Source organism: Hoplias malabaricus, chromosome 4 (genome assembly GCF_029633855.1).
Source record: "Hoplias malabaricus isolate fHopMal1 chromosome 4, fHopMal1.hap1, whole genome shotgun sequence".
In the NCBI taxonomy this organism is placed as follows: Eukaryota; Metazoa; Chordata; class Actinopteri; order Characiformes; family Erythrinidae; genus Hoplias; species Hoplias malabaricus.
In genome coordinates, this window is record NC_089803.1 from 60,880,210 (window position 1) to 61,002,723 (window position 122,514).

Genomic DNA, 122,514 nt, shown 5'->3' on the forward strand with positions numbered 1-122,514 from the left:
TTGAAAACAGAAAATGTACAACAAAACAAATGAGGAACAAATGGGAGGAAACTGGAGTCAATGTCTGTGACCGAACTGTAAGAAACTGCCAAAAGGAAATGGGATTTACAAACAGAAAAGCTAAAAGAAAGCCATCACTAACACATAAACAGAAAAAAAACAAGGTCACAATGGGCTAAGGAAATGCAATCGTGGACTGTGGATGACTGGATGAAAGTCATATTCAGTGATTAATCTCGAATCTGCATTGGGCAAGGTGATGATGCTGGAACTTTTGTTTGGTGCCGTTCCAATGAGATTTATGCAGATTACTGTCTGAAGAAAACATGCAAATTTCCAGTCATTGATGATATGGGGCTGCATGTCAGGTAAATGCACTGGGGAGATGGCTGTCATTACATCTTCAATAAATGCACAGGTTTACATTGACATTTTGGACACTTATTTATCCCATCTATCGAAAGGATGTTTGGGGACGATGAAATCATTTTTCAAGATGATAATGCATCTTGCCATAGAGCAAAATCTGTGAAAACATTCCTTGAAGAAAGACACATAAGGTCAATGTCATGGCCTGCAAACAGTCTCAGTACAATTGAAAATCTCTGGTGGAAGTTAAAGAAAATGGTCCATGACAATGCTCCAACCTGCAAAGCTGATCTGACAACAGCAATCAGAGAAAGCTGGAGCCAGATTGATGAAGAGAACTGTTTGTCACTCATTAAGTCAATGCCTCAGAGACTGCAAGCAGTTATAAAAGCCAGAGGTGGTACAACAAAGTACTAGTGATGTGTTGGAGTGTTATTTTGTTTGTCATGATTCCATAATTTTTTTCCTCAGAATTGAGTGATTCCATAATTTATTCCCTGTGCTTGTTCTAAAAATTTAACTGTTAGTGGCTACCACAGTTATTTTTCTTGACTTCTTTTAGTGTTTCTTAAAGCCAGAAAGTTGCCATTTGAAATGCCTTTAGTTTTTTGTCATGTCTGTGATTTGCTTTTTTTCTACAAAATTAAACAACTGAAGGAACATCCACAGAGACTGGTGATTCCATCATTTTTGCCAGGGGTTGTATTATTGTTTGTGAGTTAGTAGGAACTCCTAATTGTGCTAAGGCACTGAAAATGTGATTAGTTTCATAATATGCACCCTTTACAATAAAGTATCAAAAGAAATCCCAAAAAAGTAAAAAGTAACCAAGAATACATTTGAAAAATCTATTTTATTTTAGCAACACAAAGTCAAAAAAGTGCATTGGAACAGAAACAAAAACTGTTTAACAAAAACGCAGGTCTATGTAAAATGACAGTAGTGACAACACCGGATCAGAACATAAAGTGCTCCCTGGTTCACATAAATTAAAAGTGGTATCACAACTTTACAATTATGCTACCACCATTTTGCTACAAATTACAGCATTAGTGTTATAAACATGTTAAATCATTTATTACTACAGTGTTAATTTTCAAAATACAAATTTTATCTATCCATGTCTTGGTGCATATCGGAAGAGGTCAGTATTTTCAAGGACTATTCAGTATCCAGTGGATTTACAACAACCAGTTAGAACATGAGTTAGTAGAAAAAAACATAACAGCTGAATTTTATCACTGCCTGTCTGAATTTATGCAATCAATTCAAGTAATTCACATCTGAGGAGATGCTGAAAATGTTAAGTTAAATTCATAGGAAAAAAACATAGATATTCTGTTCAGTATTGTCAAATATTTATGTAAGATTAAAAAAATCAGTAGTATTTCATTAGACTATTATCAATACTGCAGCAAAATCTAATTTGACTGAAATGTTAATAATACAAGAATAGGGTAAAAGGTCAACCTGACATTACCAGGTTATAATGATATGCAAAATATAAATGAATCATTTCTGTCATAAAGTTCATTGTTAACACCTCTATAATGAACTGTTTTTAACTGTTGTGGAAATGTGTAACAATTACAACTAAATTATAATTTATCAATCAATACTTAGTCCCAAGTACACAAAATACAAACTAGTAAAATTTCAGCTAAACCACACCCACCCAGCCACCACTACCCCTTAATTTAAAAACCACTGGACACTAGACAAATGCATGTTTTGTTCTGGCATCTCTAAATCAGCAACACGAAAAGCTACAACTCACCATTTTCAATTTATATTTGATAAAGTACCATACATGCAGAGTTGAACAATTAACTATAATCATTTTACAGAAACTACATTTAAAAGAATGAATTTTTAAAATGTATAAGCTACAGTTTTCATAATATCCTATGTTAAATCTGTATTAAGGATGTTTAAGTGGGGAAATTTAAAGGATCAGTCAGTCAATTGTTTTTAATGATTCTTCTTCACATTTTGAAACAGCCGTTATACTTGACACCTGAGATGTATCTGGGACTCAAACCTAGAAATAAAAAATTAGGTAACATTATCTGGCTTTTGCTGATGTAGCATTGTGTGAATGTACTTGGTGAGTGTTATCTCCAGAAGCCAATGGCTGACTAGATCCCACCTTCCAGTTAACACAGATCCAGAGCTCTGAAGCTAGAAGAATTTTTAACTGAAAGCAAGACAGAAAATTGTAAGCGAGATGGATCACAATACAAAATAAATGAGTAAATATGGAAATATTCTGTTTAAAAAATTCTAAATATTAATAACAGTCCTTTCTTTTTCAAAATTTAATTTCTCAGATATGGATTCTACTTATTGGTTCTTAAAGTTTTGTCACAATTTTGACACCATATAAAAGGCCAGGAGTTTAATTTAAAGAAAATAATCACACACAAATCCTAAATATGATATTGGTCAGAAAATGCACAAATTATATATTCCCTGAATCATTCAGCACTGTTCCGATGTTTGTGCTTCTCTCTAGAAGGTGGAAGAGAAATGCTGCAGAAACACAGCTGGATGATGCTTCTGGAAGTGTTTGATGAGCCGTCTCCTCTGCTTGATGGACAAGTCATTACTGAGAGTGATGTGGTCAATCAGCTGCTTCAGGCTTTCAAAGGTCGTCTTCTCTCGCTGCTGCTCATACTGCTGCAATGACACCTGCTGACAGAACGCAAACACTGCAAGACAACAGAGAACCAGTGGATTTAGTACACATGGAAACAGGAGTAAACGTGTTAAAATGCATCAGTCTGTAGATGGAATTAAACTGCTTCAAAAGTTAAACCTGTTGTACAAATACAATTCTCAGGTTATTTCAAATCTAAAATTACTTAATAAAAATTGTACATGTATTTTGAATAAGCCAGAGGTTTTACAATGTAGTGAAAAATTTAAAAAGTAATTACATTTAAACTAATTAAAATATTATTAATTATTCTCCTTGTACTCTTTGATAAGCGATTACAATACGATTTCAGAGCAATGTAGACCCTTAATGAGAATATATATATTGTTGCTGTAAAAAAAAACTAAACTTTATTTTCAAAATGGTAACTTCAAAAGAGAAAAAAGTTATGTACAATTTCTTGGCATTTCTCCTCCACTAATGATCATGGAATTTTGACACAATATAAATGGCGGCTGGTGTTGGATGAAAAAAATAAATGAAAACTTTTTGCCCCAATCCTGCAAAATGTAATCTATGTAAACTTACGTGCTAAATGATCTGGGTCCCTTCCTTGCTGTAAGGTTTGAAGGGCCATCCTCACTGCCTCAATAAGGGACACAGGTGTCTAGATAGATTATAACAAATAAAAACAAAACAAAAGTCCTTTCTAAACCTTTGATCAACAAATATACATTTCTGTACAGTAGGGTTTTTTTTTTGCAAATAATGTTGTTGCTGGGGTGATATTACCTTGAACAAATGTATGTGGTTGTCCATGAGAAACAGTAAGAGCTGTTCACACTGCACACGAGCTACATCTTTACACTGAAAGACAGCCTTCACAAATGTCCTGCTCACCAAGAACCTGTTCTCTGTCTAAAATACAAAAACCATGTTTCAGCTTTCAAACTCTGAGGTTCCCAACCACAAGAATACCGACAGATACTGGGCAAATAACTGTATGGGGAATAGGAGCATAACTGATGAACATAACTGAAATTTTTTTAACATTATTAATTTTAATTACATGTCTTACATAAGACAAATATAATCAATTAAAAACTGTTATAAAACAGTCCTGTATATATCAATATACATGTTGAGTCAAAAGTTGCAGGACACCTTTTCATGTGTTATTAACTCAGAAAGAGGGTTCTAAATAAAGCTTGGACATATAGTTTTTGAACACACAAAGATTTCATTTAGAATTAATGTCTGTGGCTGATACCTGTTTGTGTAATCTGAAGGCATTAGAGTCTGCAGCTTCAGCCATAAAAGCCAGCAGTCTGCGCAACTCGTCTCTACAGCCGGCATCCAACAAACGCAGACAAAGCTGAGATGCTCTCAGAGCATCATCACTCCTTCCACATTCTAATACGCAGACATAAAAGAGCATAAACAAACATTACTTAACACTTTACTAAGAATCACACACACTCACCTATACAATACACCTATACAAGAAATTCTGGGTTTTTATGGCTACAGGCTAAATATTTTCTTGCATTTCAGAAACAATTGGACATATGTACGCAACTAGCAAATACATAGCTTGAGAAATGATACCATTATTTCGCAATGGGCCATAGCTACAATATGAATCAACAAAATAAATAGGAATATTATTCCTCCTACTTGGGAGCAGCTTTATTATTAAGAGCATATTAATAATGTATTTGCAATGGTGTTCATCAGGTTTAAATAATCTATTAACTGGCCAATGTTTTGATGCAAAATGTCAGTAGATGGTTGCTAATATGAAGTCTACTCGTTAGTTAATCCAGAGCACCCCTTTTACCTAAGAGCTTAATGATTCCAGCTTGGATGTCCATGTAACGTCCAGCCAGTAAAGGCATTCTCTCTTGACTGTTGTAATACTTGGCTATGGTGTCAAACAACAGTCTTTTCTGGAGTCCCAGCTTTTCTTTGTCCTCAGTGGTACTGTCCTGGAGCAGCTGTTCACTAGTGGCCACTATGAGTTGATCTGGAAACAGCTCCAGACAGTCAGTAGCCACCATCATCCATGAGTCAAGTCTAAAAACATAAAAGTTAGAGGTGACTCTGCTACATAAAACAGCTACTAAACAATATTTACTATATTGATATTAACTATATCTCAGTTTTATGTCAGACATTTTTTGTAAAAATAGATATATAGTTATATAAATATATATAGGTATAGATTTGCCTGTAGTCAATTTGTTTATTGTGTATATAATATAGTAATGCATAAATAAAATTCAGGCTTTACTTTATTTTTGCATTTAATCAAAATAAGGACACCTGTGTAACTGACAAGAAACACTGAGAAATTAACATTATGTTAAATATGTTATCTGCCAAAAACAAGATGGAACTGTGGGCTTGAATTTGTAAACAAACAATATAAATGTATATAAAGGCATAATTCATATGCCAATATGTTTAAACAATGTAGCAAATCAACAGTGATAACTCTAGACTCTCAACGATTTAAGTGTTCTAATTAGCAAAGTGGAAGTAGCAAAAGTAACAACTACTAGTACAAACCAGATTCCAAAAAAGTTGGGACACTAAACAAATTGTGAATAAAAACTGAATGCAATGATGTGGAGGTGCCAACATCTAATATTTTATTCAGAATAGAACACAAATCACAGATCAAAAGTTTAAACTGAGAGAATGTATCATTTTAAGGGAAAAATTAGTTGTTTCAAAATTTCATGGCGTCAACAAATCCCAAAAAAGTTGGGACAAAGCCATTTTTTACCACTGTGTGGCATCCCCCCTTCTTACAACACTCAACAGACGTCTGGGGACAGAGGAGACCAGTTTCTCGAGTTTAGAAATAGGAATGCTCTCCCATTCATGTCTAATACAGACCTCTAACTGTTCAATCGTCTTGGGCCTTCTTTGTCGCACCTTCCTCTTTATGATGCGCCAAATGTTCTCTGTAGGAGAAAGATCTGGACTGCAGGCTGGCCATTTCAGTCCCCGGATCCTTCTCCTACGTAGCCATGATGTTGTGATTGCTGCAGAATGTGGTCTGGCATTATCTTGTTGAAAAATGCAGGGTCTTCCCTGAAAAAGATGACGTCTAGATGGGAGCATATGTTGTTCTAGAACCTGAACATAGTTCTCTGCATTAATGGTGCCTTTCCAGACATGCAAGCTGCCCATGCCACAAGCACTCATGCAACCCCATACCATCAGTGATGCAGGCTTCTGAACGAAGCGTTGATAACATCTTGGGTTATTCTTGTCCTCTCTGGTCCGGATGACATGGCGTCCCAGTGTTCCATAAAGAACTACAAATCGTGACTCATCTGACCACAGAACAGTCTTCCATTTTGCCACACTCCATTTTAAAAGACGTCTGGCCCAGTGCAAACGTCTGAGCTTGTGGAACTTGCTTAGAAATGGCTTCCTCTTTGCACTGTAGAGTTTCAGCTGGCAACGGCCAATGGCACGGTGGATTGTGTTCACTGACAATGCTTTCTGGAAGTATTCCTGAGCCCATTCTGTTATTTCCTTGACAGTGGCATTCCTGTTTGAGGTGCAGTGATGTTTAAGGGCCCAGAGATCACAAGCATCCAGTAGAGTTTTACGGCCTTGGCCCTTAAGCACAGCAATTGTTCCAGATTCTCTGAATCTTTTGATGATGTTATGCACGGTTGATGATGATAACTTAAAAGTCTTTGCTATTTTACGCTGGGTAACACCATTCTGGTATTGCTGCACTATCTTTCTGCACAACAATGGTGGAATTGGTGATCCTCTTACCATCTTGGCTTCAGAGAGACACTGACACTCTGAGAAGCTCTTTTTATACCCAATCATGTTGTCAATTGACCTAATTAGTGTTAATTGGTCTTCCAGCTGTGCGTTATATATGCTCAATTTCCTTTTTCCAGTCACTTATTGCTACTTGTCCCAACTTTTTTGGGATTTGTTGACACTGTGAAATTTTGAATCAACATTTTTTTTTAAATTTACATTTACTCAGATTAAACTTTTGATCTGTCATCTATGTTCTATAACGAATAAAATATTGACATTTGCCATCTCCACATCATTGCATTCAGTTTTTATTCACAATTTGTTTATTGTCCCAACTTGGAATCCAGTTTGTATTTTTGACTGCACCATGTAATTAAAAACTCACTCTGGCAAGTTGAGTATCTGAGACACTTCTCGGTCCACACAGGTGTTGGAGATTACCAAGTCATCATTGTTAAGATGTAAGGGCATGCGAAGAGGCTCTGGTTTTGCCGGTGAGGTCAGAAGGCTGTCTAGCATGGACACTTCCACTAGCTGCAGCAGTTGGAGGAGAGTCTGCTGTTTCCAAATTTCCTGCACCACTGCATGAAATAACAGCATTACATATCACCATCTGAATTGCAATTATATAAGTGTCGTCACTTCATCCTTACCAGCTTTTAAAGAGACAAGAGGTGATAAATCACTAAAAGGCTTGGACATGTGTTTACACAAAGAAAATACTTAAAATTGCATTTATCTGTTAATGTAAAAACTTTTGACAAGTGCATGCTAGAACTGTCTATTATTGTTCTATTTGTAAATTAAGGTTGGGTATTCAAATTCAATAATTTAAACAAATAACTTTTTAATGTTACAAATAACAGTGCTACTGAGTGTCAACAAATTCTGTTATTCAATATCAGATTTGATTAAATCATGTATTCATGCATGCTATTAAGAGGAGCATTGTTAAATTTGCAAGTTGCTTCATTGTATAAATGGTAATGTTTAGGGACTGAACATTTTAAATGATACCCAGCCCTTTTTTGGGGAAAAATTGGAAGCCTGTACATTATTTCTTTTTGTATTTTTAGAAGGTAATATACTTGTGCATCTATTTCTAAATTACCAAAGAATTCTTGATCTAAACAGAACTTGTATTGCCATGAAATAATGTGCCATTAAGGCATGATCTTCACAGTTGTTTCACCTTTTTTAGATAGATAACTTGTGGATAATCCAGCAAGATTTAGGCCTGAGGGCATGGACGGCTGGAGGTTTATTGTCTTTAGAATTCTCTCCACTCGTCTGTCAGAGGATCCATGAGCCAATGGGTTGGAGATGGTTTTCATATCATCAAACCTACAAAAAAAAGAAAAAATAAAGTATGAAGATTATCATATATATTATGCATTATTTATATACTATATATATATATTCAGGATCTCATGGGTATTTTCAGTACTTGAACACAAGAATATTGAACAAAACTATGTATTCCTATTGTAGTATGTTATAGTACTAGTTTTTTCTTGTGCTGTTTATAATATAGATAGATTTCTTTAAAAATAAAAATGTAAATAATTTTTCAGGACTACAGCCATTTAGTACTAGACTTCATGTTCTTTATGTTCCAATATCTGTCTAGAAATATATTTTGTGAAATTAGTGATTTTTTTATGTCTTGTATTGTGAAGCTATATTTTTGCTATATTACACATATTGGGCATCATGAATACATACTGGGTATCATGAATTTATACTTTTCATAATAAGCCACCCTTAATCAGGACCTCACCTGGACCCCTTCATTTTCTTTCCTTTTTGCTTCACTGGAGTTTTGTTCTCCAAATCTCCACTACATTTAGCTGATTCAGGAAGCGCATCACAGTCCAGAAAGCGATATAGGCTGCAGCCAGTGTCCTCAAATGTCATTTCCTTCTCCCTGCAAAACAGCTTCCCTCCAACAGGTTCGAAAACTCGAGCATCCATTAAAGCCTGGCATAGTCTCGTAGCTTTGTGGCGGGACACCTCACTGGAGCAGAAATATATGTTTTGCATGAGATGACTGAGCACCACGTCCACAGCATCTGAGCCAATAAAACACTCTTTCTGAACTCTAAGGTGCTGCCGGCGATTCTTCACCTCCACCTGCATCTGTAAAGCCTCAATAATGTTTCTCCATAGCTGTGTTGCTCTGAATGGCCCTGTTACATGAGAATAATGAGAAAAGAATTGTGTATTTGAAAAACAGTGTTTATTGGTGCATACTCATAAACCATAAGTATACCAGAAAAGCTTCTTTGTAGACAAATGTTCATTATTTATGGAGTAGTTCATTAATGTAATGACTGTTTTTATGTAGTGCCCGCATGAGCAGTTTCTCTAAACACATATGTGATGGTCTGCCAACTTTGCATGAAATAAACTTTAAAAACATATTATCTCAATTAACCTGCATTCAGCTCAGTTAACATACGTGAGTTATATTGAACTTCACATTCAGGTTAATCCAACAAAAAAAACGTGATTGAAACTGATGCATGAAGGTTATTAACTCTAGAACATTGTAATAATGTAGAAATAGTATATGTAGGGAGCTTTACGTTTAAAACTGTTATAATGCACTGATATTATCAATTGTATATACAAAAAGTTTATTTAAATCATAAGCACATATAATTACCTATATGTGTAGGGAGTTAATTAACTCATATATATATATATATATATATATATATATATATATATATATATATATATATATATATAAAACCTGGAGAGAGTGAGTTTATTAAATCTAAAACATCGGTATAACAGGTTTATATTCTATGTAGGTAGTTTACCAGTCTAAAACATCGTTATAACATTAGCTAGTATTACCTGTAGCTAGATTACTCTCAATCAGAATAACAGAATTTATTAACACTATAACATCGATATAACAGACTAATATCATATGTGGGGATTTATTAACTCTTAATGGTCATTATAAGGGTCTGATAATACCTGCAGGGAGTTTATTTTCTGTTACGTTTCTGCTCTGACTGTTTAATCTTCGGAACCGCGGAGTCAAATCAACCGCCATCATGAAGTCTGTGTTATATCAAATTCTGTGACTGCCGAGTTCTGTGACCCTAGAGGGGTAATAGCCTTGGCATAGGAGGATACAATTTCTTACAGCTGTCGTCAGAATTTGTGACCCCACTGAATATCCATATAAATCCTATCAACATTTATGTGATTAATATTCACTGGGGTCACAAATTCTGACGGCATCTATCAAAAATTGTGAAACATATGTTGGACATGAAGTAGCGCCCTCTAGGGTCACAAAACTCGACGGTCACAGAATTCGGTGTAACACCGGAAATGACGGACCTCAGTGACTGCTAGTGATAGGTTCTGGTAATAGGGAAACAGGGAAAATGTTTTGTTTGTTTGTAGTTTATTGTGTACTTGTTTTGCAAAACATTTATCACGTAACACAAAAATAGCAAAAACATATTTGAAGACGTAAATATAGATTTAGGTAAATTACATTAAATTCAAATGATCTGCTTTTGTATGAGATATATTGTATATAATTATTTTCTATTTTTTAATCATTTATGAAAAATGCATAACAAATCTTTAACAATTTTTGTGTGTAATACTTAGTAATATCAATGGCCATTAGCTCATAAGCCGTATACCTTTAATCTCAGTAATATACAGAGTTCTAAATTATAAATATTTGCAATATATTGTTACTTATCTTCCACACATGTATCCTTGAATTAATTTACTATAAATTGTTCAATTGCGATAATCTAAATGTGGATACCATAAAAATAATTTGAGACAATTGACAGACCATGACTACAATACTATACAACCGTATGCCTTATAATATTTCTAGATAAAGCTTTATGAGATTTAAAACTGGCGGGACTTTACGGTGATGTATAAATGGGCAGGTAAATCCTGCTTTGTTTTCTAAAAAGAAACGGTACTATAGTGAATTTCTCCAATGCCAGATTTTTCAGTTTATTTAGATAATACCCCGAGGTAAATGTGTCCAGTAGGAAAAGAGCTGAATAAAAATAACGTTTAAATAAAAACTCTGGTCTACTCTGGTCTAAAACTGTCTAGCTAAGGATAACTCGTAAATTCCTCTTGTGGAACAGACCCTTGCTGCTGATTAACGGCCCGCAAATTCACATGGACAATACTTTATTCCCGTGTCGAATGTCTAAAACGCATTGTTTGCATTTGTTGATAAAATATGACTCCCCTTTTCGTTTTGGTTTGAAAAACAGTCCCCCTTTACGGTTCAGAACTGCGGCTGCGTTCCAATGCTCCCTGTTTTTTTTGTAGGTAATATCACATGTGCCCTAGCTAGACCGGTGTTCTGTCGAGATGTGCTACCTTGTAATGTAGAACGAAATGTAGAAGTTTGAAGCTCTGCGCATGCTCAGACCCAAAATTTGAAAGTTTTCATTTTTGTTTTTCGTGTTAAATCCGTTTTTTTAAATACACAATCTTAGTTTTCTAAGATTTTGCTTGAGTGCACCAAATGTGTACCCCGAATTCAATGTAAAATTTATATAAAACATTTTTTTTCACCGTAATAATCTTATAAATTCTTTAACAAGGGGATGTAGGTAGCATTTTCTGATAAACTACATTTATCTCACCTACTGTTTTATTCAAATAACTATACGTATAAAAGTAGTGTATGACAGCACATTTCGACAAAGTAGCACATATCGTCAGAACACCCCTCGGCATAGCATTAATTTGTGCCTTTTTGACTTGCCAAGTTAATGCTGTGTCATAAACAGTCCGTTGATATTTAAAATACAGGGCTAAATTACTGGGTATGCTTTACAACTGCCAGAGATTAGGCAGATAGTGTAACACCAAAAATAAAATCATAGAAAAAAAGCTAATGGGCATTGCCACGGGATAATTTGGGCTTATATTATCTAACTATAGGAAATTTTTGAAAGCAACCGGCTTTGTCTCCCCTCTTAAGTTTTCAAGTGTGTAGTGTGTGATCACTCGGATTGAAACACGACCGGATAAAAAAAGAGAAAGCCCGGCGCTTACGTCACAACGGACGTAATGTCGCACAGAGGGAACACCACGCGACAAGTGTAGACAAGATGGCGACTGCGGTTTGTGTCCGATGTGTAGATTAAGTTGAGACGCCGCGAGTATAACAACAGTAAATACAGGTACGTACCGTAGAAATGGCTTGCACTGGAACTCTGAAGCGAAGATGTCGAGTGTTGAGTCACAGCGGGAATGTGGGATCAGCCACACGTTTATAAATCATTTTTTGGCTCTTTATTGATTAGCCTTATTCGAATTCTACGTTCCACCTTAAATGGTGCGGTAGTTTGATTCTGGCGCTCAAGGCTCCTTATAACTGCCGCATCTTTTAAGGTGGAACAGGGAATTCGAATAAGAAGCTGGCGAATGAGGAGAAAACTTGAGTTTCATAATCTTTATCCGTTTATCAGCACAACAAGTAACTTTTCTTTTAAACAGCGCCCGTAATAGCATTTTTAAAATTATTTTTTAATATTTACCACTATGGCTAAACTGTCTAAATACCTCTCGTTACCTGTGGCCTCTCACACAAACCCTCTTAAGATGTAAAGTGCTTTTCTGGCCTCCGTAAAATCTGCAATTGTAAACCTGAAATATTGATTTTAGCACTTCAGTGTTTTAACAATACCAGAATTCTCAAAAGAATATTGCAGTTTTATTAAGTTGAAATATTTTTTGTATCCATTGGGCTTGAAAATCATCCCTAAATATGAGTTTATTATTTTTACTTTGTATGTTTCTTGTTTCTCTCCCCCCCCCCTTTTAATCAAGTGTAGTTACAACAGTACAATGCTACAGTGAAAATGGAAATAGAGGACTCTAAAATAGTACTTTAGAGGGTTATTAAATAGTGTTGAATTTTGCTTTTGTGAATAACATTTTTCTTAAAGAATGAGTGATCATGTTTCACAGACAACTTTACAGATGCTGGTAAAATTCAGGCAGATAATCAATAATTATATATTGTAAAAATGAGAAATTAAAGATTTTTGTGAAGTGAAATCATTATGTATTTTTTATGTGAATCGTGTAACATTCCAATTGAATGTTTTAAAACCATAATGTATATAAGTATGTATTTGCCATAATAGCTAATATTAGTCTGTAATACAGTGAGAAGTGCTAAAATGTAAATGTTATGTTCATTTAACTATTTCCAAACATCAGCTGTCATTTGATATTGATATATATATATACACACATACATGCATACATATACATACATTGCTACCAGCACACACACAATGTCAGAGTCAATATCACTTTAAGCATTCTATTTTAGGATGATTATAGTTAGGTAGTGCTTAACAGTCAGCTGTTTGTTTTTAATCTTTGTTCTAGGACCCCAGACCCAACTCATCAGCTCACTACCAAGACTTTGATTTGTATATAACTGCCCAGCAGTGCAATTAGAGCATTAACCTGTGGGTACCAGGTATTGAAAAAATGGGTGGTGAGCTGCTTTTTAAGAACTTTATTAGAGCTCAGGAAAACTGAACAATTAAGTGGAGGCCAGTGAATGAAGCCTTAACTTTTTGTTGTTCTTCCCAAACTTTATAATTTATCACTGCTTATTTTAATGGTGACATTGTTACACTGAACATTTTTAACGTCTGCCAGCTCCTCACACATGCACAATAGTCATGTAAGTTTTATTGATAAACTTATAGGTTGAGTCAGGTTTGCCAGGAGCAGGAAAAGTGTTATAAAATGTTCTGTGCATGATTGTGAAATACTTTTCAGTTTTGCTCGAAGTAAGATCCCTAAGTTATCCTTTTAAGCCTAACTTTAGAGCTGTCAAAAATGAATGCCCCTCAACATTATATTAAAAGTACAGGCCTGACTTTAGGTTGGTTATCTATATAAACTGATACATAATGCGTTGTAAAATATGATTTGGAAAGGAAAATGTCCTTTAATGTTAAACTAACTTTTTCGAAAAATAAAATTTGGACTATTTTTACTGGTCTATGCCATTGTCTCACAATGTAAACCAACTGATATTTTCAGATCATAACAAAGAAAGATAGACATTTCTTTTTTCAAATTTATAAAAGAAACCATTTAGAGGTTAAATATGAAGTGGTCAAAAGCTTATGAAAACCACAAACAAATGTAGGCACTTGTCTTATTTTTGAAAAAAAATGTTAGTGACTATAAACTGAAGAGTTCATAAGTCCCATTACTATTTTTAAAATTGTGTCTCCAGGGGTCTGCTTTCATCAGGTAAAGTTTGGAGTTGATACCTCCTACTGATTTGAAGTTATTGAAGCTGGAGCAGACTGTGGACAGATGGCCTTTCCAAGTGTCTTGTTAGACCCCAAGCTCTCCATAAGGAAAATTATTACTTTTACTGCAAAAATACAGTGTATATATCTTGTCTAGACCTAATGTCAACATCTTAGTGTTTTTCTTTACTTTCTATGAGAAACTCGTCACCTGTCCCTCACCAAGTGGCCATTTACCTTCACCAAACAGTAAAAACCCTTAGTTGTGGTGTGTTTTATTCTGATGTACTGAGTTTATTTCTGATGTTTACACTTGTTTCTCACAGAGTAAAGTGTTCCTTTAAATGACTGACATGTTAAAAGGCGAGAGCTGCACTCTGATTGGCTGTAGAGCAAGGCAACCTCCCCCACACCCCTTCTCCATTTAAATGTCCTCAGTGGGGGAAATGTAACTAGTAAAAGACATCTAAGCTTTGAAATGTGTTTATTGCCTTGTCGAGCTTGTGGCTGCCAAATAGAACTGTCTGAGTCTCCCTCGCTGTGTCTGGCGCTGAAAACATATGCGCTCTGCTGCGTGTTTGTCCCTCCTTGGGTGCACATTGCCATAACTCTGTCCCTGATTGGTCTACAGACTTGATTGACATGTCGTTGGAAAACTGACGATTGGTGTATATGTACACGTTGACTCAAATATGGCACCGTGAAAAATCTGAAATTCTGTACTGTCACTAATATTTTTTCATAATAATTTCCAAAAAATAGCAAAAATACTTATTTATCAAATGGGATTATATATAAAATTATTAAATCAATGAAAATCAGTGGCTTTAAGCTTTAATTTGGTACATTAACTGTCGATTTTGGACCTGTAGTACTTGAGAAATACTGATGGATATAACAATGAGTGATTTATTTTAAATATATTTATTTATTTATTTATTTATTTATTTAAACGCACCACTGAACAGTGAGTGAAATAAGAGGCTAAATAACACTGGGTTTCTAGGTTACGACTATCAACTCAGTCGTTTATGATGCAGATCATTGAGTGTATGTTACAAAGAGCAGCCAGTAACAAATAGTGAGAGCTGAAGAAGAGAAAATAATTCATACCGTTTTGTCTGATGCATGCAGCTACAGTTTGGAGGCTTGTATTCGTGTACTTTTGCTCAATGATGTCAGCCTGTAATATAACAAAATGGAAGCAAGGGCGCTCTAACAGCCAGAATGATGGAGCTGCCCAGAGCATTGCATGTGTACATTATGTAAATATCGGCCGAAGCTGATCATATAAAAGTGCGACAAATCGGCCCAGTTAATCAGCCAGCCGATATATCGGTTGATCAGTAGTCTTTTGTTCCCTGTGGTTCCAATTAAAGGATATATACCTATGATAAACCCAGGTTTGTAAGAGACATTTAATCTGTATTCATAAGTTGACTTTATTGTTGAAGCCATGTGTGTGCATCCAAATGTATAGCTTATTGAATGGGGTTTCTTTTTAGAAATCTTCCTAACACAGGAGAATTGTTTTTCTTTTCAGAGACTTTTAAATGTTTGGCTTAATCCTAGATTAAATTGGGTTTTTAATGGTGACACAACTGGCACAGCACTTTAGGTTTAATCTATCTCCATTAAACCCACTAAGAGTCTGAGTCTGTATCAAAGGAAGCTTTTTTCCTTGTTATGGAATTCAATGAGATCATAAACAATAGGCGATTGTAGAGAAGTATGATTTGGGGAAATATATAAATTATTTTTTTTTAGATGCAGACACAACATGGAACTCTCTTGTAACTCAGAAAAATAGCTATTCCCTCACACGCATTCTCACTTCACATAAAATTTTTCCACAAGATAATGCCAATTGCTCTTGTTTAAAATTCTCTCACAAAAGTCGTGTTATACAGTACTTGGCACCAAAGACATTTTGTATCCTTGTTCTAATCAGAATTTCTGTTTTTTTCCTTGTAATTAAGATCCAGGCCTTGCCTGGGACCATTGGTGGTGGGGCTGATGGTGTTTGTCTTGTAGTTGTGATACCATCTAACTCTCCTGTAGTTGGTGTATAATGTATTTTATTTGGTTAAATTCCATGTGATTTTTACCCTCTATCAATTACCTGCGCTGTCACAAACAGTAAATCCACACTGGCCTCCTTGGGGACCAAGTCTGTACTAAACCCCACTGGCACCATTAATGCATGCTCAGTGTCGCATGTTCGAATAACACAACACAGCACTCCACTCACCTGTCCTCCGTGTACCTATAACACGTTTACAGTATATTTCCCCAACTAGTCAGTGGTCTCCTTATGCACAACCACTGACTACACTTTTCAGTTTCTTCTGATAAATCCTGCCCTTAGTTTTTGGCCCCTGATGCTGACCCACACAAGCAGGGACCTATTTTCATTGGTCTTATATGCGGCTGCCTCCTGCTTTTTCTCACCTCAGCGTCCAAATCTGCGTCCTTCAATTTCTTCCTTTTGAAAGCTTCATGTACTGCATCTCCAAATGGAATTGTTAACTCTATGAAATAAACTACCTGTTTACTTTGAGTACACCACTATGCCAGGCCTCAGTGTAGTTAATGCAATGCACTCTGGGGCCTGTCATTTTTTAAATTTTTTTTTAAACCTGCATTTGCCAGCAATTTCCCATCAAGCATTTCACCCCATTTACCTCTATTTGTTTATTTTATTGCATTTTATTTATTTATTTCCTTTTCTCACCTCTCCTCTTCACTCCCTTTTTAATGAATGCCATTTCCATCTCCTCCTCCAGATTAACCATGCCCTGGGAGAAGGTACTTGTCCCACTGGCTGCCTTCACCGTGGTGATGTGAAATATTTGTGGCTGACTGTGATGGACAGGTGTAAGCACGTAGGTCGTTTGAGGCTTGCACGGGACCACTCAATCCTGAACCCGCAGAAATGGCACTGTGTGGATTGCAACACCACAGAGTCTGTGTGGGCATGCCTCAGTTGTTCGCATGTGGCCTGTGGGCGATACATAGAGGAGCATGCACTACAGCACTTCCAGGTACAAATGTGAACATTTCCCTCCAACCATACAGTTTTAATAATAATATCTTATTTAATATGAGATACATTTTCACATTTGACAGTGACTAAACTCTGAGAGGATTCATGAATATTTTGGAAAGAAATACACAGAATATACTAATAAAACGGATAGATAATTTTCACAGTAGGTGTGAAAAACATCCAAATGTGTAAAAAAAAAATATTTTGGAAGTGTTATGTTAAAATATAAATGGATCGGGATTTTTAATGGAAATTATTCTGTTGATATATTGGCATAAAATCAATAAATGATTATATGTTAAACAATATAAAATAAATAAATAGAGATTGAGTAGTCAAATTAGCAGAAATATTGCATAATTTGTTTTCTGTTAAACAAAAGTGAATGTTATAGCAGTGAAATTAAAACTTACAAAGACAAATAATACATTTAGTAAGGTAGGTCAAGAAATCGGTTAAATAGAAACTACATTTAAAGTCCTGTTTGTAATATTGCTGTTTATCACTGGTTGTTGTAATTAATGTTATTCTAATGCTAATTAATTGGGAGAATTTTTTTTCCCCATTCTGCAGGAACAGCGCCACCCTCTGGCCCTGGAGGTGAATGAGCTGTATGTCTTTTGCTACCTGTGTGATGACTATGTGCTGAATGATAATGCAACTGGTGATCTAAAGCTGCTGAGGAGTACACTCAGTGCCATAAAGAGTCAACGTTATGAGGTTACCACACGCAGTGGTCGTACATTGCGATCTGCTGCAGTTCCATCAGAGCAGCTCACACATGGGAACACAAGAGAGCTGCAACTACAGGATGAGGATCGCATGTTTACTGCGCTCTGGCATCGTCGGCGAGCGCTCATGGGACGTATCTTCCGTGTCTGGTTTGAGCAAACAGAGCGAGGCAGGAGGCGCCTGGAGGAGGTGAGGCAGCAACAAGAAGAGGAGGAGAGGAAAAGGGAGGCAAGAGAGAGGAGGCGCAAACTTAAGCGGCAACTACGAGAAGAACTGGAGAGTGCTCCTCCTCGGAAGAGCAACCGCATCCGGAGACAGAGCCAAAAGGCAGCTGCAGCTGCTTTCAAAGCAACCAAGTTGGTTAAGTTAGAGGTGGGCAGTATTGCAAAATGTTTGTTGATTTTTGATGATTAAACAATATTGTTTTCCTTTTTTTTTCATTTGAAAACGTATGTTAATAAATATTTGAAAATGAATGTTGGTCAATATTTTGTTAGTGTAGACCTTAAAATGTAACAGAATTAAAATTGACTAAATGCACCCAAGTGCTGTGACATCACAAGAGCAACCCACTTGCAGCCTCATTTAGGTCCTAAGCCAGAAAGAATGTACGGGTCTGTGTGGTTTACAACAAAAAATACATTTAAAGCAAAGTCAAAGAAAAATTTTAGATATGTTTCCCAAATTATTCAGCTGTATTTCATTGCAACTAATTTTGTTATTGTAATATTCTCCATTTTTCCCTAATTTTGTGAATGTCTGCAGTGATAAGAGTTCTAACCAATTGTGTTTCATTAAAAAACAATGAGTTTATGTAGTGTGTTCTGATACATTTTAATTGGTAATTGGTGCAGAATATGATACGTTTTTTTTTATTATTAAAATCATTGTGTCCTTAGTTTATCATGGCACCGCTAGTGCAGAGTCTCCATTTCTCTCCAAAATAATACATATTTTCCCTCATGTTTTTCATTTGTAGGTAAAGCTCTTCAAACTCAAGCCAACTCCATCCCTTACCTTAAAGACTCAAAAAGGCAAAATGCCTCAGCAAAGGCCACGCACCCAGACCAAGGCCAAACAGACTCGAGCCCCACCTCCTGAACTGAAGGGTGACTCTCCCATTAAAAGGCGGCCCACCGTTACACCAGGAGTGACGGGCTTGCGTAACCTTGGAAACACATGCTACATGAACTCAATCCTCCAGGTCCTGAGTCACCTGCATGTGTTCAGGGAATGTTTTCTGAGACTAGACCTAAATCAGGCCCTGGAGCTGTTGGCCTCTGCAGTCAGCCACAAACTTGGACTATCTGTTCAACATGGCACACAGCCAAAAGTATCTGGACAGGGTTCTGGTCTCAGTGGAGGGGCATCCCGATCACGGAGTATGGAGCTCATCCAGCCCAAAGAGCCCAGCTCTAAACACATCTCTCTCTGTCATGAACTACACACACTTTTCCAGGTATAATGGTCGGTCTCTCTCTCTCTCTCTCTCTTTTTATATATATATATATATATATATATATATATATAATCTGCAAGGAATGTTTGTTTCTCTTTAAAAGACGTAGGCATAATTTTATGAGTTGCCATTGTGAGTTTGATCAAAACAAATACAGTTGCTACTGTAGCTTGGAGATTTTAAATGTCAACAATGTCAGGTATTGACAAGTCTTTCTGGCCAATCAGCTCTCTGTAAGGTTTACACATCACATTTTAGTCAGTGTTTGGCTTGCTTATCATTAGGGAGCAGGTTTTAAAAAAAGTACCCAGTTCAGGATAAAAAGTACCGATTTTACCTAATGAAATAGCAGAGTAGTAACATGTAGTGTAGGTAATATGCAGTGAAATAGTGTCAGTAGAAGCAAACAGCACACTTTATATATAATCTTTTCTGATACAATCAGAAAAAAGCTTGGATATTCAGTGCCAGCTATTTGATATAATTTCATGAAAGACAGGAAAAAGAGCAAAAAAAATACTTTGATATATTTAAGTGTTCCCACATGACTGAAGCAAATCTGAGAGGAAGGGCATGGCAGGGGGTTGCAGGTATGCCACTATTGGTACTGGAGATCATGCCATTTGTTTACATAATAGGGTATTCCAATAAGGCACTATATTACTAGATGGATAACATTTTAAATCAAGTGTTGTAGTTCTAATATTTAAAGTGAAGGTTTTGATAAAGGTTTAGATAAATGAGAGAAACTGACAATGGGAGTTTATATCATTTTAAGGACAAAATTCATCTGGATGGCAGTCAAATGAGTTTGGTTGGCTGCAGAGGATAGCTTATACATGGAAAACACTAATTGACCATGTATTGAGTTGTCTCCTAGAAAATTGTTATTAAAATATTATATCAGAGTGCGTGAAACCAAATTTTGCTAGAATATAGAATGCAGCCATTTGTATTTTAGCCATTTTAAATGCATCAACATGTAAAGATAATAAAATGGCAGCTTAATAGACAAATGTCCAAGCCTGTCCATGAATTAGATCTGAATTCGGCTGTAGCATATCATTCTCTGAGGATTAATCTGTGTATATGTTTTTTTTTCCTTTTTTTTAATTAATTTTTATTTATTTATATATCCATATATCTATCTGTATCTGCTTTTATTTATTGATCTATCTCTCTATCTATCTACCCCCCCACCCCACCCAATAGGTGATGTGGTCAGGGAAATGGGCTCTGGTCTCTCCTTTTGCAATGCTGCATTCTGTTTGGCAGCTGATTCCAGCATTTCGAGGCTATGCGCAGCAGGATGCGCAGGAATTCTTGTGCGAGCTTCTGGACAAAGTTCAACATGAGCTGGAAAGGACTGGAACTTTAACGCCTGCCACTGTGCCAGCCAATCAGAGGCGTCTCATCAAGCAGGTGCTCAGCGTCGTCAACACAATCTTTCATGGCCAGCTTCTGAGTCAGGTGAGGAATGTAGTTTTTCAACATTTTTATATTCCCAAACATAATCGTGTGTCAAATAACAAGATACAATTGTATGCAACACTTGGAACATTGTATAGTCAAATTGTTTTGAGTCAAAATGGAGCATTTTTCAGTATCAATATACATTTTTGATTTTATTTATTTATTTATTTAAATAATTCTGGGGAAAACAGATAGAAACCCTGGTCTGCAGTGTTTATTCTGGTATGTTAATATGTAAGAGAAAGTACATATTTTTTTCCACGTATGGAATATTTTTATTTATAAAGTTAATGAGTCTACACAAACTTTCGCATATGACTGTACATTTAAATCTGAAATTGTCTTTGAAATAACAATCTGTATATTCTTTACAGGTGAGGTGTTTGGCTTGTGATCACCGCTCTAACACAGTGGAGCCATTCTGGGATCTGTCATTAGAATTTCCAGAGCGTTACCACAGTAACAGTAAGGACGCTGCGCAGGTGCCGTGTGGGCTGACGGAGATGCTGGCCAAGTTTACTGAGACAGAAGCTTTAGAAGGAGCCATTTATGCCTGCGACCACTGCAACAGTGAGTCCTTTTTACATATACATATTATTTATCTTATAAATACAAGTGGTGATGAATGACTGTAGAATATGCTAAAGTTAGCAAATAAAGAGTTCATTATTTAATTTCCAGTCACAACTGTAATTTCTGTGGATGTAAAAATAATGCACTTGAATAAGGAAAGAGAATTTCAAGGGTATATAATCGACTTTTAAGACTTTTGAGGCATGGAGCAGATGTTTGCAGGATTCTTTGAAACATGTTTCCAGAAAAGAACGGGAGTTGTAATAATAGCAGAGTGTGGACCTATTTAATCTAGTTGTTAAATCTTCTGTTTTAAATTTACCTTAAATATATTTTACTGAGGCAGCTAATTAAAAAAACACGTTGAATGTTAAATTAACAGCTGTTTTGACTGGGAACTAAAATGAAGGCTGGTCTCTGTATTTAGCACAGCACTGTAGTAACATCTGTAACAAGTAACTACATTAAAAGGGCCAAATTTCAGATCCTTACCAAGTTACTGAATTATCATTTATAATTCTAAGCATAGATCTCTAAATGTGAAAGTAAATGACAGATTAATCTTCATACTGGACATGTTCATATCCCATCTAAATCAACAAAACAAATCTGTCTCAGATAAGCAGCGTCGTTTCTGCTCTAAGCAAATGGTTCTGACAGAAGCTCAGAAGCAGCTAATGGTCTACAAACTGCCTCATGTTCTAAGACTGCACCTCAAGCGCTTCAGGTAAAAACAAACATACATTTTATTATATTAATGTTAAAGTTTATTCCTGTCTGTAAAGCAACTTGAGCTAATTTCTGTACAAATAGTGCTCTACATATTTTATTAATAATATTCAAGCTCTGGTTTGAGTGCAATGTGGATGTTCATGTTTGTTTGATAGTGTTTTCTTTCTTCATTATTTTGTGTACTTATGTAGGTGGTCTGGTCGTAATCACAGGGAGAAGATTGGTGTTCATGTGGAATTCGAGCAGGAGCTGAACATGGAGCCATACTGCTACAAAGACTCCAACACATCACCACGGCCCCAACACTTCCTGTACCAGCTCTCTGCTGTCGTAATGCATCATGGGAAGGGCTTTGGCTCTGGCCATTACACTGCTTTCTGTTACAATACGGAAGGAGGTAAGAGATGACCACTGTAAAACACATTTTCCTTAACAATCTTTCTGTCTCAGTTTAGTAGACTGGCCTCTTTCAGTTTTTATGAAACAGAATTCAGACAAATATTTATCACAACCTCCAGGGATTTTTATGTGCCAGATAAATAATGTACAAGATTTGATTGCATTTGTCTGGATTTATGAAAAAAATGAATGGGGGGGGGGGGAGGAAAAATGGTCCTCAACGTCACATCCCTGTTTGATGTCTCAGCACCTGAGCCTAAGAGATTATTTCTGCAATAAAATATGTCCCAACAACACGTTTATGATAGTTAGCATTAATTATGACAGAGTTGGTTTACTCTGGGAAAATACCTACAAATCATCTGGAACTTTAAGGTGCACTATTCGAGATTTCACATTTCTATATCATTAAACCACTCATTTCAACGTAAAGGTGTAGTGGAGTTAAGGTGTCATGAGCAGGGAAAGAAGCTACACTGCTCTGTTTTGCTGTTCTCAAGGCATTGTTTTTACCTCCAGGATGACAGATGGCCCTGCTCTCTGGAAACACACATTTGTTTTGCCCTCCCCAATGAGACCAATACAGCCTACAAAGCTTTTTCTAAGCAAGCTGGTGGATTCGAGTACCAAACATTCAGGGCAACTCAACAATTCACATGTTCCTCCGCTGAGGAAAACAAAAAAACTCATTCTTTCATTAAAACACCCACTAACATAGAGAGACAAAACAAGTATTAAAGCTGGACCATCTTTCCCAATAAGGAAAATACTCTCAGTTTTTCTCCTAGAAAGTCTCTCCCAGGTCAGTGACACAGAGGAAAATACTGCTTTGTTTTCTCTAACTCCCTTTGTCGGGAAAATTCCACCTTAGAAGCTCCTGTAAATTCAACTTCTAAAGTTACTATTATGCTGTGTTGTTTCCGTTAAGGGCATTTTGTCCAGACACTTTTCTTTAAGTGTCTCAATATTCTTACATTTATCAGTGTTAAAACATACATTTCTTTGGCATTATTTAAAGTGGAGCGGAAAATATGAATGAAATGCTAACTACTGCAATGAGCGAGAGCCTGAGTTTGTGTTTTTGAGTTGTTATGGATATTGTAAGTTTGTTGAGAGTCACTGTGACTTTTTCAGCTTTTGCTCCCAGCAATGAGAAGTTAAGACAGGAGGTGGGGTTGAGGTGGGAAAGAAGGTGAGCCTGAAAAAAAGGGCATTGAAGAATTACTATTTATGTTTGGCTCAGAGATGCTAGTGCGACATCTGCTGGCATAATATCGGATAATGCACCTTTAAGCTAAGGATAAATATGATCATGTTTTGTTTCCAAGATTCAGAAAGCTTTCATTGATTATATTAGTACACTTAAATATCAAATACTATAATAGTTTTAGTTTAAGTCTATGAAATCCTACTATTACATAGTAGGATTAGGATTCAACAGGATTTTTGGTGGCTGCAGGTAGGAAGAGACTGGTGAGCTCTGGATTGGCATAGGATATTTTACATCTATTGTTGTGTATGATTGTAATTGCTAACTAATTACTGTATTTTCCGCACTATAAGGCGCACCTAAAAAACTCAAATTATCTCAAAAGCCGACAGTGAAAAAACAACAAGATTACTGAAAAAAAAATCCGGCCAGAGCACATCATCAACATGGACGAAGTTCCACTCACCTTTGATATTCCCGTGAACCGCACTGTAGATAAAAAGGGAGCCCGTACGGTAAATGTTCGAACCACAGGGAATGAGAAGTCATTATTGAATCGAGGAAAAGTCCCCCCACCAACTATGTGGGGTATATTAACATTGCACTACATGTTTTACCTTAAACTACGCTGGGTTGTAATCTATTAATAAAGTTGAACTGACCTATCTGACTGTTTTGTTGACATTCCCTTTAGCGCAGCCCCATCTAATTGATGCATAACGTAACCCCCAGCCTCTACTGTAGCGTCTATTGTGTGCGCCTTATATATGGACAAAGTTTTAAAATAGGTCATTCAATGAAGGTGCGCCTTATAGTGCGGAAAATACGGTAATAGGCAAGTCTCTTTTTACACATACATGCCATTGTCTACCACTCTAGATAAAATATTTGTGTGTTTTTGAGTCCACTCAGTGATCCATCTCTAGTAAAATGCTTTAATGCATCTCCCATCATGAGAATTTTGTATCATCCTTGTATATCCTTGTAATTGCAGGACAAATTCTGTAACTACACTGACTTCTAGCAAAGAATATTGCCTTTAGTGTCATAACTATGTCTTGTCTTTTTCTTTGTCAGGGTTTTGGGTGCACTGTAATGACTCGAAGCTGAGTGTATGTGCAGTGGACGAGGTGTGTAAGGCACAGGCCTACATTCTCTTCTACACCCAGAGAAACACTCAGGATAAAGGCAAAGCCAGCGACCTCTGACACCTGCACTGTAGCCAATCAGCCACAGAGACATTTTACTGTAAATACTGTTGATACGACTGTGTGTATGTATGTGTGTGTGTGTGTGTGTGTGTGTGTGTGTGTGTGGCGTTCAGTGGTTCTGGAGACGCTCTTAATGCCTTATACAGATCTTTGGCAGTAAGCCGTGTGTGCGCATGTGCGTGTGAAAGAAAGGTAAAATATCAGTCCTAGGCAGAAGCATTATTTCAGTTTGTGTGTGAGATGTTCTGTAGGGTCAAATGTGCTCTTGTAATGAGAATACCTGGAGCTAACCTCTGACAATTTTGGGCAAAATACGGAACAAACTAAGTGAGATTTTTAAACCAGTCCGACATCTCATGAAGATGGGGCTTAAAGTAGGGAGTGCCTTTGAACATTTTCCAGCAGACAAGACTATACAATCGGAGATGCTGCAATATGTGAAGTGTTGACTAATGCTGATATCCAGTCTTGCTGATACAAAAACATTTACAAAATAAACCTAAATTATAGCGTTTTAACATTTCATTTTTTATGGTAACAAATTCAGTAAAATGATTGAAATATACATATTAATTGTTTGCAAATTTCCTCTTTTCTGAAGTAAAATGATTGGTCTGCTGATACCATTGTCCCTAGATGTAGCGCGGACACCCCCCCCCCCCACCCCCAAAATCCAAATATCACATGTGCGGAATAAGAATGCAGTAAAATAAAAGAAAAAATAAATATAATAACACTTGCCAGGAAAAAATTAAATAGGTGAAAATAGATTTTCCTAGCTTACTAGCTAATTGTTATATTATCAATATTTTAGACATTAAAACGTTGGTATTGTACTACAGCAAAATCTGCAGACATTTGTTCTCATTACATGATCACATGTAGCCCCCCAAGACAAAGTTTGGGAGAGAATGTGAGTAGATTTTTAATTTTCTTTAATTCTGAAGATTTTCCTACAAAGAGGATGAAAAATTGCAGAGTACTGCCCACAAACCAAAGTGTTGAGGGGGGAAAAAAAACCTTTTGAATGTTAACAGTTTTCTGATTTGCTTTAGCCTTTATTCAGAAAGGGGTAGCAAAGGACATCACTGTGATGTCAGGTGTGTGTGGGTGGTTTTGAATGTGACATTATTCCCCAAGTCTTCTCAAAGTGCCCTGCCATGTTTAGACCAGATCACTGAAGTGGGGTACTACTGATTTTTCTAAAGGTCTGCATAATTCACTGAGGTTTATACAGTCTTACTGTCGTAGATGTGAAAAGGTTCTTATTGTGGTAATCATAATGTCTACAGTGTAAATGGTCAATTTATTTACTTTCCAAAATTACCAATAAACATAGACATAATTTTGTTAGTATTTAATATTTGTGATAATAATATAGTCCAAATTTGGAAAATAATTTTTTTGCAGTGTCTTTTGCCCTATAATACCAAGTTTAAAATGTGTTGGGCCAAAATGATTGTAAAACAGTGTATCAGGCAGTACGTTTAATGTATTAATTTTCTGAGAGACACCTTACTTAATGCCACTGTTTTTGGTAAGTGATGGGAAATAACTCCATTTTAGATTCAAAGTGCAGTGACTGTCTTGTGTGTAATTATACAAAAATTTTGAAAAATCAGTAGAATTTACCCATATGTTTTTTTTTTTGTTTTTTTTTTGTAATGTTATCAGCTCCTTTTGAGCACCCTGAACATGATTTTTAATGGTTCAAGATTTTGTTTTTCTGTTTAGGTTTTCCAGAATGTACATTTATATACTCAGTACTGGGGTTAATGAGATTTTTTTTTATATATTTTTTTAAAAAAACAGTGATTTAGCAGGAAAAAAAGTGTAATGATTTCACCAGCGAAGACACGATCTATGCTGTATGTACAGTGTCCGGTTTTTGTATGGATGGTTGTGTGAGGGTGTTTTTGTAGCTGATTGAATTAATTCTGTGACTGTTGTGGTTAGTGCACTCTCTATGTAGGTGTGTGTTTGAGGATGTGTGAGGATGGAGGTAATTCTTCTTTGTCATAATTTCACACCCCCTCGAGAGTCGGCTTGGTTTCTGGTTCTTTTTAATCCATGTTCCACTCTTACACAGGTATAGATATAAAACTATGCAAATTGTTACCTCAATTTATAGAGAAATTTACCTCAATAAAAGGAAAATATTTTTGCATTTTTCTAGAAAATGACTTATTTGCCTTTTTTGTTTTTTGTCTTCACATTTATTTGTCTAAGTATACACTTTAAAACAGATACTACATTCCACAAGTGTATTTAACTTCCTGTTAAAATGGTCATTAAGAATTAGTTATTCATTTATTTGTAACCATGAAGAGAAAAGAAAATGATGAAAAAAAAAATAATAATAATAATCAGCAATATTTGATGAGACCTCTGTATCTGCAGGCTTATGCATTTATTGCATTAAACAGAAAACATTTTAAACAGACTTATCAAGTCTATGTCCTCATAGTAATACATTTCATAGCCATAAACTCTGGAACTAAAACGTAACTACATAATGATAAAACCACTGCCAAGTTGAATATGGCTATCAATATTGTTATTTTTATGCAGTTTTATGCACTTATTAATTCTGATACAGCATATTTTTTTGTTGTTGATCTGCATCTGTGTATTTCAGTTTCAGACAATAGCACCACCATTCCAAAACAAAAAAAAAGCAGAAATTCAATGCATATTCATACATAACCATGTCTTGGTGGAAAAAAATTCACTATTTTCACATTTTATCCACAGCCAAGACTTTTTTGCTTCATTGCTGCATAGTTAACCAACATCTAAAATAAGCACAATATATTTTATGATTTTTTAATCCATATTAATAGATTACAATATATGTGGCATCAATAACCAATGTATCTAAGAAAACAACATTTGTCAGCAATTTAGGCATTGATCGACATACTAGCTGCAATTACTTGTTAGCTACACAACCCGTGTAAATTCCATGCAAAATAGTGTACTCCAATAATCTCATTTTAAACAAGAATCTGTGATATATATTCTTTTATTCTCTTGGTTTTATATAACTGACAAATGTACAAGGGAAAGGTTTCCAGTGTTTTTACTGCCAAACTTAATGATTTGTAAAAAAAAAAAAAAAATTTGTATCACAGACCTTATGTCACTTTCACTTAAATACACCACAACCCAAAATTAATTAATCAATCAATCACTTAAGCATGAAGGTTTCTCATGCTTCAACATGCTTTACTCATGCTGTCACACAAATTTAACAGTGGTTTCTGGTCATGCTTTAGATTTCTCAGAATGTACTGAAACTATACTGTACTAAAACTTTCACTATACGATGTACATGGTGAAAGAACTGAATTCTTTTTTTGATATTTCCCTCAAGAAGCAGTGAGCCATAATCTTTGTGACCACTGAACTTTTTGTGGATGTTTCTTTTATGTTATATTACTTGCTTGTAATGTAATGTTTGCAATTAGTTTAACTTAAATATTCTATTAATTTTCAAAACTTTGCCCCTATTTTTTGGAATGTCTTACATATATCAAAATTTATTTATTTATAAAATATAAACAATTTAGAGAACGATAACACTGGAAATCTTAGCATGTGCTTTTGTCAGTTCACTTCTCAGCTTTTATCCCACTGAATTGGGATTTTACTTATTTTTTATATATTTTTTTAAAAACATGGATTGATTTTCAAGTACCCTTCTTGTGTAATCCTTTGCTGTGTTAATGATTATGGCTAGCAGAAAAACTGAAAAGTCCCTCTAGAATGACTGACTGGGAAAAATATAACATGCATTGATATATCCTAAAAGAGTTTATGGCAAAATTCCAAAGCCTGATCAAATCATGTTTTGTTGATTTTCTAAGTGGGGACAAAAGGACAAAAATAAGTAATTTTTGTCAATATATTTCCATGTATATTACCTGAGATAAACATACAGATTAACATAAACTGTCATCATTTTTACAAAAATGTATCTTTCCCCAATATGTTAAATTCAGTAGATGAACTGTAACTGTGCATTACAATGTACAGAATCATATTCTTTGTAGAAAATGTATGCACACAATTTAATTCAGAAAATCAACAAACACACCATTTGACTTAGTCCTGTAACTGATTTACCAGGTTAAGTGGCAGCATTTCATAAATAACATTTGGTTTCCTCAGCAGGCAGATGTTTAAATATGTTCATGAAATAGTTATTTGATTAAAGTAAGGAAAACATGCACAGAACTAGTAAATTCATATATGTATGTAATTTGCTAATTATTATTATTATTATTAATTAATATGAAATATGGATGGATGCAAGTCCAATTTTTTTAAGAGATTACAGATATTCAATTATGAAAATGTTACTCCAGAAGCAAAGTTTTAATTCATTTGCAAATATCCTCATGCTACGAGTTGTCATACTCTTATTTTTAAAGTATTATTCATTACTCATTGGCTAGGCACAGTAGAATAGTTAACCGCAGTGGTTCTCAGTCCCTCTTTTTACTTTTTACTTTTTTTCTCTGCTTTAACACACCTCCTCCTTTGAATCAAGCCCTTTATAAGGTGAGTCAGATGTGTAAAACAAAAGCTGTTCACTGGGGCTGAGAGCCAGTTCTAATAAGCATTTAGTTTTTTTTTTAGTTTTTTTTTTGTTGTTGTTGTTTTTTTTATAATTTCCCTATTCATGTAAAAAGAGACCTGGTTTACCAAAGCTATTATACTGTTAATCAATATTCCAAAGATTTTCAACCTAATCTCTATCTGTTAACAAACCAATGACTGCTAAAAAGCACCACTATTGAAAAACTCTTTAAATAGTTGTAGCTTCTGTTGAGAGAAAAAATAAATAAACGTCTGTGGTATAGGACAATATTATACAAATGCAATAGATAGAGATTGAGTTAACCACTGGATAATTATTTTAAAATCATTTGATATATTAACGTGTGTGTTCACAGAAACATTATGATCTGATGATCTCAGGCCTACAGGGGAAACCAGGCCCAGGACAGCAGCTAAACCAGTTAGCCCATCCTCCTGCATAGTTATAGAGTTCAGACAGCTTTTCATGCAGAAAATTACAGCAGCACAGATCGGCCAATGTTGAATAGTTCAGCAGGGTCCAGTGCTTCCTGCCCAGGATCTAACTGCTTAAAAGTTGGTTTGTACTGTTTGTGTATTTACACTGCCTGTCCAAAGTTTGGGGACAACTATACTTGTATTATTATTATTATTATTATTATTGTTGTTTTTTAACTCTCAGTTAAGTTACAAATAAATGATTAGAATAACATAAAACACCTACTACTACTACTAATCCTAAGACAATAGAAATGTTGCTAGTAACACAAAGAACTATTTGCACATAATTTGATTTTCTCTCTCCACGTGATTCATTACAAAATGGGTTAATGCACCCTATGATCAAACCCTGATTATACAGACATTATTATGAAATTAAAGCTGGAATAGTACAAAGCTGGAGTGTGTAACCAGTGTGTAAATAAAAGAGAGAGAGGAGCACAACACTTCACTATCCAACACCCATCCACCTACCTCACATCTCATTCACATGTAAGACAACACCCAACATCTATCTTTACACTTTATAGTGCCTTTCTAGACACCCATGGACGCTTTACAATCCACACTGCTCAGAACGCTCAGAACACTCAATCCACACACACACTGGTGAGAAGCGGCAGCCAAACGCGCACAGCATACTCTCAACCAGGATTTCACCCAGGAAAGAGTGCCAATCCATATCTGGGCGCACACACACATTCTCTCACACAAACAGACAACTATTCACTCACACACCAGGACATTTTTTATTATTCACCTAACCTCCATGTTTTTGGAATGTGGGAGGAAACCAGAGACTCCAGAGGAAACCCACTCAGACACGGGGAGAACATGGAAACTCCACCCAGACAGGACTTGAACCCAAGATCCCAGCGCTGAGAGGCACGGCCACCGTGCCGCCCAAACATGGATGTTCTACAGGGATGTTCACTCTGATTTGCCTTCTGGCTTCATCCGGCCTATTTTTGTATGAAAGCCTTCTACCTTTTACTATTTTTATTTCTTTAGCATTGCAAAAGGCTCCACTCCCAGTCTGCATACATGGGGCAAATTGATGTTGTAGACAGGCAGGTGAGCCATTCAATCACTTCGCTGAGTCAGAGTGAAATGTCTTGACAGGATTTTTACACAGTCCTGTTGACTATATAGAAAAGGAATCTTTCTATTTAATGTTAACAGGCAATTTGACTTACTGATTGCTATGTGTGTTGTATAGTTATGAGAATGTGAAAAATAAATTAGCATACCTACAGACAAAGAGGTTAAGAGATTAAAAGGATATATGTCCTCAAGCTTTTGACAAGCAGGTGTTTGTAGTGTGATTCTTTGTCTTCTTATTTTCTTGTAAAGAAAATGTTTTGTGTGGGTTTTTGTGTGAGGTCATGAAAGTATTTCACAAAGCAAGATTCCTCAGTGTCAGTAGATCACTATAATTTGAGATGTCTCACTTATTGAAGCTTCAGTTGTTGCTTAAAGGGAAATAATTTAATTTGGTATAATTTAATCATTTAGATGCAGATGAGATTGATATATATTTAGAGAAAATTACACATTAAAGTGATATTTGGATACAATTTTAATTATTTTATGGTTTTAATTTTTCCCCCTTATTTTCTGTACGATCTCTTTACTAGAACCTGTAGTGAACCCTACATGTGTCTTCTGAGATAATATGTTTAATATTCATAATTGTAATGTAGAGATAAATCTGGGGGAAAACAGAGTATTATTTTGGGGAGTACTTTGCAAAAGATTGACCTGCATGTACCTTTCTCCCATGAAAGAATTTTAAGACCAAAAATGTATCTTTAAACCAAATCTGTGTAACTTTCTATGAAGAAGTTTTTTGAAACATTTAATATAATTAGAGCCCAACTGTGTAAGTTTCCATATTTCATTCTGAAACAACCTGAATGACTTCGTTTGTATATTAACTATTTATTAACGCTGAAATAAAAAAGGAGATTCCTCATTACGTAGTTAACTGTAGAGTCCTGCTTTGTGGAAAATGTAAAAGTGTGCATCAGTAGTCATCTCCACGGCTCACAACTTCTTTGCAGGTGGGTCTGAGAAGGATGGTGTGTTCAAACTGAGCTGTGTAGGAGCCTTTGGCGTCACATAGTGGTGGATATGGGTCAATGATGCCCAGGTCACATAGGTTCTTCAAAGCCATCAGATACTTGCTCTCCCCGAGCCGGTCCAGCCAGCGGCGGCAAAATGCCAGCGTCCCAAAATTCTCATTCACCACATTCAGCAGGTGCTTGGCTCTCGGAAGCCTGCAAGAACAATCACAACTTTTAGCCTCCAAACACAGCAGAACGTGATGAGAATGTGTACAAGGTGTATATGGAGGTTTTTAGACTCACATTTGTTTCCATACAGCACAAGGAGTCATAAAGTTTTTATGTGTGTGTGTGTGTGTGTGTTTGTGTGTGTCTGTGGCAGTTCTAGACCATTTCAATTGAGGGGCCCAGTCTAGGGCCAGTGGTTAAGTTAGAGGGGCCGATTGCTTTTTAGCTTATGGTGCTTTGCAGGCATTAAGAAGCAAAAGTATGCATTCAATATCATTCAGCATTTTATTTATATAATTTTCAGTTACAATTTCACAATTTACAATTTTGCGTAATCTGAATTCTATATTTCTCATGTTTCATACAAACACATTGACAAATTATTACCTTTCAATGTCTTTGCTATGATTTAAAATGTAAACGTATAGCTTTGTATATAAAGTATTTAATATGCAACACATTCTCACAAATGTTATCTTAATTATAACTAACAAAGCACGATTATATAAACAGTTTTGGCAAAACATTTTACTTAACTTGAATTATTCTTTTTTCGCTTTTTAGATATATTTAGCTGGTGAAATTAAATAAATCCATTGAACCTAGATTTGGGCTGCTGCCCAATTTGGACTGTGCATGCGCAGAACATCATGCTTGTGAACACTTTGCTGATAGCTCTGATATTTTATTAATTTTTTCTTAGAGAATAATTGTAAAGTAGTCATGGCCCTTTTTTGCTTTCACAGCATATGTGTCCCAAAATGTTATTCATGATGTTTTTCTTTAACAGAACACTACCTTAACAAATCTACATGGATATTTTCAGCTGTAAATAAACAAACGTTGCCAATGCTCCAGTTGTTTAAAAATATAAAGGACAGTGAGGGGACCAGTATGCACTTGTAAGTCCTTTTTCACTGTAGTCAACCAGATAAAATATTTTTGTTGCCAGACATTTATTTAGCCAACTGCCATCAAGACTGTCAGTGTGCCTTTCAGTAGCCTTTTTTGAACAATAGCAAACAGAATCTGTCCATGTATTTTGCAATTACTGTATTACCAGTTTAAATTAACTTTTTCTTTTCATTACAATAATATTTGAAGTGAAAGAAGTATGATCTTAACATAATTCTTAAGGAACCAATAGAAATGGCTTTATTTTTCAAAAAATGGAATTGAAAATATTATTGCCTCTTATGTATAATAATATTTTACTCAGGTTTTGAAAGTGTACTAAAGAAATCACACAAACCTGATTGGTACGTGTCCTACATCAAAGTTCTTCATATAATGGGAACAGTCCATGTCATCATGTACTACCCCCTTCCCCGTGCTTCCAAATGTCTCAATAGCAAACACTTCACCCTCCTGCACACAGAGAAACATAAAATTCCAACAATGAGTCTTCAAAATGTATGATACACAAACTGTACTGAAATCATAAGGTTCCTTCAACAATTTTAGATAGCTTCAAGAGAATGGTTTTGATTGTCTGAAAATCTCACACTAGTGACACTGTAGCACAGCTGTACTAATTGTAATCAGGACCATGCTCACTCTTTCACTCTCTCTCTCTATCTCTCACACACACACACACAAAAGAAAAGTTTTAGATTAAGGATTACATTCCACATACCTCCATCTTTGTGGCCTCACCACCCTTGACAATGGGCACTGTTTTACCAGCATGTATTCGGTACTGACCAATTGAGTGACCATTTAGATTGCGGATTGGTTTAACTGGAGAAACAAAGCACAATCTTCAGAATATAAAAACAATGTCCTGAATGTTACCATAAGGTTTAGGATCCTCCACACTACATGAACATAGATCCTGGTATACGTTTTGTTTATTTTCTCTGTGAAAATAAGAGCACACTTCCTCCACAGAGAACACTCCAAACTCACTGTTTTTTTTGGGGTTTTTTTTGCAGAATTGGGAAAAAACTCTCAGTTTCACAGTTTATATTTTCATACAGATTCATATTTAAATTCTCTAAAGATGTGTCCACTTATTTTCCTTTAGGAAATCAATAAAACCTGTAATTTCCTGAGAAGCCCATTGGTTGACCTCTGGTATAGATTCATATTTTTGCAATCAATTTTTTTTGCAGTTAAACATATTAACAAATATGTGCTGAGGCTAACAAATTTAAATGATGGAAAAAAATAGAATAAGGCCAGTATTCTGCAAGGTCTGAGGTTTAACGGTGCAGATGCATGTGCGCATTCATTATTTGGCAAATAAGTCACTGATACTCTTTCTATATATGTGTTATAAAAGATTATTAATGACTAGTGCATTTACAACCTAATTAATAACCATTAATAAACAGATTGTAAACAATTTATAAACCTTAATAAAGTGCAGTCTTATTCTAAAGTGGTGCACATTCTTTTCAAAGCAAACATCTTCTGAAAGCAACATGACTCAGAATTCATTGTGCAGCCCTACTTTTAAAATGAAACTATTTTACAGAGATTTTTCTGTTCAGGGCTAAGGTTCATACCTTGGTATGTTTTCCCATCAATCTCCACCTCATATGATTCCATAACCTCTTGTATAGACTCTCCAATATCACAGAGACGTACGTCTATCCCAGCACACTACAGACAAAACAGAACAGATGAGTTACATATACATATCAGGCATATACAGAAGAACTAGTACAAATGAATATAAATGGAGTCATTTGATCAAATTTTTTATTGTACAGAATTGATAGACATGTTACTGATTTGCTGTTCAGGCATAATGCACTTTAATTTTATATGCCACAATCAGTCTCAAAAAAGGGCAAACTGAAAACAAAAAAACAACACACACACACACACACACCCACACACACACATACAACCCCACCTTGATCCCAGTGTCTGTGGCATCTCTCACAGCCTCCAGCAGACGGTCAAACTTCGGGTTAAAAGTGACGGTGAAGGCACAGTCAATAATCCTCCCTGACCACACATACATATCAATAAATACATACACTGAAGCCGCATGTGTGTGAGAGTGTGGGTGCATTTTCTGACTGAGTGTGCAGAAATGTCAGTGTCATTATGGAGTGTGTCTCCTTTCATGACATCTATTATCTACTTGCATCTGTGAAGGTAAACTAGCCACCAAAGTATTAAGGCACGCAAGTAGCTTTCCTTACCATGCGTTCACACTGGCAGGCAACAACTCGTTTACATTGCCCAAAGTTTGTCTCTTGTGGGTGTGTCGAAGCCACTCCAGCTGTCTCAGGGAGTGGGGGGTTCAGAGAGCAGAAGCCAAAGGTTTTACCCTGTGTCTACGATTGGGTCAAAGAATTTCTTGCAGCTAATAACACCATGTCGTAGCTCATTTGCATAAAGCTCAGAAAATCTCAACATGATTTGTTGCTTGTCACTTCATCACTTGTCGCTTGCTGCTGAATCACGGCTACAAATCATGTCCTTCTATAGGAAATGACTGGACGCCTGTTGCTTTGTCACCTGCTAGTGTGAACGGGAGTGGTGGAGGGGGGCTGGGGTTAGTTGTTGTGCTAAACATTATTCTCTCTCATTTGAATATCACATATTTTTGATGTAAAATATTTCAATAAAGTTTACCAAATTTATAAAGTTCATGATTTTTATACATCTTCTGGCTATACTATATACTTTTGTGTACCATTGATGTGTGTGCCAAAGTCAATCTTGCAAACGTCATCGTACTGCAGCACGGTGGGGTCTCCAGCATTGGGCGTGTAGTGAGCAGCGCAGTTATTCAGAGAGCAGCCTGTGGGGAAAGCCAAGCCTGCATTTAACCCATCCTCCTTAATCAGAGTCCTACTACACTCCTCCAATCTTTCACTGAAGAAGAGAGTGAATGAGTGAGAGGGAGAGAGAGAGAGAGAGAGAGAGAGAGAGAGAGAATCCTTTAATAAATTAATTTGTAGTTAAAATGGCCGCTAACTATAAGAAATTCATTGTCCAACACTGGGACAATTCTAATGACCAGTCACTACACTACCATCCTTTAGAATTTGCGACTGCTACTGGTCTGAAAAGGGCTCTATAAATAAAGTTTATTAGTACTGTAATAATTATTATTATTATTACATATACAAATACTCTAAATAAACTAATTCCCAGTGCAGGAATTCTCTCAAAACTGGAGCAATCATTATTTTGTAATGTGAGCTTGTGAGCTTATGTGCATATTTGCTGAATATTGTATTTGGCAAGCAATGAGGATTTTGGGAGAAATAGACAAGGGCAGAAACTCTAGAGATTACTCTATACCACTGGTTCTCAATAGACTCCAGAGAGTGTCAGGACTGGAAGAAATTACAGCATGGACCCAATTGTGACTGGCTTACCTCACTGCAATCAACCGTATAATTATCATAAAAAAGTTCCAAACCAGTGTGACTTCCCAGAGATAGGGTGACCACTTTACTTATTTAGCATATAAACAGCATATAGCAAAGTTGGAAGTGTCACAACAACTCACACTGTGGGACCAGAAGACGTAATCAATATTAAAGAAATTGTATTACTGAGTAGTCAAAAACCATAACAGGCAAAGGGAACTAGTCTAAACATGAAGGTGACAGAACTCCATTTCCACTGAGTTCATTATAGTTACAACTAGAGTAGTATTTTCACATGGACTGAATTCAACCACAACTGACATCACATCCTTCAGGAAGAGCTGTTTTCTAGCTATGTTTTTATGCTGTGTTTTTCTATCAGTCGGTGATCAGTCCAGCTCAGCTGAATCCACGGTACATCATTGTATATTGCTACTGCTTGCTGTAATAAAGGTTTTCCATTTTTCTTCAATTCATGAGAGATATCCCAGTTTTCCTACATACAAAGACCTAAATACAATTTATTACTGACCAACTACAAAACACCAGCGATGGGAAAAATACTCTGCTCGCAGTGTGTCTAGATTTTGCACAATCTTTCATTTTTTGCGATTCAGTCACAGAGCTTGTAAAACTATTTCCATGATAACAATGACATCCCACAGTTAGTTTTTTGACTTGTGCTCATTAAAAACTATTTAACAAAATGACAAATGAAGAATAAAATCACATAGCAAGACAAGAATGGACTGACAAAACAGCTGCAGGAGTACTCAAGTTAACATTATTATAGGTTTTGTTTTTAACATTTTTCTTGTTATGGCTCATTATGTCTATTCTTCCTTGTCTTTTCATCTCCTTCACATATTCCTACATAGGAGAAGACCAATAGAAAATAAAGGTGAGAATAAAGAAATTTCACTGAACCATGTAAATGAATGCTGGTAGTTTGACCCTCACCAGATGTGGATCATGCTAAGGCCTGGTTTGATCCAGCTCCTGACATAGTGCCGAACCTGGCGATGAGCTTCAGCTGCCTGGCGATAATCACTCCATACTTCTTCACTTGCTTTATCCAGAACACGCTTTTCCTCACTGCTCATCCTCCATGCAGCACTGCGCCTGGACACACAAAAACACACCCCTATACAGTGCTTACAAACGGGTGCTGATGGAGGGTGTTAAGTTCCGGATAATGAACGCCACTCCAGTTCATCCCAAATATGGTGAAAACTTCACCATCATTCCAGAAAACACAGTTCCATTACCGAAAACCCAAAAGCCCTAATTGGCTTTGTACTCCTCTAGCCCACACTTGGCATTGGGTATGGTGAACTTACTTACCATCACTGTCAGAAGAAAAACATGCATCTCCAAAAGAGTAACTTCAAAGTGGAAAGAAAAATCTTCTTAACTTTTGATTAAATTCAGTGTAAAAAGGCATAATTCCACGTAATTCTGGAGCATTTCTATTTGTCAATTCATCATAACACAATCTGACAGACAGCTGCTGTGTTTAAATTATGTAGTAAAATAAACCAACAAAAATGGAGACATGTTTTTCTTTGGTCAGTGGCGTAATACTTATGTGCAACTGAGACAAAGTGTTTTTCTGGTCAGCACATTTGTGTTCAGCATCAGCATTTGAGTCCAGAGTGAGTGCATTTTACGTAATGGAATTGTTTGGTTAGAAGCACCTCACTAATAACTTAAAAAATGCTGGCTATTCTTGAAACTGTGTCAGTCTGACTTAAAATTGGTTTGATGGTCATTATGTCATAAGCAATTAATCAGTGTCAGCAACAGAAGGTAGAGAAAAGAGGAAAGATAAAAGCTGACATACTGACTGTATTTGCACATAAGTATATGTACACACTCCCTTCATTAACACGGTTTATAATGGGACTACCTTAAACAGTGACCTTTGTGTCATGTAGCTCAGCAAAAATATAATATAATATTACACAGAGCACAGGGTAATCTGAGGTAGAGCACATTTCAGATAGGACAAGGTGATCTAAGGAGGACAAGGGTGGAGGTATCAGAGGAGTAAATGGAAAGAGAGTTATGTTAAAAAATATATGTACCATATATTGTTATCTCTATTTTAATATTATGGGTTCAATCATCAGACCTGATAGTTGATTCAACTACATGGGAATAACATATTTCTTGTGCATTTTGGCTAAAAGAAATATTGGACATCAGTTTTGCACATCTGTTTTGTCAATGTTCATGAACAAAAAATAACAGTGGGAGATTGCCAGTCTCTTACCCATCCTTTGAGGGAGGGTATTCACATTCTTCTCCAACAGGAAACACTCCACTGGGGTAAAGCTCACAGACTGGCACAGCTGGAGGATCCGTCTGAGTTTTAGCTGAAAAAAAAAACCCAATAATAACAGGGGCACAAGATTAATAATAAAAGTCCATTGTTTAGAACAGAATCCCTGATACTTTTGGACTACTCAGTATAATTACTGATTTATAACATGAAGAACCAACTGAAACATTACTGATTAAAATCTATTTAAAAATAGAGGCAATGAATGATATGAGCTTCCTTTTTTGTTTGAGCTAGGATCAGTGTTGTCTATGAATTGTAAAGAATGTGAGTTTAATGCAGGGCTTAATGCAGGATAAGAGGCTGTTTGTGGTGGACTGTGGATTTTGTACTGCAGGACTTAGAAAACTGGAACAGGTCCAGTCCACTGCATTGGTCTGCCAGGCGTGACACAAGTACAAGTGCCTGCAGCAATATCTGGCCGTCTGACAAGAGCCAGAACGCTGCAACGTTAACTTACGGCCTTTCTTTTTCTTTGACTTTTTCTTTTTCTTTTTCCCAGCCAAGTTATCACCCTCTTCTCCATCTGAGATGAAAGAAAAAAAATGTTTTACACAAGAATCAATGCAATGAATGGTAAGGCTAAGGCACTGTATTAGTACATTAACACTGGAGCTGAAATTATGCACATGGGTTTTTAAATTTCTTTTCTATCTAAGTAGTAGAAAGCCCTTGTGAAAATATACTGCATGGCCAAAAGGTATTGGAAAGGGTATTAAAAGAGAATTTGTCAGTCTTTCCTGCAGTAATAGTCTCTGCTCATCTAGAAAGGCTTTACAGTAGATGCTGGAAAATGCCTGTAAGGATTTGATGACAGAGCTATTAGAACATTAGTGAGGTCAGATACTGATGTTTGATGCTTAGTTCTGCATCACAAAAAAAAAAAACAGACCAAAAGTACAGCATGGATTTCCATCACTCCAGAGAAAGTATTTACACTTCACCACAGACCAAAGGTTTATACCCCTCTAGCTGACACCTGGTATTGATTATGGTGATCTTAAGCTCATGTGTAGCTAGTCCAACAAGTGTACACAATGAGTGCACCTTAAAATAGCTTAGATCACCTGTTCCGTAATAATCAGGTGTGTCTGCAAATTTTGAATGTATAAGTGTATTTGTTTAGGCACAAATAGATATTTACTGTATTATTTCTGATCATATGCTCAGAAAAAAAACATAATAAAACACAAGTCAATCAATGAGCAGATTCTGCTTTTTTTTAACCATAGTAGAAGAGTAAAGTTAAATGTGTTGAAATTAATATTCATGGTCATCAAATATATTCCACAGGTAGGGCAGAGGAGGTTTAGACTGGAAGCTTCTGGAGTATTCCTTTAAATGATTGTGGGGCCAGCTGAGCACACTTTGTGTAGAGTGTGTTTGTAGTACACACCTTCATCTATGTCCTCCTCTCTCTCTCTCTCCTCCAGTGGCTTCATCACATCCACTTCACCATCCTCGGCCAGTTCTGCTTGTCCTGCCGCAAAGTCACACACACACACATACACACACACAAAGGTGAATGAGCCTATAAGCAAAGCAATTGCTAATTGTGCCAGGTGCATTCCTCAACAATTTCTTTATCCCATGGGAAGAAAGCAACTGATTGAATAATACATGTCACTTTAAACCCTGGGCAAATCCATTCCACATAATAGAGTCACAAGTTGGAGAAACTGGCACAAGCTGAGATCATTCTCATTTCCCCTGTCCCAATTCTCACACACCCTCACACTCCTTTATTACGCGTGCCCGCTGAAATGTGCAAAGATGTAAGGTGTGCAAATTCTTTAATTTTACTCATATGCACACTTGAACAACCCTCTGATAAGTCAGGTGACACATTTTTGAAGGAAATTTCACATTTTTGACCATGAGCCTGTGAGATTCCGCACAGAAACCAGTAAAAAGATGCCTCAGAGATCTGAGAAATATTAGCCTAACACTTTAAGAGTAACTAGAATCTTTCGTCTTTATTAAGATTGAAATGATTTGAGTCATGTATTTAAAACTGCTGATGTTGAGGGCAATGGCCATTTCTAACTTGCTGTTGTGATATAAACATTTATAATCAGCAGCAATTTAATTAGAGTTAATAAAACTGAAAAGCCTGCTATTGACAAGCAACAAAACTGAAGATATGGAATGACACTCAAGCGACTCCTTTACATCAGAAAAATTGTGTGAATATTACTAAACAGAAAATTTGTGAAGATGTATATCAGAAACCCAATCTCAATGAGATGTGTCCAGTATATTCATGTCCTTATAGGGACAGAGGAAATGACTTTCAGTTTTGTAAACTATAAAAATGCAAATGTAAGGCCGTGGGTCACAGATATGCTTCCACACATGAATAAGAGATCATGATAAATTATCTTAGAAATGTCCAAACGTCTAGTAAAACACTATTATGTTAATCCCAGCTTGGCTGTACTCTGAGGTGAATGATGTTTTAGCAGTTGTAATGTAAACGGCTGAAGTGGCGCGTGGAAAAATGTGTCTGAATTCTGCTCTCAAGTCAAAGACCCCTTGAGTTCTTGTACCCCTATAGTTTACCTTTACACAACTCCAATCTACAAATATCTGAACCCTGACATTTAACAACACTGCCTCCAATAAAACACCATCTAGGCCAAGGTTTCATAGCCTGTAAATCACAACCCTTCTGACATTTGATCCACAGTGATACAATAGCCCGTCCAAGAGAGTATTCCTGGCACACACACACACACACACCACCCACCCTCATCTAATACACACACACACACACACTTAGCTGACATAACAGAATTATTTCTGTTTCTAGTCAGATAAGAGTTATAGGAAATTAGTTTGCTCCTCATTCAGCTGAGGTGGGTGTGTTGCCAGCAGCTCAAAAATTCACGTCTCAGAGGAAACATTGAGTGACTGAAGGATACCAACGAATGGGTGGCACTAGAAATTACATAACAAATTTAAGTAAGGACTGTAAACAAAGTAACCTGGAGCCTAGGGCTGCTTTTTAATGAGCTCATGAAAATGTTCTGACCTTAATATATTTTGACCTTACCTTAATTTACATAAGCTGCACAACATCTCTTTGGGAAGGTGAAAGTGAAAAAAATATTTTATACACTGAACTTAAATTGAAGCACTTCATTGTTTGAAATTTAAGTTTTTCATTTTAATTTCATAGCTTTAAAAATTTAAGCATTTAACTTGGAAAATTAAATGTACAAGCATGTGACATAACATAAATAACAGCTGTAGAGATGTTAAACATTTATTAGGCTGGCATAGGGTAGTACGGCTCTTCCCATTAGAAGGCATTAACATTTATGAGTCTTCTGAGTCTTTGGCAGTGCCTGACTTAAGGCTATAAGGAATAACACAATACCTGAACATCAATGAAAGGATAAATTAAAGGAACAATTAATTAAATTCACTTTATGTCTAAATGTCTGTTTGGAAAGCCCAAAAAAGCCCAGAAAAACAGTGTTTTCTGGAGAGACTGTGCTTCATATATCTGGGATGAGCTGGAGTGAAGTTTGTTATTCAGTATAACATCTAGTATAAATCATTCCCAGAAAGATAAATGCTGATACTGAAGCGAAGGGAAGCAAACTTCACTCTTTTTTCAAAAGAACAAAATTAGATGGAAGGTGAGCAGTTGTTCTCAAAGCCCAGATATGAGCTCTAATTAAACATATATATAAAAAGTGTTCATAACAGGCAGTGAACTGGACAACTGTGATAGAAACTTGTAGAAACCTGCTTTAAAATATCTGTGGGACAGCTAAATCAGCATTTTCCATCTTCAGTCCACCTGCACTGCACAGTTTACAATTTTGTCTTTTGTCTTTGCACCTGAGTTTCATCAGCAGAAAAAAAAACACATCACAAAACATCAAATTCAAATGAGCTAAAAGCAAGGAGTCTTGACCTCACATCAAGTGTACTGCAAAAAAGGGGTTGTGCGAACTGACTGGATTCAAATACTCACTACTTTCCAATGAATGAAATAGCCCATGTTATGTTAATGCAGTGTTGTTTATTGTGTGTGCTGAATAATACGAGCTCCTAGGACAAATATGAGTTGCATAAATAATTTCTTCTTTGATACTTGTTTAAGCACCTCCTTGCCTGATTACAGCAGACTCTCTTGAGATATTGGGTTCCTACACAAGACTGACATTCACACCTTCAAGAATGACATCTGCAGTGTGTCTCTATACAACTGATCCTCCAAAACTGGGACAGGTTTATTTATTTGCAAAATCAAAGAGCCCCCAGTCCTGATTCTCAATTTGGAACAGCATGTACAGTGCTGAATTAGACAGAAACTATGAAATGTGCCCTGAAGTTCATAGAAGTGTCAGCTAAATTGGTCTGAAATTTCAAGAGAGCCTACAGTGATCTATATATTCAGATTAAAATAAAATCTTTTTACATGAACATTAGGAAATTGTTTCTCTTTGTTTATGAATTAGTTTTGGAGACACAAATAAATGCATTTACGTCAAATAGTAGTAACACTGTATACAAAGCCACTTCTAAAATCAAGTGAATCCTACATCCCATCTTTACTGAACTCAGTCTATGTAATAAATTCATGATGTATGTAGTGCACTGAAGTGGTGTAGGGAGCGATTTGGGACAGAGCCGAAGCCTCGCTGATACTAGAGAAGGGTTAAGTAAAACTACCTCGTTGTGAAATCTTTCTCTCTTACCTGTAGAAGCTGTTTTGCTCTTCTTCTTCTTTCTCTTCTTTTTCTTCTCGGGATCAGTCACTCCGTTCACAGAACCACAGAGCTGCACGCTACCCGGCACCTCCATCACTGCAGCTTTTACTGAAGAGTCGCTCACCATTGAGTCGGCTCTTCAAATCGGCTCCTTGATTCAATCCCTAGAGTCGACACTTTTTGTGATACTGAAAACTGTCCCTTTAAATATCCGTTTTACTTTTATTCAAGATTGTACGTCATTGAAAGGGAACGTCTAAGGTTGTATGGAAACTGTTCTCTCTGCTTTTTTACGCGTCTCCACGTATTTTAATATGAAACGGCATTTTTGAGAAAATAAAATGGCTGAAGTTTATGGCTGAAGTGGTTATGGCTGAAGTCTAATTTGTCTGAAAGTTTTTGTTCTGAATTAGCTACCTCAGAAACTTATTTGCAACTCGAATTGTTTAGTTTTGTAGCATTGTCGGTAATGCAGTTAGCCGTCTCCTGGATCGGTCATTGACAGATGACGTAAGTTTAGTTTACATATGCTAACATTACCAGGTGAATGATGCTAACACATTACAAGTGTCTATTAACTTAAAAACATACATAATGCAATTTTTGTAACGTAGTTAATTAGACTGTATATTATAGTTTTATGTTAAGGACAACACGAATGAAGATTAGTTGCTAAGAAGCCGAGAGTTGACTCTTTTTTTTCTGAGCCGAGTCTTTAACTGGCTCAGTGAAAGTAGCTGGACTGCTTTTCTGATATCATTAGCAGATTTGGAAAAGAGCACGGGGTGTATCTGGGAGGGACTTCGATGGTGATTTTGATGATGATGGGGGCTGAATATAATAAACTCCTTTAACTGAACTATTCCCCATTTGTCAAAGAGAATGTCTAATATTTTGTATAGTGTTTGAGTAAACAGTGGCATTTTTTTTATGACATTTTATTTACTCTCCATATCCATAAATGAAAACCTACACGTCTTCATGATTTAGATGTTAAATAATCGTAGACCTAAAACAGTTTCCGCTGAGGATTGCTTTATGAGTGTATTTAAAAATTATTTCAAATATTTCAAACGTTTAACAAAACATTGTTTTTATGTTTCCGGTAGAATATTCATAAAGATTTTCGTGATCACTTTCTGTGATGTACGGCTCAGGGGCATTCAGATGTCTGGCTCCCATCACCATGTTTCTCTATAACATTTCTGTTTACATAAAACCACTCTTTACAACTTCCTTATTTTAACAAATTAATTGCTATTTTTCCCAATCAAGTAAAATCACATATTAAGACCCACCTCACGAAACTGCGTGATATTCCAAATAATTGAGAAGGTTACAATATTTCTTAAAGCTTTTTGATTATTGATTCAGGGCACTAGTGTATAATGTGCATACATTTGTCTGAGGTATAACCTAAAAAAAATCTTGCAAAAACTTTAGAGTTGTGTCTTTATGTTTCAGTTCCCATTTCTAAAATGCTAGGCTTTTCTGTTTTGCAGCTTCTGATCATGTTCAGCAGGTGGCAGCATTGCTATGTATTCCTCTATAAGAGGCAACTACGTCTCAAATATTGAAATAAAAGTTTTTACAAAATAAAAAAAATAAATAAAGGCACTGTAATCCGATATTTGGATTGAAAAAACACGAATAACGGATGGAACAAGAAAATTGGCTTATAAAATAAATACATTAATTAAGAAAAATCCAAAAACATCATGAGGTCTTTCCAAACTAAAGGCCCTGAGTTGACGACATGTGGGTGAACACCATGGACATGAAAAAGCAATTTGAAGAAAAAAAAATGCAGAGTAAATGAAAATGCAAAAAGAAGGGGAGCAGTATCCTTTGTTATGTTTGAACAATACCATGTTCGTAAATAAAATGGTATAAAAACAGTGTTAGTGTAAATGTAGTAATATTACTTAATATAAAAAGTAATATTACTTTTGCTCTTGTAGCAGAATTCTATAAAAATCCTCACAGAATGTCCCAGCATCTAGTATTAAACTTTCCCAAAAGAAAATAAGTTGTTGCTGCATTTAATAAGTTTAAAATCAGTAAAAACACATTGGATAAGTAATCCTCAAACTTTTAGCCATATTTATATCCATACTGGGCAGCGTGGTGGCGCAGTGGGTTCAAGTCCCACTCCGGGTGACTGCGAGGAGTTTAGTGTGTTTTCCCCGTCGACTGGTGACTCAAAAGTGTCCATAGGTGGGTGTGTGTTTGTATGTGTCACCCTGTGAAGGACTGGCGCCCCCTCCAGGGTGTGTTCCCACCTTGCGCCCTATGATTCCAGGTAGGCTCCGGACCTACCGCGACCCTGAACTGGATAAGCGGTTACAATGAATGAATGAATATCAATATTTGTCTTACTCAGCACAAACACACACATTACTGAACTGCACAACACAGATGTAGATTTTAATGTTCTTTTTCATTTCAGAAATGAATTGCTAGGATTTTGCTACTTGAAGTGCAGAATAAAACAGAAAAATAAATGAAATGGCATTGTCAAAGCCAAGTGAGGACACAGACAAATTCACACACGCACAGTGTCAGCATCTGTCATGGTCACGAAGGCTGATTGGGGAAGTTTAGGATTACGCATGGAAAAGAGCTGAAAGCAGTAGGCACAAGACTAACACGCCAACAGCTACACAGGAGGAGAACACACAAATGGTTAATGATACATTAACGCAAGATTGTCTCCATCTCTTTTTCGCTAGAGTATCCCAGGGGAAATGGCCCTGTCTCAGTATACAAGCCAAAACAATATCTTAATTGATAAGGGAAGTGCTTAACAAAAGGTTTAGACTTTAACCAAGATTTATGTACAGCTCCCTTCAATTTGGAAGTTTAGCAAAAAAGGGTCCAAGAACAAATTACAACTTACTTATGATACAGTTACAGCAACGTTATGCTCTAGGGCTCAAATAAAGATTCGTGTACAGAAGATCCATAGATTATTGCAGAATCTCAAACAGATCTAATTATACCCTAGATACAGTGCAGTATATGGGGAGCTGTTTGAAATGTAGCCTGTTTATTCTCAAGTGGGCCAATACACATTAAAAGTATACCTACATTAAACAGTTTGAAAACTGTAAGGAAGGATGGCAAACAGAAAAACAAAACCAAGGGAATTCCAGAGCAAAGATTGAGCCCTTAAACTAAAACGAAAGATATATAGTTAAGTACGATAACAAAGGTTAGCACTCCATGCATGTGACCACAACTGGCAGCCATGTAATAATTCATTTGCCTTAATCTGCATTTAAACCAATAAAAAAATCAGTCATATTTTGCTAAATCTGTAGCTGTACCTTGTATTTTAAAGGAGCAATCAACCATTTTCTCCCATGATTCTTAATGTTGTAAAAACAGCGATTATACTGACACCTAGTACTGTATAAAAGATGTACTATATCCAATGGAAGGATTCCCTGGTCTACGAAGCATTAAGGGCTTCGATCAGACACAAGAAAGTAATTTGATTCTTTAAAGCCTGCAAATTGCACTTTATTGTACAGAACGAAATAATAATAATCACTGTATTAAATATTGTTTGCTATTATTTTGGTGGTAGAAATGACTCACTGCTCCTTTAATTAAGCACAGCTTAACATATGCCATAATCAGCATTGTACAGACATTTACACCTTAGTCATTAATCACTCTAACAATAGCATAATAATCCACAAGAACCATTTAAATGGCCTGTATTTCAGGAGGTAGTAAAATAGTGCTTAAGTCCAGACTGGCCCTGTGATTCAACATTTAAATGGTAATTCCACTTTTCTTTCACTATTTCTGTATTAAATTGGGATGCTGTGCAAAATGTAAGCAAAAACACAATGCAATAATGTGCAAATCATTTAAGCCCTATATTTAATTAGAATTAATACAAAGACAACATTTCAAACATATTTTGAGAAGGATTTTGAAAAAATATTGGCCCATTTTGAACGAGGCAACAAACGAGAAGTTGTGTAATGCTTCAAAACCACACATTAATTGGTAACAGGATTATTGGTAACAGCATGGATTACAATAGCAAGGCTCATTAGTAAAATGGTCTGGGTGGGAATACTCCAGACTTGTCCCCCACTGAAAACTACTGGTTCATTATAAATTATAAAGAAAAAAAAAAGACTATAATGGAAAGCCCTAGCAGAGCAGCTGAAATCCTAAAAGTATGTATGGGAAAACATTTCACTTTCAAAACTATAGCAATTGGTCACCTCAGTTCCTAAGCATTTACATTGTGTAGATAGGAATAGAGATGATGCAAGATAATGGTAAACATGTCTCCACTTTAACATTTGTAGCATGCTGCTGGCATCAAATTCAAAATGGGCAAATATTTTTCAAAAACCTACAGACTTTCTAAGTTTTAAATTTTAAAATGTGGTCTGTGTAATATTTTCAATAAAATACGGTATACACCTGATTTGCATATCACTGCATCTTGTTTTTAATTTAAATTTTGCACCGGGCACCACATTTTTTTGGAAAAGTGGATTATAATTAAAACTGAGATGAGTAAACACCGAGTCCACATTCGCTTGATGTGCAATTGTTGTAAGTACAGAAATGGACTGACTCTTATTTACTAATCACAACCACCAGTGAACTTAAACATTTTCTGAATTTTTTTTATGTCATTCTGATATAAAATCAATGGTAAAATGAGATAAACTTGATCTGAAAAAAAAAAAATGAAAATAATGTTTTTAATACCACCACTGTGAAAAATTCTGGTTCAAGTTTTTCTACGACAATGCATTTTACATCAAACCGCCCATAGTTATTTAGTTATTTGTTGACATCTTCTTTATTTTATTATGCAGAAAATCCCAAAAAAAAGGTGGAATTCCCCTTTAAAGGGAACACTGACTTTGCTATCTTATGTTCCTTTCTTGCAAATTTGCAGTTAGCCGTTTCATATGAAGGGTATTTCAGTCTATTGAATAACAACTACATTCAGCTACATGTGTGTCCAATATGACAGGTTAATGCACATTTACAGACATTCAATGTACCTAAAAACTCAGAAAGATGTTTGTAAGCTAATAAGAGCATTTATATTGTAATGTCTTATATTGTATATTTTTAGCCAGTTTGTGTGTACAAGATATCACCAGAAATATCTACTGATAAAATACAGTAATGTCATAAAAATTTCATCTCTTGTTTAGCAGGCAAGGCATCCTCAACAAAGGGGCACAATTACCACTCATATGAGTAGTTTTTAGCACTAATAGGTAGGTTCCCGTCCACATATTTTAAGTTTCTTGTCATTTTCAATAAAAAAAATTGAAAATATCTAATAAAATTGCCAAGAATTAGACTACACCTATATAAGATGCCTGTCACAAATATTTCCTGAGATGCTGCCAGGGTGTTTTGTCTTTATGGTCTTAAGATGTAAATTACAGCCAAAGATTTAAAGAATGTGTTCGTTGATTGAATAGTTCACTAAATTATTTTGGGATATTTCACTTTGCTGCAAATCAATTTGACAGCTGGGAACCTGGCTAATGGCACAGCGTGTCCTCTAAATATTATTCATTGTACAAGCTCCATCACAACAATACACACACATTTGTGGATGGGTAATGAGTGTTAAATACAATGAAAATCGTGTGTGTCAACTCACAAGTCTTAGCTGCATTGTGAGTTTCGGGTTTGAGTGCAAACCAGTGTCAAGGTTTTAAAAGAATGTTAACTTAGTCTCTATATTAGCTGCATAAATTGCTTTGTATTAAACAAAACGTCTACCAAAAATCTGTTAGGTTTGACAAGTGTTCTGTCCATCTCATTATTTGAGCTGTATTGAACCCAAAGCCTCTGTGAACTGAGGGAAAAGGGCATTACATTAATCACTGTGCAGGACCATAGCAAAAGCAAGAGTCACACACATACACTGATCAGACTCCTGTATCTCTCAGTAGAGCTGAGATAATTGATAGTGTAGAAACAAAAAGTGGGTCATAGTTTTATGGCTAATTTGTGTTTAATATTGTAAATTAAATGGCGTATTCATCAACCAATTATATATTGGCACTCCAGTATATGTGTTTGCGTGTGAAGTCAGCCTCGAGTTAAGTTCTCTTGTGTATAGTCATATGCAAATCCTTGGATACTCTGGTCAAAGAATATATTTAGCTGATTTACCAACTGAAAATATGTTAACATGTTATCTACGGGGATCGCAACTAATATTTTTGAAGATTTCAGCGCACAGTGTCTATTTGTGTAAGATTAATATATTGGGGAAAAAAATATTGTACAGACCAATTTTTCTGGCATTATTCAGCAAATAGTCATTGTTAATTTATATGTTCTCTCTATAGAGGATATGTTCATATTTTTTCAGGAAAATCTTCTAAACATTTCATTTGACACAGGGCGTCCAAGTTTTTGAACATGACCATGCATGCTTGCAGGATAGTGCCATATTGTGTCTGTGTGCGCAAGCCAGTACCTGAGGGACACTAAAAGAAAATGGATGGATAAAGGGATGGATGGATTAGATGAGAATACAGACATCAGACAGACACAAACAGACCCAGAGACCACAGAATATTCACCCATCTCCAGCTACATCTGTTGAAGCCTGTGTCCTGAACTCAAGCTCAATAAATAAATCTACAGTAGATGGGAATAAATAACCTCTATGTGGTAAAACAGTTCAGAGACGGTAGTACTTCAGCGCTGCTGCTCCTCCAGATGTGACATCACCTCGTGCAGTTGTGATGTCACTGTATCTGGTTGTGATGTCACATCTTCCTCCTGTTCCTCCTCATCAGAGTCCCCATAGGTGCACTCCTCCAGGTGCGTGAAGGTGTGAGACTGAGCTGCTACCTGTGCAGCAAGGGCAGAGCCGAAACTAAATGCTTCTGAGCCATGCAGTTCTGTCAGTCTGTCAATTACAGAGAGGGTGGGCACTCTGGGAGAAAGGGGGTGTGTCCCAACAGGCCCTGGCACATCCTCATCAATCATCCCGTCCGACTGAAATAGCTGCATTCCCGCAGCCGAGTCTAGGACCCCTCCTTTATCCTTAGTTTCCTCTGAGATGTCAGCGGAACCACAGCAGAATTCTGTCACTGTTATGTCTTTCTCTCTCTCCTCTGTCCTGTCCTTCTCTGTCACACCCTCCTCCCTCTCCTCCTCTCTCTCTCTGGCTGGTAGTTGTGGGGACACATGGTTTGCGACAGCTCCCAGAATTTCAGTGCACTCTGAAACCGCAGACGATTCTGGGGAATGGGGCTGGTTAGAAGACTCTTCGGTAACCTGTGCCAAAGCGGCTGTAAAACAGGAAGAAAACGTGGTTGAAGGTAAAAACATTGTATATGCACTGCAGAGTGTTTAGTACTGGGGCTTCCTGCTACATTTTTTAAAAGCCACCAGACACACTAAGAAGCATTATATTTGGGGGCTCTCACTGTTTTTCATTTGGAATATTTACAAGACACACTTTGAAACTTCTTCACTTTTTTGTGGGGGTTCACACGGTATGGGGTGGTTTCCCTACAAGTACTAAGCTTACTCCTAAAACTAAACAGCCCTATATGTACCATATTTTTTGTAAAGAGAAGGATTTCAGCACCAAACAGCATGAGAAGAGCAACATTTCAGGCCCAAAACCAGCTCTGCCAGAACCCCTTAGTGCAGTGTGAATGAGCAAATTAGTATAGTGTGTATGGATTTTTTAAAAGCCTGCGCTACCTTGTTCACTGAACAGTAGCAGCTTGCGTTTGTCTCTCTCTCCTTCGGATGTCCGGATGCCCAGGACAGATTTGAGCTCCAGTAAAACTCTGCGAGACTCCTCCCTCTCTCGTCGCTGCCGCTCACGCTCCCAAGGTGACAGCATGTCTACACCACCTCCCCACTCTGTGTCTGAATCCGAATCAGAGACATATGCTTCTAGTTCCTGTTCAACACACACAAACAAATTCTGTTCATCAAAACAGAAATCATCTCCATCAAATGCACTTTCTGTTGAATCAAAAAAAAAAACCATGCAATTGTAATTTCAGTTGAATGCAAAATTTTGTGTCCCTAGTCAGATACATAAAATTAATAAGAAATGTGTTACAGTGGACAGGCATTTCTGTACATGTTAGCATAAGAGAAAAAAAAATATTACATGGGCAAAAAATTTGGCATATTTTTTTTCAATGTGTTACATCGACCATATAGATAAATACACAAACACATTTTGCAATAGGTCAATAGATCAATAGAAATAATTTTGACCAAATGTTTCTATATGACTGTATATTACCCTTGTGGTCACTACCTGTTCCTCTGGGACAGGGTCTCTGTCTTGAATATATGTGATGGGAGCAGGAGGAGAAGGGGCAGGACATGCAGTTTCCTCTGGACATTCTGCACTTCCTGAACACACACAAACACAATCACATATCCAGAAAATTCCACGTCAGAGACGTGGTACCAAAACATAGCAGAGTGCAGTGACTGGCCTACCAGAAGTATACAGTATTCAACAGTTTGGGCATCCTCAACTAAGTGTACTGTTTAAAGCAAAATTAATGTTCATTTGTTGACGTTGTCATGTGTCATAAATGTTTTCCTTATAGATTTATGTGTTAAATTTAATCTAGTAATTAATGGTAAAAACAACAAATAAACATAAAAATCCTGCAATTTTCTTTTGGGATCAATGAAGTATTATCTTACTGGCATATGAATGTACATGAAACTGTACCATTGACCCTTTGAGCTCGGTCAAAGTAGTAGGAGTTTCATATTTGATTACTGCTACTGATGACTTCATCCATTCTTGATCTTGGAGTGTGTGTGTGAAGATACAAACACACACACAGTCTTGCGCCCTCTTCCTCCACCCGTCTAAGAATAAGCACTGGGTGGGAACTAGGGCGAATAAGGAACTCTAAAAATACTCCCACCATACACATGGTTACTATAGAAACCCCAGAGAAAGACATTCTGCAGCCGATTCAGAGTGCAGCGTGGGAATGAATACACACATACGCCTCCTAAATCATATGACAATATGATGTAATTTGGCTTGCCTTAAAAATTATGCTCTTACCACACACAATGTCCAGTGAACTGACTCAATGAAAATTTTGCTGACTTAAAAGCTAGTAAGTATTTTTAGTGACAAATCAGTCACAAAAATAAAGTTAGACACTAAGCCCAATTTTAACCCTTAGAGGCCTACAGTTGCTGCAATTAAGGGCATTTATTCATTCATTCAGTTATTCATTATCTGTAACCCCTTATCCAGTTCAGGGTCACGGTGGGTCCAGAGTCTACCCGTAATCATTGTGCGAAAGGCGGGAGTACACCCTGGAGGGGGCACCAGTCCTTCACAGGGCAACACATACACACCCACACATTCACTGACACCTACGGACACTTTTGAATCGCCAATCCACCTACCAACATGTGTTTTTGGACTGTGGGAGGAAACCGGAGCATCCAGAGGAAACCCACATGGACACAGGGAGAACACACCAACTCCTCACAGACAGTTACCTGGAGCGTGACTCGAACCCACAACCTCCAGGACCCTGGAGCTGTGTTAAGGGCATTTATTTAAATATAAATATTCATTCATTCATTATCTGTAACCGCTTATCCAGTTCAGTGTCGCGGTGGGTCCAGAGCCTACCTGTAATCATTGGGCACAAGGCAGGAATACATCCTTCACATGGCAACACACACACACACACATTCACACCTACGGACACTTTTGAGTGGCCAATCCACCTACCAACATGTATTTTTGGACTGTGGGAGGAAACCGGATCACCCGAAGGAAACCCACATGGACACGGGGAGAACACACCAACTCCTCACAGACAGTCACCCGGAGCGGGAATCGAACCCACAACCTCCAGGTCCCTGGAGCTGTGTGACTGCGACACTACCTGCTGCGCCACCGTGCCGCCCCTAAATATATTTTTCCCTAATATATCTTTTTAAGTGCATACGATAGGAACACTACGTAGCATTTTTACCTTAAATTTACAAATTTAAAACCATTGTGATGCTTCACTGACCTGTAATAGGAAGAATAGAACCTCTCTCGTTGATACTCCGGGCTCAGCACTACAAAAATTGCTTGTAACTTTTGAAGGAGGATAAGAACACCACTTCTGAAGCTGAACACCAGCTTCAATGCAAGAGATCAGACTCAAAAACTACAAACCTTCTTCCAGACAAGTTCAGATTTTGGATATGGAGAACGGGTTTCTAGTGTTTTTACTGATCAGCTTTTTGTGTTTTATAATTATAAACAAATGTATGATTTGAAGCCTGCAACACATTCCAAAAATTGGGCCAGGGTCAACATCTTGCTAAATATTTTGCCGCATAAAGTTTTAAATTTGTGGGTCAAGTCAAGTCAAGAAGCCACAGTGGAGAAAGCAATATATCAATTCTATAAAGAAATGCTGCTGAGATTTCTACGCTGATGTTCTTTTCAGATGGTGCAAGTGACTTGAAAAACGTGTCTTGTCAAGATGAGCTCAAGATTCTGGCAAGTTTAAGGATAAATTTACATTGAAATCTCTGTTCCAAAAGATAATAGGGACCTCACAGACCGTTGTCAGTAATGAAAGCAAACATCAGTCATGGTATGGGCTGCATCAGTGACTTGCATCTGTGATGTGGAGGTATATAGTGGGATTTTAGTGAGACACATGTTGCCATCAAAGCACAGACACACAGTGTATGCGCTTCATCGGCCTGATTGCTTTGTAGATTTTAACTCCTGTAGTGCATGATGAAGAGAAGAAAAATGTGACAACAGACAATTGAGCATCTGAATTTTTGTATTATGCAAGAAAGATGCCAAGTTGCTTATACAGGGTGAGTCAATAGTCACAGGACACCCTTTTATTTCTTTGATATGCCCCATGGCCACTTTCCCATTGGGAAAACTTGCCCTTGATCTAATATAGTGGCTTTCATGATGGCAGCCATGTTCAAGACATAGCCTAAAAGATAGGCCCCTCACCCATTACTTATATTGACTCACCATGTAATTATAAAATACACTAAACTTTTTCAATAAAAACACTACATTTCTTTTTATGTTGTCAATTAAAATCAAGGTTCAAGAGAAATTACCACTTTGTTTTTTACTGTATTTCACAAAAATCCCAACTTTCCAGAAACTGTGCTGGTATTTGAGATACACCCAGTTGATACTAATGTCACAAACCTAAAGTGTCTGATAATACTGTCCTCATTATGACTCCAACGAGTTTCCAGGAACATTAATGCTTTACTGGCAGGAAACCACACTGTTTAAAATATATATATATATATATTTTTTAAAAAACACTCCCCTTCTGCTGAATAGAAATGCTTTGCTAATCTCCTGCCCAGTTTAACACATGCTAATAAATTCCACTACTCAAAAGAAATACATTTGTGATGTCAAAAGAAACATCTCCAAAACTTTGGACTTGACTTGAGAAGTAAAAACATATAATTTTACGTTTCATGTAATGTCAGTGTAAAAGATATTGTTAAAGTAATTGTGGAGTAATTTAATTAGTCCAGAAAATAGGTCTCATTACCATATTCAAAATGATATTCAAAAGCAAAAAAAAAAATGCCTGGCCCACACTACAGGATTTAAAAATCCTTTTTGATGTTGAAAACGTGAGACACCCCACACATGAAGACATTTTTCACAGATTTTTCTTTCCTCTATTGTTGTTAGTCCACAAAAGTCCCCACACAACATGTCCTGTCCTGTATGAAACACCACACATTATCAAATTACACACACTGGCGAATGGCTCTGCTCCTCAAAACCTCACAGGACTTTTTCACAACATGAAGTTGCTAGCCTATATTGTGAGAGTTTCTCACACAATAGGGCTGTGTCTGAAACAGAAGGCAGCAGAGTTACCTTGCTCTCGTACTGTATCACAAGGCAGCAATTTGAAATGAAATTGTTTGTAACAGAGTCACATTAGACCTTTAAAGGCAGCCATATTTTAACATATAGCCTGGACACATGTACACTAACACGCCCTCACCAGACAAAATTACAAATTTGAAGATACTGGGGCAAAACATTCATTCATTCATTGCCTGTAACTGCTTATACAGTTCAGGGTTGCAGTGGGTCTGGTGCCTACCTGGAATCACTGGGCACAAGGCAGGAAGACAACCTGGAGGGGTTGCGAGTCTTTTACAAGGTGACACTCATACACCTACGGACACTTTTGAGTCGCCAATCCACCTACCAACATGTATTTTTAGACTGTGGGAGGAAACAGGAGCACCCGGAGGACTCCACATACTACAAGATAATCTGGAAAAATCATTAATTTTCAATCACCCTAAAGTGTGTGTGTGTGTGAGAAGGAATGAATGAATGAGTGAGCAGTGTGTGTGACCTCTGACCTGTGTAGCCAGTAACCCTGCGCAGCATGCGCTCCACCTGTGCAGTCATGTCATCCCAGCAGCAGCAGCTGGCCTGCATGTGTGGCTGAAGGAGATGCAGACGCTCACGGAGCTCCTGATAACCCGCACATGTCACTTCCTCTGTCTCCTTAGCAACCATCAGCTTCTCCAATTCATCCTCCAGTATAATAACCCTAAGAAAGAGAGAGAGAAATTTCAGCTAATTCAAAGTGTATGCACTGTTGACTTAGATGTTCAGTTGCGCACACAGATCTTGGAGAAACACTGATTAATAGGATGATGCAGGTGCACATGAGCTTAAACATTATGTTTAATGTCTGGTGTGTGCTAGATGGTTATAAATTGTCCCAGCATTTAGCTATGAAACCATGTTCTTTTATGGTGCCTGTGTGAAGTGTTGCAATTCCGTTTAAAATCCAGAATTAATAATCTAAAATCAGTATCTCATCTCATCACAAAGGGCCCTAGTGGCTGAACACAGTCAAATCTTGTATAAAGTCTTCCAAGAGTAGCAAATTATTACTACTGTTGTACCAATCTGGAGGTAAATAATGCCATTGATTTTTACTACAGATTTTCATACTCGCTGAGTAGTGCTTTAAGGTGCAGCTGCAGGCTGCGGACGGATGTGTGCAGAGAGTTGAGTTCTCTGCATTTCTCCCTGGCACGTCCCATTCTGCCTGAGGTTGTTGACTGATGTTGTGTCTCGAAGTAGCGATGGAAATCATAGCTACGCTGAAGTTCACCAAGGCAACTGGCCAGAGTGGGATGAAGGGAGCTGGTGATGGTAGCCACACTGTTGTATGCCAGTGGACAGAGTTTGGTCTTTGGCTCTTCCCTCCCCGAGGATAGAAGCAGAGCCAATCGCCGGAAAAATTCAGAACTTTGTCCCACCCACAACTGAAACAACAGCTGAAAAAAGTACAGAACTGATTAAGATTAAAAGACAGGATTGTGCACCATTTGTCCAAAGGTTTTCAGATATCCTTATAATGAGTATATTCAGCTACGTTATTTGCACTGATTAAAAATACAGATGTTTAATCATGCATGCAAAACTTGTATAATGAGTAAGTGTCCATAAAATGTTGTCTGTTTGCTGTACTTGTCTATTTTTATAGATATATTCAGAAACTACTAAAGCAAGTCAATTTGAGATTTCTAAACTCAGCATGGAATAAGACAAATGTGTGTTGATTTATGCATTACTTTACCAAAGTGAAGATTGATGCCCTATAAGCATTTATTGATTTTAGTTACATTATCCTTGTAGCTCCAACACAAAAAAAATATATATATATATTTTTTTTTTGGGAAGTAAGGAGCCAATTGTGTGAATGTAATGAAATCATGTATTCTGCTGACCTTGAGAGCAGGCAGACTGTAGTCATTGGTTAGCTCCTGCACCTGTTCATCAGAGAGATGCTCTGCCCCCAGACCAAGACCTAGTTCTCTGATTGGCACAGTGGAGACATAGTTGGTTACATTGTCAATCTCAGAGTTCAGTGGAAAAGTACGATACACTGTTAAGGATCAAACAGCTTCAAAACAAGAAAACAGAGAATTAAGCCCAATGAATGTAATATGTATTTTGTATTTCAAAATGATTAATAACTGTTTGCCATTATTTCTATCATTACAAAGATATTCATCATTTGTATTTTTATATATTATCTTAATAAAAACAACAAAAATTTGAATATGAAAAGTAATTGCAAACTTCTGTATGTGAGGAGACAAGTGAAATGCTATTTTTCTGCTTGTTGAAAATATAACAAAATGCCAAAAAGGCTGTTGAGGTAAGAGAAGGATATGATTTAAGCATGATGCAGGTGGCAATACGGGAGGCTCTGAAGGCACAGCGAAGGCTCTGATAGGCTGCTTTCCTTAGACCAATCAGCTGTTGGCTGCGCAGTTGCCCCGCCCTGTTAAAGGGACAGGCCGCACTCACCCTGTCGAGTAAACTTGACAAGTGAAACGTGATCCAACTGTGCAGACGTCCGAGAACCATCAGGGCACACACATTACACACTATACAAACAATATACAGTACAAACACAACATAGCATTCACACGCTTCAGATTAATGCACATTGACATTCATCACATTCAACCATACGAACACAGACAATTATTTACAGTGAACACGTATCAGCATGGCTTTTTTCTGTAACTCTTAATGCACAATTTATATTTGCTTGCTGAAAAGAACAAATAAAACATGCAATAAATATATTACAAGCCACCCCCCCCGCTTATGATTCTAAAGCATTCTTGGGTTTGTAAAAGGTGCAATATAAATTGAACAAATTATTATTATTATTATTATTACTTAATATGTAAAGAGTAATTGTGCATTAAAATGTACACAAATGTGTTCTCTGTAGAGCAAGTGTTAACTTATTATATCACAGACAGAATTTGTAAGATTTAAATTGTATACAGTATAAATATTACAAATGTGTAATGCGTCTATTTAAATTCAAATACATACTATTAAATGCTAACACTACAGGATTTGATACAGGAATTGAATGTCTACATTCATTCATGTTGTTCAGATTAACCTGACCGCTCTTCATCTGTACAAGTTCCAGTTAAAACAGTCACTACACAATTTGTTCATTTTTTAGCCTCTTTAGGAAAAAAAACACACTGGAGCTGTCAAGAAGTACTGACTGGGAAAAGGCTGATGTTAAAAACTGAACAAATTGTGCAGACATTGCATTAGCAAGAACAGTGTCACTGTTGTGAAACAATAAATAGCACCTCTTGTGGAGCATTTTGCATTTGGGTGAGTATTTATGTGAGTAAACAAGTCATACAACTCTACATAGAAAATCAAACACTTACACAAAAAATAAAAATAAAAAATACAACAACAGACATTAGTTACTGACTTCTAAAATACAAATCAAATCAAAACCATGCACAAGCTCCACACCACAGCAGTGGATTATCAACACACAGCATAGCAACATATGGACATCACATGTCATAAATGACATGGCATGACAGGACATATATAAAGTAACATCAGCCTTTGTCTCAAGGGTTAAGGTCTGTGTGTATTTGTGAATTTTGCTGTTTGAAACAAAACAAAGGCTCCATTTTCATGGGTTCCCTTTTTTTCTGTTGCTGTTTAATCTGCATCAACTTTCAATTGACCTATAGAAATCCTGCAAAAATGCTTAGAATAAAATCTTACCTTATGTTCTTTATTTACTAAAAGTACTTTTTTGGAGACAAAATTTTGTTTCAATAGCAAGCAAATGTCACATTGGTCCAATATTTAGTTTGATAATAATGACTTTTAAATCTATTCAAAGATTCAAAATGAAAGCCAGAAACATCAGTACAGTTTACATCAGTTAATTAATGGATTCCTTTTTGCTCCATTATTCTCATTCTCACTCTCTCTCACTCTTTACAGCTTTCCTTAATATAGCCTGTTGGTTAGGGAACTGGGCTTGTAAAAGTGTGTTTTAGAACACGGATTGTGTTAAATGCAGGGAGATATTCCTCTGTGCGTAAGCACAGTGGCTAATAAAGTGATTCTAATTCTATTATTAAGTAATTATGCATGCTGCATGTAAAACAATGCGAAGGAATGAACACAAGTGAAGCAGGCTCAAAAATGAGTAACCTTAATTTTTTAGGTGTAGCTGGTTGATGTTCGGCTTATAAATGACCATAGCAAGCTTTTGAACATAGACAATAAGATGGGGAAAAAAAGTGTTTCCAAAAATGTGAGGAATTATTAAACGTTCTTCTCTTATATCCTTTAGTATATGATAATGTGCAATTGTTTGTCATTGTACAATGTACAACGAAATATGTCTTCTGCATTTAACCCCTCTGTGGCAGTGAAAACACACCCCACACACCCAAAGTGTCAGGCAGCCATCCATGGCGCCCAGGGAACAGTTGTGGGTTTGGTGCCTTGCTCAAGAGCACCTCAGCCATGGATTGAGGGAGGAGGACAGTGCTTTTCCTTCACTTCCACTGGCCCCAATTTTCCTGCCATGGGATTCAAATGCATGTGGGACTTCCTGCATTGAATGTGGAACTGATTTCTACCAGAGTTGCTTGTGTATTCTGATGGACAATTCTAGCTGAATGACAAGAGTCATGGTATTGAAGCACCTATGGGCAGCCACTGCACTGTCCACTGTGGATCTTAATGCCTTCTATGACCTATTTCCAGGAGATATGTGACACTGGATCAAGGAATGTTAAATCCCTGCACAACTTCAAAAATTGAATCTCCCATTTGTCAGACACCCACTGTCATTCCTCCTTCAAATTTTGAAAATCCAAATGCGGTCGCCGGAATTAGTCATTCACAAGATGACACTACACAACTTCCCTTGAGGTAGCACCACTTTACCCCATCTAAGCTATTTACATAATGCTATCCTATGGGATTTGGCATGTCAGTTTTATCTCAGTTATTACTCTACAACAGGGGTGTCAAACCACATACACAAAGGGCCAGTGTGGGGGCAGGTTTTCCTTTCAGCCAAGCAGCAGGCCCCCACTACTGAAAGTCAAGATCTATTGATTAGATCTACTCATTAAAAACAGGTGGAATGGGGTATCACTAGTGCTTGGTTCTAAAAAAAACCTGCACCCACACTGGCCCTCTGTGGATTTGGACTGACACCCCTGCTCTACAGGATTAATTTATTTTGCATATTGGCACTGTCCAATGAAAAATGTATCTCCAAAATAGCAACTTTCCAGGAGAAGAAAAAAACCCTTCTTGAATTGGGAGTGGAAGTCATTTTGGACCATTTCTATTCATCCATTCATCATGAATTTTTTACACAATGTGAAGCTCCTGTGTTCAAATGATATAGTGAAATAAAAATGGAGAAAAATTAATTTGATTGGACAGTGACCATATATAGTATTTGGCTATAAACTTAAACTATTCTTATCTAAAGCAGTTTATTATATAATTCAAGTTGAAGTTACATGCCAATGCACTGTTATGAGTCTTGCCCTTGGACATTCATGTTCTAGCTGAGACTCAAATTCTTGTATGCTGCTACTATAGTAACTGCTATTAATCATTCAGTAATTACTGTATGATTAATGTGTAACTAGTGTGTAAGCTTTGTAGAAATATTAGATCCACATACTGATCTGGTTAAAACAAAAACAAGTACAAGAAGCCATAAACACTTACAGAGTGAAGCCGCGTGAGATGACCTCTGTCTCCTGTATGAGTCGCAAAGATTTGCGAGCAAGACTTGTCAGAGCTCGACTGTTCATCACAAGGCTTTCCAGCTGAACTGCCTGAGTCTGAACACACTGCTGGAGGCCTGCTTTACACCACAGTGACACACCACGACATAAACATATTATACACAGTGCACACACACACAGCCAAAGCAGGACCTGTCCGTCCTCAGGAGAGAAGCACCACAGAGCCAACAGGACAGCCACCAATCCAACCAACACAGAGATGTCCCTGTGAACATGAACACACACACACACACACACACACAGTCAGTCCTTCCTGCCACATAAAGCTTTCAGCATTTAATAGAAACACACCTATATGGAATTTATGGGTCCAATATGATACAAATTACATCAATATGTTTTAGCTAAAATCCAGAGTGACACAGCTGTCTAAGCATTGACCCTATCCTCATGAAATCATACATTTGGGCCACTGTGATGCCATCCATTATCTGTGCATTTCAGAGAGGATAATTGGCCTTGCTCTAAGCTAGATGTGGACAAATGTAGCACAAGGCTTGGGATGTGGTGAATTGGAGCTGTATTCTTTGGAACGCTGGTGTTTTTATGATCCAGAACAAATGCTACATTCCATTTTAAATCGGGCATCGGAATTTTGCATCTTCTAAGTAAGAAATTTTAGCTTTAATGCCCCCAAAAGTCAGACTACTCTAAATGTCAGGAGAGCTTCACCAACCCCAAGTTCAGAATCCTAGATAGCTGCCCACTAACAATGTGTAAAAGAAGTAGTATCATATAGTTTGTTAGTGCTTCTATATATTTGTGTCTCATTAAATCAGTTTACACACAGTAGTCTCCAATTGCTTCCCTGGTGTATAGTTATATAAAATAATGCATAATATCTGTTATCAAATGGTATTGCTACCAAAGCGAACCCAAAACAAGCTAAAAATGAAAACCTAGGACATAGTGAATGTTTCACTGGAACGCACAATCAGCATTCACTTTAAAAGAACATATATCTTAATGCCTTGCCAGATGAATAGAGGCTGTTATTGCACCACAGGGGCCCAAATGTCTTATTGATATTCTTCTCTATAGAAGAAATGCTGGATAAGCAGGTGTTTAAAAATTTCTGTACATACAGGTTTTCTGTATGTTTACCATATGGATGGTGCTGAGAGGTATTGCGGTGCAGGAAGGGCTGTGACGGCACTAGGGCAGACAGAACTACTCGAGCCCAGAGAGAGAGCACTGGGGTCTAAAAGCTCAATCAACTCCACATCCTCTTGCAACAGCACGTCTTGAGACAACACACATCTTAAAGAGTACTGACGAAAAACAGAGTCCTGAGAGACAGAGAGAGGCAGAAAGAAAGAGAGAGAGAGAAAGAAGGAGCAGGGAGACAGAAAAGTGGGGCAGATATAATGAGAGAGGGAGTGTGAGAGAGAGAGAGTGTGTAAGAGAAAGAGGGAGGGAAAGGACATTAGCTCAAATCAATTTTTTTTTATTTGTCTGAGGCTGCAAATCAATATTTTAATTATACATTCCATCATTACAGTCTGCTAGAACACAACTGCACAAGACACTATAGCATTTTCTCTAGTCAGAAACACCTCTGAAATCTTCCTTTTTAAGTTCTTTCTGTCATTTTCTTCATCAGTCTTTTAGCAGAAGAATACCTGTTAGACTGTACATTAAGTTTACACACCATAAAAGTAGCCGAACAACATAGACATGTATTACTTAGAGAGAGAGAGAGAGATTTTTCTCACCAGCTGTTGCTCTAGCCGCAGGGGGGCAGTGCCCCGATGGAATGGACTAAGGCTCCACAGGGCTTCAGCCAGCTTCCAAACACCAGCCTTCTGCAAATAATATTATTTTATATATATCACATCACATGAGGTTACAATGGGGCAATGGGGAAGGGGACTGCTCAGATGCTTTATTTAAACTCAAGCTATTTCTGTTGTTAGCTGGGAGCTAGTAAGAATTGACAGCTAGTGAATATGACAGCTAATCAGGCCATTTTAGTTATATGCCTAAAATAATTGCTTATAATAGCTACATACCATGAACAAAACTATACAACACAACTGCAATTATAAAAACAGTAATAATTAATCTCCGGCTAAAATTTCAAGGGTTAAAGTGTGAGTGAGTTTCAAGCCAGTCCTACAAAGTGCTCCACATGGAATTATACCCTGCAATACATACGAGTACTATGAGGAAGCAGAATAGTCATTTAACTGTCTAAGGCAACATCACAGTAGAGGAGCAGGGGTAAATATAAATAAACCCTGAGGCACATAGAGAACAATCATTGATTCCAGTCTGGACCACGTCCACTCAATTATTACACAACACAACATCCTCAAAACTGTGTTATCGTATTGACCAGCTTTAATCTAAGCATTGTACTGCTGTTTTCACAGCTCAGTGTTCCAACGAATTTAAAAATGTGAGTAACTGGTATCTGTTTTCCCTTTTGCCCACATTCTTTGGACACTTTTGTTGTAATCCATGCTTGTTCATTTGCGTGAATGACTGAATAAAGACTGAATAAAGGAAATTAATTCGTTTTCTTGTCTCAGAACTTTTGAGGTAAAGCCAAAGTGTGTTCAGTATTCTGTGAGCGTTGCTGTGGGACATTTGGGTGCTTTGTGTGTCCAAGACAGCAAGCAAAGAAAAAAAGAGAGAGCGAGACGGGCTATGGGTGTGTATACACCACGTATACTTACTAAACTAGAAGAAAAACATAAGCAGTAAAATATGTTGACACATGCAAAAACAATGTTAAAAAATGATACAGTGAACAACATGTTGGCCTAGTTGGCTCTGCCTTTCTGTAATTGTGAGATTACACAGCTGACACTGTTTAGTGCTGGCTTCTAAAAACACATATATTTTATGCAGTGTCTGGACCAAATCATACATACGCTTTATCCAAATGGTTGGTAGTCACACATTATTATTAGTTACTCCTGTAACCCTAGATTACCCCCTTCCAACATGTTTAATTATATACATATTACTTGCATCTCCAGATAACTTCACATTCAATGAGCCTAAGATTACAATGTCCTATGCTAATGTCTCCCCACTATATCCACCCCCTCCACCATCCTCACAGCAATGTTCTAGTATAAGGAGGACTAACTTTACACACACACACACACACACACACACACACACACACACACACAGAACATAAGTCTACTGCTCAAGCTCAGAATGGTTTCAGCGTTTATCACTTCCTGTTACAGCAACAGCAAGCACAGGAGTGCTGCACTCTGAAGTACATGGTTCTCTGAAGTACATGTCACATATATGAGATTAAACTGGGACACAGCATCTGTTCAAGTCCTATAAACAACAGGCTACCGTTGACTGCATTACGGCACATGATTCTGTGCATTTGTGCATTTTAAGAGCCTATAAAGCTGCTTAAGTTCAACATGCAAAGCTGACATTCCTTATACCAAGCAGCTTCAAGCTCATTAAGAAAGCTCTCCCAGTTTTCCCATAGTGGTTTCTAAGTCTGTGTTCTTACAATATATATTCATAACCACATCTGATCAGAATTTTAATATGATCATTAATTAAATAATAATTAAATCATTTGTTTAAAATAATGCTACTTCTCCCCATTCCCAATGAACTCTGTTTCAACATTTATATTATAGATAAACATGACTGATATGCACAGCAGACAGGAATTTTCTTTGTTGACAGAAATATTCTCTACTTTATAGTTCATGAATCTGCATTCTTGGAGTCAATTGGAGTGTATATATGCTTTAATTGCCCTTGTATACTTGAATCATACAAATCTATTCACCTGTTGTGTCAAGGCTCTTTCTGGACATGTGCTCCTGTTACTATTGGTACACACTAAAGCCTGGCCCACACTACAGTATAATTAGGCAGGATTTGAGGCCAATTTGCAGACAATTGCAAGCAGTCTCTAAATTTTAGGGTGAAACGACTAACTCCCCAGATTATCCTATGGTATGTGGAGTCCAGAATCCAATAATTACTTCTTTGATTCTCTCCCAGTGCAGTCTGGGCTGCCCTGATAGTGAATCATAAATATGAAAATGTTCAATATTTACAACTCTAGTCATAACATCTAGTATAAAATGGCACTTTAGCACGATGCCCGAAAGACCTTAAACAAAATCAGACAATGTTTGTTTAAAATGTTGCCTTTTTTGATCCAAAAAATTATTCTGGTGAGGGTATGTTAGTGTACAGGTGCCCTGACAATGTATTGAAATATCGCTTCTTTTAAAGCTTGTCTCTAATGTGACTCACACCTTCTTCCCTGTGAGACAGCAAGAGTGCAAGGAAGAAACTCTTGCCTGCTCTTGTGATGTAGCAGTTTGTGAGAAACTCCTGAGAAAATTCGTCTCAAGTTTCCAACATGAGGTTAAATGTGTTTAGAAAGATTCAGACATAAAAAAGGTGAAACTCTTATCCTACAAATCCTTTCTTTTTTAATGTAGTGAGATTGGCTGCATTTTCATTACTAATATGAACAATGGAAACACATTTGACATAAATCAGGCTATATAGCAATAAAAATATAATATATATCTTTGAAAGCAGAGAATTTTAAACACATAAATGATGACTGTGCAGCTTGCTCATAATATATTAATGGTGTGAACTGGATGCATGTCATGCTGGCACTCACTTTGGGAGGAGGCTTGACGTCCTGGTGAAGTCGTCTTTCCTGAGCAATCAGCTCCTCCTCCTCGTGAGACTGAGAGACAGGTGAACATGCTTCAAAATCAGTATGTCCTAGATCCTGCAAATACTGGAACAATGGAGAGTTCTGCAGAGACAAAGAGAAAGAGAAAGGGCATGTATGAAAGAATAAAGGGAGACAAAGGGAATAGAAAAAAGAAACATAGCAAACCAGTAGTAGAAAGGCAGTGAGGCAGAGTTGAGAAAGAGAAAAAGTAAAAGAAGAGAAGAAAAAGGAGGGAAAGACAATTGCAGAGAGAGAGAGAGAGAGAGAGAAATGATAGAGAAAGAGAGAACACAAGAGAAAGAAAAAGAGAAAAAGAGAGAGGTCATGAATCAGATGTTCCTCTCAGGAAACTGGAGTTGAGAGGAAAAGCTGCAGCATCCCTTCGTCTCTTCCCTTTCCTCTGCCTCCGCCCCTCTTACCTCTCCGTCATCTTTTGCTTCTCTCCCAGCCCTTCCATACCTCTCCATCTTTCTGTACAGGATATCGAGCTATTCTCTGAGGTCTTGGTTGCTGGATGGAAAGCCGGAATTCAGGCTCCCAACACTCCGACCCACATTTACACTCCAGCTGGATTTGAGTGGCTAAAGGAGCATTATCGCTTTTATAACCTGGCTCCAATCAAATCAATCATACTAATCTCACACACTAAAAAGCCCCTTTGCTGAGGCACTAAGCCTGCAGCTATGAACTTTGAAACTTCTATTGTGCAGCTAATTTTGTCAAGAGGAGGGAGTCATTTGGCTTCTGTATGTGAATGAGTTTGAAGACCACATTTTGGGAACATGCTTCATTAGAATAAACACAGACAGAAATTGATAGAATTGTCTGCTTTTGGGTCAAAAATCAATCTTCCATAAGATTCAGTCTAAAAAACAAAACTTGTAATATATACTAAATGATGCAAGAAATAAAGAGATAAATATAGTGGAGCTGTACAAACTAGTCTCACGTGTATATTTGAATGGTCACATCTCATTCTTTAGACATTGTAATCCATTTACAGTGCACAAATCAAATACATTCATCATCTTATTGTTAAGTCAGTCAAGGGAGACAGAACATTTAAGTGCTGTAAGGGGGCAAACCCCCCTTTAATTCTTTTCATATCAGAGAGGAGAGAAAAAAAACATTGAATGAGTAGGTGTCCACAAATGTTATGCTTGTTGCCATGTTAGTTAAATAATATTACATATCCCAACCTGGCTTGAAAATACAGCAGCATGGGTCAAAGGTGCTGTATCAGCACTTTAACTATGGTCGCTTAGAACTCACAAGCTATTTTTTTGGCTGATATTAGCAATGAAAACAGCAAGGGGGCCAAAGATTGTTGCTAATTGAGAGAAATATCAAGGTATGAAAAAAATAAAATACAACAAAGTGTCAAAGTTAGTAGACACATATGTATCTCACATATTTATCTAAATTGGGCGTCACACTCGCAAAACAGGTAGTGTTGCTGTAACACTGCTCCAGGGTCCTGGGGTTGTGGGTTCAAGCACTGCTCCAGAGGACTGTCTGTGATGAGTTTGGTGTGTCCTCCCTGTGTCCACATGGATTTCTTCCAGGTGTTCAGTTTTTTTCCCCAATGGACCAGAATCTCACGTTAGGTGGATTGGCTAAGTATCCATAGATGTGTGTGAGGGAATGTGTAAGTGTGTGTCACCCTGCGAAGGACTGGCGCCTTCTCCAGTGTGTGTTACTGCCTTGTGCCCAGTGATTCCGAGTAGGCTCAGCACAAAAATTAACAGGATAAGCAATTAAAGACCATGAATGAATGAATGAATATCCAGTTTATGGTGTATCCAGCCTTCTTAAGGCTCAGGTAATCCTAACACACTCATTGTGAGCTATGAATGGTAAATACATCTTTGTATGAGTCTTGTCAAATGTTGTTATTTTTATCTATTTTCTTCATTCAGGATCAGCTCCACATATTTTCACATCAATGGCATAAATTAGAAGGATGGACAAACACTTGTGATTTTTTTTCATAACTGAAACAAGTATGGAAACTTTATTTTACCCTGTCTGTCAAAGATGAATCTGTTAAGTACTGTTTGTGATTGTGTAGTTTTGGTGGTATTGCATGATTGTTAGAAGTCACAATTTATATCCAAATAGCTTCTAGATTTCTAGGGTTTTTGCTAGTTTGTTTGTTTGTTTGTTTGTGGAAACCTTTATTTCAATGGGTTTATCCTCGGTGATATCTTAATGACGAACATCAAAGACTGTTGGAAATGGAAACGTGTTTATTTAACGGTCTCTGACTTTTAGACAGTACTGTATTAATGTAGATGAAAAGTCACTACGAAACGTAAACAAGAATGAAGATGCAACATGCACCATATATTCTTTATATACACAACAACATACACTGCCTATTCTTCGTCTCTATCATTGGTTTTAATCAACGGTTGCAACCCACTAAATGCATTATGTCAAATTAATATGATTTGGTTAGCTGCATTTAGATGTTAATATCTAGCCTAGCTGTCGTATCTCATTACTTGCTTACCATATATACACATACTGACCTAAAGGCAACGCCACCATACTGAAGGCTCTTAATAAACTCTACAACGCAAAAGTCAAAACCCAAAAACTCACCTCGAACACAACCTCTTCATCCAAATCCTCAGTCATAGCTATCCGCCATATGCGCCCATACAGTCGCGCATGCCGGGATTGTAGTCGATTCGCGTTTACAATTGCGGCTTAAGCTGCGCCAAGCAAACCGGCGCCAGGAAATACATTTCCCATGATGCTTTCCACCCCTATGACGTGGCAATTGTAGCAGCTTCGTAGCGCCCCCTTTGAACAGTCAAAGAATTGATGATGGCCATTCGGACACTTAAGAGCCAATTCTTTCGGCTCCTGAACGACTCAATGGCCTGATCGGATTTGCGTTCCCAAATTTAATTTCAGTGAAGCTTCATTTTCAGTCAGGCCTTAACTTATTCTAAAAACGTCTAATGAAATTTCAAAAAAATGAAGTCGGTAAAGCAACAAATAATGGTCTGATGTTGTAAGTAGAGTCTTCAATTTTCAATAAAAATTCTCCACCTCCTAATTACCAACCAAGAAATGTGGCAGTAATTCTGTTTATTTAAATAATTAAATCAGTGTTTGATAAGTAGTTTAAGTAGTTTATTTTTTCAACTGACAAAAGTACATCCTGTTTTGATATTTCTGCTGCTCAATAGTTTAGTCACCATTGGCTGATTCTCCTCTTCATGATGTGCCATAGGAAACAGATCTGACTGGCAATCAAGCACGTGAACTCTGTGTCTATCATCTCATGTACAAAGAGTACATATTGAGGCCTGGCAGAATCTTGCTGAAATAGCCATGGACTTCCTGGAAAACACGTCAGCTGCTTGGCAACATATCTGTCTGAAATGATTTCTGATAACAGTGTAGATGGTCACTTTTGTCAGTATAATTTTTCATGGAAACAAGATGAAACATGGACACTTCTGAGTATGCGTATACTCTTCTGAGTATATCCTTGAAAGATATGTTGCATTTCTTGCTGCAGTGTTGGCCTAGTGGACATCATTGGTGCCCAGCCTTACCATACATGGACTGGCATATCTCCAGATTTCCTAGATCATATTGCAATATTAAGTAATGTAAGTAATAAAAGTTCATTGCAATAAGGTGAACTTATTGTCAGTTCTCATATGAAGTTTGTCATAACTATCATAGTATAATGTTTCAAAATAGTGTGACATGAATCTTCTATATTTTGTAAAATAATTTTATTGGAGGGAGTTGCAAGCATCATATTAAATAATTGTTTATAACTGCAAATCATAAATAGCTGGTGAAAACTTTGAAAAACTTTCTTTTCACATTTGCCAGGTAAATAAAATTTCAGGAGAATATAAAAAACTTTGTTTTTATTGCATTTTACAAAACGTCCCAACTTTCTTTGAACTGGGGTTTGTAAGAAAAATCCACTGTTTGAATTTTTATCATAAAGTCTGTTGTTGATCAAGTGTTTAAGTAAATTTGGAGAGAAAAATCAGCATTGATAAGAGAATCACATTTTTAAAATGAGCAGGAAATCGTACAGAAATTAAAGACAAGGAAAAAAAAAGAAAACACGGAAACACACACACACACACACACACACAAACACACACACATATATATATATATATATATATATATAAAATCTATTCTAAAAATGAATCAAAGAGTCGACTCTTATCCCTAACGACAAATCACTACGGGATACGAACCCCCAAGTGGTGAAACGGAGAACCGTTTTTTTTTTTTTTTTTAACCACAAAGTGCTGGATAAAGACTGAATGGAAACCAAGTGATTGTGGTTTTTTTTTGTCTTGTTTTATCTTCTTTACGCCAACCGATTTCGCTCAGATGTTGTTCTGTAAACGATTTAACGTTATTTTCTGCGTTTTGACTAATAATGGAATATACTGGGCTTAAAGAAGCAAATGTGGAGGAATTCCCCTGAAAGCAGCTCATTCATGGAGTAGGAAGGGAGACGTTTGGGGATCATGAGTACAGGTTAGTTTCCTTGAGGAATAACGCGAGCAAAAATTGTGATTTTACTGTGGGGGTCGGGTTGTGTTACGGTATCACTAGTATGTTTAGACTAACTTAAAAAGTATTTGACGAATTCGTCGGGGAGTCGTGTAAAGTTAACGTTTATAACATCAGCCGCTAGAGTTTCAGCAAAGGTTCAACACTAACATTGGTTTTAGCTTTAGACCACGGCTAACATAACTCCCATCATGCTTTTGATTGTGAGAGTTTCTCTCGATTTATAGCGCTTCTATTTAAAAGTGTTTTTTTTTTCTTTTCCCTTTTTTTGAAGAGGGGAGAGGGGGGGTGTTGTGTTGTTCTCTTGGAACTGTAAGACCTGATGAGAATTTTTTTTTATTCTTTGTCTCGCATTTGGAATGGATTACCTCGTTTTTCTCACCACCCGAACTAATCCCAGCCTTACAGTCTTTTGGGAACCCTTCCATTTTAAATAAGTAGCATTGCCCTTTTAACTGCTTTAAGTATGTAGGACCCATAACGTTTTCCATGGTCAACAAAAGTACTGAGCTGGGAACTTGGTTATCTCAGCACATCCGCTCGATGACTCGCTCCTCATGCCCTGTAGAGAGTGCGAACATGCGTTTTTATATCTGTATTTCAACGCTTTCTAAGTCAAAACTACTTGTAACTCTATTTGCCGTTCGATTAAAGAGCAGATACTCTACACTTTCCTCTTGCTGTGCTGTATTCCACCCCCTGAGGTCCATTTGTGACGTCTGTGTGGGTTTATGGATCAAAACCAGTCATAACTCACTTCTGCATGACCATTTTCCAACCTCTCTCTATCCTTTAGAAGCGGCACTCTTGCAGAAATAAAATGCAACCATTTCCACATCTGTTGTAAACATGCTTAGTGTTAAAGCTGGGTAATATGACAACATTTTGTTATTGCAATAATAAAAACACTTCTCTGACCATATCATGTATATCTTTAAGGACAGTGACGAGTTGCATGTTTCATTACAAAGATGTTGGACCATTTATGTAAAAACTTGATGTATGTCTACTGATGCTGGATGTTTAGCAAGGCAAATTAATGAGATATATAACATGTCACTTGTAATAATTCCACTGTGAAATTTGTTGGTCTATTTATTTTGTTTTGTTCAAGAAAAAGTTTCATTGTTGATGAATTTCTATGTTTCAAATAAGATTCAGTGGAGTCTTGAAGCAAAAGATGTGTATGTGTGTGATGGAATGGGGGCTCAAAAATATTCTCATCTACAACCCATGCTTGGCATTGGGCATGGTGGGCTTAAGGTGATCTGTACAGCTGTACCAGAAAATCCCATTTCATTTAAGTTTTTCTATGGGATTATACAATCGGTGCCTCCCACAATAGTTATGATTGCAGTTTGAAATTAAGTTCCTAATTATGAGTAGTTTCTACAGCTTTTGTCTTCTGCAGCTTCCTTGTGTGCACATATTGGCTGGAGAGTAAACAAAGAGTACATTTAGAAACTTTATATATTTTAATGCACTGTCTCAAACTCTTATTTAAAAATGCACTAAAATGTTAATTAAAGGCATGGGCCCTTTAAGTGTTTTGTTCATGCAAAGTCAGTCTTGAGAATCCTTTTCAGAGAAGAAAGGGCAATCATCTTTATTTTGAAACCAAAGAGAGAGGCATCTCGGGCCAAGCTGCTCTCCCTCATTTGTCTTGGATTGCTTCCCACAGAGCATAAACAAGCAACGCCAAGTAAACTAGGGAATTATACCAAGCTTATGCATCTCAGATACTGTCTTCATTGTGGCTTCTTGCTGTGAGTTCCTCAATATGAACTAGACTATATTCCTTCAGATGTGTAGAGCACTTGATCTCTTCTTTGACAACAAGCCAGAAACCTTTGGTTTTCCTAGAGGACATTTAACTATGCATTTTAGGCTATAGAGTAGTGGGTACTAGAGATCAACCTTCCTACATTCTGTTCTAAGACAGATTTAAGAGTCTTTATGGAGACTGATAATTTGGCTTTAAACACTGCAGGAAGATATTTATTATTTTCCTTAAGGTGGATTTCAACATGGCATTTATATAGTGACCGATGCATTTTATTATAGCATTTTAAAATATCCCATAATACAATATAAAAAACAAGTCAAGCACAAACAAATATAAAAAAGATTTCCATTGTGCTCAAAATGTTTCTAGATGTAGACCAACTTTTCTATAATGTAGCCTAAATAATATAGTTGAGTAACAGGTGAAGGTGTTTGTGTAGTGATTAAAGTGCTATTTTAACTTTCCCATTACTTTTTCTCTCACAAAATATTTCAAAGTAAATGTGGCAGTATGGTTATAACATGAGTGGGTTTACTGGGGAATTCGCCTCTTTTTCATACAGTAGTGACTCCTAGTCTGGAGTAGCTCTTCAATGTGGGTGAGCATTTTCTTGGCATTTACATGCCTGACACTATTAGCAGACCACCAAGCCATTCATGTGTTAAAGCAGGCGTTTTACATCTAGATAAACACCAGGTCGGGCTGTGCCTGGGGTTAGCAGAACTAGAGCTGGAAACATTCTGCACATGAAGCATTCTCCAGGTCTTTTCAACTGGCTAATTCAGATTTTATCCAAATTAAATTATGCTCTTAATTGTTGGCAAAATGCAGGTGTCATAAACAGCTAATTTCTGCTACTTTAAGGTACACTGATTGCTGACACAAACTTTCAACTCCACACTTACAAATTGGGCAGTGTCTATAGAAAAAAATTGATGCTCTGGAGCAGCTGTATGTGAGTATAAGGTCAATGTCAATTGTGGGTTGGAATTGTATATACCCACCCTAGTATTAGGCTGTGGAGTAGTGGAACTTGACTGTCTGGAGTAATATATTAGTACATTGTATATAATAATTAGTATACATAAGTAGTATATTATGTGAAAATATTTTATATCAAATGAAAACTTTTTTTTCCACATCTGTCTAATAACATAGCCATTTTGTTTCTTTGTGAAACGTTGTAACTTGTCCTCTTGATTTCATAGGTATGAAGAAGCCACCTGTTGCCCCCAAACCCAGGCTGCTTCCACCACAAAAGCCTGCCCCTCCTCCAATTGCCCCTAAACCTGAAACCTTACTGCCTTCTCCATCTCCATCTGCAGTAAAACGGGGTAAACCTGCTGTAGCCCCAAAACCATTTCTGCCTAAAAAGAGCCCTAAAGCACTCCAGAAGCATTCTCCATCCACCTCCCAAAGCCCAGGACAGGTTAGACAAAACCTTTCCAAAAAAACTTTTTCAAAAAATGGGGGTCTATCTATTCCCTCTTCAAACCTCTTACATTACATCATACAGCCCACCTCTCAAAGTCATTATATAGGTAATGGCAAATCTGAAGGTTCTGAGGAAAGAAGTAAAACAGTAGAGGATGATGCACTAAAAGGTGAAAAATGCACAACACTGGAGGTCATCTACAATAGTATGAAGGATCAAGTAGCTCCTACAGATGTACATAAAGAAACAATTACTCCCGTACTCATTAAGGATCATGCACAAACTCAAGCGAATCCCCCAACCCCCACTTGTGTTCAGTTAAATGCTCCAACAGACAAATCCCACCAGGAACAAGATCAACCTGTTGAACAGTGTCAGTCTATAGCTTCACACACAAACTGCTCCAGTGCCAACAATCCACAATCTGAGGTTAATGTGCCTGCACCCCCAAGTAAGCCCCTTCCTGTGCCCCAACCTCGGCGGCCTCGAAGAGCTCTGCTTATTCGTCAGAATGTGGTTGAGGATTCTTCTCCAGAAATGCCCACACAGTCAGTCAAAGACTTCCAGACAGACACAATACACAACAATTTTGAAGATGCATCGCAAGAAACTCCATTAGCATCTTGCAGTACACTTCCAGACACTCCTCCAGCTTCACCACATAACAAGGATAACAAGGAAAACCCATCCCAATTCTCAGAATCGACCCACAACACAGACCAACCTATTGCACAGACCCATTGCACATACTATGTAAGTAATGTTAACACACACCACACTCACAGCTCTGATACTGTCAATGATGGGACCTCCATTTCCATTGACACAGCTGTGGAGGAGGAGGAGGAGGTGCTACAACCACCAGCCCCACCACCTCGACAAAAATCACTCCCACAAAAAGGTAATTTTACTTCTTGCTCACTGGACAATCTGATCCTGTCCGATCACTCTGACACTTGTAATCCGGAAAAGATGATCAGCAAGGAACAGGAAGATGATGAAAACAATCATGATGAAGATAAAGATGGTGCTTATGGCAATTTTGCTCGATACCCCATCACCAGGAGTTTACCTAAGCAAATCAAACTTGGTTGCAGGCCTGAAGTTGCAACAATAACAAAGGCATCTTCTGAAGAGGAAAAGTCTCCAAAGGTCATTCCCAAAAAGCCGCAAAGACACAGCATGCCTGCATCGTCATTGTTGAAGAAACAAAACCCACCTATGCAAGCACCTGCCCCACCACCTGAGACTAGTCCTGCTGTTTTCAGAGAGTTGCCTGCTCCTCCAAACGAGAAGACATCATCCTGGCGCATCACCCTTTCAGGAATACCTCTTTTTGGCAAACAGCAGCCAAATCGCAGCAGTAGCCAGCCACAGGCCAGTGGAACAAAGCCATTCTTGGTCAAGCAGAGAGCGAAATCCTTTTCCTCTGCTGATCTTCTGCGAGTGGACTCAACCACATGTTCTTCAGGATCTGAGCAACTTGTGCGTTCAGAGCAAAGGCGCAGCCTGAGAAAACTCCTAGAATTACGGGCTTGTGTCCGGCTGCTCCCAAAACTGCTGAAAAGTGGCCAGTCTCTAGACTGCACCAGCGCCAGCATAGAGTCTGACGATCACATAAAAACTTCAACCAACAGCAAAGTTAATTCAGCCGACGAGGAGGCACCTCAGGATGATGGTGAAGGAGACTGTGGTGTTGAGTATGAGAATGTTCCACTTTATGAGGAAATCCCAGAATACATGAATTTGCCTTGGGTCTACTCCAGTCAGAATGAAGACACTGGAGTCTATGAAGTGCAGGAACCATATGAATTGCACAGGTAAGTGCCAAGTTGTATGTATGTGTAAATAGACGGCTCAACAAAAGTTTGAGTAGGCAGTGAATTATTATTATAATAATTATTATTATTATAGTGTTTGATTTTCATGTCTACTTTTCAATGAAATAAGGTTATGTTTGCCAAGGTTTTGTTTGATGAAACAATATTTATTGTTTTGTAAGTATTGTAAGCATTTCTCTCATAAAACCTATTCCATATGATTATGTAGTCTGTGGCAGGTTTTGAATGTGTGTGGCTTTGCAGAACCAAGAAAACAAACAATGCCAAATGGAATTTGTTTTGTTATAAAGAAAAAGAAAAAATGGATTGAGTTGAAACAGGGACTGTAATAGTTCAGTCTTTGAGTCCGGGCTGGTTTGCTTTCCTGTGGGTTATTTTCAGTGGCCAGAGCAGGAAATGTCTGGAGAGGAGAGAGAGGGCCGAGCCTTTGGAATATAACCTCTCTCTCTCTCATTCTCTCTCACTCTCATTCTCTCTTTCCCACACAGTACTCTATCCCTCACTTGCTTTATTGCTTTATTTTCCTCTCACCCACACACTTGTATTATCTTTTAGCCTATTAAGGCTATTGTTATTACAATATAGTCAAGTCATAACTTGAAGAACTTCTAATTAAATTCTGGCTGTTGCTTTTTCTAAGCATTTTTGTGCAGTAACACTACATATCTGTACTATACTTTATATATATTTATTTGATATTTATATTTATATTTGAATTTGATGCCAGCAACACATTCCAAAAAGCTGTGATGGGCAAATAAAGACTGGTAACGTTAAATAAATAAATAATACTTAAACAAACACAAGCTAAAACTCACAAATGCTAAAAAGGAACCATATATAAATTAGATCCAGAAATGATAAATCAAACTTTGATTTTGTTTGGGAAATAATAAATGATATATCCTCTGGGCTAAAGAGGAGAGAGTCCATAAGTTTCCTAAGTGCACAGTTCAAAAGCCGTCTTCCGTGATGATATGGGGGTGCAATAAGTGTGCATGGTAGGGGTGGGCGATATTGCCATAAAATAATATCACAATATTTCAGGGTAGTTTGGAGAGAACAATATTATTGGAGAAAATACTGAAAAAGAAACTTGTATTGATTTCAAAAACACACTATTGTAACAAAATAAACATTATATTACTCTATTGGATTGGCACAGGATAATTTACATCTTATCTTGTGTATGATTATAATTTCTTATCTAGGTTTCTTAGTGACAGCTGTGAACAGAGCAGCTGACAACAAGGGAAAGACCTTGTGGCAGCTTGGCAAGACAGCTGACATAGGGTAATAAACCTTTGTGGGGCTGCCATGGGCTAGCAACCCATGGCAGCAGCAACCATGGTGTGATCAACCATGTAGATGCTACCAATAAATGCGACATATAGATTCAATACCCATTGAGTCTGCGAGAGCAGGGATGGACAATGACTCACAGGAGGATTACATGGCAATGGACAATGGAACAGCTTTGACTATGAGAAAAGAGATAAACATAGAGGCAACTGGGGTGGTAGGAGGTGGAAAGAGGTTGCAGACTTGTGTGTGCGGTTGGGAAAAGGTGACATCAGTAAGAGGACTGAGGATTCATCAAGGAATGGGAAGGTGCTTGGCTAAGGGAGTACAGGAGCCCCACATTAAACAATACTTGTTATGGGGTTGTTCAAATCAGTTGGCTGAAGTCCAGCGACAGGTTACTCACCACAGTTCACAGGATATTAACACCTCTGCTACTACTGAGGAGAATACCAGCACAAATGTACAGGAAGGTGAATCTAATGTTGATCAGAGGGATGGTGGAGAGCAGGAGAGGATAAAACCAGGGGTGAAAGACAAAGGAATTGGTCAGAGAATAAAGGTAAAATGGCCAGCTGCAGTAGATAAGGTAGGGTGGAAGTATATAACTCATGATTGGAAAGTTACATTGGTTGGTTTTAAGGGGTCAGCAGAGGGGAACTTGACAGAGTAAGGTCAATACGGCAAGTATAAAGAGATAAACTAATTCAGGAGTTAAGGGCTCTTAGAAAGCAGTGGAGGTGAGTAAGGGAACAGTAACGAGAGGGCATTAAGGTACTACAGACTGAGCTTAAGGGTAGGCTGACAGTGTTAAGAAGAGCAAAGAACTTGAGGAAAAAGAAAGAACATGCATGGGCAGCGTTCATTAGGGATCGATTTAATTTTGCAAAGACTTTATTTTGTAAGGAGAAATCTGGGAGTTTAAAAATTGGAAAGAGGGAATTAGAGGAACATTTCAATAGTGTGTCTACAGATAAAGATGAGGCAGAGGAGCAGTTGCCATGGGATATTCCATTAGGTGAAATCGAGCTGAAAATGGAGGTTAGCCTACCAAAATGGAGTTAGATTCAATATGTGGTATGTCATGTAAAGGCAGATTCTGCTCCATGCACTAATGGTGTGCCATATCGGGTGTAAAAGTATGCACCTGACGTCTTGAAGTTTATGTGGAGGTTGATGGTTGCTGATTGGATGAAAGGGATCATTCGAAAAGTGTGGAGAAGAGCAGCCAGTATTCTTATCCCCAAAAAGAAGGATGCTGTGGGTATAGAACAGTTTAGAGCATAAGTCTTTTTAATGTAAGGGTAATTTTTTTAGTGTAATAGCATGGAGACTTTATTTGAAAGCAAACAAATTTATTGATCTATCTGTCCAAAAGGTAGGGATTTCTGGGTTTGCAGGGTGTTTGGAACATGGCAGCATGATCTGGCATAAGATTCAGACAGCTAAGAAAGAGGGTAGGGATTTACATGTTGTTTTCCTAAATTTAGTTAATGCATTTGGCTCAGTGCCACATAAACTTATGTGGAAAGCTTTTGAATTCTTCCAGGTGCCAGATAAGATTACTAGAATGATTAAAGCATACTTTGAGGATATTCAGTTTTGCTTTAATACAGGGGAATTTGTTACATCACAGCAGCAATTAGAAATAGGTATACTGGCTGGATGTACGATTTTATCATTAGCATTTAGAATGGCAATGGAGGTAGTAATTAGGGCCTCTAAGTGGGCTGTAGGCAGGGAAAGGTTGCATGACAGTACTCAGTTCACCCCAATTGGATGACATGACGATGTTAACGACTACTGTGCCTTGCACACGGCGATTGCTGGAGAAGTTAAATGATAATCTAAGGTTGGCTAGGCTGAAACGTAAACAAAGCAAGTCTAAAGTCTGTCGATTGTCAAAGGAAAACTTTTGTGTAGGAAAATTTTGGATGGAAGGAGAAATGATCCCTACAGTACTGGAGAGACCAGTGAAGAGTTTAGGTAGATGGTATAGTGCAGTGCTAAACGATACAGAACATGTGGGACTAAAAACTGAACTAGTGAAAGCTGTTAATAGCATTGACAGATAGTGTTTGCCAGGGAAGTTGAAATTGTGGCTTACTGCTTCGTATTTGGTGGCCATTGACAGTTTATGATGTTTCAGTCACATAAGAAGAGAGGATGGAAAGGGTTATTAACAAAGCCATGAGGAAGTGGCCTAGGGTTGCCGCAGTGTTTAAGTAGCGTGGCATGGTATAGGAGAGGGGTAATGGAGTTACCACTCAAAAGTATAGTTGAGGAATTTTAAATGTGCAAAGGTGAGTCACGAGATGATTTTGTAAGGATCGAAAGATTTAGTGATAAAAGCAGCAACACCAATCACAAAAACAGGAAGGATGTGAAATCCAAAGTGGCCATGCAGGTAGCTAGGAGCCCATTAGAACTAAGGGATGTGATTGGCCAAGTACAATGCGGAAGAGCAGGCCTTGTGTCAGGTGATTCTCGAAAAGTTTTTAGGAAGGCAACATCACCAGAGAGAAGGCAAATGATGACTAGTTTTATTTGCGAGAAGGAGGTGGAGGTATAGTGTGCAAATGGCTTCGATGGGAGAATCTAGCTGTAGTAGTAAAATACTGAGTGGCACTGAGCATGCATTAACAGTGCCACTGGGGCTAGGTACAGCCTTACTCACCAGGGAGGCCAGTGTGGATTTACAGTTGTTGATGGTAAAGGATAAGGTAGGACTGTAAAACTGGCTTGGAGCAGGGTGGGTCTGGGACACCAGACTTCACTGTTGAGCCTTCTGGAGGTGTTGTAGGCTTAATTCTGTGAAACACCAACAAGAGGAGGTGCCTGCCTGATGACACCTATGAAGAGCTAGTGATACTGTGGCTGGTTTGGGTACTCATGGCCTGAGCACTATGAATAACCGTTGTTGTTAAGGATAGCCGGTTGCTGAACGGATCATAAACGGCTACAGAAACCTTAGTGTTGAGGTGTAGGATTCAACAGGAATTTTGGTGGCTGCAGGTAGGAAGAGAGTGTGGTGGGCCGTATGTGAAGCTTTAATGGATCGGCATAAGATATTTTACATCTTGTGTATGATTATAATAAATATATTTTTACACTATCATTGTTTATTGTACATACCTCCATATGACTGAAGTCACTCCTCTTTTTTTGGAGCAAATTCTTCCACCTTAGAGCCACTTTCCACTGTACTTCACTGGGTCTAAATCACTCATGTAAGGAACTTAGGACAGATTATGTTTAACTGCATGATGTCATTACGTAAACAAGTCAGAATATCTCTATTACACAATATAGTTATTTTTATATTGCTTTAAAAATTATGACAATATTATTGCTAACGATATGATAAGGTACAGCCCTAGTTCATGGCATAGGTTACTTCTTTGAAAGCATGGTTAATGCTGAACTATATATAAAGGTTTTGGAGCAACATGTGTGTCTTTCACATTCTGTATGAATTACACCAGCATGGCTCCTTAGCAAAAGAGTCCATGAGCTAAACTAGTCCACACCTGTCACCCATTGAAAACAACTGGTGCATTATAGAATATAAAACACTAATAAAGACCCTGAGCAGCTAAAACCCTAAAATAAGCAAACATTGGAAAACATTTAACTTTCAAAACCACAGCGGTCCCAACTTTTTTGGTACAACTTCAAAATCATTGCAATGCTGACCTATAATGGGGAGAATACAGCCTCTATTGCTGCTTCTCCGGGCTCAGCAATGCATAAACTGCACTATGTAACATTTGAAGGAAGATAGATGCTGCCACTCAGTAAGGATAGATATCTGTGAGGGTAAAACACAAAGTGTGAACCACCATTGATACTCCTGGTAGCTGGGGGACAGTTTTAACAGCTACCAGTTTATGTCATGACTCCGAAAGACAAGTTAACATGCAGCAGCATTAAAGTTTGCAGTTAGGACCAGAGTGGGGAGACAAAATGTGTAGTTCATTGTTCGGAATTCTTGCTTAATCTATCCGTAAAGTCCATATCAACCATTCACAGATTTAGATGTTTATTTGATGTGGTTGCATTCACACTGAATACTGCCAAAGCAACTCAGTGGGCATAACTGCAATTATTCCAGTCGTAATGTCATGTGCATACACTCTGTTTGCATAACAACCGTTAGTTCTGATGTACTAAAGGTATTTTTTCACAGTAACTATCAGATGTTGTTGTTATTATTATTATTATTATTATTACTGTTATTAATACTATGACTTTATTTTTCCTTATCATATAGACAGCTAAGTATGGTACATGGGACCCAATGTTCTCCCAAATTAGCATATATTTAAACAGCCATTCCTAGAGAAATATTATTTAAGTATTGATGGGGATTTCTGTTACATGCAGCATCTCTTGCGCAGTTTAATACTAAATTTATTGGTTTAGCATTGACTCAGAGCCTAGTCAAAACATTAAACTGTGTGTGTGCGCGTGTTGGTTCTCTGTGGAGTTCCTTTACAGAGTGAGTTTATATAAGCTGCCTCTGGCAGTAAACAAGAGGAGCTCTGTTTGCCTGCAGGAGAGAGAGAATGAGAGAGATTGGGCAAGGAGAAGAAAAGGAGAAATGGGGTATAGAAGAGTAGAGAGAGAGGGTGAGAGTGAGAGAGTTATGGGTAGGTGGGGGCGGGGGGTAGAGAGGAGTAAAGCAAAAGACAGCATGGGGTGTGTGTGATGGGAAGAACAGGAGAAACGGATAGGGAGAAGAGAAACATAAAAGAAGGTGTTAGTGTGAGAAACTAGTTCTTCAAAAATGGATTACTCACTCTACACCAATAAAATGTACAGAAGCAAGGAACATTTTTCCACACACAATAAAAGGATTTTATTTATTTGTAAATAAATACATTTCTTTCTTTTAATACATTTTAATGTATTTTATTTCAGCATTAGATAAGACACAGGAAGGACAACTTTATTAACGTTTTGAAACTGTATTTCCTTACACCCTAAATTTTATACGCTTGAATATATTGAATTATATGTGAAAAGGTTTCTAGACTGAATTAATTTGTCAGTCTTTTTTGTGATGTTAAGAATTTGATTTTAGTTTTTGATTCTTTGCAGCAATATGTGTGTGTATACAGTTCTTTGCCCCTTGTCAAATGACTCTTTATATTGATTGTGATTATTGAAGAGAAAATTATTAAAATATCCTCTACTGAGAAAATACATCTGCATGTTGTAATGCACAGTTCATGTTTTGTACAATTGAATATATTGGGGGCGTTTTTTTTGTACACATTTAACCTCAAGAAATGAATAAAAAACTATATACAGTTTACAGTGCAATGTTCATGTGTTGCCAGTAGAAGATTTGTTTTGACGGTTTTGTAACTTCATCAAAATTATCAGAGCATGTCATTTGAATCTGGCACACAGCTCTACCAAAGTGAATGTGGATGTGAGGTCCATCTGGTTTCCGTAGTGATGTGACAGACTCAATGCGACTTCCTGCTTTCTGACAGGGCTCAGATGGGTGGTGACCTTTCTGAGGAAGAGCAAGATCTGAGCTCTAATGAGGAAGAGGATGATAACAGCTCCAGCTCCAGCAAAGATCTGGACCTGTCCAGGGACAAAGAGGTATCAGATTTAGAAAGCAACAAGCCATAAGAGGATGTGTGTCACATTTCTTTAACATAGTAAAGGAGTATGGTAAGAATGTGCATAATTTTCTCTTGAAAGGTGCTAGGGGAATTTTTAAAAAGTGAGGAGTGAGAGAGGAGAGTAAGATGGGAGAGTCAGAGAGAAGCGTGAGGAACAAGAGGGAGAGGGAAGTGCAAGGAGTTGTTAAGTGGTTTGGGCTGTATCAATTGCTGAAAACTAGAGAAGTATAATAGGAAGAAGGTACAACAAGAAGTATGAGGAATAACAGTATAGTGCTTTTAAAACACTATAATTAATTTGGTTGATAAATAAAGGTTTTGAAAATAGTTAAATTAACATCATGCCTGTATAAGAATTTATTTCCAAAACAGAATTTGTGTAGTTAAATATGTTAGTGCTGTCAAAGTGAACACATTAACGCAACTAATTAAATGCCTTAATTTATTTAATGCTATTTTAAACATCTTTCCAAATTTGGCCAAAGCTTCCTCCCATAACTCTCACTTTTTACAGAGTGTAGTGATGTGTTAGCTGTATTATCTAGGGATGTAAACACAGTGTTCCTACCTTTTGAGTTTAAATATCATAACTAACTAACTCTCTCTTTCTATTGCACAAGATGTTCGATGAATCCATTCATTTTTTTAAATTACCAGCCCTAAAATATTTATTTTACTTGAAAATGTTAAGTACCTGATCAGCTGCATGCAAGAATAACAAGTGTGTATAAAGCTGTGGTTGACCCTTTTAAAACACACAGACCACCCTGCATCCAAAAAAAGACTGTGTGTGTGTGTGTGGGGAGGTGGGGACAGTAATGTAGAGCGAGGAGTCTCAAAGTTTGTACCTATATGACGCTGTGTGTTCTTGGTCGTCAAAGATGGTTGGATGCAATGAATGTGTAAGTTTGATATACTACATATATTACAGCTGTTAAAAATTGTTATTATATTGCTGTCTATATGTCAATGTTCCTTTAATTAGGAGATAGAGAAGGCAAAGAGGAATAAAGTGGTCCACATTGCAATGGAGATCATGAGCTCTGAGAAAGTGTAAGTACACCAAATGTGTTGTGTTAATTTTGAAGTTCTCAGCCAATGTAAAGAATTAATCACAGTAAACCTCTGTTTGATTGCAGTCTTTGATTTATGACTTACACATTTTTGCATAAGTATAACTCATCCTGTGAATACATGTCCACATGAACGCACAAAAGATATTTGTCACCAGTATCCAGTGAGAGAGAAAGCGAAATTGTAAAAGTAAAAATGTCTTTTAAAAGAAGTAAACTTTGAAATTTGCTGTTTCTTTTAATAGTTTGATCATTGCTAATTTTTCATTGTTTCTTCCAGATTAGCAGGCTGATGATGCTGAATATAAAAATAATTTAAAAAGCTGAATATGATTGAGAGTGTTGAAATGTTAATAATTTAGTTTGCTGAATAAGTTTGACAGCCCTAGTCTTTATTATGGTACATGTCATTACTGTCATAACATAACATTTTTACAAATTATTTACTTGCATGTAAGCATTTGGTATTCTGTTGTTGAACCAGAAAAATTGGAAATTTATGTCTTGTTAAAATCTTGTAACAATTAAAATTCCTTTTTTGTTTCAACTATGACATAATGACAGTGTTTAAAAATTATATATTGCTTCTGTCCCTTACAGATTTGTGGATGTTCTGAAGTTGCTACACATTGTAAGTTGCAATAAATGCAGACAAATGTTTCAAGTTTAGAGAAAAAAAATCTGATATTTAGAAAAGCACAGATGTTTTATATAAAATTGAAAAAAAAGGTTTTGTTTATATTGTAAGGGCTATAGATTTTAGGAGATTTTTGAAGAGATTTGTTGGTGTTTACTCTGTTAGGTCACCGGAAAAGCTTAAGCAAAGTATATACACTGAAACACACACGCTCCCACACCTGTTCCTTTATTTCAGCAAAAGCTGTAATGAGTGGGGAGGAGTGGAGACTGCACAAGGCTTAAAGAGGATCAGAAACAGAGGGAATGGGGCTGAATGAAATGAGAGAAGGAAAGAGATGTGCAGAATGAAAGAGAGCTCATAGAGCAGGGAGAAAACAAACAAAACAAATACTGGGATAGAAACAATGCAAGATGTAGTGAGACAAAGAAGGGAGTGATGATGAGATTTTTAGGAAAGAGGACACACCCACCCTTTCTACAACCCACGCAGTTGGCTGTGACCCTTAACAGCTGCCCCAGAGAAGTGTGTGTGTGTCTGTTTGTGTGTGAATGAGAAAGAGATTATCCTCATTCCAGAACTCTTAAATAGATTCTCCTGGGCTCTTCACATGAAAACTGATCTCAATACTCTGAGAATGCAGAGTGTGTGGTTGTGTGAATTATGCATAAATATTTCAAGGCGCTTTTTGCTTTCTTGTTGTTTGTGGTGGAGTGTTGTTCAAAAAGTTGTTTCTAAACTTATAAATATTACGTTTAATACTACCCAAAATAAAAAATCAAACAATTAATTATATTTAACAATGTTGCTGCAAAATTAACTCAAAATATTCCTCCAAAACGGTTAATTTATGGCTTATATGTCATATTACATCTTATATTGCTAACAGTCATTGTTGCAATTGTCATCTATTTACAGTACAATACATGATAAGTTGTAAATATATATATATATATATATATATGTTTTGTGTATATATATATATACAAAATAAAAACTGAATACAATCATGTGGAGATGGAACATGTCAATATTTTATTCGTAATAGAACATAGATGACAGATCAAAAGTTTAATCTGAGTAAATGTAACATTTTAAAAAAGTTGGGACAGGTAGCAATATGTGGCTGGAAAAAGGAAATTGAGCATATAACAAACAGCTGGAAGACCAATTAACACTAATTAGGTCAATTGACAACAAGATGAAGCCAAGATGGTAAGAGGATCACCAATTCCATCATTGTTGAGCAGAAATACCAGTATGGTGTTACCCAGCATAAAATAGCAAAGACTTTTAAGTTATCATCATCAACCGTGCATAACATCATCAAAAGATTCAAAGAATCTGGAACAATTGCTGTGCGTAAGGGTCAAGGTCATAAAACTCTACTGGATGCTCATGATCTCCGGGCCCTTAAATGTCACTGCACCTCAAACAGGAATGCCAGTGTCAAGGAAATAACAGAATGGGCTCAGGAATACTTCCAGAAAGCATTTTCAGTGAACACAATCCACCATGCCATCCGCCGTTGCCAGCTGAAACTCTACAGTGCAAAGAGGAAGCCATTTCTAAGCAAGCTCCACAAGCTCAGACGTTTGCCCTGGGCCAGGGATCTTTTAAAATGGAGTGTGGCAAAATGGAAGACTGTTCTGTGGTCAGATGAGTCACGATTTGAAGTTCTCCATGGAACACTGGGACGCCATGTCATCCGGACCAGAGAGGACGAGGATAACCCAAGTTGTTATCAACGCTCCGTTCAGAAGCCTGCATCACTGATGGTATGAGGTTGCATGAGTGCTTGTGGCAGCTTGCATGTCTGGAAAGGCACCATTAATGCAGAGAACTATGTTCAGGTTCTAGAACAACATATGCTCCCATCTAGACGTCATCTTTTTCAGGGAAGACTCAGCATTTTTCAACAAGATAATGCCAGACCACATTCTGCAGCAATCACAACATCATGGCTACGTAGGAGCAGTACTGAAATAGCCAGCCTGCATTTGGTGCATCATAAAGAGGAAGGTGCGACAAAGAAGGCCCAAGACGATTGAACAGTTAGAGGCCTGTATTAGACATGAATGGGAGAGCATTCCTATTTCTAAACTCGAGAAACTAGTCTCCTCTGTCCCCAGACGTCTGTTGAGTGTTGTAAGAAGAAGGGGGGATGCCACACAGTGTTAAAAAATGGCCTTGTCCCAACTTTTTTGGGATTTGTTGGGACGCCATGAAATTTTGAAACAACATATTTTTCCCTTAAAATGATACATTTTCTAAGTTTAAACTTTTGATCTGTGATTTGTGTTCTATTCTGAATAAAATATTAGATGTTGGCACCTCCACATCATTGCATTCAGTTTTTATTCACAATTTGTTTAGTGTCCCAAATTTTTGGGAATCCAGTTTTTGTGTGTGTGTATGTGTATATATATATATATATATATATATATATATATATATATAACACTATAACACAATTAAAATAACAGTTTTTCAAAATGCTATTTTCTTTTTTCTTTGACATAACCAGAAGATGCACAAAAAGTAATGTGAATGTGTTTCATTATGTATTTATGAATTTTCTTTTTCTGCTTATCCTTGAAGGTTAGATCATGATAGCAATATTTAGCCTGGATAACAAGAGGCAATCAGTCTTATCAGTTGATAAAGTACATTCAAATGTTTGAATAATATATTAAATAATACTAGCTGATCAAAGACCTAAAATTGTCTGCTGTAAACATACAGTCACTCAGGTTCCATGTGTATGTTCTCTATTTCATTTACTGTAGGACTTTCGGGATGCTGTTGCCAAGGCAGCACGTGCCAGTGGGAAACCTGTCATGGAAGAACGGGTGCTAAATCAAATTCTCTACTACCTGCCCCAGCTCTACGAGCTCAACAAAGACCTTCTGAGAGAGCTGGAGGAGAGAGTGGCATACTGGTACAAAACACAGTAACCCTTGATACAACTCAGCAGTGTTTAGTAAGACTGTACAGAAACTGCATGGAATCTATAAATTTAAAAACTGAATGCAACCTTCATTCTTGAGGTTTTATTTTCTGTGAAAAATCAATTTTAGTTTTCCAGGTGTATGTCTGTAAAGATATATTTGGATCCCTGATCTTGCATCTCTATTTTTTGTGCTGTAGGTACAACGTTAACCTTATTAACAAACAATAGGTGTTAAAAGACAAGCCTTTTTTCATAAATGCATCCTCAAAACTCAACCAGTATCCAAGATTTTTTGTTTTAAATCACAAACATTTTAGAAATAAACATGTGTTGTAGAACACAATATAGCATACTGTATATTTAAAAAATATTGTGTAGCAGAATATTATAGGCCATCCTTTTAAATAATAGTAAAATCTGTGTGTCTTTATCTTGATAGATTAATTATATTCACAATAAGTGAGGAACAGTGTAATCATGAGAAATAAAAGAAATTTTGAGTGTCTAATCTCTCTAACTTTAGGTCAGATCACCAGAGACTGGCTGATATATTTGTCCAGAAAGGGCCTTATCTGAAGATGTATTCCACCTATATCAGGGAGTTTGACCGCAATGTGGCACTTCTGGATGAACAGTGTCGCAAAAATCCATCTTTTGCCTCGGTTGTACGTCAATTTGAGGTAGGCCTGACTATAGGTTTGTTTCTAATTGATTGTTTTATATATATATATATATATATATATATATATATATATATATATATATATATATATATAAATGCATTTGGTAAAATTATGTAAACTTTTTATGCTTTGTGCATGGCAACATCAGCTTAGGAATTTCCCTGATATATTGTATAAGCTTTTTCATAGTGCTTCCAGGGTTGCAACTGAAGCTCTCACTTAATGAGCAATGCATGTAAGTTGAGATCAACCTAATAGTGTTTGTTTTTGTCTGTCTTTATATCTCTGTTGTTGTGGTAGACAAGTCCTCGATGTGCAAACCTGGCTCTGAAGCATTACCTGCTAAAACCAGTGCAGCGTATTCCACAGTACCAGCTCCTCTTGACAGGTAGAGGGCATTATATTAACCTCAGTCAGCCAAACAGACATAAACATATATGACAAGGGAAATAAATCCTAACATGTGTGACCTAAATTTTCCTGTGATTTCTGTGTGAACTTTCAGCATTTATTTCTTTTAAATCTTTAAAAATTCTGAAAAATGTGACACAAATATTTATGATTTTGCATTTGTGTTTCTGTTTTTAGATGTTATGACAAAGTCATTTTTATACTGAAATGTCTTTCAAAACATAATTCAAATAATTTTAAATGTTTTAATAAGCAGTGCTCCAAAATTGTAAGATTTACAATTTATAATGAGTTAAAACATTGGATCATTGGAAAATTAATTAATCATATTCTTACAATGATATTGCCAAGTTGTTATATTTAAAGAAATTCCACTTGCCAAGATAGCATTTCTTGAGTGACACTATTTTTGTCGTATGCATTTCTTACCCTTTCGCAGATTTTTATAGAAAATTTACAATTACTCTTAAACTAGTGATGTAGTCTAGGATATCAGTAGACAGAATTTTCAGTTAATACAGTCTGAAAAGAGTGTTTCCATTTTTTGAGATTTTAATTAAACAAAAATCACATTATCTCACACAAAATATCAAACTGCCCTCAGAATCATACACTCGTGTGAAAGACGTGTGGGCAACAGGTAATGGCTGGGCATGATCCAACCTATTTACATTTATCTTGCCCTGATGACAAAATATCTTGTTATTTTATTGTTTTGTCACTTTTATATGAATTGTTGACCTAATGCTGTTTTGTGAATACTAAATTTAAAAATGTAAAAAAAAAAAGAAAAAAAAAGTGACATATATTTTATTTAAAGTCATTCAATTTTTTTTCAATCCAAGTTTATTGCTGGGCCACATAGAAGAGGCATTTTCTCTTACTTACTGACTGACTGATTGACTAACGTTCCTAATGAGTAGTAACATTATTTCACCTTCTACTATTGGTTCAGCCATATTTCAGAGAGAACTTAAGGTAGCGTTACTACACCGTCTGTTAGTTCAGCCTTATTTCACATAGCGCTTTTCCACCAGTGAGGAACCAAAAAGGTTCCTGTTCCTGAATGAAATTTGGAAACTTTCTGCGTGTTTCCACTGACATAAATGTATTTGTGAACCAGAAAAATTTGTTACCAGCTGAAACCAAAGAAGAGTAGGTTCTTCAGCGCGAACCTTCCAGTACTTCATCCGTGGGCATGTCAAGGTTCAGTAACTCAAGAAAGAGCTCAGAGCTTCACACATAACATTATTGCCCAGTGGAGCTGTACAGCATAATTTACAAAGTTTCATTTAAATAAATAATAGGAAGTAAAACAGGAGTGTGTTTCTGGGGCAGTGTTTGGCTCTGCGTTAGTTATGTTACTTTGCTGTTCACAGTCTCAGCAGGATGGCTTGGAACTTGGATCAACATTTTTGTATTATATCTCACAGAGAGAGGAGGACTGCTGAATTTGTCTTATTGTAATTGAATTTGTAAGTGTGTCTTTGTAGTGAGGACACATTTTGTGGCGTTAGTGTGTTTTACATGTTTTACTCTAACCAGTTGCATTGAATAAATAAGTAATTGTAATTTTTAAAATAGGGAGGCACGGTGGTGAAGCAGGTAGTGTCGCAGTCATACAGCTCCAGGGACCTGGAGGTTGTGGGTTCGATTCCCGCTCTGGGTGACTGTCTGTGAGGAGTTTGGTGTGTTCTCCCCGTGGTTTTCCTCTGGGTGCTCCAGTTTCCTCCCACAGTCCAAAAACACACGTTGGTAGGTGGATTGGCGACTCCAAAGTGTTCGTAGGTGTGAGTGTGTGAGTGAATGTGTGTGTGTGTTGCCCTGTGAAGGACTGGCCCCCTCCAGGGTGTATTCCCGCCTTGTGCCCAATGATTCCAGGTAGGCTCTGGACCCACCGCGACCCTGGAATGGATAAGCGGTTACAGATAATGAATGAATAATTCTTAAAATCAACAAAATGTTCTTGGTCTTCTCTGTTCTTTGGTGGTAGATCATCTGGTTTTTATTTTTAAATAAAATGAACAAGAAAAACACTGATTCTGGTGTTATATATTATGAACAAAACTTTGTGCTCCTTTTTTTCTTTGCATTTATTCGGCCTGCCCTCAACATTTTCTGTGCAACACAATCACATAATAAAAACCACATGTAAACAAAGATATTGATATGAAGCACCAAAGCTTCTCCAGACCTTACAATGACAAGGGTATGTATTATGGGCTTTCCTGTTTTTGAAATGCCAGATAAACCCCCATGGCTATATGGCTTGCCTAGTTTTCATTTTACTTGTTTTTATTATATTTTGTAATCAACTAAAGAACAGGAACATTACATGATTATAACAGATAACAGTTTATTTTCTATTTTCATGTCTTTCAGATTATTTGAAAAACCTTCCTGAACACTCTTCTGACTATAAAGATACACAGAGTAAGAACATAGCATGTACAGTTACACTTTACTGTAGGTGTTCATTTGTTAGGCTGTATGGCACTTACATAATTTATGACCATGATATAAACCTAATTAAACATATTTAAAAATGTATTCCAACAACCATATAATCAAAATAAAACGGATATTATTGACCAAGTGCTAAACCTATTCAGACTTGGGAAACATTCAAGTTAAGTAGCATTTGTATTAGCTTGCATTTTTTTTTAAACACTGTTTTTTTCCCCCATGTGTTTATGCAGCTGCCCTTAGCGTGGTGAAGGAAGTTGCAAACCATGCCAATGACATCATGAAACAAGGGGTATGACATAACATACCAATATGCATACAGATACTTAACAGTAGCATTATTTACATATTTTGTATTTTTTTCCACCAAACTAGCCTAGCATTATAATTTGCCAAGTAATTATGATAAAAATACAGTTATGCCCTTTTCACACATTCATGGTAATCCAGAAATGTTCCACAGTTTTCCCAGAAGAGTTGTAATATTTGTAATATTGTCCTGGATCTTACTTTGACTTTATCCTTCTTGTGCCCTAGTAAAAACTTTGTGTAAAGTCAGAGTCATTGCATGTGAGAACAGCGTTGGAAAATGTTCTGGAGATTCTCCTGTATACATTGCACAGGCGCTACAGCATGCCTAAAGCACGTGTTTAATTTTCCTGCTGTGAGAGCACACATGATGCAGAAAATCTCCCGCTGTGAGCAGCATTGGTTAATGACCTTTCCGGGACATCTACGGACCCAATACTCCGGAGTGTCTCTAGAAATTGTGTGATAGACGCATTAGGTGTTTTATTTTTATTTTTTTAGATGACAAGAAATTAAGACTCCAGGGATTGTGTACAATCTGTCCAATTTCTTCCAACTCACCTCAGTATTTCTCATTATTTTTTTCAAAAGTTATAACATATTCTTTGCCTATATTTTCTATGCTTGATCCCATTACTGCATAAAATGAATAATAATTTATAAAAATAATAATAACTGAAAATTGGTTTCTCACGTTTCATATTATGAACGAGAAAGAGGGCAGCTTTGGCCTAATGGTTAGAGGACCAGGCTTGATACCAGGTCACTTGTTCGATCCCAGGACCAGCAGGAACATCCATGGCTGGAGTGCCCTTGAGCAAGGCACTGAAACACCCCCAACTGCTCCCCGGGCGCTGCGGATGGCTTCCTGCCACTCTGTGTGTGTGTTCACAGCCCCTATTATTATTCCTTGATATTAATTTACCAAAGGAAAATAATTAATTGAGCCCCTACAACGAATAACAATTTGTCAGCCATTTCTATTTTTTAATAGCACTACATGCTTGTTCAGTTTTGGCAGAAGATTGCTAATGTGGAATACAAATGTGGTTTTTCTTTTCATTTTTTATCTTTCAGGATAATTTTCAGAAGTTGATGCAGGTTCAGTACAGTTTGAATGGTCATCATGAAATTGTGCAACCAGGAAGGGTAAGTGCTGAAAATTACATCATGTATTTATTCTATTATTATTATCACATTTTTTTTAACTAACTTAACTAACAATGGGTTATTTTAATCTCTCTCTCTCTTTTTTTTTTTTTTTAAATAAAGGTGTTCCTTAAAGAGGGCACTCTGATGAAACTGTCCAGGAAAGTCATGCAGCCCAGAATGTTCTTTCTGGTGAGAGTGAAAAGTTGTTTTGTTTATATGAAAATCTGCGTACATGAAGTGTGTATTTATTTTCATACATGTATAAATATTAACTTTTCAGTGTGCATATAAATCTTGTAGTACTTGCAAAGTATAGTGGAAATTCAAAATCAAACGTACTTGTTCAGAATCATGCTTCTTGATAATTACTGTACATGGAAAGATAATTTAAAAATAAATAAATTCTCTCTCTCTATCTATTTCACAATCTCCTCTTGCAGTTTAATGATATCCTGCTGTACACCACTCCAGTACAGTCTGGCCAGTTTAAAGTCAACAGCATACTTTCTCTGGCTGGAATGAAGGTCAGTTCTCCAAAAAAGTCACAAGTGGTTGTTTCTGACATATTAATGTCCATCAGCAACACTTAAGTTATTTGACTGAAAGATTGTTTGGATAAGCTAGGTGTAGAATACTAATTGTAAATCATAATCCTTTTTATGGAAGATATTTGTATATTTTCTTTTCCTATCAAAATTGTGATCAATTATACATTTTTATAAAAAGTCCCTGTCTGTTCAGGAATGTACAGGAATGTTTTGGTGTGTTTCCATCAAGAAATGTTCACATAACAGAGTGGTGTTTCCGAATGTTTTGAAAAGGCAATCATATGTGTGCCTTGTTTTCCCCCAGGTAAGCAAGCCCAGTCAGGAGGCTTATCAGAATGAACTGAACATTGAGAGTGTGGAGCGCTCTTTCATTCTGTCTGCCAGGTGAGAAATGCACACATACACGCACGCGCTCATCTAATTTCCTCTTCGTTTCAGCTAGTCCGGTTCAGTTATTGGACCAGGTGGCAACAGGGCAAGCAAAGATGCCCTGGCATTCTACATCGATGCTTCCTCCCAGTTGGCCATGCCTAATATAATGCCAGTGGGAGGCATCATGGAACCACCCTTCTCACTTGCCTGAACCACCTCAACTGTCTATTCTCAGTATGAAGAAGCAGCTCCTCCCAGATTGAACAGCTCCTCATCCAATGCCAGAGAATGTGCCGAGCAACTCCCAGGCTAAAATTTGTTTTCTCTTGTGTGTTGCTGGGCACATTCTCTGGGATTGATCTCCTCCTTTTGGTCATTACCCAAAGCTTATGACCATTGGTGAGGGTGGGGAAATATATTGGCGTGTAAATTTAGAACATTGTTTTATTGCTCAGCTCCATCTTTATCATGGTTACTATATTATACTTAACATAAATACTCCTGTTTATTAGATGCTGAATATATAGATGCTCCTGATTATTGGATGGATTCTCATTCCCAGTATATTAGGATACATTTTTAAAGGCAGATTGAGAAGTGTGATGCCCTTTTTTTTCTTTTCTAATGAGAACCACCACCCTTGATTGCCAATCCACAGGCACTGTTCCCAATATTCATGTGAATATGAATAATCTTGTTTAGACTGCCCCCAGTAACGAGGGCCTTCAGCAATTCTGGGCAAATCTCATCCACTCTATGGGCCTTGCCACTGCAGAGTTTTCCAGCTACCTCAGTGACTTTGGCAAAGGAAATGGAATCTGACACATCTGGTCCTAACTTCTGCATAGGAGGCATGTCTCTTGGGCTTAGGAGTTGCTCAAAATGCACCTATACCAATACCCGACAGTACCTTGGGTCAAGTTCAGAGTTTTGCCATCCCTGCTGAGCACAGCTTGGCCAGTGTTCCCCTTTCCCTTCCTGGCCTGATCTGGCATACTCCATGGCTTCGTCAAACTTGGCCTCTTCAAAACTGCCTATGTGAACACGACAACATTCATTGTGGACATTATCCAGACTTTATCCTTGTCACTCCCTAGTGAAGTCTAAGTCAACACATGAGAGAACAGAGCAATAAATGTTCTGCATGCACTGCACAGGTGTTGCTCTACGCGTAAAGCACCCGTTTCATCTACCACTGCAAGAGAGTGTCTGACGCAGAACATCATCTTCTGTGAGCTGTATGTACGAAAGACCACTCTGGGACATCTCTGGACCCGATACTCCAGAGTTTATATAGAAATTCTCTGTAGTTCATATGTGAAGGACACACTAGTCCCCAGGTTTCTCAGTCATTGCCAACATAAGCATTGAAGTCTCTCAGCAAATCATTGTGCTGTGCCCAGCTAGGTTGTGACATGATAATGCCCCAATTCAGAAAGTTCATGGATACAGCTATTATAATATAAGCATTAGAAATCATGTCAGTTTGTTTTTTTGTGCTGTGTCTGTGTAGCTCAGCCACAGAGAGAGATGAGTGGCTAGAGGCCATCACCACAGCTATAGAGGACTACACCAGGAAGAAGATCTCTTTCATCTCCAGCCGAAGCCAAGAGGTGTGTGCCTCTCTGTCTAGAGATCTCAGCGTGTGTGTGTTCTTAATTTGTGTTGAATAAGAAATTGTTTTCTATATACATGACCAGTAAACTGCATGCATATGTCATAGAAGCATCACTAAAACATAAGAATCATTAAAGTAGCATAGAAATATGCATGATTATATACATTGCAAATGCTCTCCAAGCCTGTTGGTTTCCTAACCCACATGTTACTCGCATGCTGTGCTTTTTCATTTTGGCAAATTAAGCAGAATAACTAAATTATGCTCTTAATTTTGTAGAAAATGAAAAAGCTGGACATTTGGTTCATCACCTAATAAATGTAAATAGATTATAGATAATAAAACAGTTGCTAAATGATAAATATTGGTTCTGTGAGTGTGATCATAAATTTGTGTGTGTGATCATCATTTTAATTGTGTGTGAGAGTTTATCCAAGTGTGCACTGTTATTCTGCTGTGTGTAGTCTGAAGGTGTGCCTGTTGATGGTCCTCCATTGGGTTCTAAAGCACCAATCTGGATCCCGGATCTCCGCACCACGATGTGTATGATCTGCACCTGTGAATTCACTCTCACATGGAGACGTCATCACTGCCGCGCCTGTGGCAAGGTCAGGGTACAATATTCTACTGAAACAGACTCTGTGTTGCTTCAATAGTGTGGTTTGTCCATAAACATAATTTACATATTTTATTCAGTTACTCCAAACGTAGTTTTCTAATAAATGTTTGATGTCTGGAATTTATTTACTCTCTCAATAAGAAGTCAATACTAATCATTTCAAATTGATTTATACTTAATCTACCTTAAACTCTATCTATTAGCACTGTGGAAACAGCATTCCTAAGTAATTAAACAGTTGCCTCAAACCATATCACATAGCTATTAAACCGATTACGTGTTAACAACATTACTGCACGTAGTTCTCTTTACCATTTCAGACTTTCTACATTTTATATAAGGGGAGAAAATATGCACATTTGATTGTTATCCAAAACATAATTTGTACATATTTTAAAATTTGAGATTAAAGTAAATGTGTTTGACAGGTTGTGTGCCAAGCATGTTCATCAAATAAGTATTACCTGGAGTACCTGAAGAATCAATTAGCCCGAGTGTGTGACCAATGCTATGGCAAACTTCAGCAGAAAGATAAAGGTTTTACTCTCTCTTTTCATTTGTTTAATTCTTTTGCCTGCTGGCATAAGGTATTTATACATAAGGATTTATCATAAATCTATCATAAATCATCTATCCCCTGTCTTCCACCACGCATAGGTGACCAATCCGATGTGTGTGTTTCACCCAGTAGCAGAAGTTCAGGGTCAGCATTCTCCTTCTCTAGAAAACAGAAGAAGATTCCATCAGCACTGAAAGAGGTAAGGTAACCACATAAACCTACATAACCTAAATAAAGGCTTTTTCCAATAGACATGATATAAAGCTTGATTATGTCAATTTACCCTGGGAATGACAACTTGTATCTCTTGAAATGTGCATGTATGTATGTTTATGTAATCTGTCATGTAGGTGTCATGTATCTATTTTGAACAATGATATTCAGTAAGTTGATACATATTAAACATTAATGAGGTTTATTTGCTAATGTTATCACTGCCCAATAATAATGTCATATCAGCCTTATATTGGCCATCATTTTGCTGCATTAGCCTGAATTTCACCAGAATAAGGCTGAATATATTAATATGTTTGAATATTTGATCAGTTAAACTGAAAGGTTCTTGAAAACTGGATGTGAGTTCTGTTGTTCTTTTTTTATTTTTTTGGTACTCTTCTAGGTGTCTGCTAACACTGAAAACTCATCAATGAGTGGATATCTGCACAGATCTAAGGGAAACAAGAAACCATGGAAGAGGCTGTGGTTTGTCATCAAGAATAAAGTCCTCTACACCTACGCTGCTAGTGAGGTATGCTCAATAATGTTGGAAATCATTATATTTAGAGATGTATCAATATTTTGAAATTATGCAGATATTAGATATTTATGTTCTACATATTTGCCAGTGCTGCATGATGGCACAGCAGGTAATATTGCTGTCACACAGCTCCAGGGTCCTGTGGTTGTGGGTTCAAATCCCACCTCTGTGCAATGTCTGTGAGGAGTTTGGTGACTTCTCCCTGTGTCAGAGTGTGTTTCCTCTGGGTGCTCCATTCCCACAGTCCTAAAACACATGTTGGTAGGTGGATTGGCCTTGCAAATGTGTCCATAGGTGCAAGTCTGAGTGTGTTCAATGCCTGTGATAGATGGACTGCCACCCCGTATGCCCCGTGTTCCTGCTTTGCAGCCAGTGATTCTGGGTAGGCTCTAGACCCACCCTGACGCTGAACTTGATAAAGCAGTTACAGATAATAAATTAATTAATTAATTAGTATCTGCTACAAGTGTTACATAAAAATGATAGTTTTTTTATGAAATATGTACTACTACATCTACCTAGGCTAGCATTAGTTGTACAAAAAAATCTGTCATCAAATAATGTTTTTGAACATCGGTTAATAAATGTGCCAGTACTTGTAATATTCTGAGATCATTGTGCATCTAGGTTTTTTTTTTGTTCTTTATATGTTTACATGACTATATTTGGAGCATAATAACCTGTATTGTCTGTTGTCAATCATAAATCAAGGTTTTGTGTGCGTGCTTGTGTTTGTACACACTTAGGATGTTGCAGCATTAGAAAGTCAGCCATTATTGGGATTCTTCTTGAGAGAAGAAAAGTCTGGACCAGCGCAAAAACTGCAGTTTAAACTCTATCACAAAAACACACTCTACTACATCTTCAGAGCAGATGATATCCCCACAGCTCAGAGGTACACAATTACACAAATTAACAAATAACATAATATTTTAACATCTAAGTTTGAAAGTATATTTAATAAATTCTATAGCTTCACAGATTCTTAATTTATAGGAAACTGTAACAATGATTATATTTGATATGTCAAGGATAATGTTGACGCTTCTGTAACCGGGAAAGGCAAACTAGCATATTATTCATTATTTCAAAAGCTCTCTATTTAAAAAAAGTAAAATACTGAATAAAGAATCTTAGAATAGCATTTAGATTATTTCAGTGTAAACTGGTCCTGGGGTTGTGGGTTCAAGCCCTGCTCCAGGTGACTGTCAGTCAGGATTTTGGTGCGTTCTCCCCGTGTCTATGTGGGTTCCCTACAGTTGCTCTGGTTTCCTCCCATGGTCCAAAAACACACGCTGGTAGGTTGACTGGCAACTCAAGTGTCCATAGGTATGTGTGAGTGTGCTTCACCCTGCAAAGGAATTGTGATGTGTTCTCACCTTGCATCTAGTGATTCTGGGTTAGCTCTGGGCCCACCGCAACTTTAAACTGGATAAGAGGTTACAGACAATGAATGAACAGACAGTCTAAACTGTGCAAATTACTACTGAAGATAATACAAATTATTATTGATTATATTGAACACCAACATACGAGTATACTATATTAACCTGACTGTTACTCAGCATTTCCAACACTTAAGTCTTAACCTAACTATACACATACCTGGAGAGAAACTAAACATTAAACTCAAAACCACTTAAGAAATACATTTAAACCACTTAGAAGCAGAATGCTGTTACTTATTGAAATGCATGTATTGTGCTTCTAAGGACTCTGTAGGATTTCGAGTACAGCATGAACTATAGTAAAAATGAACATAAATCTCTGTTTGTTTTTCAGGTGGATTGAGGCATTTCAGGAGGCCATGATTCTTTGACTAATCTGGTGGCTTAATTTAGCATCACTCTTGACTAGAACCTTTCTCTGGCCAACTACATGGGACTGCTGTAAAGTAACATCTGGGACAAAGGAGGCTGGGAGATGTAGTAGTTTTAGTTTTCATAAAACTGTGTTACAAGCATAAATCCATTATTGCAATATATTTGTTAGGGTTATTGTTGCCTCTTCCACATCTTTTGTGATTCTCTCCTCCCACTATGCAGTCAGAACAATTGATTAAATTATTTAGTTGATCAATTGTGGAAGGAACTATTCAATCTCTAGAAATTCCAGACTCTGCACCTTCAGCACAAAAAGCTGGATGTTCATGAATACTGGAGGTTCTTGAACATACCAGTAATGTCCAGTGTAATATTCTTGATGTGAGGGAGTACGGAGAATGTGATGGGAAGGGTCCAATTGAAGGTGTTTTTAGATGCTGGTAACAGATTAAACAAACAGCTCACAATTGTGGTCAAGAGTTAAGTGCGGACATGCACAAGCAAGTCTGATGCAGGGAATGTTTTTGCTGCTTCCAAGATGTTTTTTGGCAGAATCTGTGTCTAAAACCCAATCCTGAGTGACATCCTAAACCAGGGGTGGGCAGTCTTATCCGCCACGTGCCAGTGTGGCTGCTGGATTTTAGTCCATTAAGGCCAGAGCACACCAGATTTCACTCCTTTAATAACTTGGACTCAGTAAAACAACTGATTATGTGACCTCCTGGTTGGTTTCAATAAAAACCAGCAGCCACACTTACCCTTTGCGGATAAGATTGTCTACTCCTGCCTTAAGACCTACAGTTTTCCTCTAAGGTCACACTTTGAGAGCAGTTTACAAATCTGTAGTACAAGAAACCTCAAAGGTGCTTGATTTGGGACAGTGTAATGCAGAGGCCCTAATTTGTGGTGGTACTTCCTGTTTCAGATGTGAAGCACCCATAAAACTGGCTTGTAACTCACTCATTTAAATACTCAAAGTTAACAAAATTCTCTGCTAAAACACAGCTTGCTAATGAGCACAATTACTCCAGTATGAGAAATGGGACATGGACACACAGTTGCGACAAGTGTGCTATTTGGGACTGAGTTTCACATGTCTGCCATGCTATTTGTGGGAGATGTAGGATGCTGCTGTGAAATTAAGTAGTTTTTAACTGTAGGTGCCTTAAAGTCAATAACTCAAATATTGGTAAGAGTAAATGGAAATAAATAGCCTCTAATTAGCATTATCCTTATAGAGTCATGCTAATTGGAATAACAACAAGCTCCCATCCATTGTTAGCTGGGTTAGCATGTTTGGTCGAGCTGGTCCTTGTAAATGGAAAAAGACATTTATAAGAAACTTAATAATTACATTTAGCTTTTTAAAACATGTTTTTTTTCCTCTACGTTTTGTACAAAGGACTCAGTAAAAACATTAAACTATTTTACTGGGAAATAACTGGACATGTGTAAATAATCTGTACATGATAATATAATACAAGATTAATACCAATGTATTTAAAACTGTTCAGGATGTTTAATCTCCACGAATGAATAGAAAGATTTTGTAATTTAACAAAGAATTACAGTTTTCAATGAGCTGACTTAGCACTGTGTAATATCACTTAATACAGGTCATAGCATCTAAAGCTGTGAATAAAATACAGCTCAGTGAAAACTGTTAGCTCTATTATCAGGGAGAAATATAACTTGTTAGTTTTTTTTTTTGTTTTTTTTTTTTTTTTACTGGTCATATCTTTTTGCACCTTGTTTGGGATTATGCCATTTGTCATTAAATGTTCTTTGTGTTAAAAGAACAACTAATGATCACAAAATTGGAGTCTTTACAGTTTTATTCATTTAATCTGTTGGGTGAAAAATATGGTATTGTGTCTGTTGTAATACACAATATATTGTGTCATGGAAAGGTGCTGTTCGGTTGAATGGGACAAAATGCACAAGTGCACTGCACACTGATTTGCCATAGACTTTGATTTTTATCTGCTGTTTTTAGCCACTTGTACCCATTCCAGCTGTTTGAGATTAATTATAGTGAACTGACCAGCTGAAAACACTCCATGTGCTGCTCTCAGCATGTTAAATTTAGATGTCATGTACCAATTGTAATAAATAATTTTTTTCCAGACTGTTGTATGAATTTATTTGTTGTTTAATTTTTGTGTGGAACTAATATAGTTTGTCTGCAAAGCTTTAACTATACCTTAGTTTCCATATCTGAAATGCATTGTACTTTAACAAATTTACAAAAAGAAAAAGGTAATGTCCTTGTCCTACGTCTTTCAAATATAATTTCAGATTTCCATTTTTTTCACTGTTGACAAAAGTTTAAAAAATAAGAAACCTTACTGTGCACAAGAAGCCTTTTAAAATATCTACACTTTCAGGAGAAATATATAGGACTAACATCTGTGCAATTGGGGTATTTTTTATATTATATGCAGAAGTATTACACTTAAATTTAGGAGTAATGTATTCAGGGGTATTATATACATTCAGGAGAAATTTATTTTAGAGTAATCTACACTAGTATTATCTATATGCCTTCAGGAGTACTAGGCCTATGTATATTCAGCATAAACATGTAGAAAATGTGTAAAGAGTATTATATAGGAACAATTTGGGAGAATTTGTACATTCAAGACAATATGCATATACACTCAAGTAATGTGTGTAAATTAAGGAGCATTGTGTGTATTAATTCAGATGTAATGTACATATGTCGTGTTCAAGAGAAGTCCATTCAGTTTTGAGAAGCTGAGCTGTTTCTAGGCATGCGCGCTCTCTCTCCTTGGTGTTGTTTAGATCCAGGTCGCGAACTCTGACCCGATCTGAACTGATTTACCTTTAAAATATAAAACACCAAAACTCTGGGACTGTGGCAGCAAACACAGCAACCCGGTAAGAATTTAAATTTATTTGGCAGTCTCTTTATGCCGGTCTAAGGCGTTTACAGAGACCTGGTTGTAACTGCCGGCCTCCTCCTGCTGCCTTGAGTATTAGCGAGCTAAGCTAATTTTAGCTTCTGCTTCAGAATGCCCGTGTTTTCTGACCTTTTATTTGAGCTGAATAATGAGCAGCTTAATTTAATAACCAGTTGATATTTCCACTGTAATTTTGGTGTCACTTTGCGCTGTCATGGTAATTTAGCGAAGCTATCATCGGCTAACATGCAAGCACGGCTATTTTGTTTAGCTGTTATTGGAGTGTCGTTTGGAGTGAATCGACTCTTTAGACTGATTCTCTGTAGAGTCCTTTTTCTAATGTCAATTTGTATCTTTAGCTTATTTTCTGACATCCCTGCATTAAGATGTGGGGGTAAAGTTAATTAAATGTGTAAATATTAAAATTAAAAAAATAAATAAAAACTGCTTGATAAAATCTGAAATCCACTAAATTTTCTTCTCCCCACTTCTGACTGGACATGGCATTTGATTGAATAATCTGCAAAAACAAGAATGAAATGGAACACTCAGTCAGGTGCACATGAACCTTAGGTACCGTACCATGCAAAGGATTAAGTATCTACTAGCAGAGATATAAAGCCCTGAGTGCACCCACTTTTAAAAAGAAAAAACAACACTATTACTGAATGTTTTTTCCGGAGCCGAACGAGTCGGCTCTTACATGTGAACCGAGTCACTAAATCTGATTCACAATAGCTTAGCTAGGCAAAATTAAACAAAAATGTATTTATAGCTCAGTTAAATATATCAGCCAACCAACAAAAAATATAGCAGCATTTTTTAAGTTTCGATAAATCATTTAAACAGTAGCTGTGTCTTAATCTGATATTACCAGCATGATTTAATGTAACTAATGACTGTTTGCTAACTGCAGCAGTAGATACAGGACCAAACTATACCACAAGATAAGTTTATTGTCGTTGAGTTAAACGATTTACGTAACGATGAATCTGCAACATACTTGTTTTAACATGTCATGTTTGTTTGCTTGTTATTCAGTTTCACGAGGCTAAAATTGGCTTCGTATTCGCCAGCTGCTTGTTTTAATCTTCCGGTCCACCTTAAATGAATATGTAGTGGCGAAGTATTTAAGGTAGAACGGAAAATTCGAAAAATATGCCAAATTACAGTGTCATGTTTGTTTAACCCTTCAATGTTGACCTTTCACCCAACACAAACTTTCTTTAATGTATATTGGAAATCTACAATTTGACATGGCTTTTATAAATCCCTTTGCTCTATCTAACTCACGTTTAAGAAGCAAAATAATTTATACGTTTTTATGTATAAGTATGAAGTCTAATTAGCCATGCTAATAAAGCTAGCACAACATAGAGCTGAAAGCAAAGAAATCTGGTGGTCGTCTAGTTTTAGATCTCGTTTCATTCGCTCTGCCTACTTCATGAAGGAATGTGCCTTTGTCAACTGTTAATAAAAATATTATTAGGGATCTGCAGCCATTATTAACATTAGTAATAGATATATTTATGAAATGTATTTAGGGAATGAATGTACACCAAAACACAAGACATCATTGGGCTAGTAATTTTAATATTTTAAGACTATTTTAAGTGGTATATATTCTGTGTTCACACCCATTCTATGGAGAGAGATTAGTCTCAAAATACCTAACAAATGCGTAAATGTTAATCCACAAATAAAACACAAGTCACATATGTTTCACTATTCACAAATGAATACATCCCAATCTGTGTCTCACGGTCTGCAATTTGTACAAATACAGTTACATTCATAAATACATGTTTTTGGTTTTCATAGATATCACAATTCTATGCGAAAATAAATACATCTGTATAAATTTACATTGCAGTCTTAGTCTCTTACATTAAGTCTCGAATTTAAAATGTATTTGTAATCTGTAGAATCTGCATTTGTGTATCAAGTCACTCACGTATTTTCCGTGACGTGCATTTGTTCATTTCCTCTCGCGGGTTTTTGGATTTTGAGACTTTCCTTTCGCATTTCACCCGATCCAAATACAAATGCAGCCTAATCCACTAATGTGGCCAGCAGGCGAACAAGCTACCGCTGGCTGGCACTGTTGTTTTCTCAAGTGTCTCAGGACTGACCTGTTGCTCTCAGGGCCGCAGCAAAACAACCCCCTGTAGGCGGGACTATGACTGCTGATTGGCTAAATAAAAGTAATGACCAATGAGAATCGCATATTCTGTTGCGGAGCTGTGGGGTATCTGCCCCTCCCTCCGGCTGAGGGAGAGCGTCTGTCTGAAACAAATCACCCGTTTTAACAATCCAATTCAGGGTCACGGTGGGTCCAGAGCCTACCTGGAATCATTCGGCGCAAGGCGGGAATACACCCTGGAGGGAGCGCCAGTCCTTCGCAGAGCAACACACACCTACGGTCACTTTTGAGTCACCAATCCACCTACCAACGTGTGTTTTTGGACTGTGGGAGGAAACCTACGCGGACACGGGGAGAACACACCAACTCCTCACAGACAGTCACCCGGAGTGGGTGGCTGCGCTACCGTGCCATCCAATCTCAAAATTATGAAACATATCAGTCCAAAAAGCAACACGGTTTTAGTCCAAATATGGGATGATTTTAACGTATTTTATTTGACAAATCAGGCTGCATTTGCATTTGGATCGGGTGAAATGCGAAAGGAAAGTCTCAAAATCCAAAAACCCGTGAGAGGAAATGAACAAATGCACGTCACGAACATTAATAGGAGTAAACCAGGGCGTCATAACTAATTATTTGTTATAACGTTTTTGTTTGTGTGTATCTAATCAGTTTTTTGTATGTGTTAGGTGTGTGGAAGTGTGTGAATGTGTGTGTCTCATGGGGTGTCATATTTGAGCCAAAGAAGGGTGGGATTGGTACCATGGCAGGAGAGAGTCCCAGAATTCAACTCGTGTCAGCAGATGGAGGCCTACAGGTAGTAATTAGAAATACATATCAATAATTTCAATTAAATTCATTTCCTAACATATAGATTAATACTGATTGGGTGCTAACGTGTGTGTATATATGCATGTGTGCATTAGATTGTTACAGGTCAGCAGTTGGGACAAAAGGTACAGATAGTTACAGCATATGACCAGGCAGGGACTGGCAAACAACAATTTATATTAACCAACGTAGATTACCCCAACCAGGACAAACTGCTCCTGAAACATGAATCATCACCTGGGAAAGTCATTCTCACATCTTCTGATGGCTCAGCTGTCAATCAACTGCTCTTAACATCACCTGAATTGGCAGGTCAGCAAATACAGGTAAGACACAAACACACAGAATTAGAAAAGCATTCATCATGATTATTTATATATTTCAATCGGCTTAAAATGTTTATACAAATGCTAATTCGTTTTATCATTTACTTGCTTTTGTGTAAACATTTTGTTACAACAAGGACTGATTCAAAATCACTTGGAATACTTTAGTTATCCTCATTATATTAACTTGTGTTATCGACTGATCTTACCATAGATTTGAATTGTCCTGTCTCTGTGGGTGTATATGATGTCCTACATCTCTTGTATCACTCAGGACAACACTTAACAATGCTTAACTTAGTGAAATAGAATTAGTGTTATTCAAGCATGTTGACGTCTATAATAATAATTCTGTAGTGACAGTAACCGATTTAAAGGGGCTTAGAGGAAAATTGCAAAACTGATTTTGTAGCATTATATAATGTGGAAGTGGAAGTCTATCTATATTCAGCATGAAATTTAAGAAAATATCTTCTATAAAGTCAACATTTCTAAGATTTAAGGATTTTTACTACTGTATTTATCAGTTACATTGGAGACTTCCATTTAGGACATAAATTTATCAGATTCATTTATTGATTTATTTATTTCCTCCATAGGAACACATTTTTATTGATGTTATTACCTGGCAAAAACCTTGACATGTTCTTTTTATGTTTATTGTATGAGGTAAAATAGGTGAATGCATATGCCAACATAATATTGTGTGTTTGTTAATTTGTCGCTTTGTTTATTTTTTTCTTAGTTTGTAACAGAGAGCACAGAACAAAGCTCAATTAAACCTGTTGTAGAGTATTGCGTCGTGTGTGGTGACAAGGCATCGGGTAAGTGGCAAAAAACCCCACAGTGCATCTCATACTAAAGTTTAAAGTCACACTCAAACTGAACAAAAACTCCAATTAACATACATGTAAAGATATCAGTTTAAATGTTTTAATTTGGTGTAGGTCATAACTAATAGAAATAGAAAGTTACTATTTATTTAATTTTATTGTACTTTATAAGCATGTAACAAATACCATACACTGTTTTATAGATTCTGAGTACTGCCAAAATAAAATCTATTGCTGTGTAACACAAGCCATATTTATGCAGACGTATACCAACCTGCACTCGAGCTCATGAAGCCAAAAGTTTCTCAAATGACAGCACAGTTTGCACAAATATGAAACTTGGTGTGCTTAAGAATCCTTGGTTATTGAGTGGCTCATTCATTTAAAATACCTGTTTCTCTGTTGCAGGTCGTCACTATGGTGCAGTGAGCTGTGAGGGATGTAAAGGCTTCTTCAAGCGGAGCATCAGGAAGAATCTTGTTTACACATGCCGTGGCACTGGGGAGTGTGTGATCAATAAACACCACCGCAACCGCTGCCAATACTGCAGGCTGCAGCGATGCATGGCACTTGGCATGAAACAGGACTGTGAGTCTAGCACACATAAATAATGGGACTGCAGCTATGGGTGCTATAGTGTAGTGAGTAGCACTTAAGTTTCCCTATACAATCTTCCTAAAATTAACTTAACCATCCTCTTGACAAAACTTAACAAAAAAACACTATTTGAACATGCATACAAAGAATGTCTTCTGTTGCAAGTAATGCATACTGTAGTATACATTATATATATATTACTTGCTATTACAGAATTAATGTCAGAATTAATCATGAGATGAATGTGCCTTTGCACTTACACTTTTTTTTAAAAGGGATCTCTCTCTCATTCTTTCACTTACCCATGCAATCACACTCTTGAGCTTCAGATTTCTGCTACACTTATAGATTTTCCAGTGTTACTACTTTGATATTGTATTCTTTTATTTTTTTTTTTTTTGATAAAGTGAAAATTTTGCAAGCCTTTATCTCTGTCAGCTGTGCAGTGTGAGAGGAAGCCAATGGAGGTGTCGAGGGAGAAGCCAGCTAACTGTGCTCCATCCATTGAAAAGATATATATTCGCAAGAATCTCTGCAGCCCTCTTGCAGCCATGCCTACCTTTGTCAGTGACAAAGAGACAGCTAGGTATGTGTCTTAAATTGGGCATAGGCATTTCAGGAAATTATGAAGCCTAAAATAGGAAAAAAATATTCTAACCATAGATCCTGTCCAATTTTTGTGTACTGCTGTCCACAGGTCTGCAAGTCTTTTAGATACTAACATGCTTCTGAATATCCAGCAGTCTCTCTCTAAACTAGACAACACAATCTTCATACCCTCTTCACCTGACCAGGTAGCACACAATGCAATCCTAACTAAAACGATAGGAATCCATATATATTTTTAAATACAACCCCAAATATAAATAAATACAATACAATGATTTGCCAATCTTTTTCAACTTATATTCAATTGAATACACAAAGAAAAGATATTTAATGTTCAAACGGATACTTTATAATAAATATTATTTATTTATTTTGCAAATATTCACTCATTTTGAATTTGAGGCCTGCAACACTTTTCAAAAGAGTTGGGACACGGTCATGTTTACCACTGTTTTACATCACCTTTCCTTTTAACAACACTTAATAAGCGTTTGGCAACTGAGGACACTAATTGTTTAAGCTTTGCAGGTGGAATTCTTTCCCATTCTTGCTTGATGGACAAATTAAGTTGCTCAACAGTCCGGGGTCTCCGTTGATATATTTTGCTCTTTATAATGTGCCACACATTTTCAATGGAAGACAGGTCTGGACTACAGGCAAGCCAGTCTAGTACCTGCACTCTTACTAAGATGCCACACTGTTGTAACACCTACAAAATGTGGCTTTTCACTGTCTTGCTTAAAATACCAGGGACATCCCTGAAAAAGATGTTGCTTAGATGGCAGTATATGTTGTGCCAAAACCTGTATGTACTTTTCAGTATTAATGGTGCCTTCACAGATGTGCAAGTTACCCATGCCATGGGCACTAACACACCCCATACCATCAGAAATGCTGACTTTTGAACTTTGCGCTGATAAAAATCCGGACAGTCCTTTTCCTCTTTGGCCCGGAGGACTCGACGTCCATGATTTCCAAAAACAATTTGAAATGTGGCTTCCTCAGACCACATTACACTTTTCCACTATGCGTCAGTCCATCTCAAATGAGCTCAGGCCCAGAGAAGCCGGCAGCGTTTCTGGGTGTTGTTGATATATGGCTTTCACTTTGCATAGTTTTGCATGAAGTTTTAACTTGTAGATGGAGCGACAAACTTTGTTCACTGACAACGGTTTTCTGAAATGTTCCTGAACCCATGTGGTAATATCCATTACAGAATGAGGTCAGTTTTTAATACAATGCCACCTGAGGGATCGAAGGTCATGGGCATTCAATGTTGGTTTTCTGCCTTGCCACTTGCTTACAGAGATTTCTCCAAATTACCTGAATTTTTTTGATGATATTATGGACTGTAGATGATGAAATCCACAAATTCCTTCAATTGTACATTCAGAAATGTTGTTTTTAAACTGTTGGACGTTTTGCTCACACAGTGGTTCACAAAGTGAATGTCCTTGCTTGTGAAAGACTGAGCCCTTCGGAGATGCTCCCTTTATACGCAATCTTGACACCCAACGTTTTCCACTTAACTTGTTCACCTGTGGAATGTTCCAAACAGCTGTTTTTTTGAGCATTCCTGAACTTTCCCAGTCTTTTGTTGCCCCTGTCCCATCTCTTTTGGAACATGTTGCACGCCTCCAATTCAAAATGAGTGAATATGAATCAATGAAAATGATTTGCAAATCATTGTATTGTGTTTTTATTTGTTTTACACAATGTCTCAACTTCATTGGAATTGGGGTTGTAGACTAATATGGTTTGTTGGAATTTTTTGGACAATATTTCATTTTTGTGGAGTGTTATTTTTAGCAAGAATTGTCTTCACCTTAAAGTACCATTCTTTGTTATTTATGGAACATTTTCTGTGTCTTGGCAGAATGATGCCTGTCAAGGCGATCTGAGCACGCTAGCGAATGTGGTCACGTCTCTTGCTCATATAAACAAGTGCCGAGAAGTGACAGACAGCAGCACTGACCTATCAGGAATGGAGACCATGAGCAACGAAGACAGCTCAATGACTGATGTCCAACCAGACGAGCTGAACTCTAGTGAGATCACTCAGTAAGTAAAAAGATACCTCTATTCTGACCATACAGTGTTTGCGAACAAAACTTAATGTCAAAAAGAACTTAAAGTGAACATATGTTTAAAAATATTATTATATTAAAATATAAAATATAGCATTAATAATTATTTTCTTGAAAGCTAATTTTAAAATTCAGTACAGTAACTTGTGTGTTTTAAAAATAAGAACCGAAAATAATATTAAAATGCTCTTGGGGTAGTGGGATGTGATTATCTTGGGATTTGAGCTGAATCTTATGTTATATTTCTTCAATGATTAAAAGTTGAGATTGGTTCTAAATAAACCCTGGAGCATGGTTTAATATTAACCCTTTTTGTGAAAATGTATGCTTTATTTATAAATTGGTGCAGGGCCTTTGACTCATTGACCAAGGTGCTGCACCCGGAGGAGGCTGGTGAAGATGCTGTCCAGGGAAGTGTATCTGAGGATCAAAGTCCTACCCTGCTGGAGCTGGATGGACCACTGCTGTCTGAGGTGCATGTGCCCTTCAAGGTAACAGCCCACTTTTGGTCTACTAATTGTTTCACATTTAACAAACAATGAATCTGGAGTACATATGGGAATATAACATGATATAGAAGTATAACATGATATAGATCCCAGTATACACAGTCAAAACAGAATAAAATATCATGTGTGATGGCAACCCATTCTTGCCTGATCAGTGCTTGGAGTTGATCAGAGTTTCTGGGTTTTTGTTTGTCCACCCTCTTGTTGACGACTGACCACAGGTTCTCAATGGGACTTAGATCTGAGGAGTTTCCTGGCCATGGACACAAGATTTCAATATTTTGTTCACCGAGCCACTTGGTTATCACTTTTGCCTTGTGACATGGTGCTCCATCATGTTGGAAAAACCATTGTTAATCTCCAAATTGCTCCTGGATCGTTGGGAGAAGTTACATTTGCAGGATATTTTGATAACATTTCTTATTCATTACAGTGTTCTTAGGCAAAATTTTGAGAGAACCCACTCCCCAGTATGCTTCACTGTTGGCATAAAACAGGACTCATGTTAGCGCTCACTTTTTCTTCTCTGGACATTCATTTTTCTAGATGTCCCAAACAGTCTGAAGGGGGCTTCATCAGAGAAAATAACTTTAACCCAGTCCAATCCTTTGCTACCCTTCTTGACACCAAGCCTTCTTCCAAAAGCCTTCGTCTCTCTGTGCATTCAGATGCACTCACACCTGCTCTCTGCCATTCCTGAGCAAGCTTTGCACTGGTGGTGACTTGATCTTGTAGCTACATCCTCTTTAGGAGACGGTCCTGACATTTACTTGACTTTCTTGGGCACCCTGGAGCCTTCTTCACTGCAGTTGAACCACTCTCCTCCAATGGTCGATTGGGGTGCTATCTTACAAGCAGCAATGTCCTTGCCTGTGAAACCCTTTTGAATTAATGCAATGATGACTGCATGTGTTTCCGTGGCGGTAACCATGGTTGACAGAAGAAAATTTAAAAGCACCCCTACCCTTTAAAGCAACCTGTCTGGTATCATAATCAGCATGATAGAGTGATATCAATTGTCTTGTCCTCATTAACCTTTTCTCCTGAGTTAATGAGATCATCACTAACCTGATTTTAGCAGGTCATTTTGGAAGGCTGGAATGCAGTAATTTTAGTGATAAGATTATTTTCATGACAGGGAATGACTTTACAAATAATTGCAATTCATCTAATCTCTATTCACAATCTAGAGTTAATATAAATTGCCACTATAGAAACTGAGGCAAAAAACTAAACAACTGTACTATGACCATCTCCTTGTTTCTACACTCACTGTCCATAAAGGTACACTTTGTAGTTCTACAATTACCGAATGTAATCCATCAGCTGCTCTGCATGCATTTCCCTCTCTCACCCTGTTCTTCAATGGTCAGGACCAGCAAAGGGAAGTTGTGAGTTGGGTGGTGGATCATTCTCCAAAACTGATAAACAAATAAAAATATTGGCTTAATGATCTCTCCAGGCAGTTACTTGTTATTACTCAGTTAATACAGAATTTTTAAATAGACGTATTTGTATGATAATGTTTCATATAAACAGAGAAAATCAAATGACATTGTACTTTTTTTTTCAACCCCCAATCCTTCTGAACAATTCCAAAACATATAATACATATATTATACATATATTTCTATTAAATGAGTGTAGCTTAATTGGTGTTAGATATGTTCTGTGTAATATATTAGAATGAATTTGTCTGTGCTTCGTAGAGATTAGCAGCGTCTGCATCATTTCCATAACCTCCTACCCTATATCTGAAGGCTGATATACACTTTAGATCCTTCTCCCATTTTTTCTTATGAAACATGGGGTCATGTATCAGGGAATTCAATTTATGCAAAATTTAGAAATAGTTTATTTTGCATTATACATGCTGTATTTGTTGTGCTCGTCCTGATTAATGTTATTGATACTCTGTTCTTGTTTTATCGTTAAACAAGACTGTTGTAGTCATCTGTACTACGAAAACAACTGTTCAGTGTTTTCGTAGTACTGATGATGTTCATGATATTCTCTATGTATCACACATGATAAGTGCGCTGTAACATGCTTTATCACATGAAATAAAACGTAACAAAAATGTAATATTAATTTTGAAAACACCTAACAAGGATTAAAAAGGTTAATGTAAATATCTGTGTGTTTATGTTTATATTTGTAGTTGATGATGCCTTTACCCATGCCGGAATTTCTGAATTTGAACTACATCTGTGAGTCAGCTTCTCGTCTGCTGTTTCTCTCCATGCATTGGGCACGCTCCATACCTGCCTTCCAGGCCCTCGGGTGAGTGGATACAGGTGTTTGTTGGTGTTGTCCATTTTCTGTGCTTTCACTTTAGTTGATTTGTAAATACTGTCTTTCTTTTCTCCTTTATCTTCCTACATTTGCTTATATATATCTGTCTGTCTCTCTCTCTAGGCCAGAGAATGGAATCACCCTCATAAAGGCTTCATGGAATGAGCTGTTTGCTTTGGGCCTTGCTCAATGTGCTCAAGTCATGAATGTGGAGACTATTCTCACAGCCATTGTCAGCCATCTCCAAAGCAGTTTGGAGGAAGGTAGGACATGTTTCACGGCTTTCCTAAATGTTTTATTTCCGAACATCTAACATGCTACATGCAGTGGGCTGGTGATAACTGAAACAGAGCAACATTATAAAGATGCATTGCAATAGAAATATGAAATATTCTGTGTTTTTGTATCTGTCTAATAGAAAAACTATCTGCTGAGCGAGTAAAACAAGTGATGGAGCATATCTGGCGAATGCAGGAGTTTTGTAACAGCATGAATCGTGTGAACCCTGATGCCTATGAGTACGCCTACCTCAAAGCCACAGTCCTCTTTAGCCCAGGTAAAGAAGTGTTTGGGTAAAACAAGGAGAGACAAGAGGAAGTAAGGATGCAGTTCAGCTTTTGTGTGTGTGTCTGTGTGTGCTGGTGTTATAGATTATGCTGGAGTGAACAGCACTCTCCAGATCGAGAGGTTTCAGGAAAAAGCTTACATGGAACTACAGGACTATGTCAGCAAGGTATACCCTGAGGACACTTATCGGTAAGACACTACAACCAGTCCTCTATTTTTGTTTTCAAAAATGTACGGATTGTAGTTTTCTATTAAAACAGATTTGAACATTAAAATGACAAAGTTATAAAATGTTGATAATTAGTAAAAAAAAAAAACACCTAGAAAACTATAGCTATGTTCTTGGGATATTCTGAAAGAGTGTTAGAAAGAACCTTCCAAAATATTATTTGGTTTCCATTACAGAAAATATGCCTTGAGTATCTTTGGCTGTTGTATCTGCAGAAGGTGGCAACCTTGAGTGAAAATTTTTTATTCATTTTTGTGAACAGGGCTCCTGAATTTCTTTGATAGTTTCAATTCTTCATTTGTTCTAAGTTTTAAGAATTTATTATTTTAGATGTCAAAAATATCAATAATGACTCTAAATAGTGTTGTTTTAAAACGTTTGATATATACTGTATATATAATCTATAGAAATAACTTTGTAAATGTAGAGACTTTTAAGATATTACATAAGATATCTAACTTTCTCTCTCTCTCCTTCTTAGTTTATCAAAGCTATTGCTCCGTTTGCCGGCACTACGCCTTATGAGTGCCGCTGTGACCGAGGAGCTGTTTTTTGCTGGGCTCATCGGGAACGTCCAAATTGACAGCATTATTCCTTATATTTTGAAAATGGACTCCACTGACTATAACAGCCAATCTGTCAGCGCTACAGAGTGACCCTAACCCCCCATACAATTAATAGCAGCCCCCAAGCTATAGCCACCAAGGTTCATTACATCACTTCCTGGATGGGGGCTGTTTTTGACTCTTGGGAAAAAAAAAATCTAAGTGCCAGTGAGCATGCAAATAAACTTCAGAGACTGACAAAGGATGTTGTAACTCTAAACTCAAAAAACAGTTCCCACTTTGACAAACCATCTAAGGGTTCATTCATGAACTTTTCCTTTCTAGTTAGGGCTGAATTTTTTATTTTATATTTGTATTGGATGATGGATATTGTGAACCACAGTTTTCAGTTTTACAGCATTCCCACCCCTCATGACATTTAAAGGAAGGATATGTAAAATCAACAAAGGATTACAGGATGTTTTTTGCTCATGGCTTAAAAAGCAATGCCTGGTTTGCATTCTAGAGCACGGCCTCTTTGATGTATGTTCATGGATGGTGTAAATAAATGCCAACTCTCACTGAGAGGACCTTAAATCATTTTGTAGTTTGTGTTTTTCATTTTTACTATAAGGGAAATGTCATGGTCACCTCATCAACCTTTTTGCTGTATGATGCCAAAAACAATATTGTTGACATCATGAACAATATGAACTTCAAGAAAGGTTGCAGGGCTTTAGATGCCATTTGGGATAAAACTGCTGTCCGGTGCTGGTCATAAAATTAGAATATCATGAAAAAACTGTATTTCCATCAAAAATGAAAATTGTATATTATACTCATTCATTACACACAGACTGGTATATTTCAAGTGTTTATTTCTTTTAATTTGACGATTGAAATCATTTTCATTAAATGCCCCTGAACTGGACAGTGGAGGACAAAACAGTGGTTATGATACTGTATGGGGTTGAAAGAGTGCTGGGAACGGACTGATTAAATATTGAGCAGGGCCCTGTGGGTTTTGGGGGACAGCATTTGTCCTGAGCTACAGCTTCTCGTATAGCACAGACATTTTTTTTTATTTGAAAACAAAACAGTAGCCAGTTGCCTGAGAAGACAATGCTGTTTATGCAACTCAGGGCGAAATAAAGGAGTTTGATGTGTTCTTCCATTGTCTACGTGGGTTTCCACAACCCAAAAACACATGTTGGTAGGTGGATTGGCTGTGCTTATAGCCAATAGATATCCATAGGTTTAGGTAAAATTGTGAGATTGGCAGGTGTCCGCCAATCTCCGTGTCCGCGTGGGTTTCCTCCGTGTGCTCTGGTTTCTTCCCATGGTCCATGGATTGGTGACTCAAAAAGTGTCCATAGGTGTGTGTGTGTCGCCCTGTGAAGGTCTGGCGCCTCCTCCAGCATGGGTTCCTGCCTTGCGCCCGGTGATTCAGGGTAGGCTCTGGACCCACTGCGACCCTGAACTGGATAATTGGTTACAGACAATGAATGAATTAATATCTTTCATACAGATAATGCATTCTAGAAAGATTTTCAAACTTGTTCCACCATAAATTATGTAGCAGTTTTTATTTCAGCCTTCTGAATTGGAGCTGTACGTTTTCGTTTATAGTAAATGTAAGTTCTACACAAAAACATTTTGTTTGTCTCATTTTTCACTCTTAACTTTTGTGGATATTGTCATGTTGCTATTACATTTTAGAGCATGTTTTTTTATTTTTTATTAATACTTTTTTTTTTCTTGGTGACATATTCCAGATGTACTAGTAAGGTAAAGTTTTAAAAACATGGTAGTAAACACACGTTCCACTCGGAGTCTTATTAAGGTGTGATCACAAAGAGGATCCATTTAGCAAAAGCCACCTTTGGAAAAGATAAAAGGTACTGCGCGCTCAAGTGGTTGAGGGTTGGAGAAGAAGGCGGCTCAGACAGGAACTGCAACCGTTTTGTCCACAGCGGCTTGACGGCCCATAATCTTTGTTGCAGGTTCACCTCCTTTTAAACTCCGCTGAAAATGGGGGAGTACGTTAATATAGTGCGAAGGGCTTTGGGTCAAATCTCCGGCCATGGTGGAGTTAAAGGCTTATTTCTGCAGTTCTTCAGGTGAGTGAGAAAGGCGAAGGTTAAATATTTTTGTAGTTGAGTTTTGATTAGAGAAAACACGAAGATAAACAGCTATTTAGCAATGACCTCTCTTTGGAGTTTAGCATAAGCGCTAACGGCTGGTAGAGTCAGAGCTTGTGAGTATTCTCATTAAATGTGATTTAAAATCGTTATATATTTCATCAACAGGTTAAATGATATCAAGACAGGAGCTCTGATCGGGATCGACAAATACGGCAACAAATACTTCGAGGACAAACGCTATTTCTTCGGTGAGTTATTTATCTAAGGGAGAGTGTTTCCCGTTCTATCCTAAACAGGGCAGCAGGCTGAAGGCTTTGTGTTTTTAAAAGGAAAATCCCCGTTACACCTTAAACATTTAACATGTTAGCTACCGTTCCTCCTACTGACTGAGGGGGATTTTATTCGAATTTTTGGTTCAACTTTAAACGGTGCAGCAGTTTCATTATAGCGCCTCAAGTGACATTTGATGGAACGGATGTTTCTCAGGAAGCGGTTAAACCCTGCCTCGTTTAAGGTGAAACACCAGTAAATATTTAACAACAGCAAGACTTCAGACAGTAAATTACACCATTAGTGTCCCCATTCAAAATGCAGATCAACTGAGTCAAAGCATATTTGAGCCTGGTCAGTACTTGGATGGGAGACAACCAAGGAAAGTCTCCAGTATGGTTTTGCCTGGTCCAATAAGGGAAGCTCCGCCTGTGTTCTGTGACATCCCAGTGCTAGAGTGCTGTGACAGGGAAACTGGACTGAATCAATGCACTATCCTTTAGGTAAGATGTAAAACTTGTCATCCTGAGTCTTGATGTATCTGTTCTAACCTGATGCTTTGGCTAAATCTGTCACTGTGGTCACAAACGTCAAGTTCATCTCCAGATAATTGGCTCACTAATACTCTCTGGTCTCTTCAGTCTAAAAGATGTGTGTTGAGAGTATTAGTGAAAAAATGTACATATGGGAATCCTTAAACTATTTCATAAATAAAATGGGAGGGTGTCATTTATAGGGTACAAAAGGAGCTTCCAACATGGGTTCAATCAAAAGATGTGTTGTGACTCAACACTGTGCCAAAGTTTGTGAGAGAATGATCAAAGAGTTAAGAAACAACATTCTAATTTATTATTATTATTTTTTAAGATTACAAAACACAATCAAATTCAGTGTTCAGCGAAAAGAATACACACTGGAACTTTTTCTTTGTGCATTTGCCAGCTAAATGAACTATGTAAGTAATGTTTATTTATGAAGCACTTTTAAAACAACTTACGTTGACCAAAGTGCTGTAAATTTAAAACATCACATAAAATACAATACAAACATCACATCAATAAACAGCAAAACACAAACCTACATGTCTACAACTTCCACCATTCATTGCCCAAATGTGAGTCTGTATAAATAGGTTTTAAGCCCTGTTTTAAAAGATGAAATTGAGGAGGCATAATGAATGGAGGATGAAAAAGAGTTCCTGGGCATATACTGCAAAAGCCTGATCACATTTGAGTTTCAAATGAGTGTTGGGCACAACTAACAGATCCTGAGAAGAAGATTTCAGAGCTCATTGACTGGTGGAAAAAGAAAGCATGCTGCTAATATGATGAGCGCTTTAAAAACAAATAAAAAACCATAAAGACATAATTGTATCCTATATTTCACTGGTAACCAGTGCAGTGAGGCCAGAACTGGGGTAATGTGGTCTTTTTTTGGTGTTAGTCAGAAACCTGGCTGCTGCATTTTGGACCAACTGTGGACGATGAAAATAGCAGCTTAATTTGCTTTAAAACTGACAATTGTATTAAATTGACGGAAAAACCCGAGCTCGCTACGGAAATACTTGAACGCAACCGTGACGTCACTGGTGGACAATAGCTGAACAAAGCCGCGGTAAAACACCGTTATGACTGACTGTTATGACAGTATCTAGCTAAATAACCAACATTATTCATGACAATAGCCTAGCAATAAGCTAAACTCAAATGTAGAGGTACCGTTATTCTTGTAAATGTGATCGAAGTCGAACTCGAATTCATCCGACACTATAAACCTCCGTAATGCAGCTACGTAGCCGAGTATAATCTGAGACACCGAGTTTAGCGAGTCAAGCTAACGTTAACTAACACCAACTAAAACAGGCGAAGTGAGTGTCCGTACCCTGTTTACCTCCATGTTACAGAGGCTCTTGAACACCTTTCGTTGGTGTCCTTACATGCCCATATTGTTGGAAAAGCGCCAGTGAAATGAGCTACAGATAACGGAGTGAGCGGATGGTCCTTTCCAAAGTGCCCGTTTAAAGTTGATAAATTTAGTCCATTTTCTGGATATTTTGGGATCTTTGGGCCATTTGTTCACAGATGTCCCACTGTACATTGAATGATTGCAGCCAAAAACAACACACCTTTTCGTCATTTTGCATTAATTTAAGTACAACTTCTAGAGTTGTAGTCCACCATCTACGTCACATGCAAGACGCCTATTAGAGTTTCCGAACACCGTTGCGGGGACGACGAAGACCAACGGTCTTTTAAAGCTTATTCCTTGTAGTTTAAAATATGCTCACATTAAGAGAAAATAAATATAACTAATATAGGACATTTAGAAAAGCAGAATCTTTTGAAAAGGTTTGGAAATATCATCATTAAGAAGATGTCAGTCACACTTCTACCTGTAAGTGCTGTGTATAATTGAGTGATATATTTTCAGAAGGTATAATTTTTACAAGCTTGTGGACTTCTAACCTGTAGAAGGAAATGGAAAGCCTTTGTTGTTCTAAGTTGAAAGGCTAAAGGAGATATATTGCTAGGAGGCATTTTTAAAAAAATGCATTTTTTATTTGTGTTTTATTTAAAAAATGAATTTGTTTCATTCTTATGTCATGATTGTATAATAATATTTAGACTTTTCTCACAATGAGCAAAACCTCCTTCTGTGGACAATTTATTCATAAATTTATGTTGATGTAAAATAATTGGTGTGTTTTTACTACCTGCCATTTTACAGGCCGTCACCGATGGGTCGTTTACACCACAGAGATGAATGGCAAAAATACATTGTGGAATGTTGATGGCAGCATGGTGCCTGCAGAATGGTAATGTCTCACATGTAAATGACATATGGCTCATTTTCAATTCTGTTAGTCAAACAAAGTGACATGGAAAATAATGCAGAAGTAATGTTTCTTGATTTACAACGCTAATGCTGACTATCCTGCGTACTGTAAATCTTGCTCTTTCTTTGTCTGTTTCTCCATAAAGAGCAGTTAGACAGCTAAAATGGCATGAATTTATTAAGTCTAATATCGTCAATGCTTTACAACAGCAATAGTAGTAATATTATTGATCATTGTGCTGACTACCATTGGACTGTGGGTTATTTATGTAAAGATACTTTGTGACGACATCAGTTGTAAAAAGCGCTATATAAATAAATTTTGACTTGATTTGATATTCTTTGTTTCACTTACTTTCAAAGCAACTCTCAGTTAGTTTGTGATTTTTGTGAATAATTTGTATTTAAGTCTGAACAGGGATGTTTCCTATATTCTAGGTTCCTTTCACATGCTAAAGCTGAATCATGAATTTACGCATTTTATGACATCAAACACTCAAACCCACACCAACTTATACATAACTACAATAAGGACCATTCTGTCTTCTGTTTGGGATTTGGGACTTTTTGAAAGTTTATTCATGATTCCTTTAATTGTTTATCAGTCATTGTCCAGCAACATGGTAAAAATCTTTCTTTTTATTTTAGGCATCGCTGGCTGCACTGTATGACGGAAGATCCCCCCACTACTCATCCCCCTGAACATAAGAAGTTCCTGGCTAACGTTCATCAGATCAATGTGAGTGGAACCTCAGAGTGTTATGTCCCATATTCCACTACACCGAAGAAGATTCATGAGTGGGTGCCCCCAAAAGTCAAGCTGCAGTGACTCCTGATCTCGCTGCATAAAAAAGCTTGGACCTTGGTCCATGTTGTGTTTGGATGAACACTCTGTAAATTGTTATTGTAAATTAAATAAACGTCATAACTTCACTCTTGTCTGTTTGTTTGTCATCTCAGGATGATTTCTTTTTAAAAAATTTTATTTTACTACTTAGTAGACCAAGTAGTGTTATATTTAAAAAAAAAAAAAATAAATAAATAAAAAATAAAAATAGCACAGAATAGGCCGGTGGACATATGCTCTTTGGAGAACTGGCACTCCATATAATACCTTTTGGGTGAGCTGGGGTGTGTGTTGCCCTGACCTGACTAATGTACTTTTAGCAATGTCAGTGTAAAACATTCCCATGAGATTAACGTTTGGATGAGCAGGTTTCCACAAAGCTTGAGTAAGGAGTGATTAGTTAAACAATACATGTAGAATGTTATGGTAAGGTGAGCAGTGTCGGTCTTGTGGCTGGATGTGTGTCAGATGAGAGAGACGATGAGGAAATCCTGTTCTAAATGTCTCAGTTCTACTCTACAAATTTGAGCTAGCTTGAAAGCTTGTGTCATGACTGGAGAAGTTCTGCGATCACAGCCTAGTTCTGGTAAGACATAAACAGCTGGAAACCACATAAAATCTTATTTAATATGTATGTTCAGATTTTGAACTTAACTATAATTGACTAGCACTAATGTTAGGGTAGTTACTGAATAATATATCAGTATGCTTGGTATTTAAGTGGCTGAAATGATGAGCAAATTGTGTAACTTGCTACACCTAAACCTAAATATATTTCCTGAGAAAGTGAAGATTAACTTTAAAAACAGTTTTTTTCCTAGAGATGATGTCGGTGCAATACATTCTTTGTCCAGCAGAAGGTGGCATTTTCTATCTTTTAAGTGATTGTCATATTGGAAAATACACTATTGCCAAAAGCATTTGCACGTCTGCCACAAGACGTGGCACAAGCATCGGAAATAACATCCCATTCTTAATCCATAGGGTTTAATATGATGTCTGCCTACCCTTTGCAGCTATCAACTTTTCTGGGAAGGCTTTCCACAAATTTTAGGAGAGTGTTTATGAGAATTTTTGACCATTCTTTCAGAAGCACATTTGTGAGGTCAGACAGTGACGTTAGACGAGAAGGCCTGGTTCGCAGTTTTCTCTCCAATTCATACCAAAGGTTTTCTGTCGGGTTGAGGTCAGGACTCTGAGCAGGCCAGTCAAGTTCGTCCACACCAAACTGCCTCATCCATGTCTTTACGGACCTTCCTTTGTTCACTGGTGTGCAGTCATGTTGGAAAAGGAAGGGGCCATCACCAAACAGTTCCCACAAAGTTGGGATCATGAAATTTTCAAAAATCTATTGGTATGCAGAAGCATTAAGAGCTTCTGTCACTGGGACTAAAGGCTGAGCCCAATTCCTGAAAAACAACCCCACATCTTAATCCCCCTCCACCTAAATTTACACTTGCGCACAATGCAGTCAGACAACTACCATTCTCCTGAAAACTGCCAAACTAGAGTTGTCCTTTAGATTGCCAGAGAGAGAAGCATGATCTGTAACTCCAGTTAACACTTCTCCACTGCTCCATTGTTTTACGCCACTGCATCCGGAGCTTTGCATTGCGCTTGGTGATGTAAGGCTTAGAAGAAGCTGTTGCCATTCCATAATGCTCTTTACACACTGATCTTGAGCTAATCTTAAGGCCACATGAAGTTTGGAGGTCTGTTGATGGAATATTTACAATCACAATACCATACTGGAATCCACTGAGCTCATGAAAGTGACCCATTCAGTCACATGCCTATGTGCTTGGCTTTATACACCTGTGGCCATGAAAGTGATTGGAACAGCTGAATTCAATGATTTGTATGGGTGAGTGAATACTTGCTTATGGGACATAGTAATAGACTTAGTTCTGAAATTCGAAATACCCCAAATAGGGGAAATAATAATAATCAAAAAATCTGATGTATGTTAGTGGGGTTTCAGTGCATGTTGCACTGGTAAAATTGGATCAGATACAGCAGTGCCGTTAGGGTTTTTAAACATGTGTCACTGCCCTAGAGAGAATAGTGCAGTAACCAATAATATCTAGCTGCCAGCATCCTGTGACCACTAATGACAGACTAGAGGACAACTAATATAAACTGTGCTAAAAAAAAACTATGACATTGTATCTGCAAGATGGACAAACAAGGTTGGTCTATTAGTGTACATTGAATGGGGAACAGTGTTCATAAACTCTGCCAGCACTGCTGGATCTGATCCACTCGTACCAGTACAAAGCATACAGTGATGCTGTGGCCTTGGTTCTAGGGCACACAGACCATTGTTCTGAAAAACACAATAAGGTTTTTTGTTTGATTTTTTTTGTGTTTATTGTGTATCAGACCAGATTCCTGTTAGAATTCCTCTTTTTTCTGTATATTTATATATTCTTTTTTATTTTAGGAATGTTTATTTTCTGTTATTTTTCATTGATACTCCTATGCCGTATGTAGGTGCTTTTATAGAGTGAAAATCACATACATAATAGATATTCTCAGCTCTAAAACAAAATAAATGAAAGGTTTCTGAATTTCACACTGAATTTCCAGTTTGACTCTGGACATTAGGGTCATTAGGCCTCATTTGTAATAAAATTAAAACAACTAAAACAAGGCAAGCTAGTTTTGCTGGATCACTATTGCATTGGTCATACAGGTGTCTCTGGCATCTCAACAGTGGGAAGGTAGGATCCAAAATACATACCATTGGAAATAAAAAAAAAAAAAATAGTTTTAATTGTTTTGTGTAATGTTTTTAAAATTGGTAAGAAAATTCATTTTTAGTAATATTTAAACATAATCATAATGCCTGTATATTTTGTAGCATCAGTTCTTTTATCATTTTATTTAAAAATTAATTGTTAATGTTGCTACGACCAAGAACCCAAGACAGATTTGTTGATTTAAAGATTAATAATAATTTATTGATTTTAACAGCAATATATATAGATTGTTAGATATATAGATGTTTAGATGGGATATATAATAACACAACAAGAACAAGAACAAGACTGTGATCAGTATGCAAACCAAAGCTTGGTTATTTAAAGTTGAAGCAAGCTAACCAAGCTATATTTTAGTAGGTTGTAAGTCTGGGATTTTGCACTAAGACAGCTGAGTTTATTTATTTATT

At 37.2% G+C, this 122,514-nt stretch overlaps 7 protein-coding genes and 1 long non-coding RNA gene across 13 annotated transcripts; 4 read left to right on the forward strand and 4 right to left on the reverse strand.

The window, feature by feature from the left end:
* Positions 1-1,238: 1,238 nt before the first annotated feature.
* depdc4 (DEP domain containing 4) lies at positions 1,239-10,008 on the reverse strand. 3 transcript variants are annotated; one of them, XM_066667195.1, is made up of 10 exons: positions 9,821-9,877; positions 8,957-9,018; positions 8,610-8,846; positions 8,022-8,173; positions 7,215-7,410; positions 4,869-5,104; positions 4,299-4,441; positions 3,821-3,946; positions 3,617-3,695; positions 1,239-3,080 (listed from the first exon to the last, which is right to left on the reverse strand). In XM_066667195.1, exons 3-10 carry the CDS (start codon positions 8,801-8,803, stop codon positions 2,881-2,883), a joined length of 1,326 nt encoding a protein of 441 aa, XP_066523292.1. In that variant the 5' UTR covers positions 8,804-8,846; positions 8,957-9,018; positions 9,821-9,877; the 3' UTR covers positions 1,239-2,880. The 3 variants fall into 3 exon arrangements, with proteins under 3 accessions (XP_066523292.1, XP_066523290.1, XP_066523293.1); XM_066667193.1 differs by having other exon boundaries at positions 8,610-9,018; positions 9,821-10,008; XM_066667196.1 differs by lacking the exon at positions 8,957-9,018 and having other exon boundaries at positions 9,821-9,891.
* Positions 10,009-11,919: 1,911 nt separating this feature from the next.
* Positions 11,920-27,226, forward strand: usp44 (ubiquitin specific peptidase 44). Its single transcript, XM_066669966.1, has 9 exons — positions 11,920-12,033; positions 16,926-17,183; positions 17,762-18,292; positions 18,900-19,379; positions 20,592-20,849; positions 21,227-21,422; positions 22,044-22,152; positions 22,349-22,554; positions 24,844-27,226. The coding sequence occupies exons 2-9, from the start codon at positions 17,007-17,009 to the stop codon at positions 24,972-24,974; spliced, it is 2,088 nt and encodes a 695-aa protein (XP_066526063.1). The 5' UTR covers positions 11,920-12,033; positions 16,926-17,006; the 3' UTR covers positions 24,975-27,226.
* Positions 27,227-32,044: 4,818 nt separating this feature from the next.
* metap2a (methionyl aminopeptidase 2a) lies at positions 32,045-43,879 on the reverse strand. The gene is made up of 11 exons (XM_066669047.1): positions 43,756-43,879; positions 40,437-40,520; positions 39,501-39,566; positions 38,972-39,074; positions 37,657-37,818; positions 36,012-36,193; positions 35,220-35,314; positions 34,867-34,963; positions 33,993-34,096; positions 33,609-33,724; positions 32,045-32,341 (listed from the first exon to the last, which is right to left on the reverse strand). The coding sequence occupies exons 1-11, from the start codon at positions 43,859-43,861 to the stop codon at positions 32,089-32,091; spliced, it is 1,368 nt and encodes a 455-aa protein (XP_066525144.1). The 5' UTR covers positions 43,862-43,879; the 3' UTR covers positions 32,045-32,088.
* Positions 43,880-46,180: 2,301 nt separating this feature from the next.
* On the reverse strand, positions 46,181-68,926 carry vezt (vezatin, adherens junctions transmembrane protein). 4 transcript variants are annotated; one of them, XM_066667612.1, is made up of 12 exons: positions 68,798-68,926; positions 66,131-66,271; positions 63,207-63,296; positions 62,596-62,780; positions 61,412-61,696; positions 58,032-58,169; positions 57,583-57,730; positions 56,801-57,129; positions 56,197-56,390; positions 52,079-52,176; positions 51,505-51,709; positions 46,181-51,083 (listed from the first exon to the last, which is right to left on the reverse strand). In XM_066667612.1, exons 1-12 carry the CDS (start codon positions 68,831-68,833, stop codon positions 50,485-50,487), a joined length of 2,448 nt encoding a protein of 815 aa, XP_066523709.1. In that variant the 5' UTR covers positions 68,834-68,926; the 3' UTR covers positions 46,181-50,484. The 4 variants fall into 4 exon arrangements, with proteins under 4 accessions (XP_066523709.1, XP_066523707.1, XP_066523708.1 ...); XM_066667610.1 differs by having other exon boundaries at positions 52,064-52,176; XM_066667611.1 differs by having other exon boundaries at positions 58,032-58,181.
* A 1,582-nt stretch (positions 68,927-70,508) lies between these two features.
* fgd6 (FYVE, RhoGEF and PH domain containing 6) lies at positions 70,509-100,843 on the forward strand. Its single transcript, XM_066667067.1, has 21 exons — positions 70,509-70,726; positions 73,757-75,803; positions 82,631-82,745; positions 83,754-83,821; positions 84,442-84,472; positions 87,268-87,419; positions 87,955-88,111; positions 88,415-88,502; positions 90,908-90,958; positions 91,225-91,283; positions 92,378-92,449; positions 92,573-92,641; positions 92,893-92,976; positions 93,305-93,384; positions 94,886-94,985; positions 95,455-95,598; positions 96,038-96,146; positions 96,267-96,367; positions 96,788-96,916; positions 97,672-97,820; positions 98,708-100,843. The coding sequence occupies exons 1-21, from the start codon at positions 70,717-70,719 to the stop codon at positions 98,742-98,744; spliced, it is 3,852 nt and encodes a 1,283-aa protein (XP_066523164.1). The 5' UTR covers positions 70,509-70,716; the 3' UTR covers positions 98,745-100,843.
* LOC136693857 (uncharacterized) lies at positions 96,143-103,781 on the reverse strand. Its single transcript, XR_010802120.1, has 3 exons — positions 103,627-103,781; positions 98,305-98,353; positions 96,143-96,329 (listed from the first exon to the last, which is right to left on the reverse strand). It is a non-coding gene; the product is annotated as an uncharacterized lncRNA (long non-coding RNA).
* nr2c1 (nuclear receptor subfamily 2, group C, member 1) lies at positions 101,512-113,835 on the forward strand. Its single transcript, XM_066667069.1, has 14 exons — positions 101,512-101,649; positions 104,508-104,635; positions 104,745-104,975; positions 105,721-105,799; positions 106,217-106,396; positions 106,844-106,991; positions 107,103-107,199; positions 108,891-109,075; positions 109,451-109,592; positions 111,772-111,893; positions 112,029-112,168; positions 112,324-112,461; positions 112,556-112,661; positions 113,183-113,835. Exons 2-14 carry the CDS (start codon positions 104,582-104,584, stop codon positions 113,355-113,357), a joined length of 1,797 nt encoding a protein of 598 aa, XP_066523166.1. The 5' UTR covers positions 101,512-101,649; positions 104,508-104,581; the 3' UTR covers positions 113,358-113,835.
* A 1,310-nt stretch (positions 113,836-115,145) lies between these two features.
* ndufa12 (NADH:ubiquinone oxidoreductase subunit A12) lies at positions 115,146-119,418 on the forward strand. The gene is made up of 4 exons (XM_066667070.1): positions 115,146-115,366; positions 115,556-115,638; positions 118,388-118,475; positions 119,144-119,418. The coding sequence occupies exons 1-4, from the start codon at positions 115,278-115,280 to the stop codon at positions 119,322-119,324; spliced, it is 441 nt and encodes a 146-aa protein (XP_066523167.1). The 5' UTR covers positions 115,146-115,277; the 3' UTR covers positions 119,325-119,418.
* The last annotated feature ends 3,096 nt before the right edge of the window (positions 119,419-122,514 follow it).

What these genes read in the sequence shown, in the direction of transcription:
- depdc4 (XM_066667193.1), bottom strand. Translation starts at nt 9,902, where the DNA reads ATGATGGCGGTTGATTTGACTCCGCGGTTCCGAAGATTAAACAGTCAG. An exon ending in AAGTTATCTATCTAAAAAAG is followed by an intron (nt 7,411 to 8,021) that starts GTGAAACAACTG and finishes TATTTCATGCAG; the next exon opens with TGGTGCAGGAAATTTGGAAA. An exon ending in ACCACATACATTTGTTCAAG is followed by an intron (nt 3,696 to 3,820) that starts GTAATATCACCC and finishes TAATCTATCTAG; the next exon opens with ACACCTGTGTCCCTTATTGA.
- usp44 (XM_066669966.1), top strand. Translation starts at nt 17,007, where the DNA reads ATGGACAGGTGTAAGCACGTAGGTCGTTTGAGGCTTGCACGGGACCAC. An exon ending in CCAAGTTGGTTAAGTTAGAG is followed by an intron (nt 18,293 to 18,899) that starts GTGGGCAGTATT and finishes TTTCATTTGTAG; the next exon opens with GTAAAGCTCTTCAAACTCAA. An exon ending in AACTACACACACTTTTCCAG is followed by an intron (nt 19,380 to 20,591) that starts GTATAATGGTCG and finishes CCCACCCAATAG; the next exon opens with GTGATGTGGTCAGGGAAATG.
- metap2a (XM_066669047.1), bottom strand. Translation starts at nt 43,861, where the DNA reads ATGGAGGTGCCGGGTAGCGTGCAGCTCTGTGGTTCTGTGAACGGAGTG. An exon ending in GAGCAAAACAGCTTCTACAG is followed by an intron (nt 40,521 to 43,755) that starts GTAAGAGAGAAA and finishes ACTTTGCGGCAG; the next exon opens with GACAAGCAGAACTGGCCGAG. An exon ending in CTTTGGCACACACATCAATG is followed by an intron (nt 35,315 to 36,011) that starts GTACACAAAAGT and finishes ATGTGTGGTCAG; the next exon opens with GGAGGATTATTGACTGTGCC.
- vezt (XM_066667609.1), bottom strand. Translation starts at nt 68,833, where the DNA reads ATGACTGAGGATTTGGATGAAGAGGTTGTGTTCGAG. An exon ending in TGCGGCTAGAGCAACAGCTG is followed by an intron (nt 62,781 to 63,206) that starts GTGAGAAAAATC and finishes TCTGTCTCTCAG; the next exon opens with GACTCTGTTTTTCGTCAGTA. An exon ending in CAGGGTTACTGGCTACACAG is followed by an intron (nt 52,177 to 56,196) that starts GTCAGAGGTCAC and finishes GTGTGTGTTCAG; the next exon opens with GAAGTGCAGAATGTCCAGAG.
- fgd6 (XM_066667067.1), top strand. An exon ending in TCTCCAGCCGAAGCCAAGAG is followed by an intron (nt 94,986 to 95,454) that starts GTGTGTGCCTCT and finishes TGCTGTGTGTAG; the next exon opens with TCTGAAGGTGTGCCTGTTGA. An exon ending in ACTGCCGCGCCTGTGGCAAG is followed by an intron (nt 95,599 to 96,037) that starts GTCAGGGTACAA and finishes TGTGTTTGACAG; the next exon opens with GTTGTGTGCCAAGCATGTTC.
- nr2c1 (XM_066667069.1), top strand. Translation starts at nt 104,582, where the DNA reads ATGGCAGGAGAGAGTCCCAGAATTCAACTCGTGTCAGCAGATGGAGGC. An exon ending in AGGTGCATGTGCCCTTCAAG is followed by an intron (nt 109,593 to 111,771) that starts GTAACAGCCCAC and finishes TTATATTTGTAG; the next exon opens with TTGATGATGCCTTTACCCAT. An exon ending in CACAGTCCTCTTTAGCCCAG is followed by an intron (nt 112,462 to 112,555) that starts GTAAAGAAGTGT and finishes CTGGTGTTATAG; the next exon opens with ATTATGCTGGAGTGAACAGC.
- ndufa12 (XM_066667070.1), top strand. Translation starts at nt 115,278, where the DNA reads ATGGGGGAGTACGTTAATATAGTGCGAAGGGCTTTGGGTCAAATCTCC. An exon ending in GGACAAACGCTATTTCTTCG is followed by an intron (nt 115,639 to 118,387) that starts GTGAGTTATTTA and finishes GCCATTTTACAG; the next exon opens with GCCGTCACCGATGGGTCGTT. An exon ending in AGCATGGTGCCTGCAGAATG is followed by an intron (nt 118,476 to 119,143) that starts GTAATGTCTCAC and finishes TTTTTATTTTAG; the next exon opens with GCATCGCTGGCTGCACTGTA.